This window comes from Neolamprologus brichardi, chromosome 12, assembly GCF_056152115.1.
Source record: "Neolamprologus brichardi isolate AB-2024 chromosome 12, ASM5615211v1, whole genome shotgun sequence".
Classification (NCBI taxonomy): domain Eukaryota; kingdom Metazoa; phylum Chordata; class Actinopteri; order Cichliformes; family Cichlidae; genus Neolamprologus; species Neolamprologus brichardi.
Window position 1 is genome coordinate 19,300,179 of NC_142115.1, and position 120,257 is coordinate 19,420,435.

At 41.8% G+C, this 120,257-nt stretch overlaps 8 protein-coding genes across 12 annotated transcripts; 6 read left to right on the forward strand and 2 right to left on the reverse strand.

Moving 5' to 3' along the window:
* Positions 1-37,195: 37,195 nt before the first annotated feature.
* On the forward strand, positions 37,196-42,717 carry riok2 (RIO kinase 2 (yeast)). The gene is made up of 10 exons (XM_087848704.1): positions 37,196-37,359; positions 38,740-38,878; positions 38,969-39,085; positions 39,216-39,391; positions 39,497-39,585; positions 39,704-39,895; positions 39,988-40,080; positions 40,225-40,656; positions 41,790-41,889; positions 42,211-42,717. The coding sequence occupies exons 1-10, from the start codon at positions 37,294-37,296 to the stop codon at positions 42,370-42,372; spliced, it is 1,566 nt and encodes a 521-aa protein (XP_087704830.1). The 5' UTR covers positions 37,196-37,293; the 3' UTR covers positions 42,373-42,717.
* Positions 42,718-43,546: 829 nt separating this feature from the next.
* On the forward strand, positions 43,547-48,686 carry LOC102783077 (protein limb expression 1-like). Its single transcript, XM_006784169.3, has 6 exons — positions 43,547-43,771; positions 44,368-44,564; positions 45,182-45,322; positions 45,402-45,497; positions 46,434-46,511; positions 46,592-48,686. The coding sequence occupies exons 1-6, from the start codon at positions 43,696-43,698 to the stop codon at positions 47,045-47,047; spliced, it is 1,044 nt and encodes a 347-aa protein (XP_006784232.2). The 5' UTR covers positions 43,547-43,695; the 3' UTR covers positions 47,048-48,686.
* Positions 48,687-50,410: 1,724 nt separating this feature from the next.
* On the forward strand, positions 50,411-73,274 carry epg5 (ectopic P-granules autophagy protein 5 homolog (C. elegans)). Of its 3 annotated transcripts, none has more exons than XM_006784789.2 (46): positions 50,411-50,573; positions 50,914-51,101; positions 53,002-53,658; positions 53,761-54,021; positions 54,103-54,301; positions 54,387-54,526; positions 54,627-54,734; positions 54,829-54,902; positions 55,069-55,177; positions 56,773-56,887; positions 56,967-57,117; positions 57,238-57,399; positions 57,496-57,653; positions 57,930-58,081; positions 58,201-58,341; positions 58,461-58,625; positions 58,709-58,831; positions 58,924-59,186; positions 60,206-60,346; positions 60,447-60,591; positions 61,138-61,335; positions 61,507-61,614; positions 61,716-61,838; positions 62,008-62,174; positions 62,268-62,501; positions 62,627-62,750; positions 62,845-62,989; positions 63,371-63,542; positions 63,640-63,802; positions 63,909-64,051; positions 64,182-64,338; positions 64,590-64,784; positions 64,881-65,094; positions 65,569-65,756; positions 65,913-66,120; positions 66,245-66,320; positions 66,766-66,869; positions 66,995-67,170; positions 67,820-68,044; positions 68,143-68,352; positions 69,482-69,626; positions 70,254-70,496; positions 70,653-70,866; positions 70,955-71,173; positions 71,291-71,405; positions 71,492-73,274. In XM_006784789.2, exons 2-46 carry the CDS (start codon positions 51,048-51,050, stop codon positions 71,672-71,674), a joined length of 7,767 nt encoding a protein of 2,588 aa, XP_006784852.2. In that variant the 5' UTR covers positions 50,411-50,573; positions 50,914-51,047; the 3' UTR covers positions 71,675-73,274. The 3 variants fall into 3 exon arrangements, with proteins under 3 accessions (XP_006784852.2, XP_087705220.1, XP_087705219.1); XM_087849094.1 differs by having other exon boundaries at positions 53,002-53,652; XM_087849093.1 differs by lacking the exon at positions 50,411-50,573 and adding an exon at positions 50,597-50,785.
* Positions 73,275-75,650: 2,376 nt separating this feature from the next.
* Positions 75,651-85,414, forward strand: dnajb5 (DnaJ heat shock protein family (Hsp40) member B5). Of its 2 annotated transcripts, none has more exons than XM_006784171.3 (4): positions 75,651-75,815; positions 77,017-77,280; positions 77,999-78,660; positions 83,404-85,414. In XM_006784171.3, exons 2-4 carry the CDS (start codon positions 77,070-77,072, stop codon positions 83,635-83,637), a joined length of 1,107 nt encoding a protein of 368 aa, XP_006784234.2. In that variant the 5' UTR covers positions 75,651-75,815; positions 77,017-77,069; the 3' UTR covers positions 83,638-85,414. The 2 variants fall into 2 exon arrangements, with proteins under 2 accessions (XP_006784234.2, XP_006784233.2); XM_006784170.3 differs by lacking the exon at positions 75,651-75,815 and adding an exon at positions 76,251-76,369.
* Positions 85,415-87,303: 1,889 nt separating this feature from the next.
* akr1a1a (aldo-keto reductase family 1, member A1a (aldehyde reductase)) lies at positions 87,304-91,746 on the forward strand. The gene is made up of 9 exons (XM_006784173.3): positions 87,304-87,385; positions 87,972-88,069; positions 88,172-88,291; positions 89,193-89,344; positions 89,456-89,651; positions 89,727-89,776; positions 90,935-91,084; positions 91,185-91,344; positions 91,618-91,746. The coding sequence occupies exons 2-9, from the start codon at positions 87,989-87,991 to the stop codon at positions 91,744-91,746; spliced, it is 1,038 nt and encodes a 345-aa protein (XP_006784236.1). The 5' UTR covers positions 87,304-87,385; positions 87,972-87,988.
* Positions 91,747-92,221: 475 nt separating this feature from the next.
* vcp (valosin containing protein) lies at positions 92,222-102,540 on the reverse strand. Its single transcript, XM_006784172.3, has 17 exons — positions 102,386-102,540; positions 100,492-100,603; positions 100,210-100,382; positions 99,985-100,127; positions 99,736-99,866; positions 99,502-99,633; positions 98,832-98,934; positions 98,501-98,634; positions 98,077-98,212; positions 96,971-97,083; positions 96,405-96,569; positions 96,032-96,154; positions 95,717-95,929; positions 95,256-95,564; positions 94,685-94,840; positions 94,418-94,572; positions 92,222-92,842 (listed from the first exon to the last, which is right to left on the reverse strand). Exons 1-17 carry the CDS (start codon positions 102,400-102,402, stop codon positions 92,737-92,739), a joined length of 2,421 nt encoding a protein of 806 aa, XP_006784235.1. The 5' UTR covers positions 102,403-102,540; the 3' UTR covers positions 92,222-92,736.
* A 244-nt stretch (positions 102,541-102,784) lies between these two features.
* On the reverse strand, positions 102,785-111,576 carry fancg (FA complementation group G). Of its 2 annotated transcripts, XM_006784174.3 has the most exons (14): positions 111,412-111,576; positions 110,769-110,868; positions 109,747-109,872; positions 109,450-109,622; positions 108,860-109,013; positions 108,404-108,534; positions 108,168-108,314; positions 107,810-107,970; positions 107,627-107,693; positions 107,229-107,545; positions 107,105-107,145; positions 106,837-107,010; positions 106,078-106,192; positions 102,785-103,961 (listed from the first exon to the last, which is right to left on the reverse strand). In XM_006784174.3, exons 1-14 carry the CDS (start codon positions 111,478-111,480, stop codon positions 103,868-103,870), a joined length of 1,869 nt encoding a protein of 622 aa, XP_006784237.2. In that variant the 5' UTR covers positions 111,481-111,576; the 3' UTR covers positions 102,785-103,867. The 2 variants fall into 2 exon arrangements, with proteins under 2 accessions (XP_006784237.2, XP_087705221.1); XM_087849095.1 differs by having other exon boundaries at positions 107,229-107,693; positions 110,769-110,865.
* Positions 111,577-114,038: 2,462 nt separating this feature from the next.
* LOC102784691 (neurofilament medium polypeptide-like) lies at positions 114,039-118,486 on the forward strand. Its single transcript, XM_006784175.3, has 4 exons — positions 114,039-114,804; positions 115,984-116,183; positions 116,301-116,425; positions 116,521-118,486. The coding sequence occupies exons 1-4, from the start codon at positions 114,054-114,056 to the stop codon at positions 117,815-117,817; spliced, it is 2,373 nt and encodes a 790-aa protein (XP_006784238.1). The 5' UTR covers positions 114,039-114,053; the 3' UTR covers positions 117,818-118,486.
* The last annotated feature ends 1,771 nt before the right edge of the window (positions 118,487-120,257 follow it).

Consider the following 120,257-nt stretch of genomic DNA (forward strand, 5'->3'; position numbering starts at 1 on the left):
CATTTCCAAAACTCTGCACCCCCCGCGCTCCGCAGCGTTGTTGAAAAGGCTGTGGAAGTCCCTGTATTAGGCACGTAAACCTGTGACACAAAAATCACCAAAGGTGATGGTGATGAAGGAAAACGCTGAGCTGGCATGTAAAAGGGCATTTATTCCCTTCAAGGACCTGAAGCTCCATAAAGCACCCCTCCAATAGCCAAACCCCTCTGTTCTCTGATTGGATAGTTAAATTTGTGATTGACATGACATTGGCCAATCAGATGAAAGGAAGAAAAGTAGGGTCAAAATTCGTACTTGCAACTTGCAGAGTTTCACACGTATTTCTTTTGGCTAAGTCCACATACAAATCTTTTTTACTCACACACAAATTCTTTTTACACTTACAAAACTGATTTACAAGTGCAAAATATTTATGACCACAATTTGAGCTCATAGGTTTATTATCATGTGATCCTTCGAGCACAATTCAGTTCTTCTTGCTTTGTAAGTGCAGATTGCTGTTCGAGCTGCACCTGTATATAAGCATTTTAAACATCCCTCTGATCTGACAGACTGCTGTTTGGTTTGAGACAGAGGTCCAGCTCTTTTCCCTCCAACTCAATATGTTTGTGAGCTGCTCTGCAGTCTCTGCCTTCCTCTATGCTCTGCCCCCATTTATTTCCCCCCTCGGCCTCTCAGTATTTTTGACAAGCTGGCATACTCAAAGGGCATTGTCAAACCTTAAGTTATGAAATATAGATATGGAAAAAGATGTACAGAGACTGAGGAAAAGTGGTAAAGATGATGAATAGAAGGAATGTGAGAGAAGTGTGAAAAAGAAGGAAGATGGAGTGAGAGAGTGAGAAAAGAGATATGAGCTCTCTGTGGTAAAAGACAATAAAGTGTGAAAGGTTCTCCCTTTGTTGGATGTCCTCCCCTCAGGGGCTCTATGACAGAGAATGCTGCAGAGCTCCAGTTAAAAGAGGAAAATGACAGGAGCCATTTCTCTCCTTTTCTCTCTATGGTCTGTCATGATGGTTGTCTGTGTGTCTGTATATGCGAGTGTGTGTCAGAGAGGGAGAAAGAAGAAGAATATGAGACAGACAGAAAGCAAGCAGGAGGAAGCCCTTGGGGTCTAATAAATCAGGCCTGCATTGGACAGGAGAGTCCTGGAGAATCTTGCGCAGGAAGACAGGTGTCCATAGCATTCTGGGGCAAAGGTTAGGATCAGACACATCACTCATTTTATACAACACACACACACACACATACAGACAAGACTGAACTTACTAAGAGTCAAACTCATTTCCTCCTCATGTACCTCATTACCATGTCAAGGCACTCGCTTCATATTTGGTTCAGTTTAAAATGTGAAATACTCCTGTGATCAAATACTGAACAACAAGCAATGAAAGACACTACCGTTTATTGTCTTTCACAGTGTTCCTCATTCGTTTTGCGAAGAGACAGAGTCTGACACCTCAGCACACAGCTGTGGTGATTTTCTCGACATTAGCATAAAAACAATTCACAAACTGAAGTTAGGAATAAAATAGATATTTTTAAAATGGTCTCTTATTCTGCAGCAGAATTGCAATAAGTTATCTGCACGTAACAAATAGGAATTAAAGTTTTAGCTGGAATTAAAGTATTTGAGTGTCCAAAAGAATTCCACCTTCACAATGCTGCCTCTGCGCTGTTTGTGTCTGCATGGCATGTGTTTGTGAACACATGTTCATATGTGAGAAATATGTGGGTAAATTGTGCAACCCTGGATCGATATTTTTGTTGCTGTTATATATACAGGAGGTCCTGGCAAAATGGAAGTTCATACTTGCTTCTGGGATAAAGCCAGAAAAGCCATTTCTGCGTGCATGCGCGTGTTGCATGAGCACACCTCGGGGTTACGGATAGGGGAACGTTGCGTGCCTCTCTTCTCTGTCCTCCTTTTCACCCTCACAGATGTGGAGAAATGAAACTGCTACATGCCACAAATACGCACAAACACAAATTGTGCACGCGCACACCCAGGCCCAAGTACACACATGTGCACACGTGCAGACAGTCAAAGAGTGAAGGGTCCTGCAGAGTTCATGAGCTAGTGAATAATAAAAGCTCCACACTGACTTGGGCTGTCTGTCTGCTGTAAAAATGGCCTGTCTATGACATGAATATGATTTTTGAGTTTTGTGTGTGTGTGTGTGCGTGCGTGCGTGCATATGTGTAACTAGATGAATTATTCACTGTTTACTGAAGAAGAAGCATTTATGTTCCCAGGAGTGGTGTTCAGAGGCAGGCCTCACCTCTCTCATCTGGCCCTCTCCATTCCTATCATTGCCTTCTCTTCCTTCTTTCCTACACAACCCCATCACACTTTCATCAACTATTTCCTTTATTCGAGGGCTTCTGTGGGATAACAGCACTGCTGCAGTTCTTCCTTTAAGTCCTTCTATGCCTTTAGCTCCATATCTATGCCTGTCTGATTCCACTGACCTAGTTGAGAAACAATGTTCTGATAGTGAAATCTCTGAATGAGGAATCCATTTGCATGCATTAAGTAGAGGGATGGGTTTCATCGCCTCCTCTTTGGGGCTACGTTAGCTGAATTAGCATCACTTCACTGATTAGACTCGGGCGCACAGTTTTAGCCTCAAAAGTAAGCACAAATTGCTGAAAGCCAACTTTAATCTCTCTCCTATACACACACACAGAAGAGGGTGCGAGCAAATTCACACACCCACAGCCACATTGGTTAAAACACAGTTAATACATCCACTAATCAAGCTCCCAAATTACCAGGAAGAGGCTTTCACACCTGGGGACCAAACTCCTTGCATCTAATTGGTCCGCTGAGAAAATTGCTAAGCTTCAGCACATCTGCAGGGATACATACGCACAAAAATGCACACGTACATACACACATACACATGAATACACACAGAGGCGGTCACTCTGAGCCAATCAGTAAAAAGCTCCTTGGGCAATGTGCACAGTTCCATCCTTTCCTTTATCCATCCTTTATCCCCTGGTTCATCCCTTGCTTTCAGCTCCATCGGTCCCAATTACCACAGCCAGGCACCCCAATCCCTGGAACAGAACCTCAACACACTAAAACACACACAGACACACACACCATCACATGCACACATAAATACAGTGCACTGACCATAACCCAGATTCCACCATAAGAAACCAGTGGTCCAAATTTTTTTAGCCTATATTCATATCTTTAATATGTGGGTGTAGTGTTCTGCATGGGTGTGTGTGTGCATATGTGTGTATATGTGTGTGTGTACGGGAGTAGGTGGTTTCCCATCCGGAGCAGCCGTTGTGCTGCTTATTAAACAAAGCCTTTTTAAAGCTGTCCTAATCCTTTCCCATAGCTATCCCTGACTACACATATAGACACACACAGATTTCTGCACAGATGTTGAAGTCCGGTGCTCAGCAACACATTTTGTCCTCTGCAACCCCAGACGACAGAGAAAGAAAGAGGGAGAGATGGAGAGAAAGAAAGGGTTAGCTGTGCACACAAGCTCATATAAACACACACATATACACACATACACTCCACACTGCTACACCAGTGGGTACCGGAGGGTTATCTTCAGTCCCAGATGGGCGACTAACCACCAGACCCTTAACAAAATATGGTGTGTGTGTGTGTTTAATATTGTTAAATATGCTTTAGAAGCCCTTGTACAACCTAAACCGGCACACCCAATGCAACACAACTCCAACAAAAGTCTGCATCATCTTTTAAGTAGTACTTATCAAGATAATTTCATTGCATAATTAATTGCGCACACAGTGAAATTATCATGACAAAAGAAGCATGAGCAATAAAATATATTGCTTAACAGTAAAGCTAGATTCTAGCCTATGAAGCCAACTTGTTTGGTTTGATTAAACTGTGAAATATATGCCTTGTAACAAGTAGGAAATCCCTGATTCTATTTTTTTGGCATTCGAATGTTAAAAATATTTAAAATTTTTACATTTGGTAAATTTGCAACATTGCAAAACAACATCTATGGGTGCCCTAGTCATTTAGAACATATCACTGCATGGCATTGACCCTTAAATTTGCCAAATGCAGTTCTGATTCTGTGATCATAGTTCCCTCCAATCAAAAGTGATGATTTCAGTTTGTTACAGTTCTTACTATTTGCTTAGATCATCTTATAAAACTGCCATAGAACCAGTCAAATCTTCTACAGGTGCTCAAACTGTAAAGCCACCTCCTACATTTCTCCTGTATTAGATGTGGGTGATAGCAGACTGTGTGGCTCTGTAATCAACATAAATAAAAAATAAATTATTACAGAGCAATGTTACATGCCATCAATCATAATAAACTTATGTGGTGGTACATTCTAAACTAATAGCTCAATAAACTAAAGTATTCAAATTAATATTCAATTACAAATCCTTGCATTTAACAAACATTAAATGGTCCTGTGAATGAACTTGATTTGAGTTTTACAAACTGCTGTTAGGTGATTGCTAGGCAACGTGGTGATATCATAATATAATCATGCGTAATGAAGGTTATGTGGCTACAAATGAGATGTCGCTGTTGGGAAATTAAAATGAAATGCTTTTCTCAGGTGTTATAGGTGCAAAAACATTACAAAGCAGTCTTGTGAGTAGGTTGCTATGTGGTCGCTAGGCAACATGATAACATCTTAATATCTGATATAAAGAAAAACCTCCAGGAGCCTAAGATGCACCTGTGAGCTCAGTTTGATTAATTAATAATTTTTTTTATTTAGCAGAAATCACAGCAACAGTCACATCAAGGTTCTTTTTATTGTAAGGTAAAGACCCTGCAATACTAAAGCCCAACAATGAGACAACCTTCTATAACCAAGCACTTGGTGACAGTGGGAAGGAAAAACACCCTTTTAACAGGAAGAAACCTGGGGGGAAAAAAGTTTATCGATTGACTGACCTGTTTTTGAGTTGGATTAGTTTGTTAGTACTGGGTGAAAAGGTGTAAACAGAAGCTATTGGCAAGTCACATCACACAGCTGCATGAAAGCTGGAGTTTACCACACACATCTGTTGGAACTGGCTGAGAAGACAGTAATGGAAGTCAGTGTTTGAATAACAACTAAGGAAGCTCTGAAATGATTTGACTTGCTGATTAAGTTTATGAAACAGGCAAACATTAAAAAATGAATATATTTCAATTCACCTACATGTTAATGTTTTCCTTGCACCATATACGCAGTGCTTTGCTACAATGTACATTGTACACTGTATACAAACAGCTAACAACAATGACCTTGACTTGGGTTTGAGGTTGCACCTGGAAGGTCTGCTTGACGCCCAATAAAAAAATCACCTCTTTATATCTACATCTCAGACATAGTTGTTTAGCGTGTGTGTGAGTATGCAAATGCAAATGTGTTAATGAGGCTTATGTTTGGAGCTGATAAATGTGCGAATAAGACATTTGCCCACATCTGTTTGTCCACAGCTATTTGCTGAGGTATTTCCAGCTCTGGTTTGTGAGAGCACACTGTGACATGGGAGATAATTGAAGCACATATGCCGACCCCCACTGAGTGTGTGTGTGTGTGTGTGCGTGTGTGTGTGTGTGTGTGTGCAGGCAACATTGACCAATAGACATAATTACCTCAAAATGTGTCTGCGCTCTTGAGTCATCACTTATGTAGATTACATCCCCGGACATGTTCTGTGCAATAATACACATGCGCACGCGTCTCTTTAACAAGCGCGAACCGAAGTAGAGGTGATTTGAGGAGGTCTGGGGACTGTTTGAAGAGCTGCTTCAGAAAACATTGCCAATAATTGCAATGCATCCCAATGAAGAGTCCTTAACATGGACGCAGCTGTCAAAGGCACACACACAGACAGACACACACACGCTCACAGTTAGAGCTGTCTTTTCAAAAGTGTGTATTAGTATGTGCGTGACCACAAGGAGCGTGGCCACAAGCTGCTCTTTGTTTCGAGACAAAGAGCGGGTCAAAAACATCATTAGTCTGAGACTACAGGACACCCACACTCACACACGTTGAACACACACTGTTTCCCCAGATGCTAATACTGATGCCAGCAGGGGCTCTGTACCACAGTGAGACCCAGTCAGGCAATCGCTCAACACGCAGTAGGAAAAGCATCACTTCTCTTTGATGCACATAAACTCACAGAAGCATTTTTAAATTACATATTTTTTACTGATAAAGACAAAGAGGAGGCAAGAACAGATCTGTGCTACATCTGTTGTTTCAGCTTTGACAAAGCCACAAACCTGAGTTGTAACGAATCAAAGCATAAATCACTGTTCAATTTGTTTGTTCACCTTGGTGAGGCGTGAAACAGTGCAGTCAGCACCTATGTGCACACCATCACCTCATACATACACACAAACATACACATCCAGCACTATTCCCACCCATTCAGATGACATTCCATTCATTTAGAGGTCCTCACACTATCTCATATTCATCACCTACTGGAAACCATCATTGCTGCTTTTTTAATGAAAACTCTAAATTTGAACCTAATGTTAACCCAACAAGCTTTAAACAGTTCATGCTGAGCTTGCTGTTTGTCCATAAAAGAAAAGCCAATAGCCCCCCCCCCCCCCCCCCCCCCCACACACACACACACACACACACAAAATGTGGCTGTATAAATAGATTATGTCTTCACAACCTGACCTCAAATGTAAAGCTCTGACATCAGCTTTTAGAGGCCTAAATATTTAATCCAAAGCATTTTTTTTCTTGTCACAGCTAAACATTTTATGCTGCAGAGCTGGAATATTTATTGTTTTATCTCAGCTGTTACTGAAGTGAAGCTTAGGTGAATTCATTCATTAGACACCCTTATTTTTATGCTCCTGTTTAACCTTTCCTCTTTCGCTTTTTGTTTATTCTGCCTTCCCTTTCCCCTGCATGACTGCATAATGTAATCCCAATCAGGGCAGAGGAATGAGGAATGCTGTGATGCTGTGAGCCTGTCCATACAAAAACACACACATGCACGCAAAGTACGCCTCTGCCACTATAAACACACCGAGCGGAGCGTCAGGTTCGTGCGGAAAAGAAGGGTGATGACAAAGAGATGTTACAACTCTCTGTCTATCCTCCTCCACCTCTTCCTGCAACTCTCGTCCCTTCCCCCATCCTTTATTTCCAGTCACCAAGGTCGGGCCACGTTACAAATGAAACACTGCTCCACCTTTCTCTTATCCACCCCGCACGCACACACACACATAAACACACACGTAGGCTGATAAATGCCCGCTGCTGTAACTCACTCCCAGCTGTGACATCATTAATACGACATACTGTCCACTGTGACATCATTAATAAAAGCCAGGATGCTGACTCTCCCTTAATGGCTCTCTAAATATGACAGGCTTGACATATTGTCCGTGTGGTGGTCCTGTGTTTGTGTGTGCATGTGTGAGTATGTGTGTATAACGAACAGAGAGGCCTGTGCATGCACTGTTACCTGATTTACACTGCAGGCAGCTGTTTGCAGGGTGCAAGCAAATGTCAGCCAAAGCAGGCTTCCTGTCTTTTTCAAGCAATTAGGGAAACAGTTTCTGTCCTACCGTGTGACACATCACTGTGCACACACACACACACACACACACACACACACACACACACACACACACACGTATATGCAGACTCTGCTAGTTTGATGGCCTACACTGAGCTGAAGATGGATTTTGAATAATTAGGGAGATAATTGCCCAGGCTGGGGAGCTAGAGAAGATCAATGACTGATCTTTGAGCAAGGTCGTGTGTGTTCCCCTGTAAGTGGGGCAAAGAGCAAATATAACTATATACATGGTTAAAAATCAGTTGGGTTTGGCTGTTATAAAATGCTCCACATGCTTTCAAAACTTCAGACAGTGTCCTACTTAGGAAATAAAAATCAGCATGGACGCAAAACAATGGTAGCATGTATCACAGAAAAGTAGGCTGAAAAGTGGGTTTTTGAAGCTTTGTGCACAAAAGGCAGTGCTACTACAAAAGAGTGTTTCATCCTGTGTCTTTGTTCAGCCTGACATCAGGAGAAACTGACTTCCTTGCCTTTGTTTGTCGGGAGGGGGATAAAATAGGAAAACCAGAGTGATGCAGTGGGGAGAGTGCGGCAGGTCAGCCTGCACCTGCTAAGCAACGGATATATTGTCATGGCAAAGCTGCTTCCCTCTTGTTCTGTCTCTGACGCACACACATAGACATACAAATCTCTGACAAAAAAAAGAAAAAGCTTGATCAGAGCCTCCTGCTTCCTCTTAAACTTCGTCCAAATCTTCATCTCTCTCACGCTCCCGCTGCTCTCCGTCTGCGCTCCTCCCTCAGACAAAGGTGAGCACATGTCAGACTGACAATCAGACTTTGAGCTCGAAGCGTGCGTATAATTAGCACGCGCGCACACAAAGCGCAGACTGACATACATGATGAGTCGCAAACCTCCCATGGCAGCCAAACAATGAGCCTTGCTGACATTCATCTCCATCATATTTATCTCCTGAAGGACTAGAAAAACGCGGTCTGCTCTTCTATCTGGGACCTCTTTTCTTCTCCTTTTCTCTGTACTGCACATTTACATTTCAGGCCTTTATCATGCTGCCTTATTCACAGTTGCTGGATTTAGAATCATTAATTTAGTATCTAGGCTACCAACAAAGGCAAACAACTGGGACAGCATCACTGTCATCACTATTAATAGAGGTTCCTCTGCGCTGCGTGTTGTTATTAATATATATGGAGCAGACACAAAGGAAAACAGCCTAACAGAGGAGGAAGAGAGGAAGACAGGGGGCGGCTGCAGGTGTAATGCTGTACCATATATGCAGTGGCAGGTCCAAGCCTGAAGTCGTTAGCTACATCTCCATATGAAAAGGGCTCTTTGCCACTCTAAACACTATGTATGCATTTGTAATGCAGCTCAAACACAGGACTGGGAATTCATCCACTTGTGCGTGTGTGTGTGTGTGTGTGTGTGTGTGTGTGTGTGTGTGTGTGTGTGTGTGTGTGTGTGTAGGTGTGTGTGTGTGTGTGTGTGTGTTTAAGCAGGTGCTCAGAGGACATATAGTAATCAATCTGATTTCAACCAGCCCTATTTCCACCTGGCACACAAAATAGCCATCAAATCGAACGGCCCTGAGCCCCATCACTCAAATGACAAAGGACACAGAACTTCAATGATATTAAGAACTGACTTTATGATGTCTGCATTACTTTTGCACAGCATGACACCTACCCTGTTTAAATCATACACAGAAAACCTCTGGCAGTGCAGGCCGGTGCGTCTTTGCGCCTCCATGCCTGTCAGCTGATCCATGATCTCAGACTGGAACGGTGCTGCTTTACAGTAAAACTGGCAGCTGACTGACAGCTGAAGTCAAAGAACATGAAATATGTTATGTTTTAGCACCTCCTGACAGTCGCCACGCTGGGTAAGGATAGTTAACCTTAATGGTTTGTTTGGTTTGGAGGTGTGTATGTGTGTGTATGTGCACGTGTGTTCCTGCATGTGTTTATTTTGAAGCATGAGGGCATTCAAACTGCAGCAGGGCTGTGTGGGCTGATGACTTCACGCACAGTTAATTGGCCAACTCGGTTATTTCCGTGCAACGCTTACTTCCACGGGCAGACCTGGATCTACCACACACACACACACACACACACACACATGAGCAACACACACATGCTGAAATCTAAACATAAAGTCTCTTCGAGCCAGATGTTACGTTCTGCTTCCAAACTTTACTACTGGCATATGAGAGCTGTACTGATGTGACACACTGTCATGCAGTCTTGAGATACTCATATGACACTAATCTCCTCTTTCAAGTGTGGAAAACATGTCTGTCTGCAGAAACCGATGGAAGAGTGTTCAGCTACTGCAGCCAAATTGTTCCCTTAGAGATTCAAAAAGTGTTCAATAGATAGAAAAATCTCCTGGGGAGCTTTATTCATTTAGCTCTAAAGGGATGTGGCACATTACTTTTTATATGGCAAAACATTTTCTGCAAAGTGACATTTTTGAGTTTTGAACAGGGCCAGAGGTATTATTGGAAACTCTATCAAACCTGATGGGTAAAATAGCTTTTTCAGCAGAGTAATGTAATGTGCATGGGGAACTATAAGTACGTACTGCAGCAAAAAATAAAAAAAATGGTAACCACACACAGTGACAGAAATGAGAAATAACACCATTATGCCTTCTCGGGAAAACACAGAGGGCCGTAATGGAATAATCCGCTAAACACATTAACTAAACATTATACTGTCACAAGGTGGTTGATACGCTATTAACATCCACCACTATTACTCAACTGTAGGGGCAGTATGATCATCTGTAGGGGTTCTGTGGCTGCAAAAGTTAAAGTCCTGAGGGATTTATACACCCTCACACACACACACACACACACACACACACACACACACACACACACGGGTACAGTTTATTAGCTTCTTATGTTTTTGTGTTTTTCTGTCCATAACAGATCTGTCAGAACAACAGAACACAACAGACTGGCAAATCCAGTTATCCTCCATCCACAGAGGAAATGACCTGGACCAGGCCATCTGTGAGTGAAGTGCGTGTGTGTGTGTGCTTTAGCGAGGAAGAAAGAGTAGGACAGGGCGGGGATAAGAGTTTGCCGTTGATTCTCATGTGTTATTCATGAGAGCAAGGAGAATTTGCGAAATAAAAGCTCTTTCAAACATTAAGCAAAAGAGAGGATGGCAATGGAAGGAAGTGTGTGTGTGTGTGTGTGTGTGTGTGTGTGTGTAAGACTTCACTTGGCTTTTTGCTGTTTTATCTCTCTCCCTCCATCTTCTGCTCTGCCTTTTGTTTCCATTCTGAGGCTGTCAGACAGAGGACAGCAATGTAGGGGACTGGAGGAGTCCCAGTCAAGCAGAGGACAGGGAAAGAAAGGGAAGTAGACAAGGGGGAACATTTATGGAAAGGCCAGGCAAAGGAAAGGAAAATGGGTGGTGAGAGGCTAAGAAAGAGCTACTGGGAGGCAGATGGGTTAAATGAGGACAGCAAATTGTGTGACATCCTAAAATGAATGAGCAACATGCTGTTATACTGTTATTACTGTGGTCAGGTCTAAATTACATTTCAGGAAACTGGGGACAAATTGGCTGTCTTGGTCTTTTAGAAAATCTCACAGATTTAAACAATTGTCATGGAAATATTAATATAGAAATGCGACGAAAATAAGACAATATCTAATCAGACATGAAAATGATATCGCCGCCACCAGCAGCGTGTAGCTGGAAAGTGGTCATCTGTGCAGCAGTTAGAAACCTTCAGGCTAATATTTTATGGAACATTAAGGTAATAGCACTGCATTTAAAAAAAACAATGGTGCTAATTTTAAGTTTGACATCTCAATTTTTTGTCTGGCAGTAATTAAAATGTGTAATTAATTAAATTCGAATTAGATTCTACTAACTAATTTCCCCTCCAATAATAGAATTTTTAATTGCTGTGATTGGGCTCAAGTAACCGCCGCAAGGCACATGTTCATGATAAATGTTGCTATTAAAGTTTTTCCACATACAAAAAACACTAAAAGAAGTGCAATCAAATGCACAATCACTGTTAAACACTGATAAAACCAAACAATGTCTTAATGCAATTTGTTTTAAGGAGGATTTCACTGATTTTACATACTCTGTTTGTAGAGTACTACTGCACATGTAATAAAAAAAAACAATTAAAAAAAAAACCCTGATAACTTGAAATTTGAAAATCACTCTACAACCTGAAATGGTTTGAGGAGAGTACACTAATGTGTGTTTTTTCTATACAGTTTCTTATTTCTCTCTTTACATTGTGAGATAGCTAACACCCTGAGGCTGGTTCTTGCCTTTTAAAAAGAAGTCTTTTAGCTGCCAAAGGCAGAACCACAAAGAACCATCTTGTAGCAGTCTTAATCACCTTAAGTCAGATTATGTACATTAGCTCTCTTGCAGTCATTTTACTAGCCTGTTTCCTACAATCGTTTGATAATAGCAACAAGGTTTGGAGAGATTGGGAACAAACATTACAAAGAACAGCTGTCTAATTTGACCTTTCATGCTTTTTGTTTTCACTGAGGTATTGGATCCAGCAGAAACACAAAGGGACTTAATAATTTGGTGACAGCTTTGCCCTTAACGTCAAACCAAAGCATGCCAATAATGTAAGGTTCGCAATTATAAATCTGTGAGAACAAAGTAAGAGTAACAATGAGGGGAGTTACTCATTGCTTTGACATATATTGTCTCCAACTCTTTGGCCTCAGTCACACAGTGACCATCTGGCAACCGCTGCGAGTGGTTGCTGGAGGTTTCTGGCTGGCTCTGGGTGAGATCAGTCACACTATTTTATTGCGAATGCATTTGCAGCCAAGTCGGTGTCACCTGAATGGAGTCTGCCATGTATACAAGTGACTGCAGCAACCTACAAGCAATCAAAACAATTGGAAGGAGGAAGCTTTGTGCGCCTCTTTGCAGCTAGTTTCACACTAGTAGGTGTCAGGAACCAGTTGCCAACCGGTCACAAAATCCACATTTTTCTGTAACAACCACTGGCTGTCATATGGTCACTGACCAGTTTATAGGCTTGAGTGAATAAGGCTTTATATCAGTCCATTTCACAGCGACTGCCAGCAACGACTTGCAACCAGCTGGGGAAAAGAAATTTTTCCCTCATGACACAAGTCTCTAGGTTTGTGTTGCTGGGGGCTGTGGTTGGTTTTTGATATCAAAGTTTGAGACAACATGAATCTTGTTTTCTATTTAGCTTCTGATAGTTTGCTTATGTTACAGAAATTAAACTTGTTCTGAATTTAGCCACTAATTATAACAACAAGGCATTTTTAAGGCCATCATGGAGGAGTTTCTTTCTCCATCTGGGGAGTTTCTGTTTTCTGGCCTCCCTAAAATGTCTTACTAGGTCCTGTAGAGGAAAACAGCCTATTTTAATGTAGACAAAAACCACAACATTGACAGGAATTAATAAAGGCAATATTTCTGGTTTTCCTGCATTCATTTTGATACTTTTCACTCTGCTATCAATCCCAAGGTTGACAGTGTTATATAAGAACTTTGCTCAGTCTGTGCAGTACTCTTAAAATCCCAAACAATACAGCTACACAGTAATCTCAAAAGCACCTCGCTGCCTTTTAAATGCCTTAAAACAGAACAATCAGTGTCTGGAACCATGAATGAGTAAACTTATTTGCACAATGATGTCAAATAAAACAAACTGCTCTGCTTCAGGCTGCACATGCTGTTTTTCCATCTCACTACCACCAACAAACTGAGTGCATTAAACCTGCGTCTGGAGCACAGCGAGTGTGTCTGTGAGGTCAATCCCATAAAAGTGCACCAGCAGGTGCCTGCTACAGTACATCACACAGAATTACACATTCAGTCATACACAAACACGGATGAGTGGATACATCCAGATGTCTGGCTGTAGGGCTCATGGATTGTAAGAGCTACTTGCTCCCTTAAATCATCCTTTAGGGAGAATTGTTATTATTTTTTGCTTCCTTGAGAGTATGATTATTCAGATCAAATAAGGTGTAAGGCACAATTTACTAGATATGTATACCATTTAGAAAACCCAGACATATAACAGATGAATCTAATAGCTGCAGCTTCTCCATTTGATTTAGATGATACACCTTATGCTGTTTCTGGCAGGGGGAGGTCTGGTGAGGACTTTACTACAAGCTCTGTGACTGGCTGGCCTCTGGGTGACCTGGAGCTGCTGTGAGTCTAGAGATTCTGAGGAGAGCTACACGTGAAATAGCACAATGTTCAATGTTACAGTAACATGTTTGGATTGGTGCATTTTTATGCTTAAGGGAGAAAAAAGTGGGGCAAGAGCCTTCACGCCATTGTTGTGGGGAAAGTGTGTCATTGTGAAAATTGGCTGCTTGTGTGACAAATGTATTCAGAACTGTTCCACAATGCCACAATGCTTCAAGGTGAAAATGCTCATTTGTACACCTCCTAAAGATCCCTTTGCTGCTCTGAAATTTAGGCGCTCTACTCCTGTTGCTATCTCCTAAGAAGTAGAGGAGACTCAAAAACAGCCATGTCCAAGACAAATCAGGTGACCACTGTGTGTAGGTTTCACAAAAATTTGACCAATACTCTCAGACAGGGATCGACATCAAAATTTCCCATCTATTCGATATTAATTGTGTTTCTTCATAAACTGCTACTAGTAAGAGTAAATGATACAATTAGGACCTAATTGAGGAAAATGAAATTGCCCACCGCTGGCAGCAGTTCTTATGAATCGTGGACAGATGCTTCGCCATCACAGTGAGTCGAACTGAGCCAAACAGCACCTTGACTTGGCATTATTTCAAATAACAGGTCATAGACATAAATGTGACATAATTGGGAGTACATTGGGTATACCTGTTTACTGGTGGTAAACCTGTAAATAACTCTGTGTTTTATTGTTGCATGCAAAAATTTTACCCAGATATGTGTAATATAATGTAGCACTCTAAAGTCAACTCAAGCATAATACAGTTTGCTGGCAGGGGTTTTGAAACAAAGGCACAATGAATGCTCTTACCCGCAGTGCCATAAATGGAGAGGAAAATCCCAGATGCAAAGAAACTTACATTTCAGATTTAAAAACAAAAAAATATCAGCACAACAGAGTTGAGACCACATTTTATTGATCTCCAGGAAGAACACTGCAAAAAGCAATTCAGCAAGGATCACTACACAAAATACTGACGGCCACTTTCAGGCTCATGTATGCCTTCGATAGCTGTGCTACTGATAGCACTACTACAGAGGACAGTGCGGCTAAGTACTGAAACTACATGACTGTAAATAACAGCTATTCTGACAGACCTGAAAAATAACTACCAATGAATACTGTTCATCCATGCATGCATGTGCGTAAACATTCGTAGAATCAGTTCATTCATGCAGGCAGTGAAGGCAGTGAGCTGCTCTCCCCTGGGAGAGGCATAGCTGCTTCCTGCAGCCTTCAGTCATATTTTAATGCCAAGCCTGAAATTTGGGCTCCTCTTGTTCCCCCAACACATAGAGAGAAAGTTTGAAAGCTGTCTAAAATTGAAATAAAACCGTGCAGGATGCAATGGTTTGCAATGTATTTTATTTTGCTGTACATTACTGCAGAAAAATTGCACGCACTGCATATCAGCAGCGGTGACCTCACACATATCTCTGCCTCATTTCTAGTCTCCTCATTTCTCTTCTTCCCCATTTCTTTATTCAGAAAAACATGTTTCTTCCACATAAAAGCTCACATCTCGCCTCCTGTAAAAGCTGGTTATTTTTCCTCTCCGTAGCATCTTTTTTTGTCTCGGTCTTCCTTTTGTCCCTTATCACTCTGCTCCCCAGCCTGTCGCTTTTTCTTCCCCTTTAATATCACCCCTCTACTCTCCACTCTGCACCCCTTTCCTTCGCCTTCACATATTTTCACATTTTCTCATTTTCACTCAGTAATGTCACGCTGTCCTGTAGCAAATGTCTTTGTGTAAATGTGTCGATGTGTGTGATAGACAGAGAGAGAGGGGGAAAAAGTAAACTGTGATCAGCACAGATGGACGGACACCTGCTCTGTAATGGTGTTTTGCTCCCTCTGTCACTTTCATGCCCACACACACATACAGCTACTTCAGAGAGGCAAAGCTGGGCACAACATGAAGGGACATCCTCCTCCTCCCATGGTGCAAAGAGGCAGAGTGACTGATGGGAAAGGAAGGAATGGGATTCAGATAAAAGAACAATATGGACCCATCGATGCAGGTCCAAAGGGAGAGGGGGAGAAGAGAGAGATGGACAAACGTGGACAGACAGGGAGTATTTGGCAGATTTGGCAAGTGAAACTAGCCGTGATAAATCCACAAGACTGGGCTTATCTGTGTTCACTTGTGTGTTTCCCTGTGGTGTGTGTTGTCCTGTATGGCTAAGGGAGCAGATCTATCCAGCTACAGGCCAGACAGTGATATATATCACAGCGCTTATATGTCAGCGCCTGAGACTGGACCTGATTCCTGTGATGCTGTTTTTGATTTTGAACATTTATTAGTCCAAGATAAGATTGCAAGTGTCAGACATCAAATTAAGCTATGAATGAATACTCAAAGTATCTTGTTTTTAGTATTTCAGGCAGTAACAAAAAATCCAATAGGCAGAACTTGCAGTCGGACACACAGCTGACTCCCTCTCTTTCACTCAAACACACTCTAGCAATACAGTCATCTTCAGTCACAAGTTATTTCTTTATATTTTGCTTAGAATTTTTAAAATAGAGAATGGGGTCACAATCTACCAAAATATGGCAAATATGAGCTGATCCCACACTGCTTCAATAATGTTGAGGTCTGGGCTCTCTGGAGGCCAATCCATGATTTATGGTGTTCAGTTGTATGTTTTTCTATCCAGCTATGCTCTTATTGCATTTGCATTGTGTTTGTTGAGCTGAAACAAAGAAACCATTGGCAGTCAGATGCTGGGTTGTAAAAAGTTGATTTCTTAGAAAAGTGTAAACAGAAAACACTTGTCCAATGAGCTTATGATCTCCATTGCTAAGTCTTCTTCAAACAGCACAATCATTTTATATTATAAATTATGGTCCTGTGTAATGAAAAAATGCATGATAAAGCGTGTATGCATTAGGGAATGGCTACCTTTTGATTGACAAGTTGCAACCCTACAAGAACATATTGTCCTTTGTTTCTCAGTCAGGTCTACCCCTCAAATGTTATTGTTGGTTTAAAAAAAACAAGACAGCAGTGATTAGATTTGCTGTATTCAAGGCTTTACAGCAGAAATGTTATCACAGTAGCTATCTCCAATTTTTATACTGTGTATTATTCTCATTTAACAAATAAGATATAATGTATTAATTAGTCAGATTTAGGGGTATTGATATTCAGATTTTATTACTGATGGGTTGAGTCAGACATCCTGTTTTTATGCTTAGCTGAGCTAACCATCTGTTAGTTTTAAATATGATAATCCTATAAAACTCTACAAGAAAACTATTATACATGTTTCCCAAAATATTAAACTATTGCTTGAATGCTTTATGAATGACGCATACAGTTCATCAAGTGCATCTATTCTGCATGTTAATGCAAATGTCTAATCAGCCAATCACATGGCAGCAGCTCAGCGCATTCCGGCATGTAGACACAATAAAGATGAGCTGCTGAAGTTCAAACGAGCATAAGAATAAGGCGGATAGGTGATTTAAACTATTTCTAACGTGGCATGGATAGATACATTTCTTTCTGTACCACACAACCATCTCTACAGTCTGAAAAAGAGAGAATATCTAATGAGCATCACTTCCCTGATTGAAAACGCCTTAAAGTCAGAAGCGAACAGCCAGACTGTTATGAGCCAATAGGAAGGTAACAGTAAGTCAAATAACCATTTGTTACAACAAAGGTATGCAGAAGAGCATCTCTGAATGTGCAACACATTGAACCTTGAAGGAGATGGGCTATAGCAGCAGATGACCACACTGACCAAACTGAGGCTACAGTTCATGCGAGCTCACCATAATTAGACAATTGAAGAATGCAAAAACATGACCTGGTCTGAGTCTCAATTTTAGCTGCAAAATTCAGATGGTAGAGTCGGAATTTGTCTTAAACAACATGAAAATATAGATTTGTCCTGTTTTTTATATACAGTTCAGGCTGCTGCTGGTTATCTAATGGTATGGAGAATATTAATATTACTATTATATTACTAAGGGGCACTTTGGGCCCCTTAGTACTAGTTAAGCATAGTTTAAACACAAAAGTCTGAGTATTCCATCTGTTCATTCATTTATGACCATGGCAGCTTCCAGTAGGATAACACACCATATCCCAAAGCTCAGATCATCTCAAACTGATTTATTAAACATGACAATGACTTTACTGTTCTCATATGCCCTCCACAGTCACCAGATCTCAGTCCCATAGAGCTCCTTTAGGATGTGGTGGAACGGAAGATTATCATCATGGAAGTGCAACTGACAAAGCTGCAGCAACTGTGTGATGCTATCATGTCAGCATGGACCAAAATCTATGAGGAACATTTCCAACACCTCACTGAATTAAAGCAGGTAAGGTATAGCTAATTATCTGGCCAGTGAATGTATGACAGACTCCATAGATACTGTCAGATCTATAAGCAGTTTTTACATGAACATATAGCATGCTATAGCTTTGTGCACTTGAAAGTAGATATTTGAAATAAAACATTAAATAATTACAGTTTGCATTTACTTCAAGTGAAGGAAAAAACATGTTTCAGTGCAAAGTTAAAATTGGATTAGGTGTGGTGAATTTTCAAACAATACTTTAGTTCTCAGTTGTGAGGGGCAGTACAGCCCAGCAGGCAAATACGCAGTAAAACCCATTACCAGTAGTTCAAATGAGGTCCCTGACACCATGCATGTCAATGAAGAGAGGCAGTGTGTGAAAACACAGACATGCACACACACACTGTACCAGCACACTCAGACAAGGACGCAAATACCCTCACTGACAAAAAATCAGGCAACTCTCAAAAATACCCACAATTACGCATGCACTTCACTATCTCGTTTTATTCACTTTTGAGCAGATTCACTATAACATAGCCCACAGGTGTCATTAACATTTCAAACGTGAAAAATTATGCAAACACCCTGCCACGCTGTGGGGGCAAGCAGCTCTGCTCATTTAACACACTCCTCCAGCCGCTCAGACGGAACCGTTTTCTCATCTGTCAATGTTCCACAAAAACAAACATCTTGTCAACATCGTGCACTCTCGCATTTACATTAACACACAAGCAGACATCAGGGGTGGCAAGACAGACAAAAAAAATTACACAACCACTGCTTCTAGGGAAAGCCAATTTCAGGAAACAACACACACATACCAACATCTCACACATGAAAGATGGTATCAATGAACATTTTCTGCTCCCATCATCTTTTCTGACCCTATTGGATAGACTGTCCAATCTTGTGCCCAGCAAAACCAATCTGCTCTTATTTCATTTCATCCAAATCAATTCTTTTGCTTGGATGAACTGACCATAGAGTCTGTCTCTATGTGTTTGTGTATGTGTTTATGTGTGTTTTTGTGTGTGTGTCCATCAAACCCGGTGTAGGTCTATGTGCAGGCCTTCAGAATATGAGGTAATCAATCACATCATATGGCCTTAGATTAGAGCCACATCGATCTGGTCTCAGCTCTGACAAACAGCCTGACCTAGAATACGTCCACCTGGACAGGGCACACACACACACACACACACACGCACACACAGCGTCTCTTTTTTCACAGCATTTCTAGACCTCCACACAGCACCTCCTCCCAGGGGTAGACGGTACCACATGCACACATACCAAGAATATTTAGTGTGAACCGCAGTCTCGCACAGTGCAGTCCCTGTGCAGTAAACATCGAAGGTGGGATGATTTTCCCCGTGGGTGGCTGTTCATTTGTATGCCCCTTTCACTGTCCATCATCTCCACTGCCCCTGTCCAGGAAAGCAAATACTCACTGTCACATTTTGATGTTCTCATCATAATTTTCAGCAGACCTGGGAATGTCAAACATATTTCTACCTGTGTGACTGTGTCTTCTCTCAGGTAAATGTGCTTGTTTTATTTACTAATGCTGTGTATCATCCCAATCAATGCCCAGTGTTTTGATGAAGGTCCTTGCCTGGAGGGATTGACCAACTGGAAAAGGCTTTGAGATGTGCAGCGCTCACAGAATTGCTAAATCTGAGCTCATGTCTGTGTGTTTGTGTGTGAGTGCTGTGTGAATGTTGTGCTTAACAAGTAATCATTAGCACTAGATACCCAGTGAAGGTGTGAGAGCTTTTTTCAAGCTCTCTAGATGCTTACCCTGTAGTGCAGTTTCCAGAGAATCAAAGCCGTGTGTGTGTGTGTGTGTGTGTGTGTGTGTGTGTGTGTGTGTGTGTGTGTGTGTGTGTGTGTGTGTGTGTGTGTGTGTGTGTGTGTGTGTGTGAGAGAGAGAGAGAGAGAGAGAGGTCTTCCAGCATCCCCCTGCAGGGCACAGACAGAAAAAGGGGCTGAAGGTTGTCCAGCACCTGTTTTACAGTCTAAGGCAGTCAGCAAACAGTACAGTTAATTTTAAAATTTGATTCGATCTCTGCATTCTAAGTTAGCAACAAACTGCTTTGCAAAGGTATTAGAGGTTTTCATAACGGGATTTTTCAAAAGTAGCTGACTAATATTCACAGTGAACTTGAAACACCAGCACAGAATGTGAGAAGAGTTCATGAAATCAATGGTTTCAGCTTATTTTGTTTCTTTCTCCAGGATAGGTAGAAAATAGACTGAGCGAAAAACACTTTAACAGTTTATGTCTTATTTGTTCACACAGGCCAAATGTTTGGAGTCCCTTTCATCATCTCGGTAATGTCAGTTCAAGTTGTTTTTGCATTTTGGTTTTGTATGGATTAAACAAATAAAACACAGCTGGTCAATTAATCGAATCTTGGCAGTCAAGAGGATCTTCTTTTGGGACATATAATATCACTTCTCAGCTTGCGAAGAAGCCCATTAAGAGATAGATACTATAGTTGCGATCACTTCAATACACAGCTCGAGTTTTGATAAACTGGTACTCTATTCCACTCTGGAATTGCCCTCGGTGAGAGGCAAGGACTAGACATGAGTATATCTGAGGGCACCAGTTTACTGTCTGTATGTTAGCAACTTCCTCAGGTGATGGAAGACTTGTTTCTATACACTTATGAATCAGGGAACAAGTCACGACTTTTGTTTTGAATTGCTGAAGATCAGTTGTAGTAATATCAAGTCCCTGGTTTGGGTGCTGGAAGCTGCCCCAGCTGGGGACTCCACTGGAGAACATGAATTCCATGAGTTCATGCTGCTGGTGGCCTACTGGGAGGAACAGTCTGCCTCAAATGAACCTAAGCAGTGCAGTGTTATTGGACTTATGTGCTAATCAAATTGTCCATAAAGAACACCGTGTTCGAGCAAAAGGGTGTTTACTCTAGGCCAAAGGCTGGTAATTGACTTTGTAATCATGTAATTAGATTTGCAGGCATATTTTGTGGACAAAGCTGGATCAGGTGTCAGGGGAGGATACATGACAGGCCTGGTGTTTCGAAAAGGATAGCAGGATTTCTTTTTTTTTTTTTTTCTTTTTTTTTTTTTTCTTTTCTTTTTTTTGCCTGTCCCGTTTGGCTCTTTTGCCATCAGAATTATTGTCTAAAGGCGAAGAAAGATGTCCAACGGATTTTCTTTACCAAATTGACCATCCCAGCTTTGCCGTAATGGTCCATTTGATTCACCTTTTATTCTTTATTTTATTTTCACTTGCTGAATACGGGACAGACTTGACTGGGGGAAAGAAAAGGGAGAAAGAAAGAGGGAAAGAAAAACAGTTGAGAAGAGGGACGGGGGAGAAGGGCAAAAAACAGAATAAGCAAAAAAAAAAAAAAGAAAAAAAAAATACATGTATCGATCACCTGGATCACCTGTTGAGAAAGAAAAAAGAAAACAAGCAGAAGAAAACGAGAGTAATACAATAAACAACATCACAATGATATATGGGAATATGACAGTAAATACTAAATATTAAACATTATTGTGCAGCACGTAAGATCGACAGCACAGTGTGCATTGAGGTAGGAGCCAAAAAGGGTGTAGTTTGTGTGTGTGATCACCCGTGTGTACACCTGTGAGCATGGACGCGCTTGTTTTCTTAAAAGGTTCCCTCATGTAATGATCTGCTAGAGGGTGTGGGGGGCCACTGCCCCACTGCCCCGTCCTCCAGGGCATGAAGCAGGTATGGAGGAGATCAAAACTCCAGACATCCAGAGGCCCCCAGAACACAAGAGACCAAGGAAGACCAACAGAGGGGCAGCCGTGCCACTGTCCCAGAAAGAGCTGAGGAGAGTCCCAGATGAGGGGTCACCCATCAGCCACGGAGCAGAAGCCAGGGGGGGTTGCAGCGACGTGCCCGTGAGCTCCGCCGGCAGCCAGCTGTGCCTGAGTGACCGAGCCCCAGGCCGAGAGGCCGGGGGCACCCCACCTCCGAAGTGGCCCAAGCGAGCCCCAGGCTCCAGGCCCCGATAAGCAGCCGCCAAGGAGTGAGCCGGTGTGCACCCGGACGCCCACCCCCGGACACAAAGAACCACCAACGCACCGATGTCTGAGGGAGTCCGCCCCCGGCAGGGGAAGTGGTGGGGGGAGATAGGCCTCCAAACCTTGGAGGGCCTGAGCTGTCCTCAGAGAGGTGGCGTCTGATACCCTACCTGACATATGGACACAGACATACAGGCACACACAGATACAAACATCCATTCCCACCCTCATGCTCTCATATGCACTTACTCCACACTTAACCAACGTGGAGACAGACATAAAGAGACGCTGTACACACAATCACACTCCCCAAGCGTACTCTACAAACCGGGTCTAGGTACCCTTGCCCCTGGAGGGGGGAACTGCACCCAGACCCAGGTTGTGTTACCCTTTTTCCCTGCGGTGGGGAGAAGCAGACCGCCCCGACTCCGCAGCAGCAGGGAGGCCCCACATTCCGGACCCCAGTCGGACGGCCAACTCCTCCTCCTAGCCCCCCTGCTCCAGCAGACCGCAGAGAACGAGGGTGAGAGAAGACTCCTAACCTCCCTCCACCCGCTCATTGTAGTGTTGATGTATGTGTGTTCTAAGGTGCATTTAAAACCCAGGAGGGCATGGAGCTACCTGCCAGAGAGCAGCAGGTAAGCGCATAGTCCCTCCTGCTAGCCCTCAATGTCTACGTGTATTTAAAATTGAGAGGTGGGCAATGACGCCAGGGGTGAGGTGTACACCCTGATGGTAATTGAGATTCCGTGTAGCGTGCCCACCCCCAAGATCCTATATGTATGTGTAATGAGAGTGTGAGTAATGTGAATGTCTAAGTTGCGGGATAAAATTGAGGCAGAGGCAGCCAGAAGGGGACAGAGGGGGGGGTTACCCCCTCTGCACCCTGGTGACACACCCCCACTCCAAGGCCCTGCATGTGTGGGTGGTTGTGGTGGAGCGGGAAGAGGGAGGCAGCTGGAGATGGGGAGGGAAGGAAGGGAGGGGCAATTGACCCCTCCCTGGGGCCAGCTCCCCCGCTGACCCCAGTAGGCACCCCCATACTCCGCGACCCGCCAGGGAAGGGGGGCCCAGGCCCATCCGAACCGGGGCCCAGCGCAGCGGCGCCGCCCGGCCCCACAGAGCCCGGGGCAGTCCACCCAACCCCACCACAGAGAAAACTGCACCCACCCCATCATCCACTCATCTTCCAGACTACATAAGACAATAGACGCCCAGGCTGAGATCTTCCTCCACCTCTCCTGTATCTCCCCCTCTTGCAGAGAGAGAGTTCCTGAGAGAGGAAAGCTCCTGCAAGATGTGACAACCCCCCCCCCCCCCCCCCCCCCCCCCCCCCCACCAGTTGAAGAGCCCCCCAGGTGGCTCGGCGCACCAGCGGCACCCCGCGCCAGTGGCGGGCCCCCATATACCCACCGGCCCACAACCCCGGCAACACACCAACCAGGACCCAGGCCCCCGAGGCCCGGCCAGGGCCCCAGGCCAGAGCCGGAGCGCCCCCAGAACCTCACGCCCGTCCCGGACCCACCCAGGGGCAGCCAGGCTACCAGGTCAGTAACCCCCGTCCGTCAGCACAGACCCTCCCCTAGCCCCGCTGCACGTAGCTACGAGGAAACCGTCACCCAAGAGCCAACAGAGCCCCTAATTGGCCATGACCGCTACCCCGGGTTGAGCCCCCCAAGGAAGATGCTCCCGAGGAACCCCCCGACGCCCTAAGCCTGACCCTACCCCCACACCAATCACAACAGTGAAGGCGAGACCAAAATATGACCCCCCACCCCCACTAGGTGATAGAGCTGATCAGAGGAGCCCAGAGCAATTGATCTGATGTGGTGGCAGAGGCTGTATCAAGACTAATGTAATCTAATAGATAATTTCTATATTGGTTAGAATTAAGATTGTTTTTATTTTTCCAGTTCATGAGGACTGTTTTCTTGGCTATGCATAGGGCAGTGAAAACCATATGGGCTATATTCTTTTCTGAAGTGACATTATCTAAGCTGCCCAACAAACACACTAAGGGGGAAGTTGGAATGTTACATTTCAGACACTTTGATAAGTCTTCACATATCTCGCGCCAAAACTTCTGAACTGGTGGACAGAACCAAAGAGCATGGATATAATTGTCCGGTGAATTGGTTTGGCAGTGTGAGCAGTTGTTGGTAGATGCAAAGCCCATCTTGAACATCCGATGACCTGTATAGTGCACTCTATGTAGTATTTTGTATTGAATTAATTGAAGACTGGGATTTTTGATTAGATGAAAGGTTTTTAAGCAAATCTGAGACCAGAAGTTTTGGTCTAAGTTAACTGATAAATCCGCTTCCCATTTTGCAATAGGAAGTGATATTGATTCATCTATTTTAGAAAGCATTCTGTATATTTTGGATAGTAATTTGGGGATTTTAAGAGTAAAAAATTGAACCACACTTGGATAGCAGGATTTCAAAAAGTCCATGTTCTGCATCTGTATTGCTGTGACAGCTGCACAGAGCTATGACTGTAACATTGCTGTAACCTCTAAACCAAATAATGGACACCAGAAATGAAGGGAGGCCATATCGCTGGAGAAGGAGTCCTGTCAAGCTTGGCTAATTGTGGGAGCTCAGCTCAGAGGCATTTACAAAGCAAATGACCTTATGTGTTCACGCTATATGTCAAGCTAACGATCTACTAATTGGCTAGCTACACGAAAGGCTGGCATCACACTTAAGCTCACCTCTCTGTTAGAAAGTGAATACTAATATTTCTGAAAAAGCTTTAATCGTTCCTTAACGAGTAATCCAAGTGTTATTGTTCCCATGATGCGCTAAGCATTTCTTCTTCACTCACTTATTTTTGGACACCACTTTACATTCAATTATTAGTTATTATTTATCTCTGGCTCTCTTATGTCCTGTAGATGTCGCGCTGCGTGCGGTAGATGGCTGCTCCCTGAGCCTGGGTCTGATTGAAGTTTCTTCTTGTTAAAAGGGAGTTTTTCCTTCCCACTGTCACCAAGTGCCTCCTTAAAGGGGGCCGTGTGACTGTCAAGGTTTTCTCTGAATTTACAGTTTACAGTTTACTTACAATATAAAATACCTGAAGGGGACTGTCGTTGTAACTAGGCTCTATATAAATAAAACTGAATTGAATTGTTTCAATTTACCCAAATTGCTCTTTTCACAATTTAATTAGCCAGCTCATATGAAGTTATTTCTATTTTTACTTTCACACAGGAGCCTGGAGGCAGTTATATCACTTATATGCCCTGGTGAGCAACAGCTGATACAAGACCTACAGAGATAAACAAATGACCAATGCAGTTCTTCTGGAGGCGGAAGGAATGACCAATGAGAGAGCAGGAGTGATTGGAGTTGATTTACGTTCCTGCCATCTTTAACCAAATTACCCAGCATCCTTTGCGCTGTGATTACTGTAATGCAGTCTGTGCTTGTGTGTAAAATGTGCATTTCTGTGCCTGTGTGTGTGTGTGTGTGTGTGTGTGTGTGTGAGTGTGTGTGTGTGTGTGTGTGTGTGTTAATTCACTACTCACAGGGCAGCAGGCAGCTCTTGCAGAACAGGGAGATGGATTTGGACAGAACAAGCAACATTTAAGACTAACAGACAAGAAAAAAATAAGTGTTTTGGGGATGAATTTGTCTGATTTCTACTGTCTCTGGCAGATATCAGACATGCAGAGGAGGCCCAGACAACATGTTTAGGGTTTTATGTGGTAATGTCATTGATTGCATGCCAAGACTGCGGTTAGGAGTTCCAGCAGCAAAAATCTAGTGTTTACACTTCTCAGCAGTGAAAGCTAATTTCACACAAGATCCATTCTCTTTAACAATCTGAACTTGAGTTTATATTGATTTATGCTAGAAAAATACAATAAAACTATGCTGGCTCTATAAACTATGTGGCCTCACAATTTTGAAATAAACTGGATGCAGTCTGTTGACAGTCAGAGGTACATCCCATGTTGTCCATAATAACGTAACATGCATGGTATGTTTTTTTCTGGTTCAGTGTGAGATGACTCTCTTCTCCAGTTTCTTTACAGCTAAAAGGCTCATCTCACAGACAGCCTGCATGATCCATCACTTCAGTTCATCCTTTGCTCTTTGTGCTCCCCTCTTAAAGACAGATAGTGGGAGACCATCTCATTTCACGCTTGATGGAGTTAATGCTATTAAACTTGACACACAGTTACACTCACATGTGCATACATTCAAACAGACAGACACGTGTGCCCAAGAACACGCCAATACGATGCAGCTGCAACCTCAGTCGCAGTTGTTCAGATCCTGATGTTCCCTCAGCATGGCAGCTTTCCTGTTCCAGTCACTCACAGCCATTTTTAGCCTCTAGATGATATGTCTGTACATATATTTGTGTGTGTGAGCACAAATTTGCACCTGTGCTGGGACTGATGCAGGACCAATCCCTCACTGATCCCATTACAAGAGTCTGCCACGCAAGGGTTGCAAGTGTGTGAGTGATGGGGAAAATCAGCTCAGAAATGCTGTTAGTTAGCAGCATTCTCGATCACTGTGGCATGTTATTATCTGGCAAAAGCCTATGTGACATCACTCATGCTTACACACAAACACACGTGTGCCTGTACGCACATAAAAACATGCACATCTACAGTCAAACAGAAACAGATTTGTCTTGATATTTTTGTATATACTATCCAGTCACCAAATCCTCTCTTTTCATGTGTTGGGAAAACCACCTTTTAGTTTTATGGTCAAGACTTAGATTAATTGACTGCCACCGCTCACTTACCTCTCTATTATATATGAATAGGTGGATCTCCAAGTTTTAATATAGCTGTCGATTTCAGAAGCTCTCAGAGGGAGCAAAATGCAAACATAAAACTTTTTTTTTTAATAACACAATCTCCATTTTTCAATATTAGGAAGGTTTAGTCTGCTTTCACAGCTAAAACAGAAGAGCTGAACGTTTAAAGGACATTTTGCACTGCAAGCATAGTGATAGTTGTAAATGAATGAAACAGAGCATATGACTGCATTTTTTGTGCACCAGAGGGACAGATAATAAGTTATTATGGACCTTGAATCAAGGAGATATAGCCACCATCCTGGACATGATCCAGGATGGGAAAAGAAAGCTGTCACAGCTCTGTCCAAAAGCTGTACTTGTTTAATCAACATGATCATATGTGTTTATAAAGGGAGTTACAAACTGGGACCGTTTCTTGGCCAGCCCCAGTGGCTCTTTAGCATCTCCACTGTTAGGCTGGTAGTCTTGGCAAAGACATGTGCCAGCATGTAACTCCCAGTAATACTGACTGAAGCTTACTTGTTGAAACTCTATAATCAGTGAAATAAAATTTTAATCTCCAAAATGGTCATTATCATTTTGGGAGACTGAACATGTGTCACAGAGGCTCAAAAATTTAGTTAGAGTTTTAATAGTTGTTAGTTTGGTCAAAAAATAATAATAATAATAATAATAATAATAATAATAATAATAATAATTATATATATATATATATATATATATATATATATATATATATATATATATATATATATATAAAGTATGTGAGCCAACTGTTTTCCTACAGTTTCTATTGTAAAACCTGCACTGTTTCTCCTAAATGTTACTTCTGACATATGCCCTCCATGCACTAATAATTCAAACTAAGACTAAAACTAATAAAACTAAACTAAAGACATTTTCAAACAATAAAAACTAAAGTGAAACAAGAAAATTCACACAGGAAACCAAGTGAAGCTGAACTGACTTGAAGACAAGAAGTAAAAATGAAACCAAAGTAAAAACCATTGGAAAATGGAAAATACAAAATTATAACAACTGGTGTGGCACTGTGTCTGAACTGTACTCCCAGCTTGTTACTCTGCAAACCTGACCTCCCAGTATCTTATTTTTCTTGTACAGATTCAAGAGAGATTGGAGCACTGCTTCACCAGACAGCTCCGACTGAGAGACACTTAAATGAGACGTAGAGACATCCACTCACATAAAGTGCAAACACAGTGATAACAATGTAATAATTTTATACATAGATACATACATTACGCAGGAGCTATCTTTATAGTGGATAGCTACATATTATGTTTTATGTGCATTTTAACAGTAGAAGAAACACACATGCAGTTTGCACAAAAGAAATCATAAAGTTTCAGATATAAAAGCTGTGAGGTGTGAAATTAACTTATCACTTGTTTGACTGTGTATGAGGGTGATAAAGGCTCCCTGCACGTCTAAATTGTAAAGTGTTTATAGAGCTGATGTTTTAGGAAGACATAAAACATATGGAGGTTTTCTGTCAGCCTTTCATGGGTCTATGTGTCTGTGTGTATCTCCAGACTAGATTATGTTTCCCCTCCACATATTTTTCCTCAGGCCCTTCATTTGCTGGATGCTTGTACCAGCACCTGAGAGCAGATTATTGTTTAAGAGACTGGCAGCAAAAAGGCAAAGAAAGTGGATCTGCTCTCCTCTAATCTAATCAAATTTGATGTTTCTAAACACACAGCTGCTGGCTAAAGGCACAGTGATGATAACCCAGGGACAAAGCCCACGCTTGTTGTTGGAGACTTACCTAAGCTTCTCCAATTCCTGCCTCAATTTAGCGTTCCCTCCCTGAAGCTTAGAGCTGGAAAACAATTTATCGGCCTGTGTGTGTGTGTGTGTGTGTGTGTGTGTGTGTGTGTGTGTGTGTGTGTGTGTGTGTGTGTGTGTGTGTGTGTGTGTATGTGTGGTGGTAGGTAGCAGGCATCCTCTGCGGGATGATGGAGATAAGTCTGTCATGATCCCATGTTTACTCTGTAGAAACACAACAAGGAAACGTAAACTCCTACAAACACCACAAAGACATCAACCCTTTAAATATATACCGCTTTAATAGGAACACTGGGTTCTTCATTGCATAACTCCAACAGGGTGCTCTAAACAATGTCCAAGAATTTTGGTTCATGTTGACATGATATTTTTCATCAATAAGACGTTTTCTCCCAGAGACTACCACAGATATTTTTCTCTTTTTCAGGTCATTCTCTGTAATCTCTAGTGATGGTCATGTGGGGAAAAGCTCAGAAGATCAGCACTTTCTTACTTAAACATTCAAACCAGCCTGTCTGGTGCCAACAACTTAAATCACCTTTCTTTCACATCCTGGTGCTCAGTTTGATCTTGAGTATGCATCATGATCACGCCTATATGCCTAAGCACACTGAGTTCCTGCCATGTGATTGGCTAATGTAATGTAATATTTATGTTATCATTTAGCATTCAACAGTTGAACAGATGTACCCAAAAGAGTGGCCAGTGATGCATTTAATTTTGGCCCACGTGGTCAAATATGTACAGAAATGAACTAATAACATTTGCAATAAGGTTTGCAGCTAGTTTAGTTGTCTCTGTAGTCTGTGTTTATCCTTAAATCTATGGTAGGTATGCTTTCACTTTTAAGTTCTCATACATTATTAAAACTCCATCAGTAATTTCTTTCTTTATGTACATGTTGGGGGTGGGGGTTCATAGCTTTGATAGACTACGTGTACTTCATTTCACTTCAGTCAGTACTCCAAAGGTCCTTTCATCATTTTGACCTATCCAACTTTAACTTTCATCTTACGCTAACGAGGGGCTCATTAATTTAAAATCAAAGGAAGCTGGTTCACTGCAGATCCACTGACAATAAACCAGCTCTGTATACACGGAAAAAAAGATCAGTTGAACACATTTCAAACAATACATTTGAATTCCACTTTGCACAACAAAACACATTACCTGGAGGTGATCCAGTATTTAAAACACTTTAATGTATTAAATTCTATACTCCCAACGTTGGAAAGAAGGAGAAAAAAGGAGATGGCCAGGGGGGTGGAATGGGGCTAAAATTTAAAATAGAGCTGCTTTGTGTTGAAACATAGTAAAATGTTCCCTCACCACATCTGGAAAGAAGACACTATCTCACTGTTTCAGAGTGTGTGTGTGTGTGTGTGTGTGTGTGTGTGTGTCCGTGTGTGCTCAGGTGTGCATGCAAGAATGGCTGTTTCACTACATTCCAGTTAATTCCACATTCAGGCGGGGCCACACTCTCCCGCTGTGCTCCCAGTCTGCATGGACGGACACACCACTGACCACATTGTCTGGACTTGTGTATAACTGTCAAGTCTGTCTGCCATTGGCTGCTTAACCAGCTCTTTTTTCTTTTCTTTTTTACCAAGAACATATGCAACAAGACTTTAGGTTTGCCACAACTGAGAGCCAAACAAGCAATCTGTATGTTTTATTAATGATACAACACATTCAGCCTCTCCATCAATCAAATTTCTAACTATTGCAGCAGCAGAATATGAAGAGAATTCCCTCGAGAAATTGAGTTATGGGATGGTATGATGATCTAATCTAAAACAGAGATGGTCTATGATTATCCAGTGAACTTAGAGCGTTGTCATGTGCTTTAGTTTGATTCCAGAAAGGGAAAAAAAAGAGAGCAAAGTACGAAAAGCAGGTAACAAGAATCCAAACACTTTTTGAAAATGTCAGGATTATAAAGGAGCATTCATCATCATTGTTCAAGTCAATTTAAATGATATCAGCATTATCTATGAGCTTAACTAGGAAAATTTCACCAAAATAGCAATGTTAAATTACCCGTCGTTTCTCTCCTTAAATGGAAGGTCTGCCTTTTTTTTCCAGACACAGTGTGTTTATAACTCAAGACAGAGTCGATACACAGACAGCGTTTGAGACAAAGGACAGCAGCTCAGAATCTTCAGAGCTCCCTGTGTCACAGTGCCATCTAGCTGAAACATAAAAAACTGCGATGTATTAATTGATAGCACAGTCTGTTTTTATACAGTGAGATTTAAATATCATTAAACTGAACCTTTAAAATGGACTGTTTGTATAAATTATGGAAGATGCTAAAAAAGCAACATTTTTTGGAATTGTTAAGTCAAAATTTCAGGTTATTCAAAATATCAATTTAACAATTTGAAATATCTTTTTTTTTTTTCTCATTGGCCCGCAGAGACGAAATAATAACTTCCCTCAAATCCTTAAAACAAAAGTAACAAGCCCATTTTGGAACTGGAAGGAGTAAAAGCACAAAGTTGTCAGAAAAATGACTACTCAAGTAAAGTACAGCTACCTGAAAATTCTACTTTAGCACAGTAATGAAGTATTTGTACATTACTTCCCACCTCTGCCTAGTGGTGGCTCAGATTCGCAGTACCAGTTTCCTAATGACAAGATCTCCACTCAGATTTGGAAAAAAAGAAACCCTCAGCTGGAAATGGCAGTGGTAACCCTGCACACGCACCGGGGGGGACGACGACAAGTAGATTAATCAACTAGTCTAAAACTAAGAAGCACACAACAAAGAGAGATCCTCCAAGAGAAAGAACGGCAGGACATAGAACCGGGAGACATGCAGTGCAAACTCCAAGGCATGCAGGAAAAATACAGAGCGCTGCAGATGAAGCACAATAAAACACTGCACAAAAATCAACAGTTGCTTCAAGAGAAGAAGCAACTGGACATAAAACAGAAAGAAATGAACTGCAAGCTTGAAGACATGGAGGAAAAATTCAGAGTGCTGCAAATGAGGCTCGATAAAACACTGCAGAGAAATAAAGAGTTTCTTCATGAGAAAGAACAGCAGGACATAAAAGAGGAAGAAATGGAATGCAAACTTGAAAAAGGAAAAGCTGGAAAAACAATGCTCAGAGATGCAGAGTAGCATCAATGAAATGCTGAGAAAAACAGAACTTGAGGAACTTTCTAACAACTTGAAGTACAAATACACTGAAATCCAGGCGCAAAAGCAACAACAACAGAAAACACATGAAGACCTGCAGCATACACTTCAAGAAGAGAAACCAGCAGTTAGAAGACATGCACAAGAAAGTAGAACAGATAAATACACATACAGTGGGGCAAAAAAGTATTTAGTCAGCCACCGATTGTGCAAGTTCCCCCACTTAAAATGATGACAGAGGTCAGTAATTTGCACCAGAGGTACACTTCAACTGTGAGAGACAGAATGTGAAAAAAAAATCCATGAATTCACATGGTAGGATTTGTAAAGAACTTATTCGTAAATCAGGGTGGAAAATAAGTATTTGGTCAATAACAAAAATACAACTCAATACTTTGTAACATAACCTTTGTTGGCAATAACAGAGGTCAAACGTTTACTATAGGTCTTTACCAGGTTTGCACACACAGTAGCTGGTATTTTGGCCCATTCCTCCATGCAGATCTTCTCAAGAGCAGTGATGTTTTGGGGCTGTCGCCGAGCAACACGGACTTTCAACTCCCGCCACAGATTTTCTATGGGGTTGAGGTCTGGAGACTGGCTAGGCCACTCCAGGACTTTCAAATGCTTCTTACAGAGCCACTCCTTTGTTGCCCGGGCGGTGTGTTTTGGATCATTGTCATGTTGGAAGACCCAGCCTCGTTTCATCTTCAAAGTTCTCACTGATGGAAGGAGGTTTTGGCTCAAAATCTCACGATACTTGGCCCCATTCATTCTGTCCTTAACACGGATCAGTCGTCCTGTCCCCTTGGCAGAAAAACAGCCCCATAGCATGATGTTTCCACCCCCATGCTTCACAGTAGGTATGGTGTTCTTGGGATGCAACTCAGTATTCTTCTTCCTCCAAACACGACGAGTTGAGTTTATACCAAAAAGTTCTACTTTGGTTTCATCTGACCACATGACATTCTCCCAATCCTCTGCTGTATCATCCATGTGCTCTCTGGCAAACTTCAGACGGGCCTGGACATGCACTGGCTTCAGCAGCGGAACACGTCTGGCACTGCAGGATTTGATTCCCTGCCGTTGTAGTGTGTTACTGATGGTGACCTTTGTTACTTTGGTCCCAGCTCTCTGCAGGTCATTCACCAGGTCCCCCCGTGTGGTTCTGGGATCTTTGCTCACCGTTCTCATGATCATTTTGACCCCACGGGATGAGATCTTGCGTGGAGCCCCAGATCGAGGGAGATTATCAGTGGTCTTGTATGTCTTCCATTTTCTGATGATTGCTCCCACAGTTGATTTTTTCACACCAAGCTGCTTGCCTATTGTAGATTCACTCTTCCCAGTCTGGTGCAGGTCTACAATTCTTTTCCTGGTGTCCTTCGAAAGCTCTTTGGTCTTGGCCATGGCGGAGTTTGGAGTCTGACTGGTTGAGGCTGTGGACAGGTGTCTTTTATACAGATGATGAGGTCAAACAGGTGCCATTCATACAGGTAACGAGTGGGGGACAGAAAAGCTTCTTACAGAAGACGTTACAGGTCTGTGAGAGCCAGGGATTTTCCTTGTTTGAGGTGACCAAATACTTATTTTCCACCCTGATTTACGAATAAATTCTTTACAAATCCTACCATGTGAATTCATGGATTTTTTTTTTCACATTCTGTCTCTCACAGTTGAAGTGTACCTCTGGTGCAAATTACTGACCTCTGTCATCATTTTAAGTGGGGGAACTTGCACAATCGGTGGCTGACTAAATACTTTTTTGCCCCACTGTATGAACAAGGCAAAGCTAATAGAGGAGGCAACATTTAAAGAACTGAAAGACAAGCTTGAAGAAAAACAAGCACAATTAGAAGACGTGGAGAAAAGATGCAAGAAACTTGCAACCTCCCCCCCCCCCAACTTTTTCAATTTCCCCCATCATCTCCTAATCCTCTGTTTCCTTTTGAGAACACAGGGTTGGGAGATGGGGGGGGGGACAATAAACACAATTGGCCACATTTTACATGTGTCAGATCAATGTCTTCATTCAACAATAGCTGCATGTGTGTTTGTGTGTGTGCATAATAACATGCTTAACTCTGTTAAGTCTCCGTTGTTGGTTAGTGTGTCTAACCTGTCTTGTTTCATGTCTGTGTGGTTCATGTTGTCGTGTTGTGTCATGTCTGCATCCTGTCATGTTTCCTATTTATTTTGAAAGTCTTGTTTCCATATTCTATGTGCTTAGTTTACACTTCCCTGTGGCGTCATTATGTTCATTCTAGTCAGCTGTTTCCTCACGTGTTTTTACTTCCCTGATCACCTCCTTTAGTCTTTGTGTTTCCTTTCAGTCTTTGTCAGATCATTTGTGTTACCACCCGTCTCGTCGAGGTTTTCTCGCATTTTTTTCCCCTGTTAATCTGCACCACACTGCAGCACAAAACCCTTGCCCCCTCCACCACCATTATTACCATGACCACCAAAACATAACTGTTTTAGGGCCCCCGCTAATGGGTCAACAAGTGACTTCTTCAATATTATCACTATTTTGCATTGTTCCATATTTGTTTGATAGCTTTTCAACAGTAACACTGATATAGCTTTTAACTTACTGTATTTTCCAACAGAATACAAATGACAAGCAAAGTTCTCTGGATCCAGATACATTGGAAAATGAGGGGGGGAAAGAGCAGGGAAAGATTTACCTTTAACTATCAGTAAACCAGAAACCTTTGATTCTGAGTTTAGACATATGTGGGAAAACATGGCAGCAACATCTTTAAAAAAGATGCCCACTGTGAAGCACTGTTCATATTTAAGCCAGGAAATAAGGAACAGCCAGCAGCAGAGGAAGGTTTTGGCCAGGCCATTGGCATCTGTCATCAGGTTCTCCATGTCTGGCCAGAGAAATGTCAACCACTGTTTTGAGCGGCTCTCATGAGGACATCAAGGCTGTGAAAAAAGAAAACCTTTGTCCCAATTTCCCACAAACTAGTGGTGCAAGCTTCAAAGGATGTCATCCAGTGAAGACAATTTGGAGACAAACTTACCAGCAAGCTGAACTCCAGCCTTCCGGTCTTGGTTAATGTAAGTAATTCAGTGATAATCCAGACTCAGGCTGGGAATAGCATCCATCCATCCATCCATCCATCCATCTATCTTCCACTTAACCAAAGACAAAAACTATTATGAACTACATAATATTGTTCACAGTTTGTGAACAAACTATCTTTTTGTTTATATAATGATGATGAGTTTCTATTGTCTTTGGATTTACAGGAAAGCTTTAGAACAAATGGTCAAAACATGATATAATTGTAAATGCATAGGTGCTATTATTAAGGAAGCACATTCATGTACCCTTTGCTAAAGTGGTTCTGTGTGTGTTATCATATGTGTTGCCAGAAAGATTCCTGCACCTTTAAACATCTTTTTCTAGAGCTTTTTGCCAGTCTTACTGTGTAGTTCTATACTCAACTTTCCCAAAGAGGCTCCAGTGTGTGGGAGAGCAGGATGAGTAATGTGTCTGTGTACCTAACCTGCTGTAAGGCATTCAAAAACCTGCCAGTAAATCTCTGTTCAACACTTTCTCCCACACACACACCTGACCTTCAGATTTCACAGGGTTGACACAGTGTTTCCTGCAGTTCAGCTTTTACAGATATTTCTTACTTTTTTTCAATAAAATGCGCTATGCTTTATTGTTCCTGTGCAAAACCTGTCTCTTATTCACAGCAGTGAGCTATCATGACAGCAGGACTCCATACCACTCTAAAACAGAGCGACAGTATATATTTTCATATATAATGTTAGCAAAATAAATAATAGTATTTATAACATTCAAACCTACTGCCATATTTTTATTCTATACTCTTTTACAAAACATTTATCTGGCCTTTTCATCAGGTGAGAAAAAGGTTTGGGTGATATTGGACCGATCGGTTGATGGAGTGAGTTGTCTACCAATTGGAAGGTCAGTGATTTGAGCCCTGAGTTGTCTACCAAGGCATCCTCAGATAAAATACTGAATCCTGATTTACCCCTGAAGCATCAATCACAGCATGACTGTGTGTGTGTTAGAAAGTGCTTAGGCTTAGATAAAAGGGGCGTGCGTGTGTGTGTGTGTGTGTGTGTGTGTGTGTGTGTGTGTGTGTGTGTGTGTGTGTGTGTGTGTGTGTGTTGTGTGTGTGTGTGTGTGTGTGTTTGGGTGAATGTTGAGGAAACCACTTTGCATGCTTAACTGTGTAGAAAGGCTCTATGAAAGTACCAGTCCATTTACCAGAGTTGAATTGCTTATAATAGGGAAAACACGAGTGTTACTAACAGAGATGGGCAGTAACGCGTTAATGTAATCCAATTACTTTTTTCAAGTAACGAGCAAAGTAAGGGATTACTATTGCAAAAAAGGTAATTAGATTACTGTTACTTTCCCGTGATCACGCTGCGTTATTGCGTTACTAAAACCTGATTAGTTTTTTCAAGTAACTTGACAACACTGGTTACTAATAACATTACCAGTGACCTTATTCTATCTTCCAGTAAGCCACTGTGAAGGTGAATCACACCTCATTTGTATTCCCTGGCTCTTTTTTTTTTTTACTTATTTTTGATTATTATTGTTGATTTGCTTCGATTCACCAAGAAAAAAGGCTGCAGAGGATGGTGAAGTGCAGGGACACCCGTCAGGTGAGTGCCTGGAGGTAGCAGGGGAGCGTTCTGATCAGTGGCAGGTAGACTTGAGAGTTCTGCTCACCCAGGGTAAGTACTGACCCAACTGACAAATGAGATAAGACTAGTATTTAAAAAAAATAAATCACAGCCGATGTTCTTCTTTCTATTAGTAGTTTGGGACTGAAGTAAGGGATTGAAGAGGATGTTTGGGGACACTGGATGTTTTAATATTTTAAACAGACTTTTAGTGTTTTTAAGGATTTGTGCAGATTGTGTCTACTAGAATTTTATTTTTATAGTTATATTTTAATTTCTGTTGCCCCCTGGCCATGACTGTTTTTATTCCTTATTTTATTATAAATAAACAACATTGTAATATGGAAAACTAGGGTGACACTAGGGGGGGGGCAAGAGATTATTTTAGGGTGGCACATGCCATCATATGCCCCTACAGTAGATGCAGCAGATGCAGTAGATGTGCCCCTGTGTTGGCTAATAAGAGTTAAAGCTGTGTCCCTCCAGCAGATCCAATCTGGCACGTTTCCATCTGCCGGAGGGACACAGTGGGCTCTGCTGTGATTGGAGGTCAGGGTACTTGCAGCAGGTTTGATCCAATCCGGCGTCAGTTTTTCTAGAGCCAGAAGTGACGTCTTTTCCGCTCCTAGAACTTCCGCCTTGCACGTGTGTTTACAAGGAATGTGGCACCTTTAGGTTAAGAAAGGCTTGAAGAGCTAGCTCAGTGTAACCGTGTGTGTGTCGGCTAAAATATGGGAAAGTTAAATGTTGTGATATTGAGATATTTATCCCGAGATGACTTCCGAGTCCTTACTGCGGTAAGTACAAAGCTAACTGTTAATTCGGTCCCAGTTGGTTAGCCTGTGCTAAGCCAGCGCTTGGTCAGCTGGTTATTGCTCATTAATGAACTTTTACACATGCCACTGTTACAGCAGCCTGCTAGATGTTAATGTAGTTGTAATGAAGGCGAGCACACATACACAGGCATTCATAGTTCGTGTCAGGTAAACGGAACATCGTTACAGTGTACTCCTGTGGTTTAGTGACTGATGGTGGATTCACAAGACGCATATTTAAAACAATTAATTTCAAAATATGAGTGTCAGTGGTAGAAATATTCTGAGTTTGGGATCTGTCATTAGTAACAAACAAACCACTGGCGACATTGGTTGCCAAGCATACGTACTTGTCCTGTGCACAGTAGCTCTGAAGAGTCGCTTCATCTGCATATGTATTAATCCTTGCTTTATCTACCTCATATCTGTAATGCCAAATTGCTGCTGCAGCACTTCAGTTACCCTATAGGGATTTGTCTGTCATTGAGGCTAATATGTTCCTTGTGATATGTGTTAGACCATTAAAGCAGCTTTCTTCTATAATTAGTGTTTGTTTTCAGTCTTTTAGGCACAAAATTAGGGTCCTGGGTTTTGCTGCATGCCCTCCTTCATTGATCTATGGATCATCGTGACCTATGACGTCTGCAGATGATATTATGAACTCTGTAGTAAAAGTAGGGAGCAGGTGGAAGAGAGTCTGGAGAGGGAGAGGTAGAGGTATAGGACAAGGACAAGGAATGAATGTGAGTAGAAGCAAAATGGTGGGAACAGCTCTCCAGGTTAAGGGAAAGTGGAGGTTTACAGTAAGACCTGATATAATGTATGATTTGGAGATAGTGGCACTAAAAACAGACAGGAAGCTGAGCTGGAGATGGCATACCTGAATATACTAAGATTGTTGTTGGGAGTGACCAGGAAGGACAGGATTAGAAATAAGTACATCAAAGTGACAGCTCAGGCTGAGCAGTTTGGAGACCAAGGTGGTGAGGCAAACTTGATACATGTGCAGAGGGCTAATAGATATATTGAGCGAAGGATGTTGAATATGGAGTGGCCAGCCAGGAGGTAAAGAAGATGACCACAGAGTATGGATCTAGTGAAGAAGGACAAGCAAAGATTGTGTGTCAATGGAGGATGCTAGGAATAGGGTGAGATGGAGGTATATGATCTGTTGTGGTGACCCCTGAAGGAAGTAACTGGAAGAAGAATTTAACATGCAAATTTTAAGGACATAGACAGAAAGAATGAGCAAAGGCTGTTTTTCCTGAAAGATACATTACAACGCAGATAAGCTTGTAATTTAATCTGTCAGCTCACTGGTGATGATAATTTTGATGACAATGATGATAATTTTTCACGCAGGTTGAGATGGGGATGAAAAACCATGAGATTGTTCCAGTAAGTCTTCTGTCTTCCATTGCAAGCCTCAAGCACGGTGGCTGCAACAAGATCCTCAGAGAGCTTGTGAAACACAAGCTCGTGGTCTATGAGCGCACCAAGAGTAAGAAAACTTACAAAAACACTAGCTTTGTCTCAGAAGTTATGATGTAAGTGATTAGCTTTCTAACATGATGGCGTGTGTTGATCTCAGCTGTCCAGGGTTACAAGTTGAATTATGGAGGATATGACTACTTGGCCTTAAAGACTTTGTGCGCCAGAGAAATAATCATTTCTGTTGGCAACCAAATGGGTGTTGGCAAAGAGTCGGGTAAGTGTTTTGTTTTTTAAATTTATAATCATAATGTGTTTTCTTTCAGGTTTTCAGGCTTTTACCGTCAATCTTTTATGTGCTCATGTTTATATAAATATTTCTTTCTTTCTGTTCACCTTGCATGTAGATATATATATTGTGGCGAGTCCAAGCGGAGAGCAGTATGCTCTGAAGCTGCACAGGTTGGGGCGTACATCTTTCAGGAATCTGAAGAACAAGAGAGATTACCACAAACATAGGAAGAACATGTCCTGGCTCTATCTCTCCCGCCTCTCTGCCATGAAGGAGTTTGCCTACATGAAGGTAATGAACCAAATGAGTGAGAGTCTGTTCTGGACCACTTACAAGTGTGATAGAAAAAACTGTTTTGTTGGAGGATTTTAATGTCTGTCTCCTCTTTAATCCCAGGCATTGTACGATCGAGGCTTTCCAGTTCCCAAACCTGTGGATTATAACAGACATGCTGTAGTGATGGAGCTCATCAATGGATATCCGCTGTATGTTAACAAGCCATTGATTTCCTCTTTTTGTATGTATATTAAAATAGAAATAACGTACTGTTCCTACTGGGGGGGGTTTCTTCCATAATTTGTGTGCATTGTCTCACTCTGCTAGGTGTCAGGTTCATGAATTACAGGATCCATCAGCCCTGTACAGTGAGTTCATGGACCTCATAGTCAAACTGGCCAATCATGGCCTGATTCATGGAGATTTTAACGAGTTCAACCTCATGTTGGATGACCAGGACCACATAACAATGATTGACTTCCCTCAGATGGTGTCTACATCACACCCCAATGCTGAATGGTGGGTTTATTTGCTTGAGTTTTAAAGTTGGCAGTTAAAAATATCAAAGCATACAACTTATAATTGTCCACTTTTACGACTCCTTTTTGTAGGTACTTTGATCGGGACGTCAAATGTATCCGCGACTTCTTTGCAAAGCGATTCAATTATGAAAGCGAGCTCTTTCCAACTTTCAAAGACATCAGGTAACTGCTTGTACTTTATTTTAGTTAAAACATAACAAACATGTATGAATACAGGGAACTGAATTACATTTTAAATGGTAAATGTGGAGGTCAGACTCTGAACTGAAAAGCAGTTCTAACATGATCTCCTGTTTCTTTCCAAAGGCGGTCATATTCTCTAGATGTTGAAGTCTCAGCCAGTGGCTTTACGAAAGACATGGAGCGAGATGGTGCATTGCTACACCCAGCTGGACCTGAGGACGATGAGGAGGAGGACGACGATGACAATGACGACGAGGATGCCAAAGAGGCAACAGATGAGGAAAGAGAGGAGGCTGTGGACATGGAGGAATATAAACATGCAATGCTGGAACTGGAGGGATTGCGAATCAGCGAAACACCTGCAGAGACACAAGAACAGGACGGTGAAAAGAGTAAGAACAAGGTTCAAGAGGATCAAGAGACTGAGACTGCATCTTCGCCTCCAGGTGATGAAGAAACAGAGAAGCAGTTAGATGAAGAATTGGAGGAAGCAGAGGATGAGTTCCCAGCGCTGGCAGATCTTTCTGCCTCCAACAAGGAGTTTAAACCTTTCAGGTAAAAGCAGTGGATAGCCAACACAATAAAACCCCCAAAATGAAGATTATTCTTTGATGATTATGTGCCACTATTAGATAAATGGTACTGCAGGAAAACGACATATGGGAAATATAAGACAACTGCTGATGAACTGCTTAGCTCATCTGTGTGGTATGTCCTTTTATGTGATCATTTGTGTTTTGTAATGTTCAAATAACTCTGCAGCTGGTTAATAAAGCCCCAATCATAGCAGTCTAAAGACCAGTCACAGACCTTCTGGCAACCACTGGTTAGTAAATTTTGTTGTACCTGACAGGTTGACAAGTAGTTGTGGGGGTTGCTGGTAATCTAAAATCAGTTGCTAAACCCTATTGACACAGGGCTAGATACTTGTCTGTGATCCTCTGGCAGCTGCCACTTGCAAGGGAAAAGGGTGTTTTCTGCAATCGGTCAGCAAGTGTTTGCTGGCACTCACTAGTGTGAAATCGGTTGTAAAGAGGTATAGTACTGCACTGAAACCTTCTTGTTATTGCTTTGGTCACTGCTACATTTACAAGTACTTTAGACAAAAGATGCCAAGTTTTCTGCAAACAGTCAAACTACGGTAGTGAAACTATGTAAGACTAATGGAACATTTTCCTTTTGAAACGTGTTGGTGGTAACAGTAATCTGCATCGTAAACCTTGAAGCTGTGCATTCGTTTTTGGTTTGTCCCATGCTTTTTCAAGTTTCAGTACAGCTCAGAGTAAATGGTGAGTGTTTGAGGACAAGTCAGTGTCTTCCATGCAAACTACAGGCAACTGCAGCAACCTGCTAGCGATCAGAGCAGTTAAAAGGTTTCTTTCTGGTGCAGCAAAGCAGACTAACGACAGGCAACAACCACTCGGCAACCTGTCAGAGAATATACATTTTTCCCTAGTAACCAAAGCAGTCTCTTATCCCGTGGATCTGAGGCTTTAATAGGATTGTTTGGCAAACTATTATTGAGACAAGCCAGAATTTTTTTTTTCTGAATTGTTAGTGAATTATAGAGACAATGACTCAAAATTTATGCTAATTTGTGACAAATTGAGCTGGTTTAATGAAGTATGTACATTACATTACAGTACATTTATGTGCTTTGCTATGATGTAATTTTTATCTCCCTGCAGAGATGCAGATAGTCTTCTACAAATTGTAGAGCACAGGAGGAAAAGGACAGACAGTGAGGCCACAATGGGAAGCACAGGGAGCTGCTCTACCATACCACCAGTAAGTATAACATAGATTTACACTGTTGATATATCTGGTTGACAGGGACACTCTGTTAATCTACCCAGTAACCAGAAACATGGTGACAGATTTGATATCTTCATTATTTGGAAGTTTCAGCCAACGCTGCAGCAGACACATTATACAGTTTTGGGGAAAATCTTAAAATGTCCCATAGGTGTTGCTAAAGAGCTTCAGTTTGTAAGAAGGTGAATTAACACAGAAACAACATGCCAGCACAGTGTTGTGTCTGACTTTCAGAGACAGGAGGTGAGTATATTCATCTGTTATGACCTGTTGTTGTTATCGTGTGGCCTGCAGGAGGTAATCCGTCAGAAGGTGCGGAGGCAGCTCACCAAACAGCAGAAGGCGGCGCAGAGGAGACGTCTACAGAAGGGTGAGGCCAACTTGGAAACCAAATCCAGGAGGGAAAACCAAAATAACATCAAGTCTAGCATGGAGACCAGCGAATTCTGGGGATAAAGAGAACAGCATTGATGAAATTCATGTTAACACCCTTTTTCTTTTTTTTTCTTTTTTTGGGCTTTTTAAAATTTTTTGTCTGTTGTAAACACCATTAATAAATACTGTGTATTTATTCAAAAACTCAGCTTATTTGAATCATTACAGAGAAATCAAAGTGGAGGTCACATAAAGTGAAAACTGTTTTGGATGCTGTTCTCATAAAATCTCTTGGTTTTCTTTTTGAACTTAAGTAAAATTTTGTTGCTTGCATACACAAATATGGACTGCTTAATATAGCAAAACAGTGTGATTAAACTATGGAAGTGTTTTTCTTATTAAATAAAGGCACTTGTTTTCACAAAACACTTGTTATTTATCATTGTGTTAGTGCTGCATTTTTTGTGTGTGTGCTGATACCTACATGAGCTCTACAGCAGATTGAACAATGTTAATTAGCTTCCTGTTACAGAGTCAAAGGCTCATGCTCAGTCTGGATGTGCTGCTTACAAAGTGACTAACGTGGACAGGGATTTAAAATTCAAATGGTGCACATTCATAGAGAGCACACACCAACGCATTAATCATGAAAGGGTGACGGAAATGCATGGGCTACATATTGAGGCAGTCCGAAGGAAGAAAACGAAACATGTTTTCTTCAAATTCAGTTAATTTATGCGTAGGAGGCTTTCAGAGAGCGTCTGAATTCACACATGAACAATGGCCTTTCATAGTGAACAGAGTGAGTGAAGCTCAGTGGGCCCAAATTTGCGTGTGAAGTCAGAAATATCCCACCCCCCACATATCCAAAAAAGGCCTGGGTAAAAATTTTTGCTGTAATACTGAGAACGGGCATTTTTTTATTTTTAAGCTGGACCTCTTCACATAATTTCCTCTTCTGTTTTTTTTTTCATTATAAAAAATTGTGGTTTCAACTTGGCTGCTAGGTCGAGTTTAAACCGTCCGACTGTGCTCAAGGATTAGGCAGCTGCACAGCCCCAGAGGAGGGGCTCAGCATTCCAGCTCTGCACCTCTGTGTGTGTGCATGTACAAGAGGACCGAGGGGCCCTCTGAGCTAATTGGCAGAGAGGGTGACAAAGGTGGTCTGCTTCAAAAGAGAAGCCCTGGCGAGATGGTCAAACAGACGAGGAGGAGGGGGATTTGGGGAGGTGGAGAAAGGGGAGTGGAGGTTCCTTCTAATTTTGAGCCATGGTGACGGTGGTGGCTACTCAGTTACTACTCGACTTAGCTACTCAGAGTCAGACGTGCTGTTTTGGTGGATCATTTTAATAAGAGAATGGTCTGAACGTGTTTGAGGCAGCAGGAACTAAATGCTGAGAGAAGATGAGTGACGTGAAAGTGGAGGAGAGCATCATGTCGTACTTATCACAAACTGAGACTGGCGCCGGCCCCAAAGACTGTGAGTAGGCAAGAAGCTTTGTGACAAACTTACAGGTTAGTTTCAACAGCAAAGAAGATATTAGAGCACAGCTACAAGTCTTACTGCTTAACAGTGGTTTTTACCACTAGCAAGGACATAATGCATCACATTAAAAGAAAGTCAGGGGAGTGTTTCATTGTTTTACTTTGTTACATTTCCTCTAAAGCTCAAATAAATGCGAGTTAAGTTCTCCCTGTTGCCATAAATGGCCCTAAAGTGACTTTCCTGCCACGAAGTAAAGGACCCTGGGAACATTTAAACCCATTTCTGGGTCAGAGTGAGCACAAAAGTGTTCGGAAATGCTGATATTGTCAAGTGGTGAGGTGCTTCCCTTCAGTTCCCGAGCCTACTTAAATATAAGCTGTCTGGGTATGCAGATAAACACAGATGTCTGATTTCTATTTTTAAGTCAAAATTTCTGCTCAGCAAGTGTGATGACACAGGAGAGTTAGCAGAATGATATAAAGGAACCCCAGACAGATGAATAACATCTCCTTGATACAAACGCAAGAATTCCTAACAGTGGCCTTTCACAAACATTTTCAATCTTCGTGCTGACATGCATGTATGTGCAGTAAACGTGGTGGCCATTCTTCATAACTTCTGGGAGCAGAAGCAGCTGAATGGTTCCTCCAGTGACTCGGATGGTTTTGGTGGGAAGGGAGCTGGCCAGACAGAGAGCCTGCTGTTGTACGAATCTGCACCTTCTCCTGGACCTCCGTACGTCTGCTATGTCACGCTTCCTGGAGGAAGCTGTTTTGGTAACTATAAGGTGTGTTTGACATCAACAGTGCTCTAACAACACTTTCATCTAATGTGCTTATATGAATAAACAGCTGTTATCCTTAAAGCCCTACAGGAAATATATCACTATATGCTAAAGGTTGAGTACATAAATAACAGAATTAGAGCAAGTAATAGTAATAACCAGTATTAACTTATGCTACATTATCACTTATTTCACTTTTTAATAATATTACAAAATTCAATTCAACAAAATTACCAGCAAATAAAAGCCATAGCAAGCTTTTATACAAAATGTTATTCTTTTGGTTTTATAGAAGTGTTATAGAATCAAATTTCACATTGTCACACTGAATTTAAAAGTCGTTTTAAAATGATGTTGTTCAGTTTAAATCTCACGATGCTTCTCAATGGGCTCATTGTGATCCAGACAGCAGCCCCCAGCTCAGAGGCAGCATATGATTGGGTATCTGTGAATTCCTAATCTCAATAGTGATGTGAGTTCAGATCCCATGATTAGCTGCAGTCAAGTGCAAAATTATCAAAAAAATACAAGACTGGGTGCCCATTTATGGACATGTGGACGCAGCCTGAGGCCCGCACACTCCTTTTGACGCACTTTGCTGGTTTTCTGCTCATACTCAGGTGTGTGAAACTCAAGCAGAAGCTCGGAGGGACGCGGCTCGTGTGGCTCTGATGAACTCACTTGTGAATGAGTTGCCATGTCGACGCATTGACCCTGAGTTCATCGCTCATAGTTTGTGTCAGGCGGCCAGAGACAGTGCTGTATGTGTAAGCTAGTTCAAACACACATTATTACAACTTGTATGTCTCAGTATTAACAGGCTTTGTGATGCGTTTAAAGGTTTCTGTAGAAGATGCGTGTGATTCGGGTACCAGTATAGGAACCTACAGTTTGCTGCTTCACTCCTACATTGGAAGGAGCATGCTGGAGTTCCAGGTAAAGAACAAAGAAACATTCATTTCTTTTGCTTTACATAAATATGGCTTCATGACTAGATAGACTGAAAGATCCCAAGCATTACACTTACAATGTAAAGTGCCACTTTGCACTATAAATAGAGTGTTTATAATAACACCCACAATTTAAGTATCAACAGTTTATTATAAGGCAAACATTTTAAAAACATCGCCACCCACAGGGTGGCAATTCTGCCCTTCCTTGGAATCGTTTACCCCTCTGGTCTGCTCTTACATATCTCTCAGACCCTGTGTTATTAAACACCTAATATTTCTACCTTTTGTATAAATAAGCACATGCCTGCAGACAGAGGGGTTATTAGTAGAAGGAAATGGGGTCATTATCATTCCTGCTAAAACTCAACTCATAGAGATGGATTGTGTCCAAGTAATACACACACTATCCACATGCACATGGACTGAAATGTAGTCACACTTGTGCACAGGTCTGCACGCAGCATTGAGTATAAGCTTTGCAGCTGTCACTAGAATGTATAATTTATAATTGCAGTTAATGCAGGAGGTGTCAAATGGTTTCATAGTGCAGCACAATTGTAAACAGAGCAGCAGGTACAACACGGATGTCAACCTGAAACAACTTTCCATCTGCGTCTAATTATGTTGGTTTAAGTTAATGTATGGACTCTCTGTTTAAGAGTAATGTCACTAGTTTCCCAACACATGGCAGCTGTTCACCCAGTTGGTGTTTTATAAATCGAGGTGAAACATACCTTGTGCTTGAGGATTTGTGATAGGTTTGTCATACCAACCACTTACATGTAATAAATATTCATATTTTTGTCTTTGTCAAACTTACAACGCTAATCTGGTTTGTTAGGTTTAACTCATTACTCGTGGAGCTGCATTAAACTTTCCTTTCTGACTGTGTTTCTTTCTCAACCTCATCTTTCTGTAGGAGATGATGACAATTTTCCAGTTGTTGCACTGGAACGGGACTCTGAAAGCTCTGAGGGAAAGACAGTGCTCTCGACAGGTATGGGTCCTGCTTGATTAAGTGTCAGCATCTCCGTAGCTATGAAGTGATGATGGCCTATTTTCTCTCCTCCATCTCAGAGTGTGATTAGATATTACTCTCAGCGAGGACTTGATGAGTACGTGCGCAGCAATATGGCTCTGGATTGGCTCGGACGGGAGCAGAGATCACCGGGTCTCATCGGAGCTGAGTTGCAGGTGGTGCAGAGGGAGCTAGTGTTGGCCCGGCGTCGAGGCGTAGAGCTGCGCTTCTACAAGGAAAAGACAGAGATCCTTAGCTTGGCTCTCAGCCAAGCATACATTCACCACACACCTGAGGTCTTCAGCCATTCACTGAGTCGCAAATACAAGCAAGAGCACCTGCCTTTAGACACATTTTACAGCCAGGAAACAGAAGCCCAGCGAGCCCCACCCTTAAGCCATTTGCCACCTGTCCATAAAAACACACAGCAAGCAGTCTGTGAAGCCTCTGGACTCTCTGATAGTCCTTCACCATGCTCAGAGCAAACAGTTGAGCCTTTAGATGACTTTGAATAAACTGAATCACAAAGTAGAGGATGGGCAAAACATATTGCCATTTAACTCTATACCTCCTAAAGGCCCACTAGGATTAACCATGAAGCTCTTTTCTGTCATATTTTACACATGAGAAGTTAGTGAGGGTATTCTTTGCCTATGCAGCTAAAAAACTGTTCTACATCTACATTTGCTACACAGAAGGCAACTAGAATGTTTTTTGTCAGCATGACTGAGAGTTTAAAAAGAGGTTTTACAAAATTGGGTCGAGGTGTTATTATGATGCCCAACCATTATTAACATACAGTTTAGTTTGTGACTAGAAAAGTATGGCTCACTGTAATGTATAAGCAGCTTTAACAACAATAAATGTAGCATTCAAGTGATTTAGATTAAATAGTAGAAAACTTAATTACATTTTTAACATGGACATCAGTTTTTTATTTGTTTTTGGGGTTTTTTATGAAGAGCACTCTGTCACTGTCCTACATTTTATTTATGCACATTCTTGTAGCAATGTAGCATGCACAGTCACAAAAAAGAACATTTTCATAGCACTCTATGCAGTCCTACCTAAAGCACCTCTAGCAGCAGTAACTTGATTTTATCAGTCCTTTTTTACAACTTTGCTTTAGTTCATTTAGGTTTGTTATCATTTGTTATCCACAGCTCTCTTGAAGTCCACCTGCAGTATTTCAATCAGGTTTAGGTCTGGACTTTGACTCGGCCACTAAACACATTGATTCTTTCCTTTTTCAGCTATTCTGTTGTAGATTTCCTGTTGTGCTTGGAATCATTGTCCTGGCACGTGACACAATTTGATCAAAGTTTTAGAGTTCATGGTGGACTCAGGGACTGCAAGGTGCCTAGGTCTTGTGACTGCAAAACAAGCTTAAACTATCACCCTTCCACCACTGTGGTGACAGTTGTGTTTGTGCTGATATGCTGCGTTTGGGCTTTGCCAAATGTAGTGCTGCGCATTATGAACAAATAGCTCCACCTTGGACTCATCTCTCAAGAAGATTTGTCATTTGTTCTGATGCAACTTTGCAAACCTAAGCTGTGCTGTCATGTTCTTTTTAGACAGAATAGGCTTTCCCCTGGCAAACTTTCCAAACAACTTATACTCTTTCTGTCTTTCTTTAATTGTAACACTGAACATACTGAGGCCAGTGGAGTCTTTCTGTTTGTCAGTTAATCAAATGCATTTGATTAACAGCACCTGGCTGCCGCTCACCCTTTTAGTTCCTATGGAAGCAGTCAGGGTGTCCTTAGTTTTTCACGGGAAATCAAAGACTGCTTAGACACTCTTTTTCACATGACTCTATGTAAACTTGTTCTCCCTGCTTCACTCCTCCATGCATGTCTAGGCTGCCATGTAATGTGTCAGTTTTTTTTAAGAACAGTGAAAGATCCTGACCTATTACATGTTATTTGATTGTTTTACATTGATAAAGGACACATAGCAAATGCATAGTTCAGGGGAAACGTTAATTTTGTCATTTTAAAAGTACATTTCAAAATGAATGTTTTTTTCTGCCCTCATAACCTGTGACTTTTTTGTTTGTTTGTTTTAAATATCCGATGTGTCATTTCAGACTGTGATAATTTGATTATGTCATAGTGCATTAGTCAAATTTTAGATTTTAAGTATGTTGATGGAGGAAATTATGCAGTGATTCCACTAACTTGCAGATAAAGACATTTATGACTTTGTAGTGAGTGAAAATAATTATCTAAGGCAGGAGTGTCACACGTACAGCCAGCGGACCACATCCGGCCCACCAGAGAATTTCATATGTCAATTATCAATGGCCCGTCAGTATGCAGGAGCAGGCAGGGGTGAGACTTTATATTGATAGGCACACCATGCAAAGACAGACTGTCATCATACCATTATGCGAAACAAGGAATAGGGACTGATGTTCAGTCGTATAGGCCAGGTACACAAGGAGACCGAAGTTGGATTTAAATGCAAGGGTGTCGGGAAAAGGTGAAAAAACGAGCGAAGACCAGCGGTGTGTGATACTGTAAATTTAGGTATTAATGATACCAAATAAATAGAGGGCCAGTATTGCCAGTACCAGTACTGATACCGATACTTTTAACTTAAAGGCAGTTTATGTAGGGAAGAGTGCTGTGTAATGATTTATGAGATAAATCATGATGAATTTGCAAATTCTGATTTTAACTACAACTAAATCTGTGAACAATTAGTTAACACAACAAAACACACCCCTCAGCTTTTCATATATTTTGAAACTGGGTTTATTGAGACCTGGAATGTAAATGTTTATGATTTGATTAGGCTGATGATCAATAATGGGTCAATGACCCTCCTAGGGACACTCCCAATAAGGCTTAAAAATCTGGGACTCTTCACCAACCACTCTTAGGATTAAAGAAGCTTCTTGGACAAGAGATGAAATATCTTCAATAAACTTAAAGAAGTCCAGTCGCTTTTCTTCCCAAGTTCCTTAGATTGCTTATAAAGCACTTTGGGTCCTCTTCTGTAGTTTAAATGTGTTATAGGACCTAAATAAAATAGACATGACACTCACTTTCAGATATTTTTCATAGTGCATGTTTGAGGTATATTTATTTATTTCCTAAAAAATGATCCATTTAACACAATTAAGTGGGCTACATGCCGAACTTAAAGGATTGAAACAAAGTATCGATTCTATTACGATAATATAGATCTGATACCAATACCAGCATTGGTATCTTTTATCGATATCTGGATCGATCTGCCTATCTCTAGCAAAAAAGTAAAATAATCAGCAACTGGCTGTATTTCAATGATATCGGAGACTGCAAAGCTGAGTCCAGAATTAAAAAAAATCAGAGCTGGATACAATGATACCCGTTTTTATTTTTAGCCATTTTCCATTGTGGAGGGCTAAAGGTTTTACACTTGTCCATACCTTAAACCTCACGTGTTGTCCCTAGTAGTAAATGCATAATAAGGCTTTTAGGAAAACACTTAATAAACATTTGCTGCCTTGAAAAGACTCAATTTACATTGCAGTAGTATGAATATTACATAAAATAAACTATATACAAGGTGTCTTTGAACAGGAGCGATTCATAAATGTCTGCATGTAGCTTAGAGCCATTTGGCGCAGTGTCTTACAGTTTCTTACAGTTTAAGTCCAAAGAGTCGTGCTGACACGATTCTTTGTTTGTCACAGCAGATTTTTCTTTATCGTGTAGAAAAACAGTTAAATGTGTAACTTCTTTACACTGACAGAAAGGGGAGTTTCACTGGTCGGGCCGCGATGTAAAATGAGTTTGACACCCGTCACTAAAGTATGAACATTTGACAGAAAATCGTCTTTGCCTTTTAGGTTTGGCCCATCTGCTACTCCGTAGAGAGGTGGAGCAGTCACGTGATCAGAGATTTTGATCGAGGAGTTCCTGGAACAAACAAAACAAACAGCAACCTGGCAGCGGACGTGGCTGTCATTGCGTCTCACTCTCTGGGACGAGTGGAAATTTGATTTCTTATTATGTGAGCAGCAGCACGGAAAACCGAGAGCCGCTGGTAAATAAACAACTCAATAGAAACACCGCCTAACGGGCGAGTGGCTCGGCGTTAGCGTAGCTTAGCCTTCGTACAGTGTCACCAACTGTACCTCGTTGGGGCTTCAAGGTTTCGTTTTCCCCAAAATGTGCTGTCTGAATATTTTGTTCACGCTAGGTGGCCTGCTAATCTTGATATTCTCCGCAGATGAATCCTGTCAACGGAATATAAAAGTGTGTTTTGTTTACAGTCAGTGACTGTGTTTATCTTGTCAGCACAACCAGCCACGGTGTGCTTATCACAGGAAATACCTCGCTGTCTGTTCCAGCTAATGGTCGCCTGTTGTTTTTGGTATATTTAGATCACCTATAATGACTGCTCAGCTGATCAGCGGTTTTCAGGTGATCGGCATCATTTCCACCAGGAAACTCCTCAGTCAGCTGTTTGTGAGAGTGATCTAAAAACAGCTGATGCGGACACGAACAGACACTAAAAATGGAGGCTGTGAGACCAAAGAAGAACAAAGCAAAGGCCAGCGGAAAATCTCAGGTGATTAAACCAAGTACCTTACAGGTATTCTTTACCTTCTTCACTTTTCATGAGGGAATGAAGGGCCTTCAAAGTATAAACGTCCCAAACAGAGTGAACACCCCAGTATAATACATTTCTCTTCACATGTAGGAACAGTTGCAGGTATCCACTTTGATACAGACAGGTGACAAGAATGAAAGTATTGAAACCGTGAACCATCTAGAGAGGGGATCTGCTGCTTTCCCATGACAGTTTATAATCACTCATTATGGGCATGATTGTCATTGTAGTTTTGAGCTTTTAATGTTTGTTTTTTGTTTTTTCAAACTGTTCTTTTTCAGGTTTGATGATTGTACAGAATACATCTTAAATGAGTTTAGAAAAAATCAAGAATTAGGTACACACACTTCAGTTTATTTTAGATTTTCACTAATCCACAGAATGTCAAAATTTTACATACAGGCTCTTACATATCCAAATAATATTAGCAAATTACACCTCTACCAGACACTTTTTGTGCCTATCAACAAAGATTCAGGGATAATTCTGGCTGAATATTTGACCACTCTTCTTGGCAGAATTGGTAGAGTTCATTTAAGTTACCTAGTTTCCTGTTCTTTTAAGCTTAGTCCACAAATTTTCAGTAAGGTCAAGTTTGGGGCTTCCGGGAGCCAATTCCAGAAGCTTAATATTAACCTGCTTTATCCATTCTAAAACAAATCTGGATGTGTATTTGGGATCATTGTCCATTTGGAACACCCAGCATTATCCAAGTTTCAGCCATCTAGCTGAAACTTGGATAATGCTGAAACTTCATCTAAAATCAAAGTTGAAGTATTTTGAAGTGGTCCTCCTTCATTATTCCATCCAATTTGTGCAATGTACCAGTACCACTGGCAGCAAAACAGCCCCAGAGCATGATGCTACCCCCACAAGACTTGACAGTTGATACAGTGTTCTTCAGCTCGAAAGCTTCACCTTGACTTCTCCAAACATACCTCTTGTCATGTTGTTCAAATAAGTCAATTTTGTCTCATCTTACTTTAAAACCAGAGAGCATTTGGCCTCTTCGTGTAGGCAGCTACAAATTTCAGTTGATCTTGAAGGTGTCGATTTTAGAACAGGAGCTTCTTTCTTGGTCGGCAACCTCGCAATGACAATGTAAAACTCACTTCACTGTGGACAGTGACACTAGTGTTCTAACACTTTCCCATTCATGGCAGAGCCACGTGAGTTTTGGTGGTTCCTGGGTTGTTGCTGAACATGCAATTTCCTGCCATATGAGGGTAAAACAAATCACAAAGCAAAGAGGAACTATCAGTTATAGTCAGTAAGTATAGTAACCCCATCCATGGAACCAGAGAGGTTCAGTAAATTGGTTTGATTATTTTGTAAATGATGTGAGTCATATGCTGTGGTTTTTTGCAGTGGCCAGGTCTCATCTCTGTTAAACCTTGTTGGGAGATTTTAAACTGAAAACTGAAATATTAGACACTCTGCCCTAGTCACCAAAACACCACACGGGTAGCTATCCTATGAAAATACAGCTTGATCCCTGCTTGATCCTCCCAGAGACTTGGAGCGTGTACCAATGCAAGTTGAAGCTGTTGTGAAGGCACTTTGTTTTTCCTTTTTTTTTTCTTTCAGTCTGTACTTTTATTCTTTAGAGATTGATAATAAATCAAATGACTTGCAAAACACATACATTTAACATACCAATATCATCCAAACAACAAAAATATCCGTGATTACAAATGCAGATGATTTTTTTGGCACATTCATAACAGTGTTTGTTCTGTACTCACATGACTATGGTCACATGTAAAAAGCTGTTACACAAACTTGGTTGTCCTCCAAGGAGAAATTGATGCGTCATTGTTGATTTTTTTCTTTTTTCTTTTTCTTTTTTTGCACACAGCTGGTCAGGAAGCAGAAGCAGGCAGAGGAAGACAAAAGAGCCCCAGCTCCCTCAGCTGTACCTGAGGCCTCCACTTCTGACTTCACTGAGATCCCCCTGAGTCTGCCCTATCAGGAAAAGGAGAAGGAGGAGAATAAGATAGACACTGTTCAGAGTCCTGAAGCCACAGCACAGTCATCAGACCTGCCCTCTGAGAAGCAACAGGCAGAAAACACAGCATCATTGCTGAGTAAGACTCTACAGCCAAGTCTGAACTCTTCAACAGTGACATCACAGGTCACAGTGCAAGAGTCCAAAAAGGAGGAAGAGGGGGCTGATGTGCAGGAAGCTCAGGGGGCTGGGCTTAAAATTGTGCCACAAACCACTGAGCTTGAAAAGGATGAACAGTCATGGAATCAGCTGTGTGTTTTAACTCAGTTTGAAGCTTCAAATGTCCCAAGTGCCCCAGCACTGTATCCGTCTCTTCCTACACTAGAAGAAGCTTCAGTGATACAGTTCTGTGGGGAAGCTGTGGAAACATGTGGAAAGGAACCTGCAGTTTTGGCACTTCCTGAGCAGGAATCTTCTCCTCCAAGTTTGCGGCCTTTGGAGTCCGTGGCCGACCTTTCTCGGAGCAAACTCTACCCAGAATTACCCAAAACAGCTTTAGAGGTTCAGGTGATCTAATGTACCATGAGATCAAATTTATTGCTAATGCTAAGTATTATTTACAATAAAATGGTCTGTATTACTGTATTATTCAATCTTTTTGCTCTGTAGCCGTTCTCACTGGAGCAGCTGAGTGTTTGGGAGCCAGGCGGAGGGTTGCGAGCATGGCTGGAGGGGGTTGAGGTTTGTGCAGCACAGTTTTGTGCTCTGGCGCGGCAGGAGAAACACGAACTGACTGAACTGTTGCAGAACTACTGGCGCTGCCGCAGACAGCTGACCCAGTCGCACACACAGCTTCACACACAGTCATCTGAGTGCAAAAGCACACAGAATCGTCTGTGGAGCTTCAGAGATGAACAGCTCACACTTCAGGTGTGTTTTACAAAACATCTATAGTACAGAAAGATCAAATGTCCCACTATTGCATTCGCACTTATAATTTCTATCCTACAGGGTGTGTGTGCAGATCAGACAAAGGTATGTGGGTATCACCGCTTCCAGCAGGCAGAGTTTAGTGAGAGTGTGCAGGCTGAGCTGAGAAGACTGTTTGAAGCTTGCAGTGAGCTGCTCCATCAAAAGGTCGTGCTGCATGCGTACACCGCTCTGCTGTCACGTCTGCAGGTGGAATCATACCTGTACAGTCTTATAAAAGGTGGGAAGAATTATTTTACCTGTACTTCTGATATTACTAGTGTAAAATGTATGTGTTACATCAGTTTTGTCTGTTGCTGTCTCAGATTTTCAGTTAGATGGCCAAACACAGCCGTGTTCTCTCCAACCTCTGAAAGAGGCCATCAGCGTCCTGTTTAGTTTCACACGAAGAGTCCTTGATGACACACAGTTCCAGTCAGACATCCATCACTGGCTTGAGAGATTGGTATACACACAAACCCCAAACCATTTTTCAAATTTACTGCCCCAGTGGTCAAGGCAATTTGTTGTTGCAATCCTTCATGTATTCCTGGTCTATTCTCCAGGTCGCCGTCCTGCTGCATGTTGGAGGGTCAGGGGAGCACCTGTACCTCCTGTGCCATCTTCTGTGCTGTCCTGCTGGGGTGGGAAAGTGGGCTGCACACTTCCTTCGGGTTCGTTAGGAACACACGCCTGTCATTTATCATTTTATCACGTCAATTGCTATACATACAGAGGAGTAGAGTTCTTCTTTATTATCTTACCCAGATCCAAGTTTGGGGGAACACCTCTGGAGTTCAGCAATTTATGCAAGCTCTGGCCATTCTAATGTCACCTGCCAGGTAAAAATGCAAGTCTCTACATGAGTTTCTTCTTTTCACCCTCTGACTGTGAGCTATACACTGCAAATTATGCTTTTGGCTTTCATGAGAATCCACATCATCTTTTTAAGGGCCAACAGTCTAAGATCTCAGAATGTGTAGCTTTTTTTTGCTTGTTTTGACTCAGACATCGTGCAGAGTTCCTGGGCCACATGAAGCCGTGTGAGAGCCAGAGCTCAGGTGCTTCGGGACAAGAATCTGGCAACTGGACCTTAGTGGATGAAGGTGGAGAGGAGGTATGTTTATTAATGTAACAATTTCATTTTGAAGAAAGAGGCACAGTTCACTTCTTTTTGCAATAAACAACAACAGTGAATCATTTAAAGTACGAGGTGCAAGTTAACCATTTCAGATGTACATTTGTACCATAGAAATTGTAAACATGACATGGCAATAAAAAGAAAATAGTTTTAAATTTAAAAAAAAAAAAGTTTTTTTTTAATTTAACTTCTCATGCAGTATTGTTAGCTTATTTGTGAAAATAAAATTATTATTATTATATAAAATATCATTCAGAAGCAGCTGTAAATAAATGTAGGTACATTAACTCCTCACTGACTATTGTCTGCCCCGTAGATGGTTCCTTGGTGCCCTCTAGGTGAAATGTGGCCAGTTTTGGTGCATACATGCTTACAAAATAAGAGAAAGAAAGTTCATCCTCTTTTTTTTTTAAGGTTTTATGTATCAGAACACACAAAAAAATTTACAGGAAGTCAGCAGGTCTTAAAATTAGCACTCTTGTTCAGATGTAGCTCTACAAACCTCAGCCATCCTGCTCTTTTTTTAGAGAGGAAACGCTTTCCTCCGTGAACACTCCATGCCTGTTCAGTCTTCTCGTTGTACTGTCATGAACTTTCTTACTGAATAATGGATTTCTTTTCCCAGGTTAATTAGTAGAAACAAGTCCTTTTTTTTTCTTTTCTTTTTTTTTTTTTAATCAATGCTGACGTCTTACCTCCTTGACATTGTGTTAACACACCTGAACGCTCCAGACCAGCTAACTGCCAGAACTTCTGTTTTTATAAAGGTGCTCATACTTGCCGATGATCAGTTAATCAATTGCATTTGATTAGCAGCACCTGACTGCTACTTACCCTTTCAATACCTGTGGAAGCAGTGAGGGTCTACTTGATATTTTTAGACACTGCTTCTCCATTTTAGCTTTGGTTTTGTTAAATAAACAATGACATGGTGTAGTGGGTCATCTGAGGTTGTATTTATCTTATTTTAGGACCTGCTAAGCAACAGGTCTTAAAATCAGATACATTTTCTATTATGTTTATTGGAAATAACCAATAAGTTTTTAAGAAGTATCAAAATGTTATAGTCTCTGAAAATAGGGTCTCTTTTTCTTGTTTTCTTTCACCAGTTATGATGCAGGCGGTAATAGATTTTCAGTCTGCTTGTTTGTAAAGAAGAGCTGTCACAGATTGTAAATTTGTAGAGAGTGCTTTTTAAAACAAAATGTTCTGGTCTGTCTTCTGATCTTGAGTCACATCAATGATCTACGGAGAAGTTGTGCTAAATGAACACCTATGACCATTTAAATATCAGTCTGCTGGCTTAAAACCACAACTGCTGCCAGTACTAATGTGTTGCCTAGGAACTGTGGTGTTTTCAAAGCTTTTAAAAGTCACATTATTTTAAAAAACACATTTGTGATTATTTTTCAACATGTTATTACTGTGTACTGTTAAAAAAAAGCAAGTAGCTTCTGCTTTATATTTTGCCAAAAAAACAAAAATTAAAAAATGCCAGTCGTAGCATATTGCAAATACACGCAACATGTAGTAAGTCGGCCCCTAACGACATTGTTGTCTTCTGTGTTTAGGATGAGGACCCAGAAACCAGCTGGTTGCTACTATGTGAGGAAGATCTGATTTTATTGATTACCCAGTTCCCCTTCCAGCAGCTCTACTCATACATGCTTGGGATGAGCAAGCAGGGTAAGAGAGTCAGTCTGACCCATCTGTCTGTTAGTTTGTTTGACTCACGGTGTGAACTAACAGGTGCGTCTGTCCCCAGGTGTGTATGAGCCCCAGGCCTGCTCCAGTCAGAAGATGATGCGGGTGTTTGCTTTCGCTTCCTCGCTCATTGAAATTCTCGCTCTCGGTCTACAAACCTATAACAGATCCCGATACAGACAGCTAGTCAAACGAATAGGGCACATCATACGGTCAGTTCGCCAAGCACATAAGCAGCTTCTATGTCCTGACACTTCTCAGGCCATATCACAAAGTCAGAGGATGCATTAATAAAATGTTATGTTTGGCTTTTCTTTTCTGCTCTCCCCCAGAATGACAGTTTGCTATGTGAGTGATCACTGGGCCCAGTACGTGAGTGTGACTGATGCCGCTGGATCTAGCTCTCAAGTACACTCTCTGTCTTTGGAAAAACTGCAGATAGAATATGATCATCTTTTCCTCCGAGCTGTTTTACATGTACTCAGAAACAAAAGGTGAGGAGTTAGCCTCAAGTTTCCATTTTAACTGGGAGCAATTTACTTTACAGACTTTGATATTTGATATTTATTTTGTGTGTTCATCCTCTACAGGCTGGGCATTTGGTTGTTTATGTCTGAGATGCCATATGGGACTTTGTCCAGCTCCATGCTCTGGAAGATCCTTTATGTTATGCAGAGCGCAGAGACTGCAGGGCTAGAAACACTCAGCACAGCTGGTGACACATACTCCTGCATTCAGGCTCTCAGAGGTACAATTAAACACACATAAGATACACAAAATTTTAGCTTTCACATCCTTAAAACTTGTCTGTTGAATATGTTAATGCACAGAAGTGTCCACTCAGTTTCATCATCATATTAAAAAGGAACTTTTTAAAATATCCCAAAAACATTCAATTTGAGCTTTGAACAAACTTGTTAAACTCATTTTCTATTGTGCTTCTTTCCTGGATCTAAAGTTACATCATGTCGGTCTTCTTAGTCTGGAGTTGTCATTGTGATTTTATTTTTTCTCTCGGATACAGACCCACAGCATCAGGCGAGTTTTGAACAGTGGCTGTGTGAGGTGAACAGCTCTGACGGCATCTCGCTCCTCACTGCATTAGCACAAATGGCGACACCCACTCAGCGCTCTGACTCACAATTCATCACCACTATAACTCTCCTGATTTACCAGGTAGGGGGGGCTAATTTTTCTGAAACTAGTATCAACTTTGTAACACAACACAATTCATCATCCCTGATTAGGATCTGTACTGTCTCCACCTGACATCCATTTCCTCATTTTTGCTTCAGGTCTCTTATGTGAGCGTGTCCACCAGAGAAACCTACTCCAAGGTGGGGAGGGAGTTACTGGCTGCTATAGCAGCAGCCCACCCATATGTTATCTCGGTGCTCCTTGAGAGACTGAGGGACACCATACAGACTGTGGGAATGGTTGGTATTGTGATTTCATATTAAAGGTTTTAGCTGTACATCGTTTTTAGTCATCAAATGTTTAATTTGATCCATGTGACACTCGTGTGTTTTTATTTGCACGTTTCGTGTGTGTGTAGGTGGCTTTGTACTTGTGTAAAGAGCTGCCTCTGAGTCTTTGGCAGCCGCAGCAAGAAGAAATATGCGTGATTGGAGCGTGGCTCCTTCAGCATCCTCTGTCAGCTGTAGAGAACCGGCTGGCCTGTGTCATCCTTGAGGGTCTGAACTGGGGGTTCAACACTCAGGTAGAGAGGATGTCTTAGACTCCTGACAGTGCATTCGTGAGTTTGTCACTACCAACCTTCACTAACCTTGTTTCCTTATGTAGGATGGCTCTTTGTTCCTGCCTTCAATTCTCCACAATGAGGTGGCACTGCTGGTTGCTGAAGCCTATCAGAAGTACCTTACAGACAAACCATACAGTGGGCTCATATCAGAGGGAATCAAACAGGTGACACATTTACACTTGCCTCACATCTGCTGAAGTCTTTAATGCTTATTTCTGCATTACACATCATTCTCTCTCTTTCTATCTCCTTTCAGGTCTCTTACCTTGCAAGTGTCCTTCGTTTGGGCGTATCTCCTGAAGCATCCTTTAGTCAGTGGGCATGGCAGCTGCTGCTGAGGCTGAAGCTTCATGGCAATTCTCAGAACCCTAAAGGAGCCTGGGTGGTCCCTGCTTTGGCATCCAACCCACCTCCAGAGCTTACGCACTCTCCTAGCATGCACTCTGTTCTGAGGGCTGTAAAAGCAGGCATACCGATTGGATGCTACCTGTCCATTGCAATGACAACCGTGGGACATAGGTTTGTATTCACACACTAGGAGAACATTTACGGCTGACTTACACATTGTGAAGGATTGAACTGGTTAGAGATGGGTGTAGTTTTTGGAAAACTCAGCCTTGTTTTACCCAAGAAAGGCAAAAACAATTTGAAAATAGATTAGATTAGATAAAACTTTATTAATCCCTCGGGTGGGTTCCTCTGGGAAATTTGTTTTCCAAAAAGCACAGCACCGACAGAAGTTACAGAGTTAAGAATATTATATATATATATATATATATATATATATATATATATATATATACACACATATATAAATACAAAGACATATATAGATAAAATATACAAAGGGGATAAATAGAATAAATAGGAATAAAAATAAAAATAAAAATACAAGTGAATTGCACATTTCAAATATGGAGTCTATTGCACTGCTGATTATTAACAAAAAGTATTGCACAAAAGGTAATTGCACAGTGAAGTGGAGAGGCACTACAGCTTAGTTGTTCCCCCCTCCTTTGTCCTCCTGTTTCCCCTCCCTCTTCCCTCCAGAGAGGAGTTAAACAGTTTGATGGCGTGTGGGACAAAGGAGTTTTTAAGTCTGTTGGTTCTTGTCTTTGGGAGAAGCAACCTGTCACTGAACAGACTCCTCTGGTTGTTTATGGCCGTGTGCAGAGGATGCCCAGCATTGTCCATAATGTCCAGCAGTTTCTTTAGTGTCCTTTTCTCTGCCACTGACACCAGAGTGTCCAGCTTCATGCCAACCACAGAGCCAGCCTTCCTGATCAGTTTTTCCCCTGCCCCTCTCTAAATAATACAAAATACGATAAAATAATTTAACACAATTTGATATACAACATTAATTAATGAATTAATGTTGCAAATAGAACTCTTGCTTTTCAGCAAAAGTGTATCAGGGGCTAATATAGCTACAGTATATTATGTAAGGTGTAGATGCGCGAGGTTTCTAACTTTAGTTGTATGGCAATCACATGTATAAGTTGAATAATCTTGTGTGGATTTTGTCTTTATTTTTTCAGCCTGGAACATTTCTGTACTGATGGTGTTGGCTTGTTGAAAAGTCTGATTCAGTCTCGCCATCTGAGAGCTGCTGTGCATCTGTTAGATAACATCCTACCCCCAACCTATCCTCTTAGCTACTACCTGCTCAACAACGCTCAGTAAGAAACAGGCATCCTTCGTAACACATGTAAAATCTGCAGCTAACTCGAGCACTGACTTTATTCCGACATCTCTTGTCTTGCTCTTTGTTAATGGCAGGTTTGTAAGCTGTATTCAGTTGTTCTTGCAGTACGACAGCGTGTGTCCTCAGGGCATGACGCAGCAGGTCACGCATCGAGTGGCGCCACTTCTCACTGGAACCAGTTATGGAGACAACGTCCGTCTGCTGAACAGTGTCATTCAGGTGCATGGTGAAACTTTTGTGCATGTTGTGTGCAAGATTCCTGAATTTATATGAGAAACGATGGAAAAAAAAAATATGGAAAAGAAGCAGATTTTAATTATTGTGTGTCTGGGAAAATGCAATAATGTGCATTTATTTTTTGTTGTTTAAATTACTATGAAACAGTAATTAAATTACCAAGTATTTTCCTCACCCTCGACATAGCTGCCCCTCTCTAAGCCTTTTCTAGAGGTTTCTTCCTGTTAAAAGGGAGTTTTTTCCTTCCCACTGTCACCAAATATTGCTCATAGGGGGTCATCTGATTGTTAGGGTTTTCTCTCTATTATTATAGGGTCGACACCTTATAATATAAAGCACCTTGAGCTGACTGTGGTAGTGAATTGGCACTATATAAATAAAGTTCTATTTAATTTAATTATTCGGGGTAGTTGAACAAATTTTGAGGCAGCTAAACCCTGTTAGAAGGGTTTTTACATTTAAACACACTCAATAATTCAGTCCTTATTACTTTGGGACTCATTACTCATTTTCTAATTCATCTTTCAGAGTCATGTGGTAGAAAGTTCGAAACCAGGCCTTGTTGGAGCTGCAGCAGTTCTGGAGTTTTGGGTGGGAATTCTGACTCAACAGAACTTGTGGTACCGAGACAAAACAGTCCTGTTCCTCATGGATCAGATCTGCTGCGCTGCCTTCACTTACCACCAGGAGGAATGTGTCCAAAAACTCCTGTACCAGCAACATAAGGTATTTACAAAGTGATGTTTGATTTGCATGATTAAGCAACCTCTGAACTTCACATTAATATTTAATGAGACACAAACCAAACAGACCGGGAATAAGGTGAGGAAAGCTAATTAGCAGCAATGTTTGGGCGGAGTTCTGTTTTTTTTTTACTCTTTTTCATACTTTCTGCAGACTGCTTTGGGTTATCATGGAGACCGGGGTCTGCTCTCTTCTCTGGTTGGCTGGATTTCTGGAAATGCCACACCCTCCTTCATCGAGGGCCAATCTTTGAGTGCTGAGGTGAGAAACAACAAGGCAACAGCCGCATGTGTAAATACAATTGATCATATTAGTAGAATTCTCCATCCTCACTGGCCTGTTAACATTTATGTTTTCTTTAGATCTGGTTTGCCTGGATGGTGCTGAATATGGAGGGTGTGTTTGAGGAAGATTCTCAGCTGAGGCGTTGTGTTGAGCATGAACTCCTGTCAGAGCTTAATATCTCCCCCGAACAAGCCTTAAAGGTAGACAGTTTATCAGTAATAGGTTCATTATCTCATCACATGATGTGACATTTGCAAAACTAAAGAGCAGAAATATCATAGAAAGTACTTAGGATCCTGGTCTACTGCTGTTCAATGATTTGGATGTTGTGTTTAGATGATGTTAACAATATTTCTGTTTCTGAGCCAGAAGGCTCAACAGAGGCTTAAGTTGCCGGTAGCCCCGTCTCTGCAGAGGCTTCAGGTATATCGTTGGGCATATCAGGCCGCAGCTACACCACCTGATCACCCCCTCCTACCCCTGATCTGGCAGAAATTCCTGCAGCTCTACCTTAGACAGCCTGGACCTGAGTACGGGTATGATAAACATGCTCATGTGTTATGATCCCCAGTCAAAGAAAGCAGAGAATAGGCAGAATCTGTATCTATCTGTCCATGTCTCTCTAACAGGCTGGCTGCAGGAGGATGTATCGGCAAGAGGTTCTTCCAGGCCTCTTCCCAGGCTGCTTTCCTCCGAGATCTGAGGCAGAGAATACAGGAAGTGTCTGACTTCCACCACGCTGCCAGTCAGGCCCTCCGGGTACTCCCACCGAACACACCCTCATCAGACCAGGGTGACGAAACCCCCAATAATCCCGGACCACCTTACCTCACTTCTCCTCAGCTACATACAGAACTGGTCAGGTATGGTGCTGATCCTGACACAGAGCTTTTATAAAATCTTTCTTATTTTTTGTTCAAAGATCATTTCCTATATTCCAGGCTATGGCAGGCTCTAAATTCTCAGCTGCTTGTTTGTTTGTCTACAGGTTGTTTGGAGTATTTTCTGTGTGGCTGGATGACGAGACTCTGCAGAAGCAAGAAGTGTATCTTCCCTCTCTTCCTCCAGAGTATGAACCACACAGACTGGCACAGGTCATGCAGCGGCATCAGGTGAGTATATATTTTTTTTAATATATATGTTACAATATATTATCCATTTATTAATTGTTTTTGTTTTGTGTTGTTTTTTGGGGGGTTTTTGTAGGAACTTTGGCTGGAATATGTGGACCAGGAGCGTCTACAATATGATCAGAGGGAAGTTTTGTCTCTTTGGAAGAAGGTGCAGAGTGAGCCAACATTCCTCCAGACTCAAACCTCTGGTTTCACTGACTACACCAGCCTCAGCAATGGTACGGAGCCAAGCTTTATAGCCAAACGATTAAGCAGGGGTTAATTTGAAAAAAAAAAAAAAATACAGATACCAAAAATGCAATTCTGTAAGAAGTTTATATACTGTGTGTCAGCTTCAGAACAATAAATAATATATTTTCACAGGAGACATTTTCACTTTTTATTTGTTAGTGTTTTTCCTGCTATTACATGTCAGAAACTCTCCTGTAATAAAGAATTGTTCTCTTGTTGATTTAATTCCCTTTTCTCCTTTATCTTTGAGACCAAAATTATGTAGACCAACTGTACACACGTGTATTTGTTTCACTTTTCATATGTGCCACAATCTACTTCTACTTCCAAATCTAAAAATGCTTGCATTTGATATTGTCTTAATTCAGCAAGGGAGCGTATCCTGTCCAATCTGCAGAAACATCCAGTTCCCCGTTTAGCTCCTGAACTGCATAAGCTGAAGTCACCAGTACCTGAAGTGCCTACCGCCTGTCTCACTGACTGTAAAGCTGCCTGTAAACTGTTAGAGCAGGACCTCAGCATTTTGCAAGATCAAGCCAGGTATGTGTAAATCATAAAATAAAAGTTTTTATTTTGAATTATCTATAAACATAAACAAGCCGCATGCAGATTCCCAAATAATTTATCTTGGCACCAGGATTGCTGTAGCACGTGAAGCCCAGCAGGTGGCAATGGAGCAGGAGCTGCTGGAGAGCCTTCCTTTACTGTTTAAGAACCGACCAGAGCAAGTCACCATGACCCTGGAGTGTAAAGGGAAGAGTGGACAGCCATGCCAAGGAGCTGCAAACATCACTGTCACAGTAAGACCTCTCACACTGCAGGCTAGCCACGTTTTAAGTTACAGCTTTGGTATGTTTTATTAATCTATGTGTGTGTGTGTCTGTGTGTGTGTGTGTAAATTTGTAGTGTGAGCATGTGCAGAAGCAGGAGGCAGTGCAGACTCAGATAACATCACTGCGCAGGGACATCAAAAAGCTTCAAACCGATGCTATGGCTCCACCACCTGAAATCCTGGCCCAGGCTGCCGTTCACACTGAAAACTTCATCACGTCAGTACAATCAGATTTTATATCATTCATATGAAGATGCATTATATAATGTATAGAATTTTCCATTTGACATATATGAAGGTAGATGGGGAATGTGTTGACTCACGTGCACCTTGTTTCATGGTCTTAGGGCTTTGGTGAATATGCACAAAGCACAAAAATCTCCTGCAGTCCAGAAAGTTGGTGTGTCTGCTTTTTACAAGGTGGTCTCCTTTGTATGTGAGGACACGCTCCGTCATCCACCAACTCGTCAGTACCTGTCTTCATGTGTGGAGGTACTGGGACAGGTGTGTATATGCTCTAACAAATACATGCACATATTGCAGAGTAGCAGTGTTTTTATTTATTGTTGTGTGGAATATATAATTCCAAAAATGGGTATTTGAGCCAGCTGGAGTACTAGAGAAATAACCCTAACCACCTTGAATAGAGGGCATAAAGCATTATTGTGTACATAAAGAACACACATCATAGATATGTTGGATGGATTTGCTGCGATTAACTACTCAAATTCAAGTGTATTTAATTTTGTGTGTAGGTATTTGTCCAGGGAAATGCAGAGGAGTGTGGCCGTGTCCTAAAGACTATCCTGGAGCAGCGGCGGCTTTGCCCTCTCATTTCCCCCTTCTTCACTCCCAACGCAGCGCCCAGTCAGCTGGTGTTTCTCTACCAAGACGTCGTGACATCGCTGTCCCTCGACAGCGCCGATGTCGTTTTCATGCTGCTCACTAAGGTTAGTCCACATGCAAGTGGAATGGAGAAATGGGATGTATACACCTCAAACCACGTGCCAGTTGCAATGTCCACTTCTGACTCTTTTCCCCTGCAGTTTGATTTGTCTCAGTGGCTGAATGAAGCCCATCCCGTGTTTTCGGAGAGGACACGTTTGCTGGAATTAGTCCATGGAGCTCTCTGCGTCTGCGGCCGAGACCCCGAGCCTGAGTTTCTCACACCTTTTCACCTTTTCACCAAACACTGGACCTGGCTTTTACGGCATCATTTCCCCGACCATTACAGCGATTGCCTTCGCCTCCTCATGACCAGTGAGTTGATCTGTTCTGAAGTGATAAATTGCGATTACCCTCAATTTTTTTTTGTCATTTCTTTCCCTTCAGTGTAGTAAAGAATTAAAATTTCCTTAAGAGACATCTTTCTTGGACTCTTATATTAAACAGCCATTTTTCCCTTCTTGCACATCACGTTAGACCCTGACTGCTATTTATTTTAGAAAATGAATCTAAGAAAATGCATTAATCTTCCTGAAAGGATGCAAGTTACGATTAAACTGATTAATGAAAAATGAAGTCAGTTCATTTTGAACAACAGATGAAAATTTATTGTCCGTGTCAGTGAGTGATTCATCATTGTTTGGCTTTTGTTTTTCTGGTTTTTGTTAAGAGATTATTCCAAATGGAGCCGCTGATGTCAGCTGTGATTACAGAACTAATCAAGAATAATCAGTTTGGGTGTTTTGTTGGGAACTTCTTCAACAGAAGGATTTTTTTTAACCTCCTCAGGCTCATCCAACCAGCTGCTCAGTCCGGAGTGCTGGAAAGTGACTCTGCGAGTGCTTGGCTGTTTACCTCCATCTCGCAGCACCAAGGGCAAAGCTGAAGCAGCTGTGTGCAGCACTGAAGTCTCCACCCGTGGTGTCGCACCCCCAGCCTCCACCTACAGGTCCCCCATCACCCTCTCTCCTCAGCAGGTAGTCTTGGCGTTGTAAATATGTGATTCACATCTCTATTAAGAGTCAGCATGCTGCGTGTTAAGCCGAAGTTTCTTGCGAAAATGCTAGTTTGTGTTTTTGTTCAGTTTTATGACGCTTAAATCTTCGTTTTTGTATTTTATTTGTTGCTGACAGGTGGATGAGACAGTCGATTGGCTGAGTGACTACTTTTTACGAAGTCGTCTCAGTAAGACGGACCTCCGCAGCTTCGGCCTCTATTCTTCCTGGACTCCCTACATCGAGGACGTTGTTTCCTTCTGGGACCATTTGATCAGTTGCCTCATCAATGTGCAGCTCAACAGCTGCGCCCGAGAGTCAGTGGGCAGCAGCAAAATAATGAAAGGTAGCTGCAGATTATTAGCTTACATTCATGTCAAACATCTGATCATTTATAGAGTTTAACTTCTAGTTTTGTGCATATCGGTTGTAATGCATCATTTTGAAAAAGAAATATGGCACTCTCACAGCTCTGCAGGACCTGCACAGTAAGACTGTGAAGTTATTTAAGCCATGGATCTTTCCTGTGGACGCTGGCGAGGGCGGGTAAGTGTCTCACATCTCAGACAGGAACAAAGATCTGCTATCAGTTAGCAAGAGTTAAAACAGATGTGAGCATAGATAGAGCAAATTTTAGACAGGGTAGTTATATAAGCTGATCTTTCTTAGTTTTCTTAGTTTCTTTTCACAGGGCAGTCATTAAAGGTTATAGTCATTACTTAACTGAATTGAATCTTTCAAACCTCTGAATCACTCTACACATTACCCAGAATAAAGCACTTCTGTAGCATTGTTCAGAAAAAAAGGATGCATTAATTATTTATTGAATGGCACACAAGAACGTCAATAAAGTATGTCCTTTACATCTCATTGTCATTAATAGAAGGGACCTGATCGGTGAATTTGCAGTTTGATTCTAATTTTAGAGGACAAACCAAGAGTAACAGCAAATTATGGACAAATAATCTCAATAACTGCATCTTTATCTCAGTAACATCAAGTGTTACCCCTGGCTGGAGACGGATGCGAGTGCAGCAGGATGTATGGTTGGCCTCTACATTCAGATCACTGACCTGCTTCATCACAAGTTCAGAGGCAAGTATGCATAAGTAACAGTTTAAGCTGCAGTGATCTTTGTCGTCTGTGCTGTAATAACACGGAGAAGCTAGAACCATAAAGGATGTGTTTACTTACACGTTGTGTGCGTGTTTATGTTGCAGATCGTCTGCTGCCTGGTCAGAGGGGTGCTCTGTGGCTGTGTATGATGCAGTACTGTGAGAGCTGTACCTCACCACGCACACCGGAGTACCTGCTCTACCTGTATCACACACACCTACGCAGCCTGCCCTGGAGACACCTGCACCCTGACACTAAGCTCATGGAGCAACTCTTCAGTGTGAGATACTTTGCCCCTAGACCCCTAACACCTCACACTGATTTAGACATGTATGTCACAGGGAAGCTTGTTAACCTGAGACCATGATCCTTGGCCCCAGCTTCTATTAGTAGCCTGCACTTACAGAAATACAGTCACAGCTCCTTGTTCTTGGAAAAAAGCTGTGTCTCAAGGCCCCTATCAATCAATTTTTGAAGGCTATCCTGTGGAATCTATTAGCATAGATAGGATACTTGAATTCATAATAATAAAGGTCTGATTTAAAGATTGAAAATAATGCATGCTTATCTGTGAACACTGAAGAGTAGCAGAAATTGATATTGGAAGCATGAAGAAGGTTACCAAGCAACCTATTACATTATTCAAGCTAATATATTAAACTTTAAACACTTTTGATATGTGTGCATCATTATGGGGTTTAATACTCCTACTACTGAGATGTTTAATGATTTATCATAAATAAATGCATCAGTGTATTGATATTTACACTGTTATAGCTACTTTCACAGTAACAGGAGCCTAAAATGTGCATTTTATATTTACCTTGCATTAAGTAGATGTTGTAACTGATACTTTGAATACAGTCCAAAGCAAAAGGGTTTGATGTGTTTGGCGCTTTTTCGATTACTTGCGCTTCTTGTGCCTACAGGTGGAGAGAGGAAGTCCCAAGAGCTGCTTCCTGTTTATGGGAGAAGTGTTATGTGAAGTTAACTGGGTCAGCGTCCTGAGTGACCACTTACAAACACCTCCCGGCTCCACAACATATCCAGCTGTGTCAGAAATGGCCACACAGAAAGAGTCCCACACTATGTTGGTATACCTGCTCCACATGCTCGTTTTTCTGGCAAAGGAGGAACAACTCCTGAGTCAGCAGGTGAGTTCAGGCTAGTGTGGTATCGCATCAGAATCAAGAATCAGACCTGTTTCCTTTTTTCAGTCATTTCTTCTTTTTTTTTCCTATTTAACCTCCAGGACTCACCTCTGTTCAGTCTGCTGGTTCAGTCCACATCTCTACCCTGGCACAAACTGGACCTGTCCTCGTACCAGAGCATTCTGGGATACTTCAGCACCCACTACCCTCCCTCTTTGCTTCTCAGTGCTGATTCTGCACCTCAGCTGCTGCTGAAATCACTCCGTAGTGCTGCTGGGCTCCACCCCTGCCCCGGTGAAGCTCCACACCAGGTGAGACGTTACAATCCTGTTTGTTTTCTGCATCAGATTTGTTAAGGTGCCGTAAATCTCTTAAGGCAGGCTAAACCAGCAAATGGATTACTCTGAGAACGTTTCAACTCTTGCTTTTGACTTGATCAAACCAATGACAGAAAATTATAAAATATAATTATTAGAATAGTATTATGCTGTATAAAATATATGGCTTGTGTTGAAGAATATAGGAATTTTTGAACAACTTCTATTTCTGTCAGCATCTCGAGTTCACTAAACTGGCATGCCTGCTATAAAAGTGCAAGGTTTGGAACATACACATGAAACTTAACCTTAAGCAGTTGCAGCTTTCAGGGAACTCGGGATGTAAGTCAGAGCCTTGGTCTGGGGCAGATTGACAGGAAAACTCGCGTGTTTCATGGCAGAGCTCCTTGACCCAGAATCCTACCACAGAGCCACTGTGCTGTCCATAACACTCAATCTGTGTAGTTGCTTTAGATGTATGTTTGCAGTACGACATTTTATACATCATCTGATATTTTTCCCAAAATATCCAGTGTCCAAAAAAATATATTGGCAAGCTCTGTACAATCCTTCTAACTTTACATACGACTGTTTCAGGATCTAGCAGAAATACGTGGCAAAAGCTGTGAAACAAAGAATACATTTAACATAAAGCATGAAGCACATAAAGCACTGTAAATGTAAAACAGACATATTTTACTTATTATCTACAAGGTTTTCCTCTCACAGTAAGGAGCAATAAACAGTTCCTCACTAGTCTAAAAAATAGTCTGGTTTTTGACAAAATGCGATCGTTTACTTCCATTTATTGTGGGCTTGGTAATTTGGGGCTTTTAACAATTTTCTTTAAACAGTTATTTTCCAAGGGTGGAATGATTGTACAGCATCTTTAATAACTTAAAAAAAAAACAAGAATAGGAGTTAATGATGTAAAATAATCACGTCCATTTTCGGCCTGAATTCATTTAAAGTGTTTCATCTGTTTTAGCAGTCAGGAACCTTTAGTTTACCGAAAACTGATATATATTTTATAGTCAACAGTATAACAACAAATAAAAAAAGACGAAAAAACCCTACAATTTCTTTTGTTTTGTTTTTTTATTTTTTTTGTTTTTCATATCAGGAAGAGACGCTAAAGGCTGGAGCCTACATTTGCTGGTGTGTGCAATCTCTGGTGACTCTGGAGCAAGGAGGCAGCATCACCCTCACCAGCCTGGAGGCTCAACTGGAAACACTTTTGGAGAGTATCATAACCTTCAACCCACCAGGTGAATTGTCCTCACCATTTTGCTAATCAAAATCTTCAACCATCAGTAAAAACTTCTATAACAGAGATGTCAAAATCATTTTACGTGGTGGGCCACATATACAGCCCACTTTGATCCTAAGTGGGCCAGACCAGTGAAAGTTTAACTGAGCATTTAATCTCTCAAAAATCTAAATATAATATAATAAATATAATAAATGTAATTGTAAGAAATAAATGTGTGAGTTTCAGTAAAAGAAAGAAAGAGTCTGTTAGCTCGCAGAAAATATCCCTTTGCTTTTTACTCTGAAGCTTTTTTATTAAAGCAGGACTTTCTATTGTAAAGAATTGTTAAAAACAAACAAACAAACAAAACAGGAACCTTTCTGTGATTTTAATTGGGTTGTTTTTTTTTTATTGTATTGCTTAATTACTTTGGTGTAGTATGATTGGTCATGGGGGAGGTCTTTATCAGTAGGAGAAGCTGCTAAACTTATAAAAATACAGTTAAAAGTCCAAACTGCATGCCCTCCTTTTTTTCAAAGCTGGGCCGAATTGGAGTCCTTGCCAGGCCAATTCTGGCCCTGGGCCTTATGTTTGACACTCCATTTCTACAGCCTTATTTCTACTCCTTCCTGTTCCCTTTCAGAGGTGGATTTGGAGCAGAGGCACATGGCGTTCTGCAGTCTCTTCAGTGATGCTTTGGCTTTGCTCAACGGCGTGGGCGTCTCAACAGGCGAGGCACTCGCTGCCCATGTCATTACCTGGCTGGACAGGAAAGGGAGAGGCTTTCCAACTCTTCCCCTTCTCACAGCCTGCTCCCGTTGCCTTGCATCAGTGCGACACATGACACGCATCATGGAGGCATGCATTACAGGGTACTTCAACCATGGTAAGTAACAGTTTAGGGTATGCGGCCCTTTACTTCAGTTCTACCATTTCCCCTGAAAGTTGGTTTAGTCCTTTTCTTTTCAAAACATTTGAAGAGAACGAGAGGATGTCCGAAAATTGACTAATCTTTTTTTCCACATCGGTGATTTCAATTCAGCCGAGGAAGAGTCTGTAAGGTGGGGACCTGTGTTGGCATCGCTGCAGGTGCCCGAGCTCACGGTAGATGACTTCCTTTCTGAGAGCCAATCAGGAGGCAGTTTCCTGACGCTCTACGCCTTTATTCTGCAGCGTCTCAACAGTGAATACACAGCAGCCAATGAGAGGAGGACTCTGGCTCTAATTAACACTTGGACCAATCAGGTCTTTCCCAGGTTTGTCCCTTTCACTCGCTCTTGCGTAGCATGTAGCGTTTGTCCTCTGTGAGCTGTAAACATATGAACATGTTTCATTTGTCTCTAGCGGTCCGGCTGATGAAGCCAAGCTGTTTCTGTGGTGGCACAAATCCTTGAATCTTTCAGCGGAGCAGCTGCAGCCACAGGCAGGCTTGACTGAAGTATCAGGTGTGGTCTTGGGCCTGATGAGGTTTCAAACTAGGCTGCTTCAACTGGGAGAAGAAAGACTGAACTCTGGCCTGCTCGGAGCTATAGGCCTTGGAAAAAGGTCTCCTGTCTCTAATAGGTGAGCTGGCTTGCACATTAGTAAATCAAAACACCTGTAGTCCATAAATAGTAAAAAATGTGTAAAACAAATTTACAAATGTTCATAACCTAACTGTTTATGTATACAATGCTTTAGGTTCAGGGTGGTGGTACGCAGTCTGTCAGCTTTTCTGTCCATTCAAGTGCCATCAGAGAGCGAGCTTCGACTTCAACCCACCACTGACTTGCAGCTCTCTGCAAAAGCACAGCAAGTATGCAAAAACCTGAAGTGTTTCATTTTCTAGTTTGTAATTATCACCTAAAAATAACTTCTTTTTTTCCTTTCCGATGGTTTCAGATGTTGGGGACGCTGGAAGCCATGCCCAGTAATAAGCAGTACGCCGAGTTAGAGGACTCTGTGAATAAGGCTGTCCAGTTCATTCGCTACCCAGGACATTGTCTCAAAGATGGACCCCGGCTGCTGGCCCTCCTAGCTAACCTCCTATACCCCGACCTCAGATACCTGCACATTATCCGCTGACTGTGAACTCACCTTCTACCTGAGAGTAAACAATTTTTCAATAGAGTCAAAAATCCTGAAGGAGCACAAAGGTTTTAAATGATGAAGACACTTGTTCTGAATTGCCTTTTTATTGTGCCAGCGGGGGACTTGTGTGACAGAAACTTACTCATTAAAGCTGACTGAACATTTGTGAGGAACAAACCTCTTGACTGCTAGAGTACAGTGAAGGAACACAGATCCGTCAGAAGTTTAAGCAATCACGTGTGCTAATCTTTGACATTTAGGCACTTTATTTTCTTCTGATGTTCATGCCTTGTTGCTTTTTGCATAAGTTGCCTGTTGATTTTCAGCTCCATCGGTCCTGTTCTTGATTTGAGAGGATGTTGCATGTATTTATTGAAGTAGAACTCATGAATCAGAATTCAGCAGCAGGCTCTGTGGGTGTGAGTTTCACACCTGTACATGGAATCTAACAGGAAAAAAAGATGAACGGTCCACAGATTATTTAGAGGATGTTAAAGGACTCATTTAATAGACCTATAGGTTTGGTAGTACCTTCTTAAAATAGGGTGTGGGGCATACCAGGAATGCTGGTAGTTGGGGTTCATTGCTTAACCTAAGTCTTGTTTTTTGCTGCTGATGCTTGCATATCCATGATCCGCAGTCTGAAATATTTCAATCCAAGGTACTGTATACAGTAGGAGGTGATCATGTCTAGTAACAGCACATTTGCCAGTATTATGTTCATTTCCAGCCAAAAGTGCTTTCCTTGTTCTGCCAAAGAGATGTTATTTTCATCTGCTCAGCTACTTAAACCTCCTTAACCGTGATCTCTGGTTGTGTCATCAGTGTCCGTTAAGTCCAAAACTACAGTCTGGAAAAGCGAAGTACAACTTGTTTTCCTTGTAGAATTGTATGTGCAGTGTTATTCAAATTGCTAATGGTATAACGAGGTTTTAATGCTGTTGAAGCTAGAACAGAACTGGACAGCTTTCTTACTTTAATTACTCCTGTCAACTCACCACTTCTGTTGCTCTGTGCCATCTCAGTAATCATCGAGCTGCACTTCAGCAGCCTGCAGCTCGCCTTATTGCTGGTATTATGTGGTGACTGTTAATGTCAAAAGCGTTTCTTTTTTATGAGTCAGTGATCAGGAATGGGTCTGTAAGGACTGCTGCAGGAGGTGTACTCCGTAGCCAAGCAGAACAAAAGAGACATGACTGCTCAATAAAGGGAACTGAACACCTCACAGCTGGTATTTATCAATATAACGCAGCAATCTGGGACCAGATGTTGCACATGGAGCCGCTGAAAGCACAAACAGGACAGGTCCAGACAGCAATTAGAGGTACAATGCATTGTTCCGCCTCTACAACAAAACAAAGTTGTCTTTATCTTCACTTTCCGCTCATAATGCTCCCGACGGATAGACTTAAACTGCATCTTCCTCGTCAAAGAAGGCAGTTATGACAGAACCTATTGTGGACTGATTTTCATGGACAGCCACATCCTCCTGTTCTCTTCATATGGACAAAGTAACAGTACATGCCCATCACTAAAAAATTTTTGAAGAAAGTACTCTTCCCCTATAAATAGAGCCTTTAAAAAGCAGGGGGTGTTGAAAATGAGCTTTTGTGTGCATGCATACATCCAGCATTTGACACCACCACTTCTGTCTCAGAGAAAAACCTCTCTTCGGGCAACTGTGGTCTCTATGGTTACTGGAAGGGTGGAAGTGAGAGAGGAGGTGGAGAGGACGGGAGAAAAGAAGGGGAGGTGGGAGATGCTTGCAGACACTCGCCGTCTCCTCTTGGCTCTCGAAAACGGCCTTCGGCGCGTTCTGTGAAACCGTCGGTGTGTTTGTCTCTCACCGTCTAATTCGACCTTCTGTTCTCCCGTCTCTCAGCTCAGGTGGTGAAGTGCTGTGGAGTGGTCGGTACTTATGTGAAAGGGTTTGCTCTGGAAACATTAGCCTCATAAAATTTCTCCTTCCAAACCCATCCAGCGTGTCCTCCATCCCATCCGACCCGCATACACATGCACGTGCTCGGCGGGACCCGTTGCTGATATTCTTAGCAGACACATCACTGTCTGGCAGATCCCTGTGTCACCATGGAAACCCAGCATCACCCCGTTTCGGTGCACACTCAGCATCAAAGGAGCACGTGGATGAGCTCCCAGGCAGTCATCAATGGCTATTAGTTTGCAAACAAACGCACACATGGTGCACGGCAGCAGAAATGTGACTCTGTTCTCTGAAAGCTCACCAGTTATGCAAGACCTCCTGCCTGTAATGAATAAGAATAGTCGATTGTGTAACCAGTTCAGTGATTTGATACAGACAGATGCGGATCTTCACCTAACCGGATGTTGCATTGCAGTCAGCTTCAACATGTTTCAGTGGCAGTCACATTCCCAAGCACGAATAGCACTCCACCACTAACCAGCTGTTCTTGTGGGACAGCTGCACTGGCTCGAAGTCCCTCCCCGCTGCCAAAACACACACCTATCGAGACGCACAGGAATGTCTCCCCAGTGCCCTGTACAGCTATACGCCAGTTCTCTTCGTGCTTGCTTTATTTTGAATGTTAAGCGTGTGTGAGGACATGCATTCACGCGTGTGTCAGACAGACTCCTCCATTGAGACGCCCACTTTTCTCGCACCTCCTCGCCAGTCCAGTGGGGAGTGATGACTCAAACCTAAATGAGCCTTTATTTCTCTCTCATTATCTCTCCCCGTCTCAATTCGACAAGAAGCGTTTCACCCTGCTGGGTGTACCTTCCTGTGCACTTAACGCTAAAAGTCATCAATAATGACTCAGACCTCCGCATTATATGCAATTTTCTTCTACTTTTTTTAAAAGCTAAGTAGGCTGCTCCTTGATCTGATCTGCACAAAGGAATATTTCTCCTTTGAGATGTGATGTGTGGAATGAAATCTCCCTGCAGTGAAAGACGGAAAAAAAAATCTCCAAATAAGGCAAATTTTATTGAACAAGATCTATTTAATGTATCTCTGGGGATTTTAAGCACGTGGCCACCACTCTTCTCTACTGTTACCCACACTTTGTCTTTAGGTCCTACATCTGGTATCTGAGTTCATATTAATGTGAAGATTAATAGATTTCACATATTACAAGATGTGAAATCTTGTAATATCAGGTTCACTTGTACACAAGGACAGTCTAGGGGTCACTCTGAGCTTTAAGACCATTTGTCAACAAGTTTGGGTAAGTTTAACTATTTGTTTGGGAATCCTCACTAGTAAAGCACATAACCTGATGAAGGCCTAAATGTGGATGCTTATTGCTTACTGATTTGTTCAAATTAAGACTTATTATATATACTTATATACTTATATAATAAGACATTATTTAGAAGCTGTGTATGTGTTGAATCTCTACCAAACATCAACCTTGATGGAGCCATTTTTACTCTCCAACAATCTCCAAGCAGCTCTGGGTCAAGGTTCAGGGTCAGATGGATTATTTTGGAAATGGCTAAACTTGGATTTATAATAATAGGTGAAAGGCTTAAAGATTGGGAGGGAAAAAGATAATCTATGTGTTGGGGATGAGGTTAAGTGTAAAAGTGAAAAAATTAAAAATAAGATTTGGGTTGAGGATGTAATGGGTTTTTGAGGGATGAGAAAGCGTGAAAGTTGAGGTTTGGTGTTGAGAAAGTAGGATGTGACTGTGAATAGATGTTAACTTTTCACAAAGATAGAAGATGAAAATGCGTGTGTGTGAAAGAGGGGAGTCATCACATGACTCAGCAGTCAGTGTTTATACCGACTAAATCCAGGCACGACTGCAGGATCACACGCATTAACACACACCGCTTTCTTTTTCCTTTAAAAAGAAAAAAAAATTAAAGCAAGGAATCAGGACGACGCCTCTCCAAATATGTCCACCCAAGCCCCAGACCTGCAAGCGTGGACTGCCCATAAATCAAAAAGTTAAACCAATGCCACTAATTTAACTTAATCCTAAATAGAAATCAGCCTGTGCTGTTTGTGTGTATGTGAGCAGACCCTGAACAAAGAGTGCTGCTGGCTGCTGGCTGACAGAGGGTTGGGTCTGCTCTCCCGGCTGCGATTTTCAGACACAGGACCAGAATCGGAAACAAGGCAGCAGCAGCAGCAGGAGGAGCAGGCTCGGTAAGGAAATGTTTTGACGCTTTTTAAGGAAAAGCTTTCTATATTTGCGAAATTTCAAAGTCGGGTGGACCAGAAAAGAACACGACTGCGGAGAAGCGGGGTTAGGTTTATCAACCATCACCAGAGTGAAAGGAGTTATTAAAAATCGAATACAGCCCCACATCAAAGAAGTTACAATCACTTAGTAACTTTTTCATAGATTCCTTGCGCACCCATGCGTTAATCCCTTTTTAGAGAACGGTACCCTGCTTTTTAAAAATATATATAATTATTATTAATAATATTATTATTACCCACGGTGGATGTAGACTCGAAGGTTCATGGACATTTGTCCGAGATTTTTCAGAGAAACGTCAGGGGGATCTCGGTGTTTGGTCACCGGTTATTTCAGAGCCAGTGATCCTCCCGGCGTCCTGACGTCAATTTATAAGGACCCAGCAGCATCAGAGCAGCAGGCAGGCAGACAGCAGGGGCTGAAGGGAAGAAAGACAGAGAGAGACAGGGAGAAGCCGGGCCATGCTGTTCTGATTCTTCATTAATTGCAAAGCTTCCTGGTAGGATTTTGCTTGTATTTCTTCTCACTGTCCATTTATTCGTTTTTTATTTTTTAGGCTTTTCCTTTCTGTCGGAATGTGAGTCAGATTAAACCCGTCGTTGGTTTTTACAGTGGCACAAATAAAGCTGAAATTGTCACGCTAAAGGATTTTTTTTTCCGTGGGAGTGGGCTTTACTGTAATAGCGAACGGTTTCTGTAGCAGCAGATAGTCAGGGTGTTTTAGTGTTACAGATGAAACCAGGCTTTCCCCTGCCTTGTGCGCTCCCGCTGTGTCCACCGCAGTGCTTCGGCGAAGCGCTTCTGCCTGTCCATTTGGGGTTTTATGCCCGGATGGTTAAACAAAACTGGGATGGAGGCAGATAATCATCACCATTATTATTAAAGTATTATCTATACCCTGCCTAACAGGCTGAGCTGGTCGCCAGAAGCCCTGTGATGAATTAGATGAAGGGGGATTCCTCGGCACTCTTGATTTTTCAGCAGTGAAAGCAGCACCTTCTATTTCCAGCTACAGCATCAGTAAATAGTGTTCACAGTAAAACCCTAATGGATGCAGTCCACTCTGCACCTTTGCCAACTCAAATATAACCTCTCCTTCAGCTAGTATCCATCTTAAGACTCTAAAGTAGTCTTGTGTCTCACCAGTGACTGACAACAGCCTGAGCTGAAGAGGGGGTCCCATTCCTGAGAGTGCCACCATGGGGAAGGACTACTACAAGACCTTGGGCATCCCTAAGGGCTCCAACGAGGAGGAAATCAAGAAGGCCTACCGGCGCATGGCGCTCCGCTTTCACCCGGACAAGAACAAGGATCCTAGCGCAGAGGAGAAGTTCAAGGAGATCGCAGAAGCCTATGAGGTGCTGAGTGACCCCAAGAAGAGGGTGGTCTATGATCAGCTGGGAGAGGAAGGTAAGGAGAGGGCGTTCTGGGTCATTTGAGTGCAAGGGGTCAGAGAGTGCAGGCTTTGTTAGTGAAGCCTTAGCCTGGGTTATGATGGATTAAGTTGTTATTGAAATAGCTCAGGAACCATCTCATATCGCAGCTTGGTGGGTTTCAGTCACTGAAGTAATAATGCCGTCTCTTCCATGTTTTCATGTTTATGTGCTGGCACATGTTTAATTTTCTGTTGTTGTCTTCGGTGTCAACAACACTTACCAGCTCTAATACCTTCTAGTCTACCTCAGCTGCCCGTGGAGTGTGTATGTAACTCTGTGTGCGTGTCTGTGTGGTGTGCTAGATGACAGACAGATGGCATAAGACCATTACGTGGTTCAGATATGAATAGCAGCGACTGCTGTAGTTTGCATTTGTGGGTGTTCTGTGCATGTGTCTCTGCTGAAAACGTGTGCGTGTAAGTGTGTGTTTTTGTGCGAGTGTGTTGGATGGAGTGACCTGAGTTTCTCCAACAGCAGTGCTTTTGGAAGACCGGTGATGCTGTGGGATTTTTCCCACCTACGCGGGCACCACTCTTCTCTCTACTGTTACCCGCACTTTGTGTTTAGGTCCTACGTCTGGTATCTGAATTCATATTATTGTGTGTTTTTTAGCGGGTGGGTGTTTGAGTGTGTGCATGTGAGGACTCACGTTCTTGTTCTCTTTCTCTCTCTCTCTTTTTTAAATCTCTCAGGCTTAAAAACAGGAGGCAGCAGCTCTTCGGGTCCTCCTGGAAGTTCATCGTACCACTACACTTTTCATGGAGATCCTCATGCCACCTTTGCCTCCTTCTTCGGTGGCTCCAACCCCTTTGATATGTTTTTCGGCTCCAACCGCAGTCACAGTCGCTCCAACGGCTTTTCCTTTCACAACGACCACAGCAATGACACGGAGCAGGACGCGGAAATGGACGAGGATGATCCCTTTACCCATTTTGGGAGGCAGTTTGGCTTTCCGGGGGGGATGAACAATGGCTTCCCAGGGGAAGGCCGCAGGAGGAGAGGTGTACCATCAGAGCGCCTCGGGACCAACCGAAAGCAGCAGGATCCTCCGGTCGTCCACGAGCTGAAGGTCTCGCTGGAAGAGATCTTCCACGGCTGCACCAAGCGCATGAAGATCACGCGCCGCAGGTTGAACCCAGACGGACGGAGCATGAGGACGGAGGACAAGATCCTCAACATTATCATCAAGAAAGGCTGGAAGGAGGGGACCAAGATTACTTTCCCAAAGGAAGGGGACGAGACCCCTGAGAACATTCCCGCCGACATAGCGTTTGTGCTTAAAGACAAAGGGCACGCCCACTTCAAAAGAGACGGTTCCAACATAATCTATAACTGCAAGATCAGCCTAAAAGAGGTGCGCCTGTCTCCTTTGATTTAACTTCCCTCTCTCTTCTGTCTTGTCTTCTGATTTTCCCTCTGTCACCAGTTGAACTCTCTTTGTTGCTGTTCTACATGTAGTTGTAGATAATGCTGCCAAGCTTCTGATGTTGATTCTCAGTGGAGCAGTCCCAAGTTAATTTTTAATGAAGATGTGCAAAGTTTGAACTAAAAATACAAATTATTCATGTCATTCAGCCCAGAGAGGTGTGTCTGTAATTTAACAGTGCTGGGTGGGTGGTCATATCAAACATACCAAGGTGGGAGAGTGTGTGCATCAGAGTCTCTGCCACTGCGCTGTGACAGAGGAAGCCAGAATGTGGTGTATTTGTGTGACTGGCACAAAGCCATTATCCTGCACACTGTATGAAAACATATGCATCAATACATAAATAGACACACAAGCACAAAGCTGCACACAAGCAAGTGTGTGTGTGTGTGCACACACTCTCCATCTTCAAGCGTATCTGCCAACACACTCCGTTAAAGACGGATTGCAGTGTGACATTGGTGATGATCCAGGCTGTTATTACTGTGACTGGCAGGACATTTAATTAGAGGGCAGCGAGTCCAGCACCAGCTCTGCTCTGGCTCTATATTAGACAAACTTTAATGTTTCTAATAGCGCTGCCACTCACTGGACTGCTCTCCACGTGATCTGCTTAATGGCAAGTGTTCTCAAATACCTGGAGATGTCAGGGGAGATGTTGTTTTTACTCAACTCGGGCCCGTTTTTTTTTTTTTTTTAGCAGGTTTCCTCTAAAAGCAGCACTGACTCTCGCACCGTGCAGTTAATGCGCTGGAAAATAAGTGCGTCTGCACACGGAAAGACAATGAAGCCTAAGTTGACGAGAGCACATTAGAGTTTGTTGAGTCACATTAAGCAGGGGATGGTACTTGATCAAACCAGCACAGTGATTAGGCTTGCACTGCAGAACTCCCGCAGCTAAAACCCTCTGCTCCCACAGCAGCCAGATAAGAGACTTAATTTCTGACGCAGCTAAAGTTGAGATGGAGAAGCGAAGGGGAACTGTGGCAGGGATGTGTGTGTCGGGGGGGTATCTAGGGAATATTAGGGAAGTGGGTCAGATGATTCAGTATCCAAAGCAAATAAGAGCTCATATTCCACCGCTCTCCTGAAGATGTGATGCTAAATACTGCAGTAAAATCACAGCACCAGATGCATGCCGCATGCTAGAAAACCTACCACGCATAATGTGGCAAATGTTATCCAGTTCTTCAGTAGAGAATATAGCTTCACTAATGAGATGATTGATTATATTAGCAAAAATCTCTGCAAGTGCTCATTACAAAGTAAAAACCAAAAGGGGTGAGACTGAGGCATGCTGATATTTGCAATCGTCTTTCTGAAGCAGGTATCTCCATTTAGTCATATTTTGGCTGCTGTATGAGTCTCCAGATATTTGGCTGTTCAGTTTTGCTGTCTGCCTGAAGCATGCCCTGATCAGCGGCTCAGTTTAGTGTCTCCAAGTTTGTTTGGCTATGCTATAAACTCCTGGGAGACATTAGCAGAGGTAACATTCAGCCCTGCTGTCTTTTCACTGTGACAGTCAGAAGCAATTTGAGAGTTTACCTCAAATATGACACACTGGCTTCCCTGAAACCAGTCTATATTAGGATCTATAGGTAGGCTCTATGGCAATAATTAAGCCTCTGAGTTGTCTAGCTCCTGTCATTGCTGTAAAATCCACATCCAGGACAACTGTGGCTGCTGGGCTCTAAAGGCAGCGTGGACAGCTTTTTTGCAGCTCTCTGGCAAATAACTGCTGAATCTATGGGAGTAAGACAGCATTTGCATTTTGCAGCATCTGTTGTGTGTAGCATTAGCAACCAGTATTTCAGGACAGGCTCTGTGACAGGCGGCCCACACTTGTAAGGACACTTCGGACTATGAGCACGCCTTAAGCTGGCTTTGACAGCTAAATGTAACAAAACTGTTGGGTTTTAACAGTGAAAGTTAACATTAGCATATGGCCCTCAGTAATACAAGTCTAGGAAATGTTCTTTCAAATATAGCAAAAAGTGACACTTTTTGCTATATTTGAAAGAACATGACGTGTCAGTTTCTAAAGCCTTCAGTGGCTTTAGAAACAGTGCAATCAGTGCAATCAGTGGGCCCTCGGATCAGCTGGCAATGTGTGTTGAGCGTCATGGCAACCTGTCTGTGTGCGAGACGTGCGTTAGTCAATGGAGCTGTCCATAACTGAAGGATGAGCCACTGCTCTCCACTGCAGTCAAAGAAATCACCCTCTAATGTATGTGATGGGTTAAAGGATGATGATGATGTCATGGCTGGAAAACTTGGTCCTGTGAAGCAGCTGCTCTCCAGGCCACATTTACACCTCAGTTTCTTTTCAAAGAAACAGGCACAGCCTGAAAATCTTCCAATTAGTACAATAGTGTCTAAGCGCATGGATTGGCTCTTGGAGCTATTACTCTGGGCAAAAATCACAATTACACCAGAAGGGGATTGAATTTATACATCTCTAGCTATTGAGTATCTTAATCCTTCAGGGATTTGATCTTTTATGATACCCAGGTGATATACGTGATCTCCCTTTTTATATCTAGCACCACTACAGTTACCTGTACTAGATGCACACTCACTGCTTTATTAGGTAGGTATGTAGTACTGGATTGGACATGCTTTTGGTTTGCTATAAGTCTGCTGGAAACAGAGGTGCTGGAGATTTTAGTCCATATTGACATGAAAGCATCAGACAGATACTGCAGATTTGTCAGCTGCACATCCATGATGTGAAATCCAGTTCCACAACATCCCAGAGCCACTATGTTGGATTGAGAAAGCCATTTGAGTACAGTGTTTAAGAATCCCGTATTAGATTATTTGAGCTTTGTGACATGGTGTGTTATCCTGCTGGAAGCAGCCAACAGAAGATGGGCACACTGTGGTCATAAAGGGATGGCTGTGGTTTAAGTGATGCTCAGTGGGTACAAGCCCAAAGTGTGCCAAGAAAATATCTCCCACACCAGCAGCGTGAACCATTAATAAAAGGAAGGAGGAATCCATGCTTTCATGTTGTTCATGCCAAATTTGGACCCTACCATGTGAATATCATGCCATAAATAGAGATTTATCAGACTGAATGTTTTTCCATCCTTCTATTGTTCAATTTTGGTGAGCCCTTGTAAATTGTAGCTTTAGTTTTTTGTTCTTAGCTGACATGAGTGTGGTGTTCCTGCTGCTGTAGCCCATCTGCTTCAAGGTACGACGCGTTGTGCATTCAGAGATGCTCTCTTGCATACCTTATTTGTAATGTGTGGTTATTTGAGTTGTTTTTTCCTTCTTATTAGATCAAAGCACTTCTCTGCTGATCTCTGGCATCGACAAGGCATTTTCACCCAGTAAACTGACACTCACTGGATATTTTCTCTTTTTTTGGAACACGGCCTGTAAACACTAGGGATGGTTGTGTTGGAAAATCCCAGTAGATCAGCAGTTTCTGAAATATTCAGACCAGCCTGTCTGACAGCAACAACCACGTGTCACGTTCAGAGTCATTTAAATCACATTTCTTCCTCATTCTGATGCTCTGTTTGAACTGCAAATGCATTGAGTTGCTGCCATATCTAATAAAGTGGCTGGTGAGTGTATTTCATCAGTCTTAGCTGTAAATGCATTTAAAAGTAGCACAGTAACAATAGCAACATGCTGTTAAAATTGGTCTATACCTGATGAACGGTCACATTTTTATCTCCTCGGCTAAAGGTTAATGGAGCCAGTAACAAATGGCATAAGAGAGCCGACCCTTTAACAACTTTAAAATGTTTAATTTTAATTTCTATACCTTTCTTTGTCTTAGAGTAGTTTCAGGAATCTCCAAATTAGGCTTCTGTTTCCCTGTCTTCATTATTTAACCTAACCCTTTAGCTCACAGTGAATTATACTGCTGATCATTCTCGCTGGTTTTCTCTCTCTTTTCCACACCTTTTTATAGTATGTATTTACTGTTTTATTTGTAGTGATGTATTTTTCAAGTGTTATATTTTTAAAAAAAGGGAAGTCCATTCACACAGTTGTGGATTTAAATAGTTCTTTCCATTAAGTGCAAATCTGGTGAATGATGCTCACTGGAAAGCCTGTGAAGTCGTGATAACCGGAAAGTCTCTGTGTTTAGTTTAGCGCTCTCTACACGGACTGGATGCATCAGGCACTGTGATAAGGAGGTGAGGCATGTGAGTGAGTGTGCGTCTGTGCATGTGTGTGTTTGTGTGCATGTGGGGATCTGACAGGCCCTCCAACTATTTACGAGCTCAGCCGATTCCTGCCTCACTTCATTAGTCCCAGCTATGAGACCGTTGCTAAAATTAGTCCCCTGTGCAATGTGGGGCCCTGCAACGCTGACACACTTACACACATGCACACACACAGACACACACACACTCGCACACAAAGACTAGAAAACTTTCCCACTGCCAAGTCATGTTTTCCTAAATGTTCCTGTTCCAAATACTGCTCTTTCGACCCCCGCAGTGCTGTCAGTACAATTTCTTTTCTTCACATACTTTTACACACACCACACCGAAAGCACAACAAATACTGCCTCCCGATAGCGTACTGGGGGAAGATATGAAGACTGCAGACTTTAACAAAACATTACATCACCGAGATATTCATGGATTTGGCATTTTATTCCTATTAATGATATTAACCCTTTCAATCTCCTCTCTTCTCCAGGCGTTGTGTGGCTGCACAGTTAGCATTCCCACGCTGGAAAACCGCATCATCTCCCTCCCTTGTCACGACATCATCAAGCCAGGGACGGTGAAACGACTCCGAGGCGAAGGCCTGCCTTTTCCAAAGAACCCCTCACAGCGTGGTGACCTCATCGTGGAGTTTTCGGTCCGTTTTCCCGACAGGATCCCGCCTCAGTCCAGAGAAATTATCAGACAGCACCTCCCCCAGTCCTAGAAATACACATCTCTAACTCCTCCACCACAAACTCCAGACTAAACCTGAGGAAAAAAACTACACTCCTTCATCTACTCCTTCTTTGTTTGTAGTTACCCTCATGTCCCTGTGAATGAATACAGCTTTGAACATGTGCTGTAATAATTTAGGGACTTCACAAAAGAAAGAATGGCAGTATCAGGATGTAAAGTACTCATATTTATTTTGTCTTTCAGCCCAAACGCGCACGCAGACAGACACACACAGACCCACAAATACACACACAAGCACCCTGAGCAGCGGAGCGGTGCTGAGGATGGGCTCAGCACGATTCTGGTTTTTAAGGGAACCTCTTTTCTTAACTGTTTTATACGGATTTATCAGTGGTTTTATATGCCGTCTGACTCTGATCCTCGTCTTTTTGTGATAGGATAAAGCGTGAAATATTTTATAACGAGAACAGGATTTTGTTTTCCAAACATGTCAAAATAGGATTGCTTAATTTTTACATTAAATGTACCAGCAGCTTCAGTGGTTTTTAGCATAGCCTTTCCTTTGGCACATGCCAGAGTTTTTCTTTTTTCTTCCCGCCCTTTCAATCTAATAAAGAATGTGCTTGAAAATCTGTAGGCCATTAGTATGATCTGTCTCCCCTAAAATATCCCTAGACGTGCAGTGCCACAGAGCTCTAAAAACTCTTGCATTACTCCAATGATATTAGCATAGTTTAGCTGCAATGGAAAAATCTGGGAATGACAATCACGTAACTGTAACAGCAGTGTAAGTTTAGATATCTGCACATAATATCGGTGCTTTCCCTTCTGAGCTGTGAACTGAATAGGCTGGCTCAATATCTGAGGGACATTTAGGTGCCTTAGCCCGGTGTCATACCACATATGTGAACACACATACAGGTCACACTATAATAAAGACAAATAGCCATGAACACAACACATGATGCCCTATGCTGTGTTAGGCGTTACCACCAGGACCTGGTAATTTTATAAAAAATGAATTAAAAAAACGGTAAGCAAGCTATGTAAAGTAATTCACCTTACTGTACTGTATGTAAGAAGGATCATTTCTAGGAAGTGATTTGATACAAGACTGGTGATTTTTGCCAATTCGTCTTTGTAAAGTGCCATACAAGTAATTGCTGGATTTCCCAGAGGAATGCAAGCGTGACGTTAGACCGATTCCTGTGGGAAAGCCAGCTTTGTTGTGGGGTATTCTGCTTTCTCTTGTGGCATTTGAAGGCCATGTCTCGGTGCTACTGTGAGCAATGCCAAAAAGTAGACCGCATTGTTGTCTACTTTTTTGGTTACATGGAGTCCTCAGTTTCCGATGTGATAAATGCCTCTGTTCCCTAACAGCTGTACATCAAACGTTACAAACTGTACGTAGTGCAAATAGAAAAACTGTTCTCTGTCTCAGCTGCAGGGGACGCCCTTGAGCTCTTCCTCGCTGTAATTTGCAGCAGTGGTGATAATATGTGTGGGTTATGCTGACAGTCCTAGTAGGTCGTATAAATGAGGTGTACAGGAAAATATTTGAATGCTTCGTGTTTGATAAATTCTCTTTTATATTGTGAAAGACAAAACTATGAGATGATATGTTTTTGTTTTTTTTCTCTTTGGGGAGAGACTTGAATGACTTGTGTGATGGTCCTGTGGCAACAACCAGGCTTAACAAGTGCTGCTGCTGCTAATCAAAGACTCACTTACACTGCTTATTGTGCATATGCCAATATCTATGAATTTTTCAAAATGAAAACAAATAAACCAAATGTGTGAAGTTAGCACTTTGCTTCATTTTCATTTATTGCTGCTTGAGAACAAGTACCAGTTCCTAATAACATTCACCTCAAAGTGCTTTACATTCTAAGAAAAACTCAAAACCTCAAGGAGGGGGGAGGAGAAAAGACCAACATGCAACATTATATAAGATTAAAACCCTTCTCAGCACACAACAGCGACAACAAACATACCTTAACCTGGTAATTTTGCCTCTTTTACACCACCACAGTGGAGTTTAAACCAGGCATAAAGATGTATTTGAAGTGCAGATTCTCTGATTTCATTAGAGGGGTTTTACAAAACACCTCCATTCACTGCTTAACAATTATGGCCATTGGCTGACAACCAATTTCATGGCCAACTGAGGCCTGTTTTCTCATTATTCCAGGATAAACCGTAATATCCATGGCTCGGACAGTCTCGGTCATTGTGTCCTTGGGCAAGATACTTCACCTACCGCCTACTGGTGATGGCCAGAAGGGCCGATGGTGCGATATGGCAGCCTCGCTTCTGTCAGTCTGCCCCAGGGCAGCTGTGGCTACAACTGTAGCTTGCCTCCACCAGTGTGTGAATGTGTGTGTGAATGGGTGGATGACTGGATGTGTAAAGCGCTTTGGGGTCCCTAGGCGGGACTAGTAAAAGCGCTATACAAATACAGGCCATTTACCATATTGATGGAAATGAAGGCGGATGCCATAAGACTAACAAAACCAAATACGAGTAGTTTTCACTGTGTTGTAGACCTTCTGTATTTATTTTCATAATTGAATGTAGACGTTTGAAGGATAGGCCTACCAGAGAGTGTTCTTGACTTTGTTAGATGTTGTTTCTCTTAACCATGCACATAATTATGTCTTTGAGCACCATATTTGTCTCCTGTGGTACCAAAATTAAGTTCATCACTTGGAGTCCATTCCAACTCCATATCTTCTATCTGCGCCATTTATCATTAAATAACAAAGGAACAGATCTCACCTGGCCATGAAACTGCGTGTCAGACGATAATTTTTAAGTATCGGAAAATGGGAGACTATAAATGGCTGTAATTTCTAAAAAGTTAATGCAATACTTTGGTAAAATGCTTTGAATTAAAGCTAAAAGTTTGCACTTCAGTCACACTGTTCGAGTTCTGTTTGATCTGAAATCTTCTGTGGTTGCGTACAGAGGCAAGAGTGGACAGCATAGAAAGACATTCACGGGTATGACCAATTTAGAATCGTTACTTAAGTTTCACGAATGTTATTCGGACCCTCAGGAGTACCATGCAGGCACAGGGAAAACATGCAAGCTCCACACAGAAAGGCCCCAGCCATCCAACATGAACCAGTAACTGTCTTGTTAAACACTTTACCACCATGACACCTGCCTGTCCTTACCTTGCTTGTAAAGTTAAAATTGTTGGGTTTTCTGTATTTATATTTTTGCTTTGCGCATGAAGGCCACTGTAATACATTTATCTGACCGTTTTTATTACAGTTGTAAGGTTAACAAGATCCATCCAAGATTTGTTTGTCTAATCTTCAGTCATGGTTTTGTTTAACTTCATGTTTGAAGACTAAATTATTCGACATTTCTTTAGAGAAAATAGTCAAAAGAATGTAAACAAATCTCTGTATCAAAACTATTTTTTCGTCTTCCCTGCTGCATTCATCTTCTCAGACATAGATAGAGGGATAGATTATTGATTTGATTGGGCATTTAAGGTTAGCAAGATCAAAACTGGAATAAGACTCCAAATTCTGATAGTAATATGGAAGTAAAAATTGAGCAGCCACCAGGACCTCTAAACAAATAAATCTGCCCTGTGACCCTGGACATGAATGTTTAACAGCGAGCATGGTGGAATTTGGACATTTTCCATCAGCCGTAGTTACAGATAAACATATGAAGACAGACTCTGACCTCAGCGTGCTAAAATTCTGATGGACCCAACCTTCAACTGATCGCCAGTTCATCTTCTGAAGCGATTCCAGGTACGAGAAGAAAGACTTTATATTCAAATGCTGGTTGTGTTTGATGGTTACTGGTTTAAATGTTTTCTCCTGCACCCTGGGCAGAGCAAAGGGAAGGTGATCTGTGCTGGGAGATCACGTGAAACAACTGCAGTGCCTGATGAGCAAAGTCTGTGTGTGCGCCCCACATGTTGAGGATAAAACAGGCAATTAGCGAACCATGGAAAGGCTGCCTGAGATGTGCTCCAGTAACTCTGCACTGTGACGAATGGCATCTAGCCGCATCAGCCATTTCTTGCGACGGGGCTGAGTTCACAAAGAGTTTATATTTTCACCGAAACACAGTTTTAAGCTCAAATGGCAAAAGAACAGCTAATAACAGAAAAGTGGGTCAGCAAGCAAGACGATTGCTTGTTAAAGGAATTTGCATATGTAGAGTATATGATTCATACACATGACCCCAGCTGTATTGCAGAGTTAATGAACTCATATGTGTTTTAATCAGTGATTCAGTGTTAAGACTTGGTCATGATGACCAGACAACTAAGCCTCATATGAACTCGCGAGTGAAGACCTCACACACTCCTCTTTGTCTTTTCTCCGCCAGGTTCTCGGAGTTGGAGCATGAACACCTTTGTGACTCTCTCGACACGGCAGAGGATGCCCGTGATTGGACTCGGCACATGGAAAAGTACCCCGGGAAAGGCAGGGACATAAACACTCACACAGAGTTAGCAGGTCCAACAAATGTTTTTGGACATGGTAGAATTTTAAAGAAAGCTTACGTCTGTCTCTGTGTGTTCTCAGGTGAAGCAGGCGGTGCATACAGCTTTAGAGTGCGGATACAGGCACTTTGATTGTGCTGCTGTTTATGAGAATGAACAGGAGGTTGGAGAGGCTCTGGCTCTCTGGGTGGGTCCAGGAAAGGTGAGCCTTGGTGGTCTTTTAATCAGCTCCAGGTGCCTTTATTCTCTTCACGTCCGCCACATCAGTAGGCTGGTGTGGACACGTAGCATAAAAATACATACAAAAGTAAAAACTACAAATATTTAGCCAAACTTTTCAAAGCAATCCACATGCTTTCTTGACTCAGAGCTTTAAAAGTGAGCTTTAGAATGATATTAAGAATTGTAGGAGCTATCTGCTGGACCATGTAATAGGGTAGCCTATCAGACACATGCAGTGCTACTGTGAGCAAATTAATTATTATTATTATTTATTTATTTATTTTTACAATTAAATAGAATTTCCTGGCAGTTATTTCATGTTTCAGGCTTTACAGTGTTAACTGATAAATCTACTGACATTCAGCTAAAAACGGATAAATATTTTCAGTTTAGTCACATAAACAAACAAGATATCTGCTCCTTATCTTACCTGTGAAGTGTTTTTCTGTTGATTGTTGCTGTTGTTTATTAAACCTGAGGGCCACTGCAGGGTTAGAGATGTATGACAGTTTTAGTTATATTTCTGAGGTTAGGAAGCTCTGCCAAGATGTTTTTTCATCTATACTTCTCTCATGGGTTTTTTGTTGTTGTTGTTGTTTTCAAATAAATGTCAGAAACCCAAATAACATAATGTTTCTTTAAAGAAGAGCTTAAAGAGTGTATACAAACCACTGTGTCAGCAAATGGTTTCGAAGAAGTGGTTAATATTTGGTCTGTAAGCCAAAACATGTAGATAAAGATTGGTTTTAACATAGGTTCAAGTCTGCAGTTCACTACCATCAGGCTCAAACTTGTCACTGTCTGTAATGTGCCCTGTTCAAGTGTTTCCCTGTATTCAGAGCAGTCATTTGTTTGTATCCGTGTCATACTTTCCGCTCCAGGCTCTGCAACGTGAAGAAGTGTTTGTGACTTCCAAACTGTGGAACACCAAACACGACCCCCAGGATGTTGAAGAGGCATGCAAGACCAGTTTAGCACATCTGGGTCTCTCCTACCTGGACCTATACCTCATGCACTGGCCCATAGCATTTCAGTGAGTAACTACACACACTCAGTAATGTTAATACGTCTCCATCTGGCTGTAACTGAGCAGAGATTGAATTGTCACTTTACCTGAAGCAGCTATTCTGTGTGGGCGTTTCAGGAGGGGGAAGGAACTGATGCCTCGAAAGGAAGATGGAAGCATTTGTTACTCTGACACACACTACAGGGATACTTGGACTGCCATGGAGAGCCTCGTAGATAGAGGGCTAGTCAAGGCTATAGGTCTGTCCAACTTCAATGCCAGGCAGACTGATGACATCATAAGCATGGCCAGACACAAACCTGTAGTAAACCAGGTGCAGCTACATTTTTTCAGCTCTGTTCAAACAAGTCAGTAAACTGTAACTAATAATTGTGTGTCTGTGTTACAGGTTGAATGCCATCCTCATTTGTCTCAAGCAGATCTCCTCTCACACTGTCGGTCAGTTTAATGATTGTTTAACATTCAAACTGGCAGTCATCCTTTCTGAGATTAATATGTCAAAGTAACAAGTCAAGTCAAGTCATCTTTATTTATATAGCACATTTAAAAGACATCAAGTGTCGGCCAAAGTGCTGAACAGAGGGATAATATAATAAAAGAATTAAAATAGAAAGAAAACTCTTTTTTTAAAAAAAAAAAAATTGTAAGACATGTAATATCAAAGAGATCCGAAAGCCTTGGAAAATAAGTAGGTCTTGAGATTCGATTTAAAGACTTCCAAGGATGAAGAGAATTTTATGAAGGGGGGGAGACTATTCCAGAGTCTCGGGGCGGCAATGGAGAAAGCCCTGTCACCTCTAGATTTGAGCTGGGAGTGTGGAACTGATAAAACCATCTGACTGGAGGAGCGCAGAGATCGAGTGGGCAAGTGCAGGCTAAGAAGATCTGAAATGTAACCTGGAGCCAAACCATGGAGGGCTTTAAAAACAAATAATAAAACCTTAAAATCAATTCTATGTTTAACTGGTAGCCAATGTAGAGATGCCAGAACCGGGGTAATATTCTCTCTCTTTCTAGTACCCGTCAGGAGCCTTGCGGCTGCATTTTGAACAAGTTGCAGGCGTGACAGGCTTGAGTGACAAATGCCTAAATAGAGAGAGTTACAATAGTCAAGACGTGACGACATGAAAGCATGGATAACAGTTTCCAGGTCTTTAGATGACAGGATATTTTTGAGTTTAGAAATGCTCCTGAGTTGGAAAAAACTGCCACGAACAACTGAATTTATTTGCTTGTCCAGCTTGAGAGTGGAATCAAAAATGAAACCAAGATTTTTTACATGGGGATGTACATTAGCTGATAATGGGCCCAGATTGTTTCTTATGAGACTAATAGAGTCCTGCTTACTGAAGATTATAATGTCAGTTTTGTCATGATTTAGTTTGAGAAGGTTCAGAGATATCCAGCAATGTATGTCGCTAAGACACTCTGAGACTTTCTGCAGCGTACTATCAGCACCTGGTTTTAGAGAAAGGTAAAACTGTGTATCGTCTGCATAAGAGTGGTAAGAGATCTGGTGTTTCTGAAAAATGGAGCCTAATGGGAGCATGTATAAGGAGAATAAGACCGGACCCAGGTTTCATACCTCCATCTCAGCTCAGTGGGAGTTTGTGTGACAGCTTACAGTCCTCTGGGCAGTGGAGACAGACCCTGGGCCTCCGCTAATGAACCAAGTCTGCTAGCAGATCCTCGACTGGGAGCCATAGCCCAAAGATACAAGAAGACACCGGCCCAGGTTATACTCCAGTAAGGCAGGAAAACTCAAAGTAATACAATCACCACTAATCCCTTTAACAGTTTCCTCCATTTATTTGACTAATCACATGACTCAATGACTCATTTGCAGGTGGCACATTCAGAGGGGTGTTGTGTGTATTCCCAAAAGCGTGACGCCTTCCAGAATCCAGCAGAACTTGAACGTGTTTGACTTTTCCTTGTCAGAAGAGGACACGAAGAGCATTGAATCCTTCAACCACAACAAGCGTTTCATCGCTCCAACAGTCGAGGTAAGTCACCAAGTCTCCTTGGCACCTAAAAACAATTCTGAACTGCTTCTTCCCCCAGAGCCTAAATATTTAGATGTTTATATACCAAAGCATGAACTATTGTAGTCTCCCTCTGGAGAAGGCTCACAGCTGGTGATTTCAGTAGGTCTTGGATTTTAATCAGTTTCTCAGAAGTGTACTGTGAGGTGTTTGGAGTTACTTGGGTATAGTAGTACATTAATAGGCAAATTGTTAAAATAAACCATTAACTACAATTTGCATTTGTTTCTTCAGAGATACGGCAAGAGAGTGTGGAGAGATGCTGAACATCCTCATTTCCCCTTCCATGATGCTTACCGAGTCTCCAGCAAAGTCGATGTATACTTTTTAAGAAGAGTTGTCACTATGACTGTAATTTCATAGTAATTAATAGGTTTTGAACAATTTTCACACTCCCCCCCCCCCCCCCCCTCCCTCTCGTTACAATTTCAGTATGGGGGAAGAAAAAAAAGAAAATCCAAGCAGCAGTGTTTCTCTCACAGCTACAGTGACACTGTGTGGACAGAAACGGAACAGTATCTTAGCCCAGTGACAGCACTACTGATCACGTCTTTCACTCTGCTGACAGCAGAGAACAGACAGAACTCATCAACTACAAACTGCCCTGTAAAGAGTTTTAGTGTCTGGTAGAAGTAGGGGGGAGAAAACAAACAAACAAACAAAAACTTTGTTACATGCTGTCTTTTTGCAAGATTTACATCTCTGTCAAACAGGCAGATAAATGGCAAATAATACTAGGTACCATAAATGCAGATGATTTAACCTCACTCTGATGAATCAAGTATCTGTTTAACTTAATTTTGTAATGCCTAATATACAAGCAATAAAAAAAGCTTAATAGAAACTGACAACAGTTCTGTTTCGTGAGATTTTATTTTCCAACAACATAACCTTGACAAATTTGTAATACATTATATGCTACTGTTTATTTAAAAAAACAAAACAAAAAAAGGAAGTCATTAGCAATATGTTTGTGTTTTTTTTCTCTTTTCTTTCTAGCATAGAATTCCATCACTATAGTCATTCATGTTGGTTGTGATATACTGAGAATGAGGCCACTCAAACATCACCCCCCACCCCAGGAAAAAGAAATCCACAGTCAGTTTTTCCACCTTCCAATTCCAATATCCCCTTACCCCACCCACATCAAAGCCAGGGCAAACCAAGCAGCTACATGCTTTCTCCAAGGGGGAAAAAAAAGAAAAAGAAAAAAAGAGGGGAAAAAAAAAAAACATACAAAAGAGAAAAAAAAAAAGGAACACATGAAAGAAGCACAAAGTCCTAAAAATGTGGAATCTGGTGAGATTTGTACAGGTGTGATCCCAGTACTGACCACTGTGGGGCAGTGTATGTTTATCCATACAGGTCATCATCATTATCTTCATTGAACACTGGACCACTGCCAGTTCCACCAGAGCCATGGCTTGGACCACTGCCGCCTGCAGCACTGGAGGGAAACCTGAAAGGAAACATTTTTATTTATTCTTTATTCTTACATTCAGAGGAAACTTCTCCAGATATCCTTCAGCTGGTTTCAGCTTTTGAGTGTATTAAAGAATCTACTCTACTCAAAATAGTCATCATATTACAGTTAGAGCTGGGCGATATAAGATTTTTTCATATCACGATATGAGCCGCTAAAGCATTTAAGTTTCAAAATAGAACAAACAAAACAGACTACTAAATTGCCACTTAGAAACAAAATATTAATTCTAAAAATAAATCTTAGTTTATTTTACAGAAGAGACCAAATTGACTAACTTATATAATATTGCTTTGGAAGCGCTGTCCTAGAGAAATTTTTATGTCCAGGGAGTTGGTAACGAGGATGCATTACCTTAATTAGCTGCTTGAATCCTTCATGTTCGACCGTGTTTATTGGTAGCATGTCTTTAGCAAGACAGTAAGCTATGGCATTCGTTATGTCGCTGTCTCTCAGCTTTTTTGTCATATGGTAAGATGCTGGAGAAAGCCGACTCAATTGACTGTTGCTGCTTCGCAAGGGATTCCCCTGGTTGTTTTCGATGACGAATTAGCGCTTTCAGTCAGAGACTGAGCGTGCTCTAGTGGGTGACGCTGCTTCAGTTGATAAAAAAGGTTTGTTGTATTTCCAGACTTTGTGGGAACATGCTTTCGGCACAATTTACAGTAAATGGTAAATGGTAAATGGCCTGTATTTGTATAGCGCTTTTACTAGTCCCGCCTAGGGACCCCAAAGCGCTTTACACACCCAGTCATCCACCCATTCACACACACATTCACACACTGGTGGAGGCAAGCTACAGTTGTAGCCACAGCTGCCCTGGGGCAGACTGACAGAAGCGAGGCTGCCATATCGCGCCATCGGCCCTTCTGGCCAACACCAGTAGGCGGTAGGTGAAGTGTCTTGCCCAAGGACACAACGACCGAGACTGTCCGAGCCGGGGCTCGAACCGGCAACCTTCCGATTACAAGGCGAACTCCCAACTCTTGAGCCACGATCGCGAACACAGTGCGTGTTACTCTGTTGTTTTAATCAGACTTCAAATTGCCGAAATACCTCCACACTACGGAACTTCTCTGGCCTTTCCTTTCGACAGTCTCTCCGGCATTGGAACCGTCATCTGTGTTCTCTTTGGTAACCTGGTCACTCAAGCTCTCGGTTGATTTTTCTCTAGTCAGCACACTCATTTCCTCCATTACCCAGCCACACGGCGGCTGGCTGCTTCCCAAACAAATACACATGTGCGGCTTGGCTCTTGTGCTGTACGTAGCAAGTTACGTGACGCTGCGGCTGTGATTGGTTCGGCTCTGCGCTACTTAATTTGTATTGGCTATTCATTTTTTTTTATATATAAGAGAGAGAGAGACTATCGCAATAGTTTCATTTTTCTATCGAGAAAAAGTTATTTCGCAATACATATTGTTATATCACCCAGCTCTAATTACAGTACAATCAATGAGAACTTAGAAGGAATAGCATCCACATTAATGGTTCTTTTCTGCAAAACTTAAAACTACATGACTTTCAAAATTTAGTATAAAATGAAAGTACCTGAAGCTGCCAAAGCCACGGCTCTGCTGCAGTGTCTGAGCAAACATTTCGTATTTGCGAATGTCATTGTCACTGACGGAGCGGCGAGCAAATCGCATTGCCTCTTCAAAGTGGTCCTTCCTGATCTCCGGTACAGGATCATCCTCTTCTACCTCCTATGAAATCAACATTTTATACATGAGAGATCAGAGGCAGCAGCATTGCAATAGTTTGAAGATGCTCATCCTGATATGAAAAAGTGAACAAGGAGATAAAACAAGTGCTGACCATAGCTGATGGGTTGGTCTGCCTCTCCCTCTCTCTGCGGATCTCGTTTTCAATGCTCTCCCTGATGGCCAGTTTACACGCCCGCTGGCAGATCTCTGTGAGATCAGCTCCAGAGAAGCCGTTGGTCATCTTAGCCAGGAAGTCCAAGTCCACATCCTATCAAACAGAGACAATGTCAAATTTTAACTTCTATTCGGTTACAATTAGTAAATCACATTTTTTGTTAGCTACTTTTGGCTGCTCCCCCTTGTCACAAGGGGGCCATCATATTGGGCATCTCTGCTGAGGTGGCAGTTTTTACACCAGATGCCACTCCTGATGAAACCTCAAAGGGGACATTTCTATTAATGTTCTAAATTGCTTGTAAGACCATTTCTTAACATCTATCATTGTTCTAATAAACAATCCTGAAGTAATTACAAGCAAATTTTCCATTTTTAACAAAATGACAACATTTTACAGGAATTCAGCATTAACTGTTTGTATGCTACAGTAACTACACCAAGAAAAAAAAAAACCACAAGAGCTAAGTGGGTGTGTCAGTTGTGTGAGTAAGTAGCAGCTTTGTCACCTTGCTGATGGGACTCTTGCGGAGGTTGGCCTTCAGGATGCTGACCCTGCTCTTCTCGTCAGGCAGGGGGATGTAGATGAGCTGATCCAGACGGCCAGGTCTCAGGATGGCAGGGTCGATGATGTCTGGTCTGTTTGTGGCTCCAATGATAAAGACGTTTTTCTTGCTTGACATTCCATCCATCTCAGTCAGGATCTGGTTGATGACACGGTCTGCGGCTCCACCGCCATCTCCCACGTTGCCACCACGGGCCTTGGCTATGGAGTCCAGCTCATCAAAGAAGAGAACGCATGGGGCTGCTTGACGAGCCTACATGTAGAAGATGAGCACACACATCAAATATACAACGAAATCTCTCCTATCCAGCACCAAACTGTTAAATGTGACAGCTCTGATTTAACAAACAACATTCAAATTCTCTGACATCCAAATGCAACGACAGACATCCTACAAAGTCTCACCTTGTCGAAGATCTCTCTGACATTAGCCTCAGACTCTCCAAACCACATAGTGAGCAGCTCAGGTCCTTTGATAGATATGAAGTTTGCCTGGCACTCGTTGGCAATGGCTTTGGCCAACAGAGTCTTACCACATCCAGGGGGACCATAGAATAGCACACCCTTGGATGGGGTCATGCCAAACTTGAGGAACTTGTCTGGGTGCTCCACTGGGTACTAAATTAAGTACAAGTAAGGGGGAAAACAGTTAGAGACAACACTAAGCCTTCAGTTTACGATGTATCAGTTGTTTCAGACATTTCTAAATGAGGCTCATACCTGCACCAATTCCTGCAGCTCCCTCTTGACATCATCCAGACCACCAATATCCTCCCAGGTAATGTTGGGAACCTCAACAACAGTCTCTCTCAGGGCTGATGGGTTGCTCTGGCTCAGAGCCCACTGGATAACAGAGTTGATTGTGTTAGTATTGACGCCAAAAGGAAACTACTGGCTATGTGAATATCATCTTAGGCCGGAACTGCTGAAGACATCAGACATGCACTTTCTTGAACACAGAACCTGGCATAGCCCCTAATGAAATTTGCATCAATCCAACTCCAGACTCAGATACATAGTACTGTCCCTACCATGACAGCAACCCTGTATGTAACAGTAACCCCAGTTAACAAAGGAGTATCAGATTGCTTACCTTGAAGTCATCCATGGTGACAGCAAGAGAGTTCATGACTTCAGCATCAATGGTCTCATCCTCCAGGTCAATCAGGTCCATCTTCTTCCTAATGGCCTGCAGAGCAGCCTCAGAGCACAGAGCTGCCAGATCTGCACCCACATGCCCGTGAGTCTCATTGGCTACCTAAAATTGGAAACGGAGAGCTCAACACTTAGGAATTCTTCCCTAGGTTTCCAAGCAATGTGCCTTACATGTGACAAAGACCTACATCTGTAGCTTTATGCAACTCAGCTACTTGATAATGGATGACTGTGTCACAAGGAACAATTATAATACACTAAATGCCAGGCCAAGTACAGTCACTAAGGTTAGCTTGGAAACTGAGTAATGTGAAAGTAGCTCTTCATTAGATAGTATAACAGCAGATTAACAATAGTTACATATAATTACTTGAAACATGTAGTACAATTTCACTTCTAAGTCTCAGGCAATAATAACCATATGGCTATACCCATCGTTCAAGGAATCCATGTGTTGTATCTTTAAACCACACCAATTACAAGAAAGGAGTTATGTGTACAAACCTGTTCCAAGTCAACATCATCAGCCAGCTTCATGTTCTTGGTGTGAATCTGGAGAATCTCCAACCTTCCAGTAGCATCGGGGATACCAATGTCAACTTCCCTGTCAAAACGCCCTGAAAGTGACAAAGATTAAACCCAAGTATTAGTTTTATTGAGAAACCGTTACATGAATAAGATTATTAAAGTCCAAGAGTAAACTCAAGAGTAAAACTAGCTATTTATTTAAATGCAAACTAGAAAAATTGTTTTTTTTTGCATTGGTGCATACACCACATTTCAGGAATGTGGAAACATGTTGTGGGAATTCATGACTGATGTGTTTGCACAGTAACAACCCATTTTAACTTCCTGTTGAGCACATATTGCAGCTGATGCATCCCCCCATGATAATTCACTGAACATTATTTAAAACAATAAATAAATAAAACATTTACACCCCATGTTTAGCGCCTCGCTAACAGAGAAGTACAACACTATCTGCTGATGTTACAGAAGTATTTTAGTATTAAGACCAGCATAAATCATTCCATTTAACAGCATTCATATTTGAATGTTCAGAAAACAACCATGTCTAACTCTTTGAAAAGCCTTGGTGAGGATGTTTCTGACAGCTTTGACAAACTGAAGTGCAGAGTTGTGAGAAAGTGACCCACAATTAAACTGCAGACCCCACAAAATCAACACACCAGCAGTTTTAAAACTGCAACGACATGGTTTTAGGAGGCATTCAAACAGAACTCTTCATGTTATCTAAAAATGTAACAACTTTATGTGCGCGAATCGGTTCAAGTAATGATTTAACTTGAAAAATTATATTTGAATTTGCCAGAAGAGAAGCTGTAACGAACATATTCTGACACTGCTGAATATTATGTAAAAATAAATACATAAATAAATTATTAAAGTCTTAAATTTAAGCCTAAATATTGTTTAAAATTACTCTTCACACAATTTTGTAGTGAAATGGTGAGATGTTATAAATTAAATTGCACTTCAGGGTGTGTTGCTGACTTAACATTTTATGACAAACAGACACACACAAAGTGGATGTTTCTTTAGGTTTAGACCCTAAAGTCAATTAAAAACATGCTTTAAATATACTTTACCAAATCTCCTGAGAGCCGGATCAATGCTGTTAGGTCTGTTGGTGGCAGCCATGACAATGACATGAGCTCTCTGTTTCAGGCCATCCATAAGAGTCAGAAGCTGAGAAACAATGCGCCTCTCCACCTCTCCATGAGTCTATAAAAAACAGAGGACATTTTAAATCCCATGTAGATTTTAGAGTGCTGACTGAATTAGAGTACCTAATCAGGTAGTCATCAATACGACAGAGTTTTGGTTCAGGTCGCAGCTGCTAGATTTTTAACACAGTAAAAAATAAACTTCAATAAATACATAAATAATTACTAAACATTTTGTTTTCATTTCCAAGGTCCAGAAACTTAAATTTATTTCACAAGAGTCACATAATAAAACTGACTGTGTGTATGTATTTAGCCACCTATTCAGTTCCATGATCTTGCTTACCTTTTCTCTCTTTGGAGCAATTGCATCAAGCTCATCGATAAAGATGATGGCAGGAGCATTCTTTTCAGCTTCCTCAAAGGCCTTTCTCAGGTTACTCTCACTTTCTCCAGCCAGCTTACTCATGATCTCAGGGCCTAAGACACAGGCAAACAGTTTGAAAAGCAACCTCACCCATAGTATCAGCTACTGATAGGATTCTCATAAATACTCATTTAAATCAATTACAGACATTAAAAACCAAAAACAGCAAACCCTATCTAAATCCACTCCAGCATCAAACAGTCCTAACTAGGATTACGTAGGTATAGAGGAAATAAATTAATGTTCACACCATTAATCAGAAAGAAGAAAGCTCCCGTTTCATTGGCCACAGCTCTGGCAATCAAAGTTTTTCCAGTTCCAGGGGGTCCGTAAAGCAGAATTCCACGCGGTGGCTGTAAAGAAGGGGGTTGATGAATGAAATCAAATTTAAGACAAGATTTTTTTTTCTTAAATTGAAAGTATTTTATGACGGATATAAAGGCGGCAGACTGAATCTCTTTGAACTTTGAACCTCTCATCAACCATTACATGAAACAAACTGAAACAAAATATAGAAAGCACTCTTACTTTACTTTGATGAAATACTAGAAATGCATACCAGATATGATAAGCATAGCACAACAGCCCAAAAAAAGAACAAAAAATAAAAAAAACAAACAGAAAAAAAACAACGACACACATACACACAGATGAAGAATACTCTAAAAGTCTGTGTCATTACCAGTAGGTATTTTCCACAGGTTATTCCTGCACAGGTTTACTTTTACTTTTACTGGAACAGATTAGGATCTCTAGGCTGTGTAAATTGTTTAGCTGAGTGGGAAAATTGGCCTCATTTTTTTCAAAAACACAGTTAAATTCTTACTTTACAATTCTAGAAGAAAGCTAAACCAGATGATCAATTTACATTTTTTAAGTTAATTTAAAAATAAATAAATAAATAGCCCCAGCAGTCTCACCTTGACTCCTATGGCCTTAAACAGGGCTGGGTGCCTGAGTGGCAGTTCCACCATCTCTTTGATCTGAGCCAACTGCTTCCTTACTCCTCCAATGTCATCGTAGCCCACTTCATTCAGGGACTCTTCCTCATCCTGCATGTTCAAACACAAGCTGTTCACATTTTTGTGCAGTTGATTTTTTCATTTCTTTTCTTTTCAGTACAAGTTAAACCACACACAGTTGCTGCTACCCACCTCTCTCCGAATTGGCTCTCCCTCACAGTGAATGACAGTATCAGGAGCAACGATGCAGTAAGGGGATGGGTCAGTCTCTACCACCTTGAACTCCACAGCACGCATTCCTCCTCTGACCAGGAAAATGTCACCTTGACAAGGTAAAAGTTGAAAACATACAGTTTCAATAGAGTGGTAAGCTGGTGTACCCTGAAAGAGATAAAATATGCAAATAAAACCTCTGGTCTGACAAAAGAAACTGGTACTCACCTTTGCGGATTGGCCTGTAAGCCTCCAAGAAATATGGCTTCAGGTAGACCTCAAACAGGTTGCCAGTAATTCCTTCTACTGTGTCATCTATTGGAAGAACATGAATCCTCTTTCCGTACTTCACATCAGGACATGGCTGAATGCTGAGGGAGATAATAGCCTTAAAAACACAAATTTTTCAAAAGTCGTTACATTTTTTTTATAAAGTTGTGTGCTTTTACATACCTGATGACGTCACCCAGGCGGACCCTCAGATTGTTGCGGACCACCCTGTTCATGCGAACTTTTTCGTCAGAACAGGTGTCATCAGACAGCACAATACACACAGTCTCGCGCCTCTTCTTTCCTTTCATCAGCACTGTGTCTCCACGGAAGAGCTGCAGCTCATCCATTTTGGTCTTTAAACACATTAAACCATTATTTTGTGAATATCAGTGTTACTACCTTTCATGAAAAATCAAAGTCTTGAACTTGTTAATAAAGCCATAAACCATTCCAACTATTTACCTGAGAGAGGGAGACCACGCTGTTGTCTTCATTGATGGATTCATCAACAATCAGTCTGTTGGGTCTGTTCTTCTGTTTCAGAATTGCAGTTGCAAGATCATCATTTTTGGATCTATGAGGAGCGCAAAATAAGAAAGTCAAACACAATGTTTCAGTACCTTTAAGGTCTCATGTGTAGTTTCCACCACTGAAGGAAAAAAAGTGCTGACCAAGTCAAAATTTGAGGTTACCATCTCAAAATCTTGATTTTTTTTCTGAGATAATCAATTGAAATGTTAACAACACTCTGCCTGGTAATTTTTTTTTTCAAGCCCGCGCATATTATATACATTACAATAAATAGAAAAGGAAAACTACTTGTAAATGAAAACAGTCAAATGTTATCATTGCTATGTCATAGTACTAGTCAACTTTAAGTGTAGTAACATCATTAATAAAGTTGTTAGTAAAGTTTCTGGCTTTGTCTTTGGGGAAATGCAAAGCACCTTTTTCTACCCTGTTTTGAAAGAAACTTTAATAATGGAGTCAACTTTAATAAAGGAGTCAATAATGTGAACTCCTTCAAAAGACAATTGCTTGTGCAACACTGTAAAAACAACACTGGGATGTCTAGTACTCAAATGGGAGTTCTTGTACAATAAAGTTTTGGTACCTTGCGTTGTTACTGCAAATGCTTAAGTTGTGTATGTCAGTGTATTGTTTGTAGACTTTTATAATGACCCACAGAAATAAGTATTATAAATGTAATTTACAGGATGTGGCAGAAACCCCCATTTTATAGTACATGCCCATGTTTCTACATTAACTCTTGTAATTAAGCACTTATGACCAACTTTGAATTATTCAGTGCAAACAGGTCGTTTACACAACTCGCCGATTGTGATTCAGTGCTACATACGGACAATTCACGCCATCATTCGTACATTCAAAATATTAAAATAAAACACATGGGTATAATATCACCAATATGATTCTGTAAAAGTCCGGGACAGTTTATATGGTTTCTCTTTCATGTTGTTAGCACGCTAACCGTAGCTTTTGCGCTAACCCACTGGCGAGTAAGCGAGCCCAGATGACACAGCAAAAGAATTAGAAAAACTTTGTTAGCTAGGTCCTCCCTAAGCACTCATGCTACAAATGTAGCGTGACTTTTCAGACGTTAGCTACCAACGTAATCGTGGGGTACATATTGCTTACATGTATAATTGCATTACTGTTCAGCTAACGGTAAATAGAATCCAACTAAACTGAGAGGCATTTGGAATGAGTGTCCAACACTGTTAGCCTGCTAGCTTGTTTGTGCTGTGCACAGTGGCAGCTATAGCTATAAAGATAGCCATTTAGCTGCCTAGCGTTTTCTTTACTAAAGCCTTTAACATGTAACACGGGTTTATGCCATTTACTGAGCTCATTTATATTCGCTGTAATGAAAATCTGATGACCAATCTAAAAACGGGCCATTCACCGGTGGGTAGGCCACTGTGTCGGTATGATGTGTGATGGTGGATGGCTGTGGCCTTGCCAGTGCTGCTAAGCTAATGTTAGCATTCAAACACGACAGCGATGACTGCGCTTTGTCACACAGCTGGCTAACGCTCAGCACCGTTAACCGGTCAACGACAACGGCCTGAATGACAACAGTTAGACAAATGTCAACAATCAAAGGGAATTGTAGAATTGTGAGAACTACACTGTTACGTTAACCAACGGACAAAAGTGCGGAGGATGAAGTGACTGACCCCATTAGCTACCCTGTTAGCAATGTATTAGCATTCCAGCTAACTTTAATAAACTAACGTATTTTAACTTACATTAGGTAATTAAAAGGGATTTGTTGGTTGGTCTTTTATTCGAAATAAACATTGTCTGAATAGACTATGATATTTATACTCACTCCCCTCCCGAAGCCATGGTCGTCCAACCTGGATTACAATTAATAAATAAATTCTAGCTAAATGTTTAAGAAGCTTAACCGGTTCTCTGCTCAACCTTCTCTGTGATTTCACGCGAAAGAGCAGCGGTTTCCGTGCTTTCTTTACACTTATACCATGAACTGGATGCATCCTTCATTCTGATTGGCTACCGGTTGTCTGTCAAACCCATCAACCAATCAAAAAATTGGAGTTTGTTGTTACCGAGTCTTTTGGACGAAGGTTTTTCTTCTTATTGGTCCTTCGACTGAATTCAGCCACCCAATTAACGTTCACCGCGTTGATATAGAATAATCACCAAAATATGAAATTGACTCTTTCTGTTGGTAACAGCAAATGTGTAAGATTAAATTTATGGAAGACAGATAACACATGTATACACACACTTTCAAGGTAAATAATGCATTTTTTCCAAGAAAAACAACAGGATATACTTCATTTATTCAAATTAAAAAAAATGAGACAAGATGTTAGATAGCAATACATTTTTGTAGCTTGAAATTTGATCAAAGACATCCTAAGTAAAGTATGTTCCCTTAATGGATTGTCGGCTAACCCATCCACAACACCTCATTCCAAACACCAGCCATCACACAGTCTGATATATGGTATACATCATTTATCAAGGCAGTCCATCATGTGATGATCAATGTCCAGTTTATCTTAATGGAGATGCTGATGGAACAGTTGTCAGCTAGAGTGTGGTATGGTAACCAAGCTGAGTATTATACTGGAGGAACTGGCATGACAGATACTTTTCCCTGTATGGTGTGTGGAGGGGGGACTGCAGTGTAGCTCATTGTTTTGTTTTTTTTTGCTTAACCGTTTTTGAAAATTCAGCTGACAGTGCATGTACAGCATATTAAAGGTTTGCTGATGTAGAGAGAACTTTATTGGCTAGATCACCTCACCAGACTTTTTCTTAAAGCCAGTTCAGTGACTCCAAACAATGCATCCCCTAATCTTCCATTAGGGGATTAATTACATTATTATTATTATTATTATTATTATTATTATTATTATTATTATTATTATTATTATTATTATTATTATTATTAATAATAATAATAATAATAATAATAATAATAATAATAATAATAAAAATAATAAAAAGAAAACAGTGGCATGTGATTCATGGCTGCGCCCACTGGTTTTGACAACACGTCTCTGTTTCAGGCCACGTGACCTTTTATTGCATAGACAGAGCGCTTTAGGTTGAAGTTGTAAAATGTTGCTTTTTTTGTTTCTTTCTTTGGGTTTTGTTTGTTGTTTGTCATGCATACAATACACATACACTGTGCCCATCCTTAGTTTCAAATGCTTACAGTCAGCTTATTTTATTGTCCCTGTAGGTCCATGTATGTATGGCGTGTGAAATGAAACCCATAGCAAAATCGATCCAACTCATTAAGTCACAAGTAATTCTTCTTTTGTCTCCAGTCTGATTAGGTAAGGCCAAGTTCCTGTATTCTAAGGCGCAACTCCACAGAGTCCAACAAAGGGCCAGACTGAGGATCCTGTAGGTACAGAGGCAGTTTTCTGCAACACAGACAAAGATTAGAGTCATCATTGCATAGCTAATGTATCTGCATATAGAGAAGTGATTAAACTATCAATCCTAGGGAAAGAGGCAGGGAAGACCCTGGTCAGGTCAGACAACCTTCCATGTAGTTTCATCACAAATTAACATAACATGCGTGTCTGTGGGAGGAAGCCAGAATACCCAGAGAGAGAGCCTGCAAACTGTCAGCTTGTATTTTGTGAGGTGACAGTGCTGACCTCTGATAACCACTGGAATAACATCCTGGTCGGGTGTTAGTATGTTAAACTCCTGCTTGACAATCCAGCTAAATCAAACTCCACTTTGTGTCTGTAATTAGAAATTATCTCAAATCCCTTTTGAGTGCTTGTTCTTGTTTACATGCAATTTCCAACAAAAAACAACAAGAGCGAGAACAAACAAATTGTCACCTTGCGACTGACTGTCAACCAACAACAATGAAGTTGCTGTTTCATTCATGCTCTATTAAGCAATAAGATGTAATCACTTCATTTTAATTCATCTTTAAGCTTTCTAAGCCACCTTATTTGTCTCCAACTTTTTTTTAGCAATAAGCTACAGACCAACACTGGAAGGAGTGTCAATCCCTGTGCAATTTACTGAGAAACTGCACTGTGTAGCTACAGCACAAATTCCTGATTTATTTAGCTCATCCTTAACTAAATGTTTGTGTCTAAGTTGAAGAAATCTCCTCAAGGCATTTGAGAGAAATTGCTTTCATGAGATTGGAAGGAATATACAAACAGCCAGAAAACATTTGCACATAGCGAGAGAAATTGACTGAACCACAGAGCACTGGCGATGGCAATGTTAAGGCTAACTCTTTAATACACATTTGACCTTATATTACCTGGTAACATTTTTTGTGTATACTAGCAACAAAAAAACGGCACAGCAGTATTTTGGACACATCTGAAACTGCGCTGTAGAGAAGGTTATTGAACAAACTGTGATCCACCACGGATAATCCTGACCACCCCTGCAGAATTTACAGGACATGCAGCTGAAAACCTTCTCCAAACAGGCTAATTTAGCTCCTCGCCATAAACACAGATAAAGGAAATCTTTAAAGCTCATCCAGTATCTCCAGATCACAATACATCTGACTAGCTGATTTAACCGTCCACCATATTTTACACTGTCTGACATTTGATGTGCTTACTACATTTATTACACCATTACTGGTTCATTTTATTTTATTGATTTTGAGCCATTTTATTATTGTGTGGTGCAATTGTGTGATGTTGTATTATTATTGTTGTTATAATAAGCATTTTACATTTGTACTGTATTTAAATATTTAAATTTCTTTCAGTTATATTTTTACCTACCGAGTTTCTTTTTTCTCTTTATCTTTATTTAACTTTCTATCATTTCTACCTTAATGCATTATTCAGATTTTCTTGAAATACTGAAGGCTGTTGTAACTCAGGAATTTCCCAACTTATGGGATATATAAAGCACATCTAATGCTTTATAAATATTGCTGTGAATAGGAGTTAAAAGATGTCCACATCTATTGAAATTAATGTTGAAATGATTCTGCTATCGAGTTGTGCACTAGCCTGGAAATCTATGTGGTTGCAGCAATCTGACAGCAGAAGGGTTATTAACATTATGAAAATTCACTGAATGCAAATTGAGGAAAAGCTTTGAATGTGACTTTATCAAAAGACTGAAACAGTGGCACTGGTATAGCTACACATTATACTGTGGTACTGAGAAACCTGCAAAATAAAAAAATGCATGAATTGTATAAAACGTGCCAAATTCCAAGGTGTCAGTGACTGTCAGTAGATGCAGCTAAGATATCAGTATGAGCGGCCAGTATGACATCCTTCCTGGATAAAAAAATCAATGACCTCGTTTTAAGAAAAAAAAAAATTCTAGGTGACATCCTTTTCGAGCTGTTGTGTTCACAAGATATTCAGAAAACTTGACCTCTGACCTTGACCTTATCATGCTCCCCAACTGTGTCCCAGAGTTCCAGTCACCATAGGATCAAATATCTTCTACAGTATTACGTACAGCAGTTAACATTATAAACTTCAAATGTAGTGACGGCATTTAACAATACAAGAATGAAAGCCTTACTCCACTGAGGTTTGAGTCGTGAGGCTCCAGGTCTTTTCCCAGCAAGCTGCTGCCTCGTGCTTCCTGCCAAGCCTCCATAGCACCTCACCGCACCACAGCCCAGCTCCTGTATAATCTGAGACAACACATACAGCACAACAACATGTTATAGCACAATACCAAGTAAATCAAATCCACACTCAATACAATCCTGTGGTCTACAGCGTTATCGGATGACCCTCCCCTTTTTGTCTCTGCAGGGTTTCCTCCTGCAGAGGACAGTAGTGGAGAGGGTCATTGGGATAATTGGTTTACACCTGTGTAGCATATTCCACATGGTTTAAGCAGGCCTGAGCTCCTAGGAATGACACCTCCAGATTTTGTCTGTTTCCTCTTTCACACCGATGCCAACATCAGCACATACATGTAATGCTCATCCGTGCATCCATGTCATGACTGATACTTCTGACTCCTCATACCTCATGTTTATTAGTTTTCTTTATGGTAAATAAAACAATGATAAGCAATACAACCTGTCTTGTGTCCCCTATTTGTCACTGAGTGTGGGCCAATAGTGAAGAACAGTGTGATAAATGTTACATATAAGAAAAAAAGTATTATATACACTGATGTATAAAATTAGGAGTCTATGACTTAACTTATTTTCTCTTTGTATGACCAGCTAGCTACAATGACAGAGTACTGCTGATATATCAAATGTCAAAGATAGCTTCAACTTCTGCTATTCACAGGATTAAGTTACAGCTGTGGCGTGTATACCTGGGAAGGCCTGCAGGCTGAGCTGGAGGTCCCTCAGCGCCTCTCTCAGCTGGTCCACATGGGTGAAGCTGATACCCCTCCATGCTAGTGAAAGCCCCTTCATTCTTTGTAGGGCACAGAGATCTTTCCCATGTTTAACATTCACATCTGCAGCAGGGATCTGGGGTTGGAAATCTGTAATCGACCATAAAATACAGAAAATAACAGAAAGACAGGGAAAAAAAGGCAAAAGTTACCCAAGTATTTATAAACTCATTAAGGTACTCACCTCTGTTTTTTAAGTGCACCTTCACCAGCAGGTTGATGCACCTGTAATACAGAATGCAGTGTTTTGTTTTGTTTTAATAACCAAAATACACAGAAACAAATAAAATTACTCTCATCTCTCACACCTCGTGTAATGAGTCACAGCTTGTTTCCAGTCCTTCAAGTGAGCGTGGCAGTGACCCTGGAGGAGGTAAGCAGCTGCGGCCCAGAGGAGCATCGCCACCTTATCTTCACCCTCCACACTCAGACCCCTCGCGTCTCCTCCAATTCCTTCGTCTGGCTCTTCCAACACCACTTTCTCTGGTACCAGCTCCAGTGTCGTGCTGATGACTTCATTGCAGAGCGCCATACAATCTGCAGGACGCCGGGTAAAGAGCAAGGCAGCGCCAGCCTCCAGGTAAAGCTCCGGCATCCTGGGAAGGACAGAAACCTCAGCATCTACCTGAGGCAAACAAATACATGTCACTGAACCCATTAAGGAGAATTGAATTGTGATTTTGTTTGTTATTATTTTCACTCTTACTGCATGTTGATCCTCTGAGTGAAGAGCAGCCAGCAGATCCAGATAATGTTCAACACCCTCAGTAACCCTGCAGAAACATCAGCAACACTCCACTGTTAATACAAGTATACTTTTCTCTTCCTCTCTATTGGCATTTTCTGTGTTGGAGTAGAGGTCAGCTAGCATCCGTGCTGCTCTTCTTACCTGTCACTGAGCACACACTTGAGGGCAAGGCTGTAAAGGACACTTAGGGCAGAGGGGACTGAAAGCAGCCTGCTTAGTGAATGGCTACTGAGGAGTAAGGACGGAGAGAGGGGATGGATACCTCCCAAAACGGGCTCTGTAGCAGGGGGCAACATCAAAGTCTGTGGGAAAAGATAGGTCTGATGTTTGATGCAGGCCTGAATTTATCTGAAAATATGTCAGTGATCAAAATAAACTTCTTTATCTTCATCTGTGAGGCTTCTAACTTAAAAATATATGTACATGCAGGGATTACTGGCATCCTTTCTCTTGTCTGCATGTATGGGCTGTATATGGAGAGTGTATGTGCATCACTCACTGAGTGCAGTAGGCGAAGAGCCTGTATCTCAGCCTGTGTGTTTCCCAGCTGTCTATAGATGAGCATGCTTCGGTACAGAGCACACACACAACGGGAGTCTGTCTCGAGTGCCCTCTTGTAACACTGCAGTGCCATCTGTGGGCTGTTCTAGAGACAATCGGAAAGACAAACACTAAGTTCAGACAACTGCTTAAAGGCTGCTCTCTTGTTTATATGATTACAGTGCATGTGTATACCATATGAGCGAGGCAGGAGCCTGAAAGAAGGTGTGTATATGCCACTAGAGCCCTGGTAGCTGACAGGGCAGAAGCCGCCTGTAGATCAGACAATGCTTCTGAACTCCGACCCTCATTCAGCTTTTCTGCACCTTTTTTAAACATGTGGAGTCACACAGAGGAAGTCTATGAATACATCACAGTCATATTTCACCATCATCAGTGTTCATAGCTGTCGCTAGTGTAAAAAGACACATTAGCAACACACAAACATTTAAACATGTCACAAATACTGATTTTGGAAGCATGTAATAATAGTTTGCTGACAAGGGATCACCAAGGTGAAATGTTAATTTGCAAAGCAGAGAGCAGAAATCTGCACTATGACTTATCCCTTATTAAATATGGTAGCATGAGCAGAAACAGCTATAACTGAGCCTCAAAAATACATTGCTAAAAAGCATGAATGTAGCCAACCTTGAGCAATGGAAGTGCAGATCTGTAATAATTCGGTAAGCCTTTTCAGTTCCATCACCAACAGAGGACTCTTTGACAACCTTCCTTTTGCCTCGCTTGGACTGCCATCCCCAACTCCATCACATACTAGCTCACAAAGAGAAGACATCTGCTCCTGCATGACATGAAAAAATACAATAACTGAATCATTTTAAACAAGAACAAAAACAAATCAAAGATCAAACTTCCATCTCGACTCGACAGATGGGGACTGCACACAGGTCTTTAAATGCTTATCCACTGTGGAGTACCATCAATGTAGTTTGTATTACATGCAGTGACAGAAAACACTGGGATAGCATGAATCCAACAAATAACTGTGGGAAAATAGTTTCTACCAACTCTGTGTCAGGTGACTTAATTTCTACAAGGTAACAAAGAACAGCCATGAAATTTGAGTCAAAATCAGCACAGTGATTTTTCCCATAAAAAGCAGTTAAACATGCATCGCATGGGGCTAAAGGAATGGTTTTCAATGCATAGATCCTACAGTTTGTTTAAAACTAAAAAGAAAGTAGAAAGGTGTGGACATAACCTAAAAATCATCTTACTTGTAATTCCCATATATTTTCTAGCTGGCATTTGGCCAGCCATAGTGCCCACTGCAGACAGAGGAGGTACAAAACATGAGGATGCAAAGCTGTGTTTCCCGCTGATTTAAGCCCTGCTCTCCACAGCACAAGCGGATCAGAAGTATCAGCGTTATTTCCTGTCACCTGTAACACTGTAAAGAACAATGGCAGGCTGTAAAATTCACACTTGAGAATCTCTGAACTTACAAAAATTTGGATTTGTGGCATTAGTTCCTGAATCCTGAATCATGGCAATTTTTCCACATAGAGGCCTACCTCGCTCAGTGGCTTCTTTGAGGAGCAGCTCAGCTTCTGAAAACTGAGACTGAGCAGTAAAGCATACACACGTATTGTACACCACTGCCAACTCCAGCTGGGAGTGATCTACATGAGGAGGGATACCTGCGGAGGAGAGACGCGTAGAAAGAAGCTGCATTAAGGTAAATTATACGGTGTCATGATTTCCTTTTTCAAATATATATTTGTCATACTTGCATGTTTCAGATCATTAAACTAATTTCAATATTAGACAAAGATAAACTGAGTAAATCAGAAATTTTTTTTTACTAAACCTTCAAAAAGTTCAAACTTTCATTTAATCAGCCTACAAAATATTCTCCTGTCTTGGGGATCGAGAAGTCTTTGTGTTTGAGCAGTGGTTTTCTCCTTGAACTCTCCTATGGATGCCATTGTTGCCCAGTCTCTTTCTTATTATTGAATCATCAACTCTGACCTTAACTGAGACATATGAAGTCTGCAGTTCTTTAATGTTGTTCTGGGGTATTTTCTGACCTCCTGGATGAGTCGTCACTGCACTCTTGGAGTAATTTTGGCCTCCTGGTCACTCCTGAGAAGTTTCCCCACTGTTCCAAGTTTTTCTCCATTTGTGTATGAAGGCTCTTACTGTGGTTCACTGGAATCCTAAAGCCTTAGGAAATTGCTTTGTAGCCCTTTCTGGACTGAAGGATGTCAGTGAATTTGTTTCTCGGGTGGTTCTTTGGGTCGTGGCATGATGTGTTGCTTTTTGAGAACTTTTCACTTTGTCAGACCGTTTTAATTTAAGAGATTTCTTGATTCAACTGGTCTGGCAGTAATCAGACCTGGGTGTGGCTAGTGAACCTGACCTCAGCTTTCCGAGGTGGGTAGGTTTGGATAGCTTTTAATGAATAGCTCTTAATAAATGAACTAATCGTTTACATTTAAAAAATGCTTTTTGTATTTACTCAAATTATCTGCGTCTAATATTAACATTTGTGATGATTTGAAACATAAAATGTGACAAATAAATCACATAGTACCTTGGATTTTCCTCAAAAGTTTGTGAAATTCAGAGGAACACCACCTCAGGCTGGACTGGCTGTGGTCTCGGCTCACAGCACCTCCAGCTGCCTCCTGCTGCTGAAACAGTCAAGTGAAAGCAAAATGACACCATGATCAGGATGTACCACAGTGTTGGATACATTTATGTCAGATACCTTCATGAGAGTATTTTTGAGCGCACTTCACATTGCAAACTACCATCATGAGGGATACCCCTTACTCCTTTCTTATGTTTGGTATAAGTGGCTTTGTGTAACTTAACGCTGTTCTACATCTCCAATAATAATCCAAAACAATATCATAAAGAAGACTTCATGACTTTTTCTCCAGGTAGAGTATTTTACGTAATTGTATGTGTTATACAATACGCAAACCTCTTCTATTTCTGTATTATGTTACGGTAGGGAGGCTAATATACAATCATTAAAGAAAAAGACAACACAGAAGGACTTCAGTCTGTCAGGAGAAAAACTGGCTCTGTTTTACATTTTAGCACATGAATTAAACTATGCGTTTTTAGTCATCTAATCCATTCGCAGTTACAGTTTTATTTGATGTTAGTATTGCTAATTAATCGCAGAGCTGTGATTAAATGTAGACCTGCTAGCCGGCCTTACCCACCTTGCACTTATTTACCAACTCGTTGTTCTCCTGACTCCACTTCTCGAGTAAAGAGGTCGGCTGATACATTTTAACCACACATCACATCGGTGTTTGGTGAAAAAGCTGGAGGGGTTTCGTTTGAACTTTCCCTCGTTTGTCAAAGAGAAGCGAGCAACACAGGAAATAAAACGTTACAGGCTGAGTGGCAACGGGGCTCTGCTGCCCCCTGTGGACACATGTGGGGTCGACACCGGCATTCTGCTGACTGACCAGCAGGTGGTGCTGTGACGGAGTCAAGTTTAGATGCTTTCTAGAAAGTTCAATCTCTGGGTCTGGCAGAGCCATGATTAAGGCGTGAGCTACTTCTCTATGGTCAGTAAATTTCCACAGTTACAAAGCTATTTTTTATTATCTGCATGACTGCTGTGTAGTTCTGAAAAAAAGCATCGGCCTCGGTTACATGCATAAACACTATCTAAAACCTTAATTGAATTACAGCTGATTCATCCGTTAGACTTCCGGACTACCATTTTTCTGGATGTCATTCCCAAGGTGACTCCCTGTTTTGTCCCCCAGTTCCAGTCACACCCTGTCATCCCTCCTTCGGTGCATCCACTTGTTCCCTGACGACTGTGTTCTTCGTTGTCTGCCTTCCAACACAGCTCTTCTGTTCTCTGATAGTCTCAAATCACTGAAATGTCTAAATATACCCCTCTGAAACAAGGGAAACTCCACAGCCTAAACTCAGTGCACCTGCAAATGCAAGATAGCATTCCTCTGGGACAGGTTTCACTTTTTTCTGACATTTTCCTCTGCATCGATTCTGCTATTTTCCATCTCTGTATCTGTCTCACTCTGCTGCTGTCTGCCCATCCATTGCTTCAAGGACAAGGCCGCTACATGGCAACATCCTTTGTGCTCTTCTATCAAAAGCCTTTGCAGTGGCAGTCATCAAGCTTTCAGCTATATTGAAAAATGTGACTGATTAATTCACCTATGACAGCACCGGAGAGAGGATTATGTTAATTCTGAGAAGCAAAAGCAGCAGACAGACTGCAGGCGACCTGTTATTTGGAGGTCATATTCCAAGCAATATATCTTAGTTTGGCTGTTACAAGATTTTTGGTTTTAAGTAACAGATACTCGTGCTTTCAGGCCAGACTGTTTTGAGTTACTGCAATAACTGCTGATAAACCTCAGATCTGGCCTGCTGCTTATATTTCATGTGCACTTACATTTTGACATGTGCTACAGAAAGTGCCTTTCACAGCAGAATCCTGTCATCTCTGTTGCATTATCCTCATCTATAAAACATGCAGCCAGTGGATGGAGGGGCTGTGACGCATGTAATTCCTATGCTGGAGAACCCCCACCCCCACCATCCCACCCCAAACGTGTGAGACGTGATGCAAAGCACACGGAACTTTACGTGTTTCATTACAAATGTAACACATCTGCTATAGAGCACTTAAGTGTCACACATCCATGGGTGTCACTGAGCTGATGACATTAATGTTACAATAACAAAGAATGGCTGAAAATTAGAAATCACTGCTGTCTGCTAAATGGTGGATTCTTCCAAATATTTGTTCATATTAAAGGCGAGGCCTACAGTTTCCCTTTAAGGTAGAATAAACTCACTCACCCTGAGTGATCAATAGGTGCTGTATGTGCTCTTCAGAACTGCTCATCTTCTCAGAGCAGACATCTCTTTAGATCAGCAGAGACAGCTGTTTGGGGTTTCTGTGAATGCTGTATCAGTGTAACTCATGCTGCTGTTTTTGGTTTCTGTGTCATTTGTGTGCATCACACGCTCAACCTGCAATCAGATTCTGCACATGTTAAAATTGCTCTCTCAAAAAGAAGCAGAAACTAAGTGATGGGAAGCTGCTTTCTGAAAAGGGGAAAGAAGGAAATACTATTTGTGTGTATGCCTGTACTAAAAGAAGGAGTCTGTCAATGGCCCAGCAGTTGAGTTGAGTCCCAGGGGGTATGGCTGTGGATCTGCAAACTCACACTGCAGCAGTGAAGCTACGAGAGCATCAGCAGAACACAGTGGACACCCACACAATCAGTCACAGATGGAAATGAGAAAATTTGCTAAAATCATTTACTGTTTGTTATATTTTAAAGTGGTATTTATTATTAAGGTTAGTTGTCCCTATTAAAGAAACATATTAGAAAGAAGGTCCACCAGGACTTTAGCCACATGTATGCCCATAGTATTCCCATGTGTTTTTTAATATATATTTTTTAAAACTGTGTAAAGAAACACAGAAGCAGGCATTTGTAAATATGGTTAAAATTATTTATATTACAATCTTGTTTTGAAACATCGCCTAGATATTTCCAGGTGCAGTTTTGGATGCTTAAAAAACATATCGCATGTTATCGTCCCAATATTTAGGATTGTTCCGTCAGTAAAGTATCCCCTCATCAACACCTCTAATTCCTTCAAAATACATACTTATCATCAGGATCCTACACTAGCGGGAGCGAGTATCGTCTTGCCATTCCTGCACGGCCGGTAGTTTTCTGAGGAAAAGGTATCTCTTTAAAAACGAGCGTGTCTTGGTGCTGACTACTGTCTTTTCCCTCCCTCCTATAAAAGCTGATCGCTTTCCCTCCTACTGCAGTCAGTTCTCACCGGCCCAGCCAACATGAGTTTCACGGTAGAGCATCACTTCATGGGCCCGAGCTCGTACCGCAAGGCTCGGCCCGCCTCCGTGTCCTCCAGCGGCTTTCACTCCCAGCGCCGTCGCCTCACCTACAGCCAGCCATCCTCAATCGACAGCTTGGAGACCTTTAACGGCGACATGACTCGGAAGAGCGAGAAAGAGATCCTGCAAGCTCTGAACGACCGGTTCGCCGGCTACATCGACAAGGTGCGCAACCTGGAGATGCACAACCGCAACCTGGAGGCGGAAGCGGCGGCGCTGCGGCAGAACCAAGCCGGGCGCGCCTCGGTCGGGGAGCACTACGAGAGGGAACTGGGTGACCTCAGGGGTCTCCTGCAGCAGCTGACCGGGGAGAAGGCCCGCGCGGCAGTGGAGCACGAGCACTTGGAAGAGGACATCCAGCACCTGCGGGTCAGGCTGGAGGATGAAGCGCGGAACAGGGAAGAGTTGGAGGCTGCCGCTCGCGCTATGAAAAAGTACGTCGAGGAGTGCCGGCTGGTACGCCTGGAGCTAGACAAGAAGCTCCGTGCGCTGGAAGAGGAGGCCGCTTTTCTTAAGAAGAACCACGAGGAAGAAGTGGCGGAGCTCTTGGAGCAGATTCAGAGCGCGCAGGTGAGCTTCGACATGCGGGACACCCTGAAGGCGGACGTCACCACCGCACTGCGAGAGATCCGCTCGCAGCTGGACAGTCACGCATCCAAGACCTCAGTGCACGCCGAGGAGTGGTTCAAAGGTGAGTCCGATCAAAAAAGAGGAGGAAAGTTTATTGAAACGATCAAAAGTCTCCGTGCGTAAAGTCATGTTTGTCCGCTGTCCGTGGTGCTGAAGTGTGCCTCATGGATCCACATCGGGATTTATTTGAGGCGTCTCCGACTGTTACGTTGGAATGTTGGTTGATAACATTTATTAATCTATTACATCGAAAACTTTACAGGTTAAATTACAAGTGACGAATTACGCGAACGACGCAAGATAACCAGTTTGGAAATGCGCAAATACATAAAATAAAAATAATCACTTAAATAATATCAATCTTAGTTGGTGCCCTTTTCTATGACTGCGCAGTTGCGGCATAGTGACCTTTTAAAAAAATATTTAAAAAAAATTAAAGGCCAGCACTGCAGAGGTGAGGTGGCACACAGAGAAGAGACTACGATTAATTTGCACTCTTGCCGGCTAACAGTGGGTGTTCACTGCGTGTTTCTCTTTTTGCTGTGCTGATGGATCTGACCCTGGACTTAGAAGTAGAAAAGTACCTTTCAAGGTCGCGGCGGGCTGATAATGTTTCATCAGTCGGTCGTGCTTTTTACACCCATCTGATGTGATTAATAAAAGCACCTGGACGTAGATCTGATGCCTAGAATTACTAGCAAAGCAATAAGTGAGACACGATCTTACAGCCACTGTGAGCAGCACTTAGACACAGCACTTCTGACTTTTATGGTGCTACATAAACACACTGCTGACAACTTTGAAGGCCCAGAAGGGTTTCCTGCGCATTGTAGTTTTGGGTATGTCAAAGGACATATTGGTCTATACCCAATCCCTCTCAGTAGGTGTACGTTTTGACCTGGTACAGCTAGTAAAAGGTACAAACAAATTGACCTTCTCTGAGTCCAGCTGACTGCAGCAGTGGTTTATTCATGCTTGGATGCGGGAGGGAGCTGAGTCAGACTATTGACTGGCAGCTGGACAGTGTCAAGGTTACAGAGGCTCTTTGTAGTGACTGTCTGTTCTCTAAAGCAGGACTGGTTAAATATTTTCAGTTTAAAAAAAGGCCCACGTCTTTAGACTCAAAATGTTCCCCTTTCTTTTAAAAGTATGCATATGTGTCATGTTTCAGGCAATTATCTTAATTAAAAGTGATTTCTAAACATGTTATGTACTTTTTAAAATTCTTTTTTTTCCACAGTGCGCATGGAGCATCTGTCCGAGGCTGCTCGGTCTAACCAGGATGCAATCCGTGGAACCCAAGAAGAGATTGCAGAATACCGCCGCCAGCTCCAGAGCCGCACCATTGAGCTGGAGACTCTTCGAGGAACCAAGGAGTCACTGGAGAGGCAGCGTATAGAGAGTGAAGACAGACACCAAGACGACCTCAACTCACTACAGGCAAGGAATCAGCACAGACATGCAGAAAAAGCAGAAATGCACCAATACTGCAAATCTCTTTTCAGACACTTGATGAATGATATGTGACCAGAGAGGATGTTTACGTTTGTTTTGCAGGAAACCATCAATCAGCTTGACAACGAGTTAAAAACTACAAAATGGGAGATGGCTAGCCAGCTAAAAGATTACCAGGAGCTTCTGAATGTGAAGATGGCTCTGGATATCGAAATTGCTGCTTACAGGTTAGTTGGGATCTAAAAAATGTAACTTTAAATTGGTTTCTTTATGCTAAAAGTGATTAACATTTTCATTTTCTGTGTTCTTGTCTTCCAAACAGGAAACTACTGGAGGGAGAGGAGAATCGCTTTGTGTCAGGTGGAGGCCCATACTCCTACCTGGAAAGCAGAATCTCTGCCCACTTGAAAGTAAAAGGAGAAGAGATCTCTGATACAGTCATTGTAGAGGAACAGACAGATGAAACACAGGTGACGGAGGTGACAGAGGAAGCAGATGAAGATGAGGAAGAAAAGAAAGAAGAAGATGAAGAAGAAGCAGAGGAAGGAGAGGGTGAAGAAACCAAAGAAGAAGAGGGTGAAGAAGAAGGTGAGGAAAAAGGAGATGAGAAGCAGGAAGGAGAGGGAGAGGAAGAAAAAGAGGAGGAAAAGGAAGAAGAGGGAGAGGAAGAGGAGAAAGGAGAGGAAGAAAAGGCAGGTGAAGAAGAAGAAAAGTCCAAATCTCCAGAAAAAGCTGCTTCCCCTCCTTCAAAATCTCCTCAATCTAAATCTCCTACTGTCAAATCACCAGAATCTAAATCGCCACAAAAATCACCAGCAGCCAAATCCCCAATGCCCAAATCACCTGCCAAGTCCCCTGCAGCCAAGTCTCCTGCAGGAGATGAGTCAAAGTCACCCGTGTCCAAATCCCCACCCAGCAAATCTCCTGAGTCCAAATCTCCTCCTCCCAAGAGCCCTGAACCAAAGTCTCCAGAGAAGGCCAAACCATTTTCTGCCAAAGACACCCCTAAAAAGGAGGAAAAAGAGGAGAAAAAAGAGAAGCCTCAGCCTGTCAAAGAGGAAAAGAAGGAGAAAGAGCAGCCTGTGAAGGAGGAGAAGAAGCAGGAACCCAAAGAGAAAGAGCCAGAGAAGGTGGACAAACCTGAAACAAAGAAAGAAAGCAAAGAAGAGGAAACACCAAAAAAGGAAGAGGCTTCAAAACCTGTAACTCCCAGCAAGCCTGCTGAGGACAAGCCAGCCCCCAAGTCTGAGGCTAAAGAGAGTACTCCCCCTGCCAAGGAGGAGGAGAAGCCCTCTGCTCCTAAATCAGAGAAGGCCGAACCTGAGGCAAAGCCAGCTGCTAAAGCAGAGCCTGAGAAAACAGAGAGCAAGAAGGAGGAGAAGAAGCCAGAGGAGAAGAAACCAGAGGAGAAAAAAACAGAGGAGAAGAAGCCAGAGGAGAAGCCTAAAGCAGAGCCTGAGAAAAAGGATAGCAAGAAAGAGGAGAAGAAGGCAGAGGAGAAAAAGGAGGCTAGTAAAGAACAGAGCAAAGAGGTGAAGGAAGGAGCAAAGACGGAGAAGGCTGAGAAATCTTCTGGCACTGAGTCAAAGGAAAGCAAGGAGGAGAAACCCAAGAAGTAAGACAAAAATGCTGCATTTCAGGGCTAGAGGAGGAGATGCCAAAGATCTGTGATGGAGGGAGGTGAGGAAAGGGCAAAAAGTGACTGAAGAGAAAGAGAAGCTGGATGTACCCAGCAGTTCAGATGGGCAATAAAATGCCCAAAACCAAGCAGGTAACAGTATGTAAGCAATAGTAATTTCTGTAGCAAATACCCCCCCCCCCCCCCCCCCCGCTCCCTACGTATGGCCATTATATGCCCCTGATGCTTCTGATGTATGACTGTAGTGAATACAGAATGCTCTTAAACTCTTTATCAGAATGTGACAACTGCCCTTAATCAATATCAAGTGCATTTAAACAGGATTCCAGCTGATGGGGGCAGGAGGACCCTGCTGCACCTACGCAAGCCTTCAAGGGTAGAGATGTCAAACCAATGTCTAGCTAAAGATTGTCACAGATATTGAATATGAAAACTTATATTTAGGGAAACACAAATGTTATATTTACAAATGAATAAATAAGGAAGACTTGAATTTTGCTTGTTGTGCACCTTAATGCAGCTTCTCCTTACAGGTGAACTGGAGTGTCTCACTCTTCTAGTCTGCAGTGTTAGGACAATGATGACTGTGCTCTGTATAAACTGCTGAGAATATGCAATATGAAACACAAAAATAAAGAATGAAAAATGAAGCACACAAGGCTTAGCGGGCTTTTCTTCATGTATGCAGAAATCCGCAGCTCATTAAAGTGAAGATTAATAAAGTGTCGAGAGAAAATCTACAAAGTGCGATGCCAAAAGGTAAACGCTGCGAGTTATTGCACTGCATTGCGGCTGTGGAGAGGGGGAGCTGTACCCACTCTCCACAGCTGCTGCACCCTTCCTCACGTCCCACAGACCGCGTTCATGTATAAATCAAGAGCAGTGTCGCCGGCTCACACAGACTCTCTCTATTATTTCCAAGGCCTGTCTCATTACAAACAGGAGCAGAGGACCCACATTTATCTTAGGATTGTTAATTAAAAATCACCAGAATGATCAAATTGTCCTACAGGCACAGCCATAAAATTAAACAGAGCTTTTGCTTTGAAACGTATAAATTAATAAGAAATGCAAATCCTCCTCTGTCACTTGTGGTTTGGTAATATTTTGAAATATTCAGAGATTTCTTTTGTTTCACAGAAAAAAAAAAGTGTGGTTACTTTTAATAGGATTTCCTAATGAGTGCTGGTGAAAAAGACATTCATTACCATCCTACTGAAAAGCAGGTAACTGTTAGATTTGTGCCATCAACAAAAGCTTCTCTTTCTTGGTGAAACACTGACATTGGACACACTTTGGCTGACATTGTGAGGCTCTCTCTCCTGGCACGACTGCATCCCCCTGTAATCCAATTTCACTGCATCTAATAGATGGCTGTGTATTAATGAGATCAGTGTCATTAAAAAACAGAGTCGAAAGACTGAGATTACTTTGACTGCTGTCACTGTGCTGTGACTGCAATCTGTTGACTGTTTTATTGATGATTGTGTACTCTGTAAAGTTTATTTTTTTCCAAAACATTTACATCATTGCTAAACGTGACTGCTCTCGGTGCAAACTGAACAAAAGTGAACCAATATAAGATCCATCAATTTTAACTGCTCGTCCTCTTTGGGGTTGCAGAGCCTATCCCAGCTGTCACAAGGCGGGAGAGGAACATCCTGGATAGTTTGTCAGTCTCTCACAGGGCGAACAGAGATACACATTCACACCTACGGCCCATTTAGAATCACAAGTTAACCTAACGTGCATGTCTTTGGCCTGTTGGATGAAATTGGAGTACAGGGGGAACATGCACACTCCACACAGTGGCTGGGTGGTGCGTTCATACCCAGTGAGGTCACAGTGCAAACCAATCCACCATGACACACTGGAAAACACTTCAGTATTTACATTTCATCATGGACGATCACTCACAACTTTGTACTGGTTAGCGGTGACTCAACAATATGCTTGTAAGATGCTCCCATGTCTTTGCACAGCCAACAGACACTCATCTGTTGGGCTTCATGTTTGTGCCACTGGTAAGCTTTACAGTATTCTCAATCTATTGATTCATTTTGTACCATTTACCAATCTCATCTCAACCATTAGCATTTACTGCCAATTTTCCAATAAGTAATGCTTCCTTTCTCTTGTGATTACAGGCATCTATTTCCATGCATCTGTGCAGCATTGAATTCCTAGATTCGATTACCTGCTGCTGGATCTTTGCGGCAACACACAAGAGCAAAGGAGAGAGATTCTTCTATAAAGCTAAAGCTTTAATCATTTAGCTTTAATCATTAAATGACTGTTTTCCTTGACTTTAGCATCAAGTCAGAAATTGAGGATCAGTATCCTACATGAAAACCTGTTGCTCTTTACTGAAACTATAAATGAGAAGTCAAAGGCTAACAGCAGACAATAGACCAAATATT

What these genes read in the sequence shown, in the direction of transcription:
- akr1a1a (XM_006784173.3), top strand. Translation starts at nt 87,989, where the DNA reads ATGAACACCTTTGTGACTCTCTCGACACGGCAGAGGATGCCCGTGATT. An exon ending in CACTGGCCCATAGCATTTCA is followed by an intron (nt 89,345 to 89,455) that starts GTGAGTAACTAC and finishes TGGGCGTTTCAG; the next exon opens with GAGGGGGAAGGAACTGATGC. An exon ending in TCATCGCTCCAACAGTCGAG is followed by an intron (nt 91,345 to 91,617) that starts GTAAGTCACCAA and finishes TTGTTTCTTCAG; the next exon opens with AGATACGGCAAGAGAGTGTG.
- riok2 (XM_087848704.1), top strand. Translation starts at nt 37,294, where the DNA reads ATGGGAAAGTTAAATGTTGTGATATTGAGATATTTATCCCGAGATGAC. An exon ending in ACTTCCGAGTCCTTACTGCG is followed by an intron (nt 37,360 to 38,739) that starts GTAAGTACAAAG and finishes TTTTTCACGCAG; the next exon opens with GTTGAGATGGGGATGAAAAA. An exon ending in AAGGAGTTTAAACCTTTCAG is followed by an intron (nt 40,657 to 41,789) that starts GTAAAAGCAGTG and finishes ATCTCCCTGCAG; the next exon opens with AGATGCAGATAGTCTTCTAC.
- LOC102784691 (XM_006784175.3), top strand. Translation starts at nt 114,054, where the DNA reads ATGAGTTTCACGGTAGAGCATCACTTCATGGGCCCGAGCTCGTACCGC. An exon ending in CGCCGAGGAGTGGTTCAAAG is followed by an intron (nt 114,805 to 115,983) that starts GTGAGTCCGATC and finishes TTTTTTCCACAG; the next exon opens with TGCGCATGGAGCATCTGTCC. An exon ending in ATCGAAATTGCTGCTTACAG is followed by an intron (nt 116,426 to 116,520) that starts GTTAGTTGGGAT and finishes TCTTCCAAACAG; the next exon opens with GAAACTACTGGAGGGAGAGG.
- LOC102783077 (XM_006784169.3), top strand. Translation starts at nt 43,696, where the DNA reads ATGAGTGACGTGAAAGTGGAGGAGAGCATCATGTCGTACTTATCACAA. An exon ending in GCTGTTTTGGTAACTATAAG is followed by an intron (nt 44,565 to 45,181) that starts GTGTGTTTGACA and finishes GCTCATACTCAG; the next exon opens with GTGTGTGAAACTCAAGCAGA. An exon ending in GGAGCATGCTGGAGTTCCAG is followed by an intron (nt 45,498 to 46,433) that starts GTAAAGAACAAA and finishes ATCTTTCTGTAG; the next exon opens with GAGATGATGACAATTTTCCA.
- epg5 (XM_006784789.2), top strand. Translation starts at nt 51,048, where the DNA reads ATGGAGGCTGTGAGACCAAAGAAGAACAAAGCAAAGGCCAGCGGAAAA. An exon ending in AAACAGCTTTAGAGGTTCAG is followed by an intron (nt 53,659 to 53,760) that starts GTGATCTAATGT and finishes TTTGCTCTGTAG; the next exon opens with CCGTTCTCACTGGAGCAGCT. An exon ending in AGGTCATGCAGCGGCATCAG is followed by an intron (nt 62,751 to 62,844) that starts GTGAGTATATAT and finishes GGGTTTTTGTAG; the next exon opens with GAACTTTGGCTGGAATATGT.
- dnajb5 (XM_006784171.3), top strand. Translation starts at nt 77,070, where the DNA reads ATGGGGAAGGACTACTACAAGACCTTGGGCATCCCTAAGGGCTCCAAC. An exon ending in TGATCAGCTGGGAGAGGAAG is followed by an intron (nt 77,281 to 77,998) that starts GTAAGGAGAGGG and finishes TAAATCTCTCAG; the next exon opens with GCTTAAAAACAGGAGGCAGC. An exon ending in GCAAGATCAGCCTAAAAGAG is followed by an intron (nt 78,661 to 83,403) that starts GTGCGCCTGTCT and finishes TCTCTTCTCCAG; the next exon opens with GCGTTGTGTGGCTGCACAGT.
- fancg (XM_087849095.1), bottom strand. Translation starts at nt 111,480, where the DNA reads ATGTATCAGCCGACCTCTTTACTCGAGAAGTGGAGTCAGGAGAACAAC. An exon ending in GCTCCTGCCTCGCTCATATG is followed by an intron (nt 108,315 to 108,403) that starts GTATACACATGC and finishes GATTGTCTCTAG; the next exon opens with AACAGCCCACAGATGGCACT. An exon ending in CAGCCTGCAGGCCTTCCCAG is followed by an intron (nt 106,193 to 106,836) that starts GTATACACGCCA and finishes GTGTTGTCTCAG; the next exon opens with ATTATACAGGAGCTGGGCTG.
- vcp (XM_006784172.3), bottom strand. An exon ending in TTTCTTCTTTCTGATTAATG is followed by an intron (nt 98,635 to 98,831) that starts GTGTGAACATTA and finishes CCTGTGTCTTAG; the next exon opens with GCCCTGAGATCATGAGTAAG. An exon ending in ATGATGTTGACTTGGAACAG is followed by an intron (nt 96,570 to 96,970) that starts GTTTGTACACAT and finishes TTCCAATTTTAG; the next exon opens with GTAGCCAATGAGACTCACGG.